Below are 144,179 nucleotides of genomic sequence, written 5' to 3' on the forward strand. Positions count from 1 at the left end.
TCTGTTCTCAGACGTCTACCTTCAGGGCTAATTGAAAAGATTCAAGTGCTATGCAGGCACGGTCACTCCTACAGTTCCACTCTTCTGGCCATTAAACATTTCTACACACTTTGCAATTAAGCTACTAAACTTTTCAGCAGATGTTTTTTCTAAGCAGCAAAGTGTTTCTAACTTTTCTGTTGGCACAGAGCGATGCCATCGCAGGGATCTAATGGTGGAACATTTAGGGAGGGTATTTATTAGGGCTGGAGCCAGTCAAACTGCCTGCAGAACCTCAGATTGAGCAGATTTCCCATTCTCCTGCTACTTGGGATTCCATCTTTGTGGTGTGCCTGGTGTTGGTGCAGTACTTGTGAGACAAGACAGCGCTGGGACTGTGATTGCTTGGGGTGGCTGTGCCCTGATGCAGCAGCATCTTTAAATTTCAGTGCCTGGGCCAAAGTTTGCCTTTGGCTGAACAGGTGTAATTCCTGTTGAACCACGCGGGAATTCCAGAGTTTTAAATAAAAACAGCCCTTGGCCCATTATCCACTTACATGCACTGTGCCCAGGGGCCAAGATACACAGCATTGACAAGTGATTGGGGGTTCCTCAAGAGCTCGAAGCTTTACTACACAGAGCTCAAACAAAGCAGTATTTCAGACAGCAGGGAGCACATGCCAGTTTCATTTGTCTGAATTTCGTCACTCAGAATAAAGGCCTTTAAAATCACCAGTTACTTTCCAAAAAACCACCCCCATCCCCCCCCAGCCCCCCATTTATAAATCCTGGCAGTGTAAAAGCCTAAATAAATACATACGTCAGCTGCCAGCATCCTGGATGACAGTTTTCAAGGCGTATATTGCCCCAGACTAGCCTGTAAATAATTTTTATTTTTATTCATGACTTTAAAACCACATCACTAGTGGGCTGGACTTGTGGTTCTTCATTTGCATAGGATATGTGTTGACCTAAACCGAGTTAAATGCAGAGGGAGAAGAAAAGAAGGTCAAATTTCATCAACAAAATAAAGCAGCTCATGAAATTGATGTCTAGTGATGGAAAAAAATGCAGTTGAACTGAGCCTTTCACTGGTTATTTAACCAAAACAAGGTCTCTGTAATGACAAACATTCCCATCTTCAACTGCATCACAGACACTAACAGAAAAACTTGGCATCTCTCATTGTATGGCAATATGAGGCAGAACTGGTGAGGGCTTTTTCCTGCCATCCCCTTGCCAACTGTACATTCCATCTGACTGAGGATTACTGATAATTTCTGGCACCTTTGTGGCTACAGAGGACTCTTCTGTACAGTATTTATTTATCCAGGACTTCTAGAATTTATTTTTAACAGAACTTTTAAAAATGCTGTAAACACAAAATATGCTAATTCTATTAACAAAAGGATTCCTACACCAAAAGTTTACTTTTTCCCCCCAAGCACACTTAGGGGCCAAGCTCTTCAGTTGGTGTAAGTTGGTAGAGCTGCTCTCACTTTGGTGGACACCTTCCAAATTTAAAATGGTTGAGGATCCTTCCTAGTAAAGCAAAATGCTTATAAAAATTTGAATAAAAGGGAGTATTTAGACATATATTCTTTCCCTAGCAGTACTACCAGGAGCCTTTAACAGCCACCTCTCTGCAGCTACAAATGGGACCTGATTTGCCAAGGGACACAGGCCCTGTCAGAGAGCACCAACACACTGAGGAGAGAAAAGAGGTCAAGAATATTATTCCCATTTTACAGAAGAAAAACTGAGGCAGAAAAGCATTAAGTGACTATTTTCTACCAAACTAGACATGACTGACTCCAGCAGAGCCCTGAGTCACCTCTATCAGGGCATGTGGACATACCCAAAGAGATTGTCAGAAAGTCTGACAAAGCTGAGAAATGGCTTTCTGTGTCTCCATCCAGAGCATAGTTTGCTATTCCCTAAATGTCCTGGAAAATCTCAGAACTAGATTAGAAACTATTACTTTCACCACAAAAAATCCAATGACAACTTTTTGGTTTTCAGCGACAGAAAGCTGAAATGTTTTAGTTTTGAACGAAGTTCTTCCCCTCCACTTTTGGGTACTGAAATCCAAAGAATTTTTACAAGCAAACCTGACTTTTTTCCTGGTTTTAACAGAAGGTTTTCTACCCAATCATAGCCTCACAATTTTTTCAGAACCTGAACATTTTGAGATGCATTAGCAAAAGGAAAAAATAACCCAATTTTTTGACAAGACTGACATTCCACTAAAAAAATCACAGCACAAGGGGCAATCTTCTACATTTTCTTCTTCTTCTTTGTCTTTCAGGGACTCCTGAGCTCCTTTTGCTGTTATTATAATGCCTGTGTGAAAATTCTGATGGTGCTTTAGAGCAAATAAGGCAGTAAATAGGCTTTGAACCGTGCTCTGCCTCTCTGAAGGCTCCACTGGAACCCAGGACACAAACTGCTAACTTAGGAATCTAACTCATGTACCTGGCACAACTAAAGCTGGGCAGTGTGGCTGGCTTTGGATTAAACCTCCTGTGCTTGGTTTTCTGGCTAAGTCAGCATTGCCCTGCCTTGAATTAAGAGTACCTGCACAGAGCCTGGCCAAAGCCAGGCACAGGGACCCACTGAGCTCCAGCTCATGCCTCAGGGCTGAGCAGCACTGAGGATGGCACACAAGAAGTTGGGGTGCTCTAAAGCAGGGACAGCACTACTTGACAAAAAGGAAAAAAAAGGAACAAAAAAGGAGAGAGAAAATTTCTGCTTTAAAAGATTTAATTATTTTTAATTGTAAAATAAAACATCCATAAAGTAATGCAAAGAAGTTAAGCATTTGCTTCAAGGGAAATTTTTTCTTTTTAAAATGATCCCTTTTTCTAATAAACTAGTAATTTATATAATCCATATAAAACCACTAACACTCTTTCTTCTATTTTTAAGTAACACTGGAAAGCTTTCCCAAGGCTTGTTTTATTTTTCTGAGAAGGATTAAAAATTGTGATGGTCGAGATCCTTCCACACTTCTGTCTGCTGACAAGCACCACACTCCTGCCACAACCCCAGTGAGCAGCAGCTGGGGATGTGTCCTGTGGAATTTTCAGCACTCCACTGGCTGCAGTGGAGCAGTGCCAGGCTGACAGATTCACTGCTCTGAATGCAACACCATCTGATTTGGAGCTTGTTGAACAAGTCATAAATCAAGCAATCTTTATGTTTCTAGACCAACATTTCAAGGAAAACAAGGATAAAGGGTCTCTATATGGAGCTATTTGTTCTATCCAGCCTCTTATCCAGCTTAATATTTTTGTTGCTTCACAACGAGCATATTGTGACTTGCCTGGGCTGCACAGGAGGATGCTTTATCCTTTCAAAGTAACTCCAGGCTGTATTCCTGTTTTTCACCCAGAAGAGGACCACGGCAAAAAACTATAGCTGAGCCACCATCCTTCCTTGGGCTTGCTCTGCTGGGGATGCTGCTTCAAGCCAGACCTAAAACATGCAGAAGGAATATTTTCCTCTTAAGTAAGTCACGGTGCTTTAGTTTTGGATCCAGTTTCATGCTAGACATGGCACAGTAGCTCAGATGGCATTGCAGACACAGCCTGAGGGGACACACACTCCTCTCACCGCTCAAAGGAGCATGGGGTAACGTCTCCTCAAAGAAAATCCTGCCTGCTCTCCCACACCTCCCATCTACCCCCTATTTCTCTCTCAAATAATTCAGATATTTTAGTCCTTCCAGACAAAAACTGGAGCCTTAAATTAAAATGTCATCTGTTAGTAAAGAAACTAAGCTATGTTTTTCATTCCTGAGAAAGGACTCACTTATGCTTATAACTATAAGTTGCTAGTGATTAAGCAACTGGTATATTTTCACACTCATTAAAAGAAACATGGTGTGTTCGCCTTTCTAAGAAAAGGCATCTTGTTTGTAATACTGTAATACATTGGGAACACCTTCTAATTGGCTTCTAGTGCCCCTTGCCAAAATTCAGACACAAGTTTGTTTATTTACACAAGGAAAAAAATAAAACATTGTATAATTAGTCGAGTAATGGACTCCTAAATTCAGAAACTCAGAGGTATGCAAAACTGACAAACTTTTTAAGATTCCATTTTGGTTTATGAAATATCTCAATAGGTAGCTCAGACTGCATCATGGCTATTGTAGCAATGTGCTGCTCAATGTGGTGTTTGTGTCGAGATGGAAAACTTTGACATGTTTGATTTTTATGCAAGTCAATTAACCTGTTTTTTAAAACTGTAAGGGCATGCTTTGCAAATAAGATTACTTACTATAAATTATGAGAACATAGGGCTCCATTCAGACAAAAATGTTACACACCCCTTACACATGCATAAGTCTGCAGAATATAGTTCTGCACCCTGACAACTTATTCAGCTAGGGGTAGGAGCTTATTTTGGTCTATTCCACGGGGGCTTTCCTAAAAAGATATGAACAAAAGGGGATAGAGACTTAATTAGAATGTCTCTCTACACCCCACCTTCCTTTGCACCACCCAGGCAATTCCAACAGGCCAAAACCTCTCCTTATGTGGTGAGGGAAGAATTCCTTTTTTCAGTTAAGTCAGCCCGGAGCAGAATTAGCAATGGTATGTCCCCCTAACCACAGTACAGACAGACATTTGGCCATTCCCACCTGTGAGCTCTGCTCTCACACTCAGGCACGCTCTACTGAGTGCTGGCCTGTCCATCTGTTCACACAACCTTCCTTGTGCTTGGCCCCAGCTCAGCTGGGACCCTCACTCCAGGGCTTCAGGGCGAAACTGGCCTGGAAGAAATGACACTGGACTGACACACCACCAGCACAAATGAAGATGCCAGGGGCATTTCAGACAGCACAAATAATTTTCCTTTCATGCAACAGACATTTGGTCAAGACTTCTTGCTTCCAAAAGGCAGATCCTTCTGTGGGTGCATGAGAAATGCAGGATGTCTGTCTGGCACTCCAAATCCAACCTAAAGAGCTGCAGAGATGTACTTGGGGCTTGGACGCAATGGCAGTGCCAATACACACACAAAGCAAATCCAGAGACAAGTATGAGTCAGAGAAAGAAAAACTGTGGAATTTTGTCCAGGTCCTTTCCTCTTTTACACATGCAGAGAAACTCTACCTAAGCAAACCACCCCGCTGATTACAAATGTGAGCAAGGATTGCTCGCATGAAGAAAGCTCACTGGATCTAATCCCTGCTTTGTGACATAAAGCCAATTCTTACTAAGTCCAAGCTTTGCTAGGTTAAGGCACAAGAGACCACAACAGAGCATTTTGTCTTCCTTGCCAGTTTCAATCTAGGTAATGAAGTCATTCTTATTTGAGCAGGACATTAGATTGTTGGTTCTGATTTGAAGTCTGCAGCAGAGATAGTCTGTATTGCAGATTACTCATTTCTTGAGATGTCTTTTACTTAGACAAAAAGGCCAAAACAAGGAGAGATGACTGAGAAGATTAAGGGGAAAAACTGCTTTCCTGGTCCCCTGGCCATATTCTGGAAAACCTCTTCCACACACTATTTGCTACCAGAACTAACTTTCAGCTTGGAGCAGCAAACTCATACTCATGGAAATAGTTACAGACGTGCAGAGAAACATCTGTGCACTGACACATTCAGAAAAGGCATTTCAGGCAAAAGACCTTCCAGGGTAAGATTCCCATCACTGTGTTGAGAATAAGGGAAGATGTCAGTGGGACCAGAAATCAGCCATGCCCCTTACTGGAACTGACCTGCCATGTGTGGAAAGACCCCTCCCATGGCTCAGGAGAACCAGTGTGGCTTCGTGTCCCCCTGCAGCCTCCGGGTCAGCTGCTGTTCCTGGCAGGACACGGCTGTGGAAAGCCTGCAACAGAATCAGGGACTCATCATTACCAGTATGGGTTGCTATGGTCACCACTGAAGAAAAGCAAAATCATTTGAGAAGGAAATAAAAGACTCTTTTCCACCAATAGTGACAGACACTCCAATAGGTTAGTGATCCTGGTGGAATGCTAATCAACAGTTCATGGAAAGACTGGGAAGTTATGCAACTTTTAATATTCCTAGGGAAGGAGTGTGGAAGGGAATTCATGTAACACTGGCCATGCACACACTTAGTGCTCAAACATCACACAGCAGCCCCACTGTGTGAGGTAAGTCAGACAGTACTTTTGTCTTGCAAGTCTTTCCTCTCAAGATCCCAGCTCCAAGCCATAGCCACCTGAAGAGTCCATCTACACGTTCCTACTGAGCCAAATATTGAAATGGAGATGGATTCCTTGACATCAGCCCAGCTATGCTGATTTACTGCAGCCATGGATCTGGCATCTGGTTTGAGCTCTGAGACAATCTAAATTTTCCATTCCTCACAGCTCTGGTGAATAATTTAAATACATGCTTTGAGTGCAAAAATAATACATTTTCAAATTTTCTGGTGAGCTGAAAAATAAGAAATGTCTCAGAATCACATGGAATGCTCTGTTCCATCTTTACCCCATGTTCCATTTTACTGAGTACAGTTTTGATTGAAATGTGATTTCAGTTTATGCAGGCTAAAGAAGAATGGATTTTTGTAACAGAATTGAATGAGGACTTCTAAAATTAAAAAACACACAAAGTTAAAAAAATCAACAGGTATTACCCTGAAAAGATCAGAACAAAATCTTTTATTAAAAAAAAAATAGTTTCTTGTTTTCAAAGCTCAAAGTGGCCAGATTTTTCAGCTGATGGGAATCTATAAAATGTTACACTGCCAATGAGTCACCATTTTTGCCCCAGAAAAACTTCTAAAATATTTTCCTCAGACTGTACCAGTAGAGAAATTTATTTGCCTTCGTAAGACAATTTGCACAGGTAGGGCCAGGAGCATTTCCTGTCTCACACAACCTAAACTTTTTTGAGCAATTTACACCAGAAACACTCATATGAATCCAAAATACTGAGAGGGAAAAGGGTTACAGAATAAACTACAGAATTGCTCAGTAAGTCTGGAAGGCATACTTTGAAATAAATAACATATTTGACTCACACATTTCAAGTGGCATCACAGAAATGATGCTCAAGAGCATCTGAGGAAGGAGGAGATTTGGGGATGATTTGTAATGGGGCTGTTTAATACTCACAGTAGAGCTACTCATGATTCAGATCTGTCATTCAGTGCTACAGCAATTTTTTAAACACATTTTGTTTTCAATTGAAATTAGGGTGGTTGGACCATGCTGTCTATATGGTCTCCCAGTTATGAACATTAAAATCCATGTTTTGCTCTGGTTGTAGAGAAAGTGAAAGAAATTCCACAAAGCTAAACTTGCAAGACAAAATGTGCAATTTCACAGAACACCTACTATTTGATAAAAAAATGTTTTAATCACAATATTACGACAAGCTTCAGGGAAAATACAACAGGCAAAGAGAAACTTCAGTGACAAGTAATTACTGTACAAGTAATTCTGTAAAGACAGAAAAATTCTAGGCAATAAGAAATAGAAAAAGAGATCTCTGAAAATACTTTGTATTTTTTAAAAGCAGATGAAGATCTTTGATTGGCATAAAATAACTGTATTGAAGTCAGTATGTTTATCCATCACATCTGCAGGGGCTGTTGTATAGCTGAAATGAAGGAGGGAGGGAACTCAACCACTCCTTCAGCATATGACACCATCACCCACGCTGATGGAAGGCAGAAGGAGGGAAAAAAGTGAAAAGAGGGTAATGCTGCCTTAGCTCTTCTTCCCTCATCCTCCCTATAATGCCACCCTGGCAGAAGACATGGCTAAGAACCCAATTATTTTGCTTTAGAATTTCTCTTGTCTGTGAGAAACTCCAAGTCCACCTCTTTTTCTCATTACTTTAGAGTGAGATTTGGAAATGGGATTTTCTGCAGCTCCTAGGAATGTTATATTCCTAAATGCCCCGTTTAAAAACATGTGCATCTATCAGCTCTTTTAAAAACAAAACAAAACAAAACAAAACAAAACAAAACAAAACAAAACAAAACAAAACAAAACACCTTACTCTAACCAATTACAAAATTCACCATATCTGATAGAGTCCTGTACATAGCAGTAAAGCTACATCTGCTGGTTTTCAGTGTGGTGCATTATTGTTGTCTCCTACTGAGAAAGGTGAATTTCTGCATCCAAAAATTCAAACCAAAGGTTTTTCCTGCCACAGATGTAATTTTATTGAACAAGATGCCTAATCTCTGGCACCCAGGACTGAAAATGTTAACCTTAAATTTTGTTGGCTTCTCTCAGAAGCTTAGGAGTAAGAGGAACCTAGTCTGCCTAGTCGGAAAAGTTTCTTTCAGATTGCTTTAATTATTTCGTGGATGGTTACAGTCTGAACATTTGACTACATGCCACTTCATTAGACTTACTCATTTTTTTGTTCTTACCATAGATGGGAAATTAACAGTGATCTCTGATATTCGATTTCCCATAAGATATGAGAGATATTCAGGGCAGTGTCTGGAAAAAAATTAGGATAATAAGGTGTATAAATCTCTGCTTCATTTGAAACAACGCATAAAAGCCAACCCCACATTAATTTTTTTGCTGAAATAACTTCAATAAGTTTTAAAGTAAGTGTTTCATTTACTGCCACATGCCACACATACATGGCAAACAGTTTATACAAACCACAACACTCAGCTGTTCCTGGTTAGGTAGAACAGCCCTCCCTGAACACCCAAGCTGCTCCCGGCTCCCTCGGGATGCCCTACAGGGTGCTGAGGTTTCAGCTGCTCCAAGGGGTGAGCAGTGAGCTCTTCTGTGGATGTGCTTGTGGAGCCTGAGGTGTGCTCAGGGTTTTGCTGGCTCAGAGCAGAATGCTGTGCACTTCTGAAGACAGCTTAAGTACAGTGTAGCTATTCCCAACCTGGTGGTCCAGCTTTAATGCCTTCTTCGTGTATTGCTCAGGGAGCTTTATTAGGCTCCCCAGCTCACCAGGAACTGAGCACACCACACGGTGCTGGCTTTGTGTGGCCAGGTTCGGGCAGCTGGGGGGGCGACAGGGATGCCTTCACTGAAAGGCCTCCCCCATGTCCCACAAAACCAATTACAGCTGGCTCCAGGGCGGACCAAGGCTGAGCCCATCAGTCCTGACGGGAGAGCCTCTGGGCAATGGTGTTTAGAAATGGAAACAAAAAATCCAGCTACTTCAGCAAGAGAGAGGAGTGAGAGTGCTGCAGAGAAACAACTCTGCCGACGCCTAGGTCAGGGCAGGAGGAGGGGGAGGAGGTGCTCCAGGCTCCTCCAGGGATCTGCAGAGCTCTCCCTGCAGCCCCTGCAGAAGACCGTGGTGAGGAAGGCTGTCCCTGGTGCCCCGTGGAGCAGACATCCACCTGCAGCCCCTGCTGAAGACCATGGTGAGGAAGGCTGTCCCTGGTGCCCCGTGGAGCAGACATCCACCTGCAGCCCCTGCTGAAGACCATGGTGAGGAAGGCTGTCCCTGGTGCCCCGTGGAGCAGACATCCACCTGCAGCCCCTGCTGAAGACCATGGTGAGGAAGGCTGTCCCTGGTGCCCCGTGGAGCAGACATCCACCTGCAGCCCCTGCTGAAGACCATGGTGAGGAAGGCTGTCCCTGGTGCCCCGTGGAGCAGACATCCACCTGCAGCCGGCAGGAGCCCACGCCAAGCTGCCTCCGGGCAGCCCAGGCTGGAGCTGGCGGGACCTGTGGCACCATGGAGAGGGGAGCCCACCCTGGAGCAGGGACAGTGTGAGGAATTCTCTCGCTCTGCAGGGAGGAACAACAGAATGACACGTGATGATCTGACCCCAGCCCCCATTTCCAAGCCTCTGTGCTGCTGGTGGGGAGGAAGCAGGGAAAATCAGGAGTGCATTTAAGCCTGCAACGAAGGGAGGGGTGGAGGGGAGGTGTTTTAAGATTTGGATTTTGTTTCTCAGTACCCTGATTTGATTGGTAATAAATAAATTTCCCCAAGCTAAGTCTGTTTTGCCTGTTGTGGTAATTGCTGAGGATTTTCCCCTGCCTTTATTTTGACCCAAGAACCTCTTGCTGTTATTTTCTGCCCCCTCCCCGGTCCAGATGAGGAGTGACAGAGCAGCGTTGGTGGGCACCTGGAGTTCTGCCAGGGTGAGCCCCCCAGTGAACTGCTGGGGGGAAAGGGCTCTTCACAGCCTCATCAAGCCAGGAGCAGATACAATGAGGGAGGAGCCATACCTGGGTGTTTCTAAAGCCGGGAGATGTAGCACTGAGACTTAATTTAGGCACTGGTTCTAACTGAGCCTTATTTACAAGAGCTTCACGGTTCAGGTCAATGACCTCATTTATTGTGCAAGTATTACCTACAAAACAAAAATTTACCCACTTATTCCAAAAGGACATGATGAACTTGGAAGTCCACCCGATTTTAAAAGATAGTACTTCAGATTGTCTCACCGGGCTATGAAATCTCTCTAGTAATTTATGCATGTTTACAAAAATATCTGTGCAATATTATTCAACATTCTGTTGCTGTGTGAAAAATGGAATGCCCTTAGAGAACAAATCCACGCAAAAAGCAAAATAAACCTGGCCAGATATGCAGTGCCTAAATGTCCAAAGCAAACTAGGAGAGGGAGTGAGGGAAAATTATTTTCTGTCCATTTTTCACTCCCAGACAATATTATGAAGTGCCTGGAATACCAGAAGGTTCATTTTAAAACAGAGGACTGATGTTTACACTGGCCCTTATATCAATATATATTTGGTTTATGTACTTGTTTTTCCTAATACTTCAAGTTAAACTCAGCTTATTAATTGCTGAGAAGGGTACTAGGTTTTTTTTTATTGCACAGGTACAACACAGCAGCCTGGCATGGAAATTCTGAAATTGTTCAGAGAAATGTGTGCCCAGAGCTGTGTGATTGGGAATCCTATGGAAGGGTAACCTCTACCCTGAGCCCTGGAAAGTTGCACTGCTGTAAATAAGGTATATAAGATACACTTATTATGAAGTTATTTACACCACCCAGTGCAGGAGGCACTTCAAGTGATACAGCAGTGCCTGGCTCTTCTGTTTGCTCTATCTTCCTCTGGACCACATGTTTGCATCCAAGCCAGGTAGGAAGCTGCCAGGTGTAGGCCAAAAATAAAGGCATTACTATGCCAGAAGGAAAATACTATTAGGGTTCTATCAATACAAGGGGCTATACTGGTTACATTCTCCTAATTTAATCCCTCCCTCACAAAACAAAAAATACCCAACAACAATATACTCTTCACAATCACAATCACAATCACAATCACAATCACAATCACAATCACAATCACAATCACAATCACAAACTGTTAGGCTACTAACCACAAACCCAGATCAAACATACTCATTCCTGTTTCATTTTGCACTTTGGATTGAGAATCCCTGCAAGCATGACAGTTCTGGTGGTGGCTTTGTGATCTGGATCCTGCTTGGTAAGATCTATGCAGAGACCAACAACTCATTCTACAGAGCCCACTCTGCAGGCATCAGATGACTGTGGCTTTCAGTTACTACCTCTGGACCAGAGCCAGAAGCCTAGTGGTGAAAAGCTCTTTATACCATTACCAATCCCTCGAGCCACCCAGTCCTTCTCCATTGCATACAGGTTTTTAGTGTTGTGCCTAAGATCTGTTCTGGTTCTGAGTAACGTTCTTTGTGATGGGAGCCTTGCCACTCCCCCTCTCATGAGGGAAAGAAAACAACGAGGAGGGAGTGTGAAACCTATTTTGAAACTCTGTTATGATTATCTGATGCAGTGACTACTCTGGGATTCTCCAGGGGAGAGACCTGAGTGCTGGGCAATGTCTGTCCTGGGTGAGGAGCGGACTCCAGACCAGTCAGTGCCGGGATCTGGGTGTCCTCAGTCGGTGCCGCTGCCTTCAGCCGGGCTCTGCCATGGGAGCACCCGCACACAGCCAGAGGCCCCCACAGGGATGGCTCCAAAGCTTTCCAGGACATCTACAGGCTGACAGGACCTCAGTGCACACACAGGTTGGTCTGGCATTGAGTGCTGACTCAGAAGGATGCTTGAAGGCACATGAATATACCCCTGGAGAGGGCAGAATTACAACTAGTGAGCTCCCACAGCATCAGCTCTCAGCTGGTTTCCATCTAAGCTATCCACCAACAGAGTCAGAGGCTAAATTGTGGCATCTCTGCACTCCTGTCCCACAGTTCAGCAGGGAAAAGTGACTCACTGTGACGTTACACCCGTGCAGATTTCTCTGCAGTAGCTTTTCTCCCAGACTCTTCCAAAGCACATCACACAGGGCAGCTGCTTTCCTCAGGGAACAGGCTGCAGGGGACTTAGCAGTAATACACTGGCACCCAGGATCCATGAAGAGGGCTGTAAGCTGCTGATCCTGCAATAACACCTCCAAGGATTTAGAGTCTTTAATGTTGATTGCTGAATATTTCTGTTCCCCTCTGAACCATTCCAACAGTTGTTTCAAGTGAATGTATTCATTCCCTTCCTTTTAACCATTGGAGCTTCTTGCTTGGTCTGGGAGCAGGGAAGAGGGAATGAAAAGGTCTCTTCAAATTTGCTGGAGCTGCTCTCTTAAAAGAAAGCATTGACACAGACCCTGCAGCTCCCACGTGCAGCAAGGCTCCCGCTGGACCTGCAGGCACAGAGAGACTGCAGGATCCTTGTGGGCACTCCAGGAAGAGTGTGGCTGTTATCCTCCCCACTGGGTGAGTGTCATACCTATTCCTAGCATGGATCTACCAGGTGGCAGCATTCCCCTGCCAGCATACCTTTGGTTTGGCTCACCTTGAAAGCTATGATGTTACATTTTATGATGACGTCATTATATTTATTTCAGCTTTCAATGAAGATTCCTGGCAAATCTCCAAGCTGGAATATCTTCTCTTTAATGTGTCCAAGATCCAGCCAATGTGGTGCAGATTACATTTATATAACACAGCCCAGTTGAGTGAACTGCTGGGAATTTTTTTCCAGGTGTTGATGTAACTAAATTAAGATTATTTCTCTATTAAAACTATGGAAGAAGAAAAACTTGTCCAGTATTTATCCAAATACTACTGCTCTAATTTTTAGCTGTGGTTATTTTGGTGATGACTCCACAGTGCCCTCATGCAATCTCAAGGACTCATCTTTGTGGTGATATTTTGAAAATGATAAAAGGAATCAAATAGATTTTTCAATTAAGTATGTATGTGAGGAGACAACACTTTAATGTGTAATGTTTCCTAATTGGTTCATTTTCTTCACACTATCTGAACTAATTTTGAATTAGTTACTTGGACAAGTTACTCAAGTTTACTTTTTTGTGCTTTTATTGACTGTGTTCCTCTTAGCACTTTCAATGAGCCATCATCACAACTTCAATTAAAACCCACGTTTTGCCCTTATAATCAGAAGTCTAAAGCATTGAAGAAAGATACATAGAATACTGCTCTGCACTGACAAAAACAATGGCTTGGATGCTAAATGCTAAATGTCCTAAAGGAACCTCCCTGGAACACCAGGCCTTAAATTTATTAGTTTTTGAATAAACACGTGGTGTGAGAGAACAGATTATTCTGATAACGACTGACTACACTGGCAAAGAAGATGAAGTTCTGTGCTCCTCACAAGCAACTGCAGTACACAGGTTGAATGACTTGGCTGAGTCTACGGCAGACACAGAAATGAATTGAAATTCCCATTATTATGCTTTAAAACACTAAAATTGCAAAATAAGAAACTGCAGAGTATCTAAAAGCAAACCTTAAACTTTTCCCTTAATTCTTCCCCACAGTGGTCTTTGTGCAGTCTTACGATCCCACTACAAAGATCAGCAAAGAAAAACTGGCTGTGTTATGAATTGATTTTTATTTAAAAGAGCTGTAATTCAATTTTGCTATAAAAACATATTACAAAATCTAATATTAAATAGATTTGCATAGAAACATTCATCAGAAAGATATTTTATTTGTTTGGTTTGAAACACTTCCACTACAAGCCAAACATTTCAACACTAGGGCAGGAGGACCAGAAAGTGGACCTGACCAGAAACAACAGTGAAGACTACTAGTTGACTTTTGATCTACCAGCTGACAAAATTTAGCTATTTATTTAAAAAAATAAAAATCATGGGCCTTATGGATGGTGAAACTTGATTTTTTAAAACCAAAAATATTCTCATAAATTTATTAATAGGGCGTTATTGGTCGAGAAAGCATGTATGTAACACGTGACTCTCTGATGACAATGACCCTTGGATTAGCATTAAGACAGATATGGTGATAAATATTTAGACTAACAGCACACTTCTTTTACACTCACGTAACAGTCACCAATACACACTCAGCTCTGCACACATAAAAATTTTTAAATCCTTGAAGCCAGCAGCCAGAGGTGGTTTCCAGCTGAAGTCGCTGTTTGCCCCATTGCTGGGATCACAGACAGATAAATCACTGGGTGAGCCCCCTCGCTAAGTAGTGGGAATATTACTTTAGCAAAGTTTGCTAATGGGGCAAAGGACCTTGTATTGTAATCCAGTGACATTTTCAACCTTCGGAGAACTTTTGTTGACATTCCCAAGTCCCTGGCTGCCATCCCAGCATGAAATAGTTTCTGTTCACATAATTCTCGTGTTTACCAGTCATGAAAAACTCTTGCTTTTTTTTTAAATAAACTTTTTTTTTTTTTTTGCAAGTGAAACTCTGTCTAAAAAAATATTGGCCCCAGGCATACAAGGTTTTGCATAAATTCATATGTGATGAATGGCTGATTTTAATGTTATTTGGGTATTTGTCAGAACCTAACAAATATACATGGTAATGGTGGTTCATAAACTTAAACATCTCAATATACCCTTTCTTCTGGAAATAAATTACGTTTGTTTGCCCTGCCTGGAGTCCTAAGGTAGCCGACATTAGGAATATTTTAAATGTGATCATCCATCCAGCATGTCTTTCAGGCGCCACGAAGATTAAATGAAAGAATCATAAGATGAAGGTCTTTAACTTTTAATCCTTTTACAATGAACCCTTAGATAGACATGGGGGCAGGGTGCCTTCTATGTGAGTAATAATGCCTCTGTTCCTCTTCACTAGGTTAATGAATACCCTAAATGTCCCAAGATCTGATTTTCTTCCCCCCTCCCAAAACTATTGAAATTAGAGCAAAGAGACGGGCGGTAAAACGCACCGAGAGACTGAGCGAGGGAATGAATATGCATTCGGAGATACCGAACTAAGCCTTAGAGAAAGCAGGGCTGGCTCGTCTCAATGAAAGACCCATGGGTTTAAAATGATTAGCAAAGACTGCCTCCGAGTTTTGAAGGAGAAATTAAAAAAAAAAAAAAAAAAAAAAGAGTTTTTTTTGGCTCCAAGATAAATAAGGAAAAGGCTTTCTGCACTGTCAGGGAGCCTTTGAAGAACACGTGGAGAGTTTGTTTTCGCAGTTGGTATCAATGAGATACGAACCGTCGGCTCTCCCAGAACGTAAAAGTCAAACACGTCCCTAATTGGGCCGGGTCCCCACGGAGCCGCGGTCCAGCTGCGGGTCCCGCGGAGCCCCGCGGGCCGGGCCGTTCCGTTCCGTTCCGCAGCGCCGAGGGCGGCGGGCGGCGGGCGGGGGCGGCCCCGGGGGGCGGGCCGGGAGCGGGCGGCGGCGGGGCTCGGGCAGCCCGCGGCAGCACGGGCGGCACGGCGCGCTGCGCCTCGGCGGCGGAGCTCGCTGTTCCGCGGGGCGGGCACGGTGCTCCCCGGGCTGCCTGGAGAGAAGAAGCTCGAGGGAGGGGGTGCGGTCCCCGAGCCCCGCAGCCCCGGGCGGCCCGTCACGGTGGCGATGGCCCGGCGCTGGCGGGAGCCCAAAGAGTTAACCGGGCCGGTCCGGGCGGTGTGCGGGGCTGTCACAGGATCAGGCTAATAACGTGTCTGCGCCGAAACCCCCCAAAGCCCAGGGGTCAAGTTTCAACAGTGTCCCACCACAATGGTAGGTGTGAAAGACACGTGTCCCGTTGTAAATGAAATGTCAAGCGGTTAAAAGAAAAATCCCGGAGCAGCTGCCACCGAGCTGGCCGGGGCTGCGCGGCCGCGGGAGCGGCTCCGCGGGGGACGGCGCAGCGCGGAGCGGAGGGACCCCCCCGCCGGCCGCCCCCATCCCGCGGGGCCGGAGCCCGCGGCACTCCGGCGGTGTAGGTGCCGCAGAGCCCCTCTAACAGAGTCGTGAGCAGGTTCCCACCTCCCCCTGCCACCACGAAACGTCCTGCTGAGCGTGGAGAACGAGGAGGAGAGAGAAGAAAGCCCCCCCGACGGCGGCCAAACCAAAAAGCAAACAGAATCCAAACGGCTCGTGTTTTAGTGGTTGACTTTAATTCTGCACTGCACTTTTACTACAAGGATATAAAGAATAAATAGCAGATACTCTTCATTTACATAGGATTAAGTCATTCGAACTGTTCTCTCTATTTACAATAACATTGTGCTCTAGGCGTTTATTCATTTTTATTTTAAATCTGAAGTCCGTAAGGAAAAAGAAAAAAAAAAAAAACCCTCACACACACGCTTTCCGAATAATGGAAAATATTATCAAAGTTTTCTTATCAAAAAGTTTGGTTTGTATTTTTTAATCCTTTTATTAAAAAAACACCCAACAAAAAACCTACTTCGTCAAAGCGAAGTGACTTCTCTCTGGAATATAAATACCAAAAAAAAAAAAAAAAGGGAAAAGAATACATTAGCAACGATCAAGGTAATAGTCTTGAAAATACAGTAGACGCTGATTATTTCACGTATAATACTGACCTTTTAATAGTATATTAAACCGGTGCCATATATACACACAATATACATTCTCCTACACGTTACAGTGCATTACAACGTTAACCAGAAAGCAAATGTCTTTTATTTCTGTTGCAGCAAAGGTCCACGTGAGTCCGCTGGAGAAGGGGCGCGAAGGGAAGTGCCAGCCCTAGCAAGAGCACTTACACTCCGAAATGATGGGGTATTGGATGGGTATCCATGTGCATCTCTGCCCGCCCCGGCGCTGGCACCTCCACCTCAGGATCGTTAAATGCACGGACTTGGCAGGTTTGCAAACCATGCCTTCGGGGACTGAACAAGACCTTTTACTGTAGCAGCTGCCCACTTTGACATACCGGGGCCAAAAGCGGCTGCCGAGATCGTTCCACGTGTATAGGACCGGGCAGAAGGTCTGGGACCAAAGCCACATCTGCAGCTTCCTGCGCAGCTTCTTGCTCAGCCTGTGCTTTTTGCCCGGCTGCAGCCCGTCGTAGAACTCCAGCCCTTTGATTTCGCTGGGCATCGCTCCCGAGGGTCTCTGCCTGAGCAGCAAGTCCAGCTCAGCTAGATCGTCCACTCCGAGCCGGTCCTCGGGCAAAGAAACAGCCATAAAGTTGGGGTCGAAGTGTCCGCCCATGAGGTTCCTTAGCAAGGTCTCGTTAAGATCCTTCTCCTTGGGGTCAAAGATAGGGTCCGGGTGCTCGATTAGATCCACCAAGGGCAAGTTGTCGCTGGGCGCCGGTCGGATGTGCAGATAGTGCTGGCAGGCGCCCTGCTCTAGCCGGAGACCCAGCAGAACCACCAAGGCGTATATAGTCACAAGGCACTGGGAATGATCCATCCTTGGGAGACCGGTGGGGGGGGGGGGGGGGGGGAAGGGGGGCTGGATTCACCAAACAGCAAAGGAAGAAGGTGCAAGCAAATACATCAGAAAACTTGTACGGGGATATCCAAAATAGCTCGTCTTTGAAGGGGATCACGATCTCCACTCGCCGCACCACCAGCAAAGACAGCCCCCTGATAAGCGCGGAGAACAAGCCCCCTGCAAACACTCTCTCTTGCAGGCTTCTCTATAAAATTTCTCCTGGTGAAGCCGCTCCAAAATTCTGCTCCTGGTGGTGTTTCTTCTCGCCCTTCCCGGGAACGGGAGATGCCTGTTTTTGTTGCGAATTCTGCTTGTTGCTGCCGCTCCTTGTTGTCTGCCCGTGCGTGTAGAAGAAGTAGCTGTCGATTCTTCCTCCCCGCTCCTCTCCGCCGTTTGCAAAGCAGCCTCCTCAGCAGCAACAGCAGCCACGCACGTTGGCACCAGTTTGTCTGCTTTGCAAGGACCCAAAGCCTTTAAATTTCCTGCACTTTCAGCTTCATCTCCATGGAAACCACAGACTCTCTCCTAACCCACCCCACCCCCCTTAAAACCCACACACACAACACAACCCCCACTCCCACAAAAGTCCAGGAGAGCGCGGCTTCCCCCTTCCCACCGGCAGGCACCCTCTGCTGGGGAAGGCTGAGGCGGGAGCCGCCGCCTCCCCCCGCCCTCCGCACGCCGCCGCTCACGCGAGCCGCCGCGCCCCGGGAGATGCTGCCCTGCCCGGGGCAGCCGCCGGCAGCTCCGCCCGGCCGGGCGCCCCCTCGTCGGGCCGCCGCCGGCGGCTCCGGGCTCGGCCTCGCCCCGCCGCTCTCCTCGTGGGCGCGGAGCGCGGCCTCTCCCGCCCGCCCCGCGCAAAAGGGCGGCCCGGCCGCCGGCGGAGAGCGGCGGCTCTCCCGGTGCTCCGCGGGCTGCCCGCGCCCTCCCGGCCCGGCCTGCGCTGCGCGGCCGCCGGGGGCCGCCTGCCCGGGCGCGCACATGGGCGCGGGGCGCGTTGCCCGCCCGCGGGGCCGCTGCGGACGCTCTGCCCGCGGCGCCGGGGCCGCCGGGCGCCTTCCCGGGCGGAGCGAGCCCTCTGCTGGCGGCGCCGCGCCGGGCCGGGGGCTGCCCGCGGGCGGGCCGGGGGGCACCGGGACGGCGCGGAGCGGCGGGATGCCCTCGGCGCCGGAGAAACTCGGGAAGAGGCTCCCGCGCCCCGCGGGTGAGCGCGGGCGGCGGCGGGCAGAGCACCGGGGCGCTGCGGTGGGAGGAGGCGGCTCCCGCGGACTCCGCGCGCACTTCGGGGGCTACGGCCGGGTGGGACCCCCGGTACGGACCTGCGGTCCCCCGAGACGACCCGGGTGCTCGGCTCCCATGGCGGATGCTCCGGGAGACTGCCCGGCCCCGCTGCTCTTTCTGGAGCGCTTGCTTAGCGATTTTCTAGGGAGCTCGCTTAGACTTCTTCATCAGAAACGCAATTTCCAGTTATGCCCTCAATCCATACAGGAAAGATGGAAAGTGCCTCTATGGAAATACATAAAACAATTTAAAATTTGATACTAAATGCCACTTCCTTAGCAGAATTACTGTCTCGCAAAGAGCACTTACATGGCGTGGCAGGCTGTACGGCTGTAAGGCTCTATTATGGTTTGAGTAAAATTTCCTGAAGTGCTTGAATCCCATTCCTGCAGGCTATTTAGGCATTTAGGAGCCTAAGTTTAATGGAACTGAAGCTAAGCCATTTTACCTAAATTATTTATACATTTGTTTAAATCTTAACCTTCAAAATTAGGTTCATTATGAAAGTAGTACATAGATCATATTACCAATACTGGGTGTTTTTTATAAAAAATGGTATTTTTTCATTTATTTTAATTCCCAATTTGCTGTTTAAAAGGACTCTTAACTTTGCTTTATTCCAGAACATCTAGGGAATTTTATAAATAATACATAAGTTCATAAAAAAATTACATGAAAAAGGTGGAAAACTAATCTAAGTCAATATTGTGAAAGAGCCTCACATTGACACTTGTTGCTACAGTGTCTGTCAAAGATCTGCTGGAGTTTTATTACAATTTTTCTCACCTGCAAGTTGAGGTCTCTATTTTCACCCAGACCTTGGTAAACTTTAATTGCTGAAATTTGGCATGAAAGGTCCCTCGATAGAAGTGAGAAGCCACAATTCAGAAACAGAATAGAAGCAAAAATTCAGAAGTTACATCATATCGCTTGTATTTATTTTTTAATAATAAATTAAGTTTCACTCAGCTGGTATTTGAAACCAGTTCTTTAATCTTGAGTCTAAAAAGCAAAGCTAATAAGGCATATGTACCATCTACTCCATGCCAGATGTTTAAGATTCCACATTCAAAATTGTGATTCTAAACAAGGACTGGAAGACAGGACCTTTTCCTCCTCAGCTGAGTTACCTGCACAACAAAATGTTTCTGGAATGAGTCTCTTTAAGCCTCTCTGTCCCTCTTTAAGCTCCAGATGTGTTCTGTGCAGAGGAGGCTGGGGCTCAGTAATTCCTCAAGCACGAGTGTCTGCCTTGCCTCAGGTGCACTGGGCTCCTGGAGAAGCCATGAAAGCTTGAGGGATGTAGAAGTGACAGAAGTCACTTGTGGCCCAAGAATTTCTTGGTGGATTGGCTGACAGCAGGACTGGGAAGGAGCTCCCAGTAACTCTGCCAGAGGGCTCTGGGTCAGAGGGAAAAGGAACTGGTTTATTCCAAGGCTTGCTGAAAACAGCAGTAAATGAAACCTGGAGGTAAAGGGCACGATCCAGGGTCTGTGTATGATGCCAGCCCTTCCTGGGATAGGGAGAGAGGCCAGCAGCTCACAGAGGCCTTAGCTGGTCATTCTACTGGCAATGATGCATGAAGCAGAGTAGAACAACTCCCTTTGCCTCAGTTTTATTGGTTCTGGAGTGCTGTCAGTACTAAAAATGTGTTTTTTCAGTAGACAAAGCAAATACAACCTTCAAGGCACACAGGAAGCCAGTGTGGGCAAGAGTAAGATGCCACTTCTTCAGGGTGACATCGCTGATGAGGAGAGAAGAGGAATGCAGCCTGCACGGCTCTGGAGGCACAGCTCTGCAAACACATTATGTAAGCAGCTGACTCAGTCCACAGCAGCGAGGATACACAGAAACAATTCAGAATAGATTTGTTTCCTGTTAAATCTACTAACAGAAAATGGCCTGACCTACTTCACCCAACCCAGGTCTCAGGGACATCCCTCTGAATTCAGCCCATGGTTTCAAATCAGCCTGGTCTGCAAGCAGTGGTCTCATGCACCACTCTAAGCCACAGAGGGAATCTCACAGAAGGTAATAAAATACTGGAAAACTGGGATGAAGAAGAACAATGCCAGGTGTGATTGGCAAAGCTGTGCCTTCCCTAGGAGTGGAGGCTTCCTTAGAATTACTCTTGCTTCCCTTTACACGGAAAGATTATTTAAATCATGCTCTCATTGCGTTTTGCTTCTTGTTCTGAAAAATACATCGGTATGAAATGATTGTTAAGGAAAGGAAGGGAAAAGCAACAGCATAACCAAATGAGTCCTCTGCTCTGCTGTCATGTAAATTTCTTTTATGGCTTTGGGCAGCACATTTCGTAGCTCTGCCTTTCCTTATCTGTGGAGTAGGATTGCTAATCCTTGCCTCTTTCATGGAAGTGTTGGAGAGTTTGATTAGATGCTACCAGTATCAATGGAACAATGCAGAGAGAAGAGTCTCCTGTTTTACTAAAATTGTAGAGGAAACCTGTGTTTGAAAGAACAGACAACTGAATTAAAAACATTTCAATTTTAGTCTTAAGTCCTAGCAAGCTGCTAGTTTCTTCTTCCTTTATTCACCTGTATAAATTTTATAAGGAACTTCTTTTCTACCTTTTCCTTAAAAACTGAATCCCTAAAGAAATTCTAAAGGAGATGAACAGCTTGGAGCCATTTTAAAGAGTCCAAATATATCACATGACAAATCTACATTATGAGCTATCGAGGGTCATGTATGACCTTCCCTGGAATCCATGTACCACAGGTAGAAAATCACCATTCTACTACTTTGAAACTACATACTTTAGAGTGGAAAGAGATCCTGCTGGATCTTTGAAATGTGGTGCTCTGTCCCCCTTCTCTCATGAGGAAGGTACCTCATCAATTTCCCTGCCTCTTTCCTGATACACAGAATAAGGACGGTGCTGAGGATGACAATGTTAGCAGGTGATCAGCTGCTCTGAAGGAAAACAGTTTTGAATCAAAAACTTTGGAAGGTAAAACATACTTTGAGAGAGAAAATTTCTACCTTGAAATCCCAACAGAATGGAGACAGGGAAGGATACATTTGGCCAAGAACATGTATCTACAGTGATAAATGAGATATAAATAATATATATTGAAACTAAGCTCTGGGATGAGTGTTTTATAGTGGAGTAAATCCTAAGATGACTAATGCATTAAAACAATGAAAAAAACAAACCAAAAAAAGGATACCCCACAAATAAAAAACCAGTTATTTCTTAGTTTTTTAAGTACAGCTATACATAGATGTATCCACTGCCTTAAGAAAAATGTCCTTAAAGAATTGTTGTATTTTTCTCATTACATGTCATTCTTTCTCCTAAAATACTGTGCCTTCTTGGTTCTCAGCCCACTCTCTTCTTGCTTCTGCATTTTTCCTAAGGTATAGACTTTTGTCTTTAGACCAGAGCTTGTGCATTCATCTGCTGATAAACTGTTTATCTTAGCTTTTATGAGGGTGCCTTGCTGCAAGCCAGCCAGAGACAGGATCCTGGGTGTTTGTCTTTTTTTTTGAAGAGGGTCCGGGAAGTGACGGGTATTTATACCTCCCTTGGCTCTATATATCATGGGAGGTGGAACTCCACTGTCTCTGTTTCTTGCTTTTTCTCTCAGCAGTGTCTTCTGCCGTAAATCTGAATCTCTCAGAACGGTTTTCTTGGCTACAACCCCACTTGGAGGAATTAGTTTTATTTATTTATTTATTTATTTATTTATGCAAAAGGTTTGCAACAGAGGAAACCCAAAGTTCTTCTAAATCTTCCCCCTCCTCTACCCCACCTAAACATCCTACTTTTTGTGCCAAATCCTAACATCTCAGAAGAGACCAGCATCTCACAGTGTGCAGACCAATTCATTACAGGCAGGGAAGCCAGTGGGAGAATTGGAAAAGATGAAACAGAAACCAAGGCATTTTTTATGTTAAAAAATGACACTTACATTTACAAGCAATGGCTCCTGAAGGGGATCTGAATCTCTACACAGGCAATATTGTTTATCCAAACAAACTCCCTCTGGCAGCATATATTACATGTATACACACATAGCAAGTAGGAATGTATTTATTCATTTTAGCCAGCCTGGTCATTAAGAGAAACATCTATTGAGATAAACCAAGTTTTTACTATTCCTTTTTATAAAATGCTAAAGACAACTGAGGGACAAAGATTCAATGAAGCAAAAAATACAGCAACCTCCCCCAATCAAGCCCTGTGTGCATGGGAGTGATTCATTGATGCCAGCTACTGAATAACCCTGATACATAACATTTCTCACCTCTGATATTTAAAAAGACCCCCTCGCCCTTTTAGCACCAATGGAGCCCTTCAAATGTTTTATTGCTAATTGTCTAATGCTATGTGATGAATGACTGCTTGACTGAAAATGACAACCCCTTTTCTCTCAACTACTTAATTTTCCTGGCTCCAGTGGGGGTGAAGAGGAAAAAAATAAATCCAATTACATCATATTTACCCCGTTGGTTATGAACGAAGGAAAACTGAAACTTATTTTAAAAGTACTTCTGTCAACTCAGTCCTGATTCCCCAGGTCCCCTGCACTCAGTAAATGTTGCCTCAGACTCTGGTGTAAAAGGCTCCAAGAGACTCACAGGGTTTTGTGGAAGTACAAAGTCCAAGAGGCAGGGTCTAATCCTGATCAGAGAGCCAGAGGGAGCAGGATTCCAAATATTACTGACTCAGAAATCCTGGACTAAGTGTAGAATGGCTGCACTTTATGCTCACAAGGAGTGTCCTGGCTGTAATAAAAGAGCAGAATTTAGCCTGTATGTAGAACAATTTCTGGCTAGGGTTTTGCCTCAAGAATTAATGCAACAGCAGAAGGTCCCACAAATTCAGAACCACTGCCTTATTAGAAATTCTTTAAATTTGCTCTGGCTAGAAAATGTACAAGCATGAAGGAGTCTTAGTAACTGGAAAAAGATTAAACTGCATGCCATTCCCCAGCATTTTGTATTATCACTCCTTTCCAACTTCTTATGCTTTATCCCTTCAGGGAATCTGATCTCTTAAAAAAGAAGTGGATCACAATGATCAGGTCAGAGTTGTGTGCATAGCATTATCTCTGCAGCCACTACAAAATGTCCCAAGATACAAACCCACAGTGGCTGGACTGTCTGTGAAAAGCTCTATGTTCAATAGGAGACTTCTCAAAGAAACTTGTACCTTTAGTGGCACATGGAATGATTTCCCCTTTCTCTCACAAATGATGAAACAGGCACACTCATGGGGTTATGGGATTAATTCAAATACGGAAACGGACACTTGTGTCTGAGACTGATTCCAAATCTGCTGATGTTCAGTAGCAATCTCAGGGGTGTGTTTCTTTGGCTTGGGAGTTTCAAGTCTTTGCGTCTAAAGGCAAAGGGACCCAGGCGAGTAAAATAATGAATCTAGGCTTCCCAGACACAGATCTGACATTTGCTCTCTCCCTCTGACTCAGGCTTTGACTGGGTTCAGGGATTAATTAGGCCATGCAAACGAGTTAGGTTCTCTCTTCTGGCAACCTGGTCACGTAGGGAACCCCCACCCCTCCCCTTCCCCGCACTCTCCTTGCCCATAATGAAGCATGACTGTAGTAAAACAAGTCTTTTGATGGTGACTCTTCTCATCACTTTCAAGACAAACAATGTCTCAGAAGCCCCCCAGCTGCTTTTATTTTTCTTATATCTACAGTTACATCTTGGGTGTGTTTACTCATCCTCATTAAATATGTTGGTCGCTCGTCGTCCCCTGCCCCCCCCTTTTTTTAATATCCTTCCTTTATTGCAGTTTACACAAAACATCAATAACAGGATAGAGTTAAAAGCTTTTGGATATTGAGCAACATCCCACAACACCACAGTCTCTAAAAGAGATTTGACAGGGGTATAGGAGGGTACAACAGGAATATGAGACAAAAAGCCCCACAGCACACAGAGAAGTCATGAATTACTGCTTTGCTCACAGCACAGCTTTGCTTGTGTACAGTTCCTCTGATAAGCCTGAATAAGGACTTTGTGTTATTCTTTCAAATAGAAAATTACCAAGTGACTGTTATCTTCCTCCTTTGAACACAGATACTTGGAAAGACCAGGATGGCACAGGAAGTAAAAACCAACCCATCACAGGACTAACAACCAGCTAGGCTTTCCTGCATAGACATGGGTCATGATGATTTTCTTTCAAGCATCACTGAAATAACACTTCAACTGAGTATCTTTGCTGCCTAGCATGTGTCCTGAAGCCACATCACCGTTTGAAGTACTTGTTCTCGTAATAAACACATCAGCAGTTCAATAACATGCCAGACACAATGGCATATATTTTGACTATTACTTGTTCTCTTTACATGTGTCTATACAATTGCAATTGTTCCCATGCAGGAACAACCTTCCCACTTCTCCCATTCTTGACAGAGTAGTGTTCCAAAGACACAAGATCCTGTTCTGATTTACAAAAAGATCAAAATCAAACAAAAAAAGAGCATTACACTGACCACTCTGGAAGTGCCACAAGAGTTCTCTCTACTTTGAACATGAGGGTTAACTTTGGTCAGCAAAATGAGCATTTCAGCTCAAATATTGAGGTATTGAAACAGGCTCAGACAAGGGATTAAAAGAAGAGAGACGCCTTTATAACAAAAAAAAAGAAGCAAAAGGAAGAATGCTGCATTTAAAGCATCTCATGGCAGGGATGGCTTTTTATGCCACTTTCACTTAAGATCTCCCCGTTTTTCTCATCAAAAAAGAAGGTGGGAATAACCTTGCTCAGCAGACCATAATCAGAACTGCTCTCCCTAGCCAGTCATCATTCTTGTGAGAGATCTCTTGAATAAACAATCAAACAAACAAACAAACAAATAAATAGCAGCCTTCCCTGACGAGCCGAAGGGAGCCCTGATGTGCCTAGGTTTAGGACCTGCCTGGTGCTTACCGCTGCAGGACCTGAAGGGAGCAGGGAGGGGGGCGAGGTGGGGGCAATCACCCTCCAACACCGGGAACTGTTTGTAAATTACCCTAAGCTTCCCTTAGTCATTATTCCATTAACTGCCTCTTGGTAGATCTGTCAGTAAGTAAGCTGGGACTTATTTGTAGAGAATCAGAGGCTATTTGCTGCACTAAGTGAGCCATGAGAGCGAAAGGGTTTGGGATTTATTTGTAATTACAGTCAGGTTTTTTTCTTCTCCTTGCCTGGACCCCACTGGTACTTTCATTCACATTCCCTAAGCTGAAGCTGGCGCCAGGATCACAGGCTGGCCCTGTGTTTATGTCATTGAGACTAGGACAATATTTCAGTGTGGAGCCAGACCGCAGGGATCCACTCTATAAAACCCTCACTAAAAATAGACAGCCGCCCTGCCCCCAGGCCCGCGGACCGCCGGCTCCCTGCGTGGAGAACAGCCCTGGGCCGGGCCCGGCTCAGCCCCGCCGGCCCCCGGCCCTGCCATCCCCGGCCCTGCCATTCCCGGCCCTGCCATCCCCGGTCCTGCCATCCCCACCCCATCCCCCAGCCCTGCCATCCCCCGGCCCTGCCATCCCCCGGCCCTGCCATCCCCGGCCCTGCCATCCCCCGGCCCTGCCATCCCCCAGCCCTGCCAGCCCCGGCCCTGCCATCCCCCGGCCCTGCCATCCCCCGGCCCTGCCATCCCCCGGCCCTGCCATCCCCCGGCCCTGCCATCCCCGGCCCTGCCATCCCCCGGCCCTGCCATCCCCCGGCCCTGCCATCCCCGCCCCATCCCCCGGCCCTGCCATCCCCCGGCCCTGCCATCCCCAGCCCACCCTGTGCTTCACGCCCGTGCTCCCTCTGAGCGGCTCCTGGAGCCGGCAGAGCCACTCGGGCTGCAGCCGGCAGCATCCTGAGGGATCCCTGCGAGTGGATGTGATACCGGCCTCCCCTTGCCCGAGCCCTGCTCTGCAGCAATCCCTGAGCAGCCCTGCAACGCCTCTGCTTAGGCTGCAGCACCGTGCTGAGTTATCCTAAAATCCCACTGGCTGTAACTGGGAGAGCAAGAGACACCTGAAAATGTCAGTGCTTGGGACCCCTTCTTTCCCTTGGTAGCTTGTACATAGAGACCCCAGTAGGACAAAACTGGGTCAAAGACTTCACCTCTGTCTGGTAAGTCTTTCCTGCAGAAAATTAAAACACAAGCTGAACATTTCCATGTCATAGCTGTCAATTTTATTCAGAAGCATGAACCGGGGCAAATCATTCAGCCTTTTCAATGCCAGTGGTGCATGATCTCTCAGCTTGGAAGAATAAATGTAAATAGTAGAATGTTCATTGATTAGTTCAACAGCTATACCAGGTAGATACAAGGCACTTAATGCACAGATTTCAAAGGTAAGAGCCTGAACCTGCAGCTTAGATCCTGACATTGGAAGGGGTTTAATTCAAGAAGCCTGTGAAGTGACAGAAAAACCTCACATGCATTTTAATGGGCAACAGAGCCTTCCAAAAGACAGCAACAAAGAGCAATCGAGCCTCTTGATTCTCTGAGATCCCTGTTTGCCTAGCTGATGAAAAAGCAGCAGATGGGAGTGTGTATGCTTGTACACACAGGTATCCTCAGCAGGGATGCTGCCAATGAAGGTTCAAGGGGAACAAACCCCTCAGAACAGCTTCCTGTCACTGAACCACTGTCCTGGCATAAGTCCTGTCTATCAAGTCAGTAGAACCCCGATGTGCTCAAACCAGTAGCAAAACTACAGTGGGAAGAGGCAGGTTTGGTTGGCTAAAGCAGCCCATCTCACCCTCTCTCCCAACGCCCAGGACAACCTGACTGCTCTCCACCTGGGCTCCATGGCTCACTGCTGACAGAGGTGCAGCCAATCAACCCCTGAACTGAAGAGACAGTTACACAAATCTATGACAGAACTGAAAACTGAGCTCTGAATCCCTGTCAGTGCTTTAAAATCCTGCAGTGCCACGTGCTGCTGCTCATAATGAAGGTTGACTTTGGTTTGATTGGTTTAAATTAAATCATTTGCTAGACAAAGAAACCATTTTGTACAAGGAGTTAAGGCCATTGTAATACAGACTGAGAATGTTGGAAAAGGCTGCTTTGAACATTTTCAGAATATCGAGAACATGCATACAGTAGTATACAAGGACAGCTGTAGTCTTGTAAAGAACCATTGGTGAGATAATCCAACAGATTTCATACAAGCCAGTCTGTTTTATGCGCCATGCTATGGGTACTCAGTGTTAGCTCAGTGATTATTCTGTTGTGTTCAGCTCCTCCAGGTCCTTCTGTCACCATGCTCTTCCAGTGAAATATATCAGGTGAATGTCAGTGCAGTGTAACCAGGATTCCTCTGCAGTGGGCATTGGGCATTGTTGAACAGCAGGTCAGGGTGTACATTCCTGATCCTCTCAACAGATAGCACAGACAAAACTCGAGAACATAAAAGGAAGTCAAGTAGCAAATCAGCTTGCCTAGTGTCATAAAACAGCGAAACCAAGAAGAGGGCCAGTTCCTGTCTTTTGTAGAGTATCCTATTGGCCAGGATAGACCACAGGGCCTCATGGATTTTATAGCATGTTCTGCTTTAAGTACTGCAAGTTACTCATCAATTAGAAATACATTGCTGCTTTTGTAATACTTCTCACTATTTTATCTCTGCTTTGCAAATAGCCACCCTGGGGATAGAGGACCTTCAACTACCTTTAGTCAAAAGTGTGATATACAGAGGAATGAAGCTGAACTGTCTTGGTGTGGAGGAAGCACATTTTTGATACTGGACCATGTTCTGTCATGTGCCATTATTGTTTAAGAAGCAGCCCTGAATTGTTCTCACACCTCATGCTGCAGCTTTTCATTATTTGAGCAAGTGCCATTTGTTCCCCACACTTCTTTCTACAGTTAGTGTGTGCATTCCTTTTTCACCTCTGTGCTAGTGTGGGTGCACCTGACAATAGATATACAGTGAAAGGAAACTGTTGCAGAAACAGGACTCCCTGATTTGTTACAGTAATTAGATGATCTGACCCAAGCAGAAGATTGCAGGAAGATAAAGGCAGCACTTGCAGGAAATGAACATCATCACAGAAACATGAATTGTCTCCCTGGGCTCTGCCACGAATCCCAGTGTAGTAGTATGAAAGCAACTGAAAACTTTCCACAGATGGCCACTTAATGTCTATGTCTCATTTTCAACAACACTTAAGCTATGCAGCCTCACTTGGGCTCCATTCATAGCAGGGTGTGCATTCACAACAGCTGCAGTGCAAACCAACTGGAACTGGGCTTTGAACACATAAAGTCCTGGTATGAAATACCAGCTCTTAGGTGGTTTGAATAAGCACAGCCATAATTAGGGGATACTTGATAACTTTGACTGGAGACCATCTATGTCTTGGTTCTCTAGCCATAAAACAACATCACACCCATGGCAATCACAGGAGTATCAAAAAAATTACATCCTTTGAACGATTTAGTTTTTATTTTATCATAGCACCTAAAAGCTTGGACATGGACCAGCCATGTCTGGTGTTGGGCAAATGTGTAAGAAGAATGCATTCTTGCCCCCTCAAAAATTTATAGCATAAGTTAAACCTTTGAGGTAACAGATAGTAGGACAGAGGATGATGAATTAAACAGAACTACGTTCTTCTTTGCCTCAGCACACCTGTACCTCAGCACCTATGCTCAATTTTTGTTTCCAGAAAAACCAGAAAAAAAGCCTTTTAAAAGAAGGCTTAAAAACATGAGATTCTGTGATATGACCCAGGAGAAACTTCTGCACTGCCTCTGCACAACGCTATACAGACTGTGCTCCCTACATTTTGATGAACACAGTCTTATTCAAAAAGTTAGTGCTGTGAACTGCCAGAGAATTAAAAAATTTAAATAATGCTGGGAGCTGGAGGGGCTGTCTCCACACAGAAATGGTACCATAGTAAGAGGTAAAAAAACCTGTCTCTACATACTGTAGAAAGACACAGTGATTTGAGTTTTCCATGTAACCCCAAATAAAGTCTCTATTATAGTTACTTGTTTACTCTTTGTCTGCTGCTTGGCCACCCTGGTCAGATGTCAGTGCTCACTACCTCTCTGGCCATAAGCACAGATATTGCTCCCATCACAATCACTTTATTATGTGATGGCTTTCCCAGCTAATTTGAAAGCCAGTCATTTATCTTAATAGAAAGGTTGTTCTGAACATGCAGATCTCTGCAAAGAGTACAGGAAGACCAGGGAATTCAGTAATCATCATTTAGCAATTTCATTTTGTACATATTTTCAAAGTACTGCAGGTATCCGTGGTGGGAGCAATCTGTGGATTCCCTGGGAAAGCTTATGGGAATGTATTCTTTCAAATCCCTTCCCTCTACCATTTCAGGACAGGAGTAATACACAGCTCTCTCTTTTCCCTGGCATCTGGACAACTCTTCTACTGTCACCGCCCTGGAGTCCTCAGCTGGCATAAGAATTCCAAAATAAACGACCATGTTGTAAGCAGGAGAAAAATATTGTGTCCTTGTGGTGTTGATGTTTTTGTAGCTCAGCTTCTCAATGGTCACCACAAGTTGAGCTGCATATTTCTTTACAAAAATATGCCTGCACTGATAACTTGGCAGGCCAGTCTTTGAATAGACATTTAGCTACTTAACTGCTCACCATTGCCAACAACGTTCAGTTGATGAAGCAGGGAAGAAGGGGTACCTTGACAAGCAGCACATGGTGGCACCAGGATGGTGGGCTTTGTGGCCAGCAGACCTTTAGTGAAGATCTGCTGCTCAAGAGGTTTTTAAGAGGTTCTGTAAAACCCAAAAACTAATATATGAGTAACATAGCAGAAGGTTTTTAAAGAGGCAAAGATACTGACTAAATATCTCCTAAGTTTAAGCATATTTCAAGAAACCACATAAACGAAATAAGCCTCAGCACATAATTTATAAACCTGCCCACAGGCAACTGAAGAAGAGCACGAGCCAATACTCAAACCCAGCACGGAAGTACTTAAAGGTGTTTTGCTGTGTACAGTCACACAGCCCAAGGGAACGCAGTACCCAGAGAACTCAAAGGGCAAGGATGGGATTTTTAAAGAGCTCACTGTTGGCTCAGCTCTGCCAACTTTCACTCCTACCGAGCTGCATCCAAAAAGGCAGGTCTTACCTTTGCTCATCTCCCAGAACCAACACTCCTATTGGAGCCACTTGACTCTCAGTATCTGTCACTTCTTCCAATTTGTGAAGTTCTGTCCCAGTTTTTAATAGAACTGGACGCAGAAAGTCCCAATTTATTTATTTTGTAGCCTTGGTGTTCCTACACGTGTTTTTGCCTGCCCCCATCAATTTACACCAAAAGAACCTTCACAGTGTATTAACTTGCACTTTCAATCTGTGCCTTCTTGCCAGCCTTGAGGGCACAGGGTAGAACCAGAGCTCTGTATTCGTCAGGCTGGACGATTTAAGTCAGTATCACACTTCCAATAGTTTTCCAATGTCCTTTCCAGAGGTTTCAGTGGATTGAAAAATCAAAAAATTGTGGAAAAGTTAGCATGGAGAGCTGGACGAGATGCTCCCACACCTGGATGGGCATGGCACAGACAGCAAGGTCACCATCTGGGCAACTGTCCCTGCTGAGAGATGACAACCTGACCTGGCAGAGAAGCCCCTCGTGTCCCACACTGGGGCAGCAGCAGAGGGGTATTGGTGCACCACAGCTCCAGGCTCTCTGCACCCACCGGAGGCCTCTGGACATCAGGACAGGGACACAGAGGCCACACAGGAAGACCTGCAGCCTGACTGCGCCATTTTTTCCACAGCTCTCGATTTTCATTACAAAAAGGCAGAGACCAGGTGTTATGAGAGCCCACAGAATATGAAGCTAATAATAATTGCAAAGGATCACATGGAGGCTAAAACTTTGGTAGTTGCTAACATGCTGGATATTCAGATGGGTCAACAATGTAGACCAAAAGAATTCCTGTACGGATTAAAGCACTGGAGATACTGTCACACCAGCAGCACTGGCTAAATTGTGCTGAAAACATGTCCACCAATGTACAGTGGCATGGGGACACTTGGTTCTTTCCACACAAATTTCACACTGAAGAGTACAAAGGGCAAATCAATATTCAGCAAGTGTCTCCAAAAGTGAACTGTACTCCCTGTTTCACTCCAAGGTGCTCCAGTACCCTGACACTGGAGTTGAGAAGGGCATTTCTTGGCCGTGTTAGGACACCTCTATGATCCAAACCCTCCTCGTAAACTGAACAGGATGTGAACTAATAGTCACCTTTTCTTTAAATGAACTAGAAAGAGTTGCCTAAGTATCTTGCTCTAAGGTATGGTTTCCAACTCCTGAATCATTCTTACTGATCCTTCTGAACCTTTCTGAAGTCTGAACTTCCAGAACAGGATGAAATACTTTACTAGTTGCATTAATATGCATTAATAGGGATCTGTATGTGGCAAATCTGCTCATTTGGCAAAGAATTAAAGTTAAAATAATTGGTTAAACCACAAATGGAGGAGACATCTAGCAAGAAAAATACATTAATTTCACACTTCAAATGATATTTATAACATGAAAGCTGAAAACTGTATTATTGTCTACTTGGACTGTAATCAGCCTCAGGTAGATTCATTTATCTCACTGAAATGAATCTTTGGTTCATTTTTAAAATTAATTGTCAAAACTAAAACAAGTTTTCCCAAACATTGATTGAACTGATTTTTTTTCTGTAAATTGATTTAGCAAATAATGTAGAACAGGTTGAAAGTGAAATTAAAAGCTGTCCTAGAAACAGTGGCTCTCCCATCAGCTTGCAGATCCCAACAGCACAGAACTTATTTACTCCATATTTGCTCCAAAGTAAAAGCTATGATCACATGATAAAGGATATTCTATTCATAAATGGTACCTATGGCACCTTAAATGCCATTTTATGAAATTATTTTAACAATGCAATGCTGGACATTGGGTGCAATCTCTGCAGGATGTAGAACACCAGAATATGAGATTATTTCCTTTTGAGCTGCCCCCTTTTCTGAGGTTATGGGGAATTTGCAGATTGATTTTAAAGAAGAGCATTACCATAAAAACCCCAGCTGAGGAAATGTGCTTTAAAAAGTTTGCTGCATTCAGCCTTTTATTTTACCAACATTGTTACCCAATTCCTACCTTGACAGATGTAGATACTGTGGTCTTTGGGTAGGTCTAGAACTGCATGTATCAATGCCAATATAAATTTGAACAAGCAATACAGTTTCAGCAGCTTCATCCTTTGAAAACCTTGGGACACAAAGCTCAATCAGAAATTGTTACCATCTGAGTTTACGCAGCTCCATCTCTTTTCAAGTACCATGGATTAACGTTGAGGGAAAGTCAATAGTGCTAAATTCACCCTGAAGGTTAAACCCATGGATTGCCATGGCATTGGGGCCAGGGATGAGCTTGGCCTGCTGTGGCTATGGCCGTCTAATTCAATTAACATTTACGTTCTAAAAAAACCTGTCCCATTTGCAAGTCCTAAGTAATATGGTAAATATGGAACAAATTATCAGCAACAGCAGGGGAGATTTAAAATATGCATCTCGAGTTTGAAGTCACTCAGGAACCTGCGGTGATGCAATCACTCAAACAGAGCGATCTTTATGAGTTAGCTTTGCCAAGAATCCCTGCGCTAACCATCTTCCCGAGCCCGGGTGACACACAGCTGCCAAAAACTCATCCACCAAGAACAACACCTGCAAGTTTTCGCACATCATTTGTTTCCCAGTGACTTAGACTGGTGCTTCCTACCCTTTATTTGGAAGCTTTTTCTGATAAAAAGCTTCCTGGCTTTTTATCGGAAAGCGTTTTTCAGCCCAGGACAGCGCACAGAGTCCTGTAGAGCGAGCTGCAGGCGGTGGTGATGGCTGGGTGGCTCAGCCTGGGTTTGGCGCTGTGCGCGGAGCCCGAGGCCGCGGTCCCGTCCCACCGGTGCCACGGCCGCCCTCACCTCAGAGTCCCGAGCGCCAGCACCTGCCACGCCGGTGGCGAAAGAGGCCGCGATCCACGCGGGATGAGCCTCAGCATGACTGGGGAGTGACCTGCCGGGCCTCGGACAGGGCTGCGGGCAGTACCGGCAAGGGTGTGGATCCCCCTCGCGTGTGGGGCTGCTGCGGGATCCCCCCTCGGGCGCTCCCCTGAGGGAGGCTCCTCTCCCGCGGGACCGCCACTGCCCGGTGCTGGCCAGGAGGGGGCGCGGCGGCGCCCGCGGGACGCCATGTTGGGCGGGCGTGAGGGGACACGGCGGGACGGGACGGGCCGGCGGCACCGGGGACATTCGGGCAGTGACCCTCGAGATGTCCCCGCACCGGGCATGGCACAGGCAATGAGCCCCGGGCTGTCCCACACACACCCCGGGCTGTGCCACACCGGGCACAGGCGGGACATCGGTGCAGCGAAGAGCGGGCTCAGCCCGTGTCCGGTACCGGGCCCCACCCGAGCCTTCTCAGGAGAAACCTTTGTCCCCCTGCCGCAGGTTCGGTCGCCGTACGGCACCAGAGGCTCCGGGCGGCCGAGGTGTAAATCTGGTGTAAAGCTGTGCAGCTCTAGAACTGACCCGGCGGGCGTCACTTGAAGTTAATTAGGACACATTGACTTAGGCTGGTAAAAATATATTTATCTTTCAGTGAAAAGTGTTGCAAGGGGTGTCACGTTGGCACAGGGGGTGATGTGGTGATTTATGATAAGCCAGGATGGACTGGTGTTCTGCGCTCTGGGCAAACCAGGAGTCAGTCAGGCGGACAGCGCTGCTGTGCTTTGCTGCCTGTGTTGGAGGAGAGGTCTGCAGTGCTGAGCATCAAAACTGGGCATCACCCTGCCGGGGTTTTTGTAAAATTCCCTTCTCTGGGTATGCAGGAGAGGGTAAGGCATGCTCGGCTTTGCAGTGGTGTATGCGTTTTGGCCCATGGCACAGCCGGGTCTCTGTCACCGCCTGTGGGGATGGGCTGTGGAGCCAGGATGACTCAGGACAGGACAGAACCAGCTGCAGGGCACAGATCAGGCTGGGAGCACAAACACACGTGAAATGCTGGTTTGCGTCCTCCCAAACTAAAGCTGGAAAAGTGTGCGGGGATGCATCCAGCTCTCTAAGGCAGGACGAGCAGTCGGGGTCGCTCCGTGGCTGCTCTACAATGTACCTGAAACAGCGCTTGCAGCTGAGTCTGGATTTACGCTCAGTGCATCTGGAGACAAGCAGCGTGCGGCTCGTGTGCTGGAGCCGGGCCAGGGTTAAGCCCCAGTAGTCGGAGCTGGATCCCTGGTAGCACTCGTGATGGGAGGTCAGGCGCAATGAAAGAGCCCTAGTAGTTTGAGAAGGAACACACCAGCACCTCTCCTGATGGGAGGTCAGGCACAGTGAGCAGGAGGGCCCCCCTCGTGCTGGCAGCTCCGTTCCAGTGTTTGGCTGGGCTCCAGAAGATTAAAATAGAGCCTTAGACTGTCCCCTCGACAGCACTGCCAGCCAGAGCCCTGACAATCCTGGGGTTGTACTCAAACGTGAGTCCCTTGGGAGCGTGGGCTTAACCTTAACAGCTGAGGCACTGAGTAGGTCGGAGCAGGCAGGGTTGTTGCTCTTGTGACTCAGACTCGAGGAAGAGAGGGATCAGGATGGAGCCACGAGAGAGCAGGGGATCAGGACCGAACTGCAAGGCACAGAAAGGGGAAAGAAGCAAGTGTGCCCCAGAAGAAAGCCTGAAAAAAATCCTTGTTCTGCTGTGGCTGACTCGCATGTGTAGCCATGTGAGTTGGGCATTCCACTGTTCGAGCTTGAGTTCCAATTTAGTTCCTTTCTGTGACCATTTCAGGAAAAGAGAAGTGAAAAATCCAAAACAATATTTTCCTTTCTCAAATATTTTAAAAAGCAACATGGGAAAAGACAAAGGCCATGCAGGTTCTCGTGAAGAACCTGCACATAGGTGGAAAAATCTTCTGTGGTCTAGAAATGATCACAGCTGCGGGGAACAGGAGTCACATTCCTGTGATGAAGGGCTTCAAAAAAATGCCCAGTTTTCAGAAGTGAGGGGCACTCCCAAGTACCACTAAAATCAGCAGAAGTGGCAGATGTTTGTGTTTCTTAGAGAGGGTGTTTCAACTCTTACAGAATTATTTATCACCATTTAAGGCGTCCATACTTGAACTATTTTTCTTCAGGATTATAAGGAAGTGATAACAAAGAGTGCCAGACAAAACATTTTGGCACTGCCTTTTTTCTCCCTGAGAAATAAAATTTGGTTGAAATTTTGAGAGAATCTATTTTGAAAATGTCACATAGATTCAGTAAAAAAAATGCTGACATTGCCAAATTCAGTGATTTTGATATTTCAAGAAGAAGCATGTATATTTACTGGTATTAGAGACTGTTTATCTTTAAATTTCTTTAATATTAGTTTATAAGGCTTAAAAGTTGCTGCTCCATTTATTATTATTATTTCTGTAATTGAGTGTGTGTGAGAGCAGAGAGTGGATGATTCTACCTGACTGTTTTTGGTGTAATAAAGATGAACTAGACAGTCAGAATAAAAAGATGTTACTCTCACAGGTAAGAAAAATAAATCCTACTGATTAATTAGCACCAATTGATTAATATTTATTAGTTAAGAACTTTAAGAAAATAGAAAGATTTTTATAGCCTTTTGTTAAAAGAGATATTTGTTTGAAGAGAGAGATTGAAAAAAGCAGTCTGGGGAGGCAAAGAGAAGCCTGGGGAAGAGAACAGTGAGGCTTATAAATGAAGATTTTTTGGTGTGTTTTCAAAACAAACAAAAACCCCAAATAAAACCCAAAGCTTTTATTTAAAGACAGAATGAAAAAATAAGTTAATAGTTTGTTCAGAGAGATGAGAGTTTATATAGGTCAATACACTGGAGTGAACAGTGAAATGGGGATCTTTTGCTGTTGGAAGAGCGAGAGAGAAACATGCCCAGAAAAGTTTGTAACTTCTTTCCAGTTGGTTTAAAAGCTTTTCAGTAAAACAGCAGAGAACACAGAGGCAGGTACAGAACAGCGCTGTCCTTCATGGCACAGCGTTGGAAGCGTCTGGAGGAGCTGCACTGCTCACTCACTGATCTTCTGGGAGAAAGGAGAATCTCAGCTCAAGGCAAGCAAAACATACAAACAACCAGGCTCCAAAAATGCATGGTACATGCAAAATGCGCCAGAGGAACTGAAGGACATGCACACAAAAATCCTGCTTTGTCCTGCAGTGTAATCCCCAGTTAATTTCTTAGGTCACTGTACATGAATAATTACTTGCATTTGGTTTTTTTTTCCTTTTACTAACTTAGCAAACATGGTACCAATCTTAATGTTTTGGAATTAAAAATCAAGGTAGTGGAAATACATATTTTATCTTACATTTTGAGAATTATTTTGCTCTGCCACTTAACTCCACTTTGGCTGTGTTTTGGTTAAAATATTTTCCATGGATGAAAATATCCAGTATTAGTCCAGTGGCATGCTGTTATTTTTGAAACTTGCATTGAATTGGGATGTCACAGCTGAAATACAGACCATGGTCACCACGGACATTGCCACATGTACTTGTGCACAGGATGCTGATGCTAACCAGGAAATTGTGTCCCTGCTCTGCCACAAGCTGTCTGTGTGACCTTGGCCATGACACTTACTCCAGTTATGGCATAATCTGACTGTTAAAACACATTTAGCAACCTGTCCCTCTGTGAAAGCAGGTAAACCGTGACCCAGAGCAGAGCTCTTCCAGTTTGACTTCAGTATTCAAAACAGAGTTGTTCTTGTTCCCCTTGCTTACGTACACTTACGTACAGTAACACAGTTCCACACTGCATTAGAAGTGTCTTGCTTTGCTTTCTTGTGTACAAGAATATGTGAAAAAAATTCAATTTCTGTTGTCTTTTATGGGAGGGTATTTTCACCCTCAGACCTGGAAGCCATGCCTATTTCATTCAGGTTTCTGAATTAAAATAAAGATTTGGAGACCAGATTTGAAAGCTTGGCCTTAGAAAAAGTCACTTTCCAATAAAAATAAAGGAATTCAGGGAGAAACACAAACTATGTTCAGATTTCCAGGGATTGTAAAGTTCACATATGGGGGTACTTGATGATGGTCAAACACAGTTTTTTTCCAAGAAATACTGTTTAAAGATTATGCACAAGTGCACGTGGTATTTAAGATCATGTACACACCAGCATTTCTTTGTTAATGAAGACTTGAAGTGCATAATTTTAGAAGATCACAGGAGTGGCAAGAATGCAAGAGCAATTCAAGTCGTCTAAATCTTGAAATAGCTGAGTTTCTATGATATTAGATCAAACAAAAAGTCTATGTTAAGAACATTTTTATGACAATGATTCACTCAAGTAAACTTAAGATTTCTTTTACCAACCGATCTTTTTTTTTTCTAAAATAGTATTTAATATCTGAAGTTATAAAAAATATTTGTAGTCCTGAAAATTATTTTTATTGTCTATTTTATGTACTATTCATGCCTCTTTCAGGAATTATTAAAGAAGCATGAGTCATACGGCACTCATTTACTCTTGGCTTGTGGCCATCCTCAATATATATTTTGATTTTTTTCAAGCCGTTCACAGGTACATATGCGTGAAAATATTGTGTCAAGTCCCAAGCTCACAGTTAGCACAGCATACATAGTTCATCGAGATATTTACAAAGCTTTAGAGCACATAAAATTGTGCATTATTTTGTACCAAAATTTAAACGTTAACATACGCTTGGTTGCATATATAGAAACAAGTTACAATAAAAATCTCAACAAAGACAACCAATAAACAGCCAAATTGCTATGTACAAACAAGGCAGGAAGCAATTAAACACTGCCTCGCACATTTCACTTAAATTACTTTTTCTCAGAGGGGAAAAAACAAACAACCCCTCTTCCCCTCCCCCAAGACCCCAATAACCCTATTAAGTCTTTGTTTTTATCAGCAAAATGACTGGAACTCCCATTGCATTCAGAAGGGGATTCATTTGCATAACTTGGGAGGGAAATGTGGTCCCTATTATAAGCAGGAATAGTGAATTCTGCAGTGAGGGCTTCCCCCAGTACAGCTGGGGTCACACAGTGTGGTGGGCTCACTCTCTGAGCCCGGCTCCAGCAATCCCTCTGACCTCCAGGGGAATATTCTGAGATCAAATGCCTTTTGTCTTCCTTACACACATCACTTTTTACACCAGCATTAATGTGTTGTTTTCATGATGACTCCAGTGCTCCAGGTCTCAGGTGACATGGACCTGTGCCTCAGGGTGTGATGGTCTGTACCTGACCCAGCTTCAGTGAAACTACTGATTTACACTGGTGCAAAAGAACCTGGAGGCCTGAGGACAACAGGACTGTGCCCAAACAGACTTTTACATAAAGCAAACCCCAAAAACTCTGTGCATTCAGCTTTAAAGCTGCTCAATAATTACTACAGTTCACAGTAATAAGGTAGATTAGTGCCATACCAACTTCTCCAATGTCAGATCAGTTTCACATTGCTTTTCCAAGAAAGAAAATGAAAATAACAATAAACATATAAAACAAATAAAAGGCTTGTTCCTAGTTTTTTGAAAAGCTACATAGGTGTTTTTCTGAAGCCTAGTGACAGCCAAGCTTAGTAACACCTTCCCCTGTTATGGGCTGACTGGTGTAAAGGCTGAATCCTGCCCAGGCTGCTGTGGTGTGAAAAGACTGAGGAAGGCCCTCCAGCCTGGCTCTTATTGACCCCAAAACCCAGGCTGAGAACCAGCTCCTGGGTCAGAGCTCACAGGCACCAGCACTGAGGAGAGGTGGCCTCTGAGCTGGTGGGATCTCTCCAGCATCCAGCAATGATGGACGGGCGGCTCCAGAGCCGATCCCGGTGAAGCCTCCTGGCTTTGCAGAAATGTCTGAGCCAAAGGAGGGCTCCGGGGGCTGCTCCAGGGAGGATGGGTGCCCTGCTGGCCAGTCCCTGCTGCCAGCTCCAGTGTGCCAGGGTCCACCTTGGGGAATGATGTCCTGCCTTTCTGCAAAGAATATATGGGGCCAAGAGCTCCCCTTCTCACTTCTGGGCGTGATTCAGCCTTATGAATTCCACTTCATGCGATCAAAAGATAAGTTACACTTACAAATAAAGCATTCTAGTTACTTATGTTTTTCTGTAGTGGAAAAATCAGAGACCCAACCTGATGAAATCTCCATTGTCTGAAAATTCAGGGCCTGTTTACTGAAAACGGTTTTTGCTGATGGCAAAGTTCAACACCTTAGAGAAATTCAGAGTAAGTTCCCAAACTGTGAACCCTATTTTTAAATACAGTGTACCTTTGTTGTTTGTAAGGCTGTATTGAAATTTTACATAACAGTCACGAGCCATGCATTTAAACACCTTAAAAGAGTTGACCAGCAACTTATTACATTTCTTTATACCATGGAGAATTTAAAGATGCACTGTCTCTTTCCAAAACACATGAATGTTCAGAATAAAATATTCCATCTCCCCTCTCCCCCTTTAATGTCTATATTTAAAAGCATTATTTTATAGATTTCTTTGTCTTACTACGTAAAATTGTTAATTAGTCTCTAAAACGAAGTAAAAAATACAAGCATGGGAAATAAATGCTTGAGCCACAGATGTCTTGAAACAAATTGTCCATTTGCAGACTTCCTTTCTGTGGATGCAAGAAATTTTGAATGTAAACCTTGCAATTTACCTATATCTCACTTCTAACCAGTAGAAACAGGAAAGCTTGAGACCACTAAACAGGGAGACATGGTCTACATTTTTTTCTTCTTCCTATGGAGTCATAATATTAAAGCATTGTATTCTTTTCTAGCCAGTCCAAGTCATGGCTAGAAATAGGAGGGACTGGGTTCAGACCAGGAGAAAATATACTCCCTGAAAAATGCAGGACAAAAGTTCTGGTGCCAGATGGATGAGTAAGAGAGACCCAGAGGTTGCAAGGCCCAAGTACTCTTTAGAGAGGAGAGCTCTATGCTCTGATGCAAAGAGAGCACAGGCACCTTTGAATGAACTGTCTGCTGGCCACTGAACTGCTGTGGTGCAGGCTCCGAGCCGTGGCACTGCCCAGCTCTGTGCAAGAATTCTTGGAGGGGCACTCGAGCTCATCTTGGAGAAAGGGCTCCCAGTAACTAAAGGCTGGATTCCTAATTTTAATTTGATTCTGGACTGTGAGCCTTTACTCAGCTTTGCTCAGAAGTCACTGGTGGAGTCACTCTGTGGAGTGGGGTTAACAGTGCTGTGCTGTGCATTTTCCAGGATTCTTTTCCATTGCTGAAGTTGCTTGTGAAATGTGTGTGTGATGTTCCTAAGAGAACTGCAGAAGAATTGTGATTTGTATTATGGCAGTACTTGAAAGGCACTGCTTTCTACTATTTATTTATCTCTGGGTGTTCACTACTATTCTTTTAAGGAGACTCAAAATAGGTAGGGATAGCAATTTTGAACAATGAAGATGTATTTTCACCTGAAGATAAGTCAGTGCTTTGTAGCAAGAAGTACTTAAACCCAGAACTATCAATTAGTACTTTGACTAATAAAGTTTGTGGAAGAACCTCAGTCTGGAGGCAATAGATCAAGGAAGCACATCCCATTGGCCATCACCTAAACACTACTTCCTTAGCAAGGTTAAAATTAGGACAGGATAGATTTTGGCTGGTATTTGCACCGCCAGAGTCAAATTTCATCTCAGCACAGAAGATTATGATGAAGTCAAGGCCTTCCTTCAAGTAGAGAATCCAGTCCTTTATTAGCTACATGACTGCTTCTGGAAAGGTCCAGCAGCAGGAGCAGACAAGAGATTTTTACATCCTTATCTCACCAGCAGTGTGTGCCTCTCTGCTGGAGATTTTGCTACCTCTTGCCCTCATTGTTCCTGATGCGCCAAAGAAAAGTGAGATGGGTTTCATTTAGGAGTATCTTGTTTTATATCATCACTTCCTGCAAAAACATATGGCCTCAGTGTATGGTTATTTTATTCTTTAATAGTTTTATGGCAGTTTTCTTTAGTCAAAACAGATTAGGAGAGTCCAGGTGAGGTGCTGAACGCTGGAAAACTGTGTCAATTGTTTTGGTTCTGCACTTACATTGTTTGTCTCTCCCTGGTGAGAAGCCTTCTGCCAATGAGCAGAATCTGAAGCAACCAGCTGTGAGTGCCCTCAGTGACAGTCAGACATCTCTGCTTGGCTCTGTGGTGAGTCAGGCATTCCCCATCCCCAGTTCCATACAATGTGTGCCCTTCTAGCTGCAAATGGGCACTGCCACTGCTGCTCCCCCTGCATCTTCTCACCCACAGGAATTTTCGGTGTGGGTCTCATCCAAACCCTGTGGGAGTGAATGGAAGTCTTTCCATCCTCACTGTGGATCAGGTAATGAATGAGTATTTTTTGTCCAAGAAATTAACTTCCTGCTCCCAAAAAGAGAAGTTACAAATGTAGATCCCTTATAGAAAAAATTTGCTCTTCCTATCACTGCAAAGACTCTTCTTGGCTTCCACATACTGACCAAGCATAAAGTAGTGAATAACATTTATTTTTGAATTTATGGATTGAGTTCGCAGGGATTTTAATAGCACTGGGGTTATGGAAGTGCTATTTTAATAAGGACCACAGATCATGGGCCCAAATCCTTACCTTTACCTCAAGGACTTGTAAACTCAACTATTTAACTCAAATCTCTTTATTGGGGGCCTTAGAATGTATCCACCTGGAGGCTGGAAAACTGAAAGGTAGAAGGCTACACAAACATGGAGTGAGGGAATTTAACCAGCAGGAATGTGGCCTATAAAATTAAACTTCAAGAACTGTTTAAGAAAATTAAAGCTTGTGCAACAGCTGGGGTTTCTCTACACATTAGTTCATTTCTTAGTAACTCCAGTGTTATGGTTCTTATTAATATAGATTTTATTTTTGAGATCATCTTCTGTAGTGCTTATTGTGGTTCCAAGGGACAAAATTCTGACTCACTGTAATTTGCCTTTACATAATACAGTAAGATCCCAACCTCCTTATCACATTAGTATTTATTTGTGGCCCAAAGAAAAAAAATCTTACACTCAAACTGCACCCCAAACTTCCCTAATCTGAGTTGCCAGAATATCCCAGCTTCAGACATGGTGATTGAATACCCCTGGAGTTTATGGTGAATATTCAGGAATAAAAATAGGGGTGTTTCTTTCCAATGAATGTGTGAGAGTGATGCCAACACAACAAAATGTGCTCTTGTTTGGTGGGGAAAAGAAAAGAAAAACTTTGCTTCAATCTCACATATTATCCTTCTAGAACCTGGCCTCATTCTGCCTGCTCTTGACCTCAAAGGTTCATCTCCTGGGCTTTTAAAATAACTTGCTACTTAAATAATTTGAAATCTAAGATCCTGAAAAAACAATTGTGATAATTATGTCAGGCTCTGACAGCATTTTGAGATGGTGTTGATTACGTTTTCTAGATATTGAAAGAATTTTCATTTCTTTAGGTGGCTAGAAACTCTGGGTTATCTGTGTTACTAGACCAGTTAGTATTTCAGCTATATCCAACCTAAATTCATCCAAGAGAAGCTGAAAAGTAAAAAATAAATTGCAGGAGGTGGTGGGAAACAAGTTAATAGACTTTTAGGACACAGTCCTAACATACGGTCACCAAGGATGTTACAACTTCTGATAACTTGCAGGCAGAACCACTCATGCTTAAAATTTTGCATGCTCAGAGAAACATGGAAGTGAAGACACCTGCAAAACCTGATGCTCAATTGCACATTGTTATGTGGTCACTGTTATGACTCTACCTGCAAAGCTGCAGATGCCAGTAATAGTAATGCTCACTTCGTGACAGATGATACCTCTGTGAGACCAGAAATGTGGTGATAAAGTCAAAAGATTAGGATTCTTTAGAGTGGCACAAGTTGCCATTTCAGGAGCTGGATTTTTACCAGTGGTTTTGAAAGTATGGCCTTTATGATCACAATGCTCATATCTCATGTGGAGTGATGGGAAGCAGTGCAGGATTCTGGGGTTAAAGGGTGCTGCTGAAAACTTCTGGGACAGCAGAACCCGACTGCTCCTCTGGCCCCGTGATCTGTTGCATAGCACTGTGCACATCTGTGTGTTCTACAGACTCCGTGCTCACAGGCCAGGACGCGCCCTCTCCATCCAGAAATGATGTTTCATAGGGCTCCACATGTATCCTATGGGCATCCTGCCTTGGTTCCTCATACTTGCCTTTGCTACCCTCTGGAAGGCTGGATGCATGAGGTACAAAAGTGCTCCGACACCCATCGATGGGAATCGTCCCCTGCTCGCTGGAGGTAGGTTCTTGAGACAGATCTGGAGATCTCATGAGGTGCTGGGTGTAGACACCTTCTGACAGAGAGCCCGCCTGCGTCTCGCTGTACACGCGCAGCCAGCGGTGCTGCCGCCCAAAGTAGTTGTAATGCTGGTGTTTCCCCAACTTTTTTTTCCCTAGAAAGCCCAGTGGCTGCTTGGAGCTGGAGGACTTGTCTGTGCTTTTTGGTGTGAGCCCTGACATTGTCAGACTGCTCATCTGCTCTGTGCAACAGTCAGCTCTGGTGTCCAAGGCACCGCACTCTGTCAGGCCTTCCCTCAGCGCCAGGTAGGGCTTCATGTCGTGGGCTTGGAGCACGTTGGGTGCGCTGCCACCCAGGCCACTGCCAGCCTGCTGGGAGATGTCCTGGGACGAGGAGTAAATCAGGTCTGATTCCCTTGGGCTCAAGGCATCGCTGGAGTCGTAGTCACTGTCGGTGGGGAGGAACACCTCGGAGCAGCCTTCCTCATCTGAGCAGGGCTGGGAGTCTGCAAGGAGAACTGGTTAGCACTCACAGGACAAGCTCAGCAGAGACATGTCATTTATGTGGTTTTTGTCCTAATTTTAAATCTCCAGTGCTGGAAATGTACGTGTGTTTACTCTGAGAAATTGCCACAAGCCGAGGTGACAGCAAAGGCAGTCAGGGAGGATTTGTCAGGGAGGAGTCACTGATGTGTTAGACAGGTGGTGGCAGAATTAGGAAAACCAGAAAGAATTAATTTATTTTGTTAAAGATGGGAAAAAACCTGAATTTGAATTGGGATTAAGTTCTGAGAGGATCTGTTTTCTTTTATCTTGCTTTCATTAAATTTCATAGACATGGAGATTTGTGAGAGAGAAAATCTCTAATCCAGGTTCTTTTTTTATTAAAGATGTCAGTTAAGTTACTCTAGATTTATATGTCTGTGATGGTGAGCAGTATGCAACTATAAGTGTGGTAAGAGGCTCAAGGCACAGCATGGGGTTTGATAAATAAAAACTGCCCTTTTGGCCATCAGGTGCATTGTGTGTTCAAATCCAAAACAGACACACAGAATTCAAATGCGAATTTGTGGACCAAATCTCATACTGGCACCGAAATTGCTGCTGTCTTTGGGCTTCAGAAGGATCAATAAGACAATGAATTGTGTGATAGAATAGATTGATGCTCCATTGCCCTGGATAGTTTATCTTAGATTCCAGGAATTAAACATTGATTTTATACAGCGCTCACTGCTCACTTGGAGCTTGTGTAAATTGCCACAGAGTCCAGTATAAATGAATCCAGGGTGTGCAGGACAAGATAAAACTGCAGTTTGCACTGTGCCAGAACCAAGGATTATTCTGTATTCATGGTCTGTAATACAGGGGAAAAACAGCTCAGGGAGGGATGCTGAGAAACAACAGCACTGTATAATGGAGTGAAGCAGAGCACCAGCCTCTTCAGGCTTCTTTTCTTTTCATCTCATGAAATCTAATCAGGATAGATTTATTAATTTTCCTTAACTGTATAAAACTGCCAATTTGAAAAAACCCCAAATTATTATTACTATAATGGTCATGGCAGTTGTTTAATGCAGCATCTGTTGCTTTTGTTTCTGCTATTTCATTTACTTGTTGCTTAAAGACAGCTCAGCAGAATGATGGTTTAGTTTTTCCTCCAAAGTCCTTATTCTGTTAGCAAAATCGGTGTTGCTGTTTCATTTGCTTCATCTTTATTTCCTGTGAGCCATTTCTTTCATCAGTTTAATTTTCTGGCTATGCAGTAAAGTAATAATGGCCAGTGAGGTGGGTACTTATTTGTGTAATTTGTATAATTCAAAATGCTTCTCTAAAACACTGAAAACTCTGAGAGGTGTGTGAGAGCAGCTGTTAAACTGGACAATTGGCACTAAAATTTGCTCTATCAAAACAAAGCAAGAGAAGCATGAGAAATAATTGCCGCAAAACAGAGGAAAACTGAAAGCCTGGAAAGAAAATGGCTGTAAGACCTGAGAAACAGAAGGTGGCAAATGGACACTGTGGAAAAATTCGAGTTAGATTCTGTCAAATTAATGAACACTGTGGGGAAGAATAATAGATACATGAGTGATGGGAATGGGTCAGTAGCTTTTGCTAACAACTCGTGTCTCATCAGTCAAACAAAACTCTGAACGTGTGGACAATTAATACGCAGCCATCGTCAGAGCTCTGAAGAGCTTGTGATAATGTTCTTTACCACAGACTCTGCAGCTGTAATTGGACAAAGAGAAAGTTCCCTCCCTATAAAAGAACAGATTGTTGGTGTATGCAAAAAATGAAGCAGTCAGCTTTCACCATGGATGGATTTTACTGGAATTCTGGACATTGTGGAGAAGGCAGTGATAGCACTTGTCCCTTCCAGCCTGTTCATTAAATGATCTGGAACAGAGAGGTGACAAAGTTGGCTGATGCCGAGCACTTATTCTGAGTAGCTGAAAGTAAAAGATGATTGTAAAGATTACAGGAAGATCTCAGTATACTGAGTGGTAAATGATTGGTAAAATGATTGTTAAAATACCTTGACAGGTACAGGAAAAATTTACTCCTTTTATGAAAAGACATACAAGAACTGTTTTAATTAAAAGTGAGTTCAAAGCATGCTTGGTAAAAAAAGAAAAGTTCCCTTACCACTCACAGCTTTTCTTCTCTGGTTTCTAGGCTCAGGAGAAGGGGGAGGTGAAGGAAGACAATCTAGATGTGAAGAGGTGGAGCTCATTTTCTTTTGAGAGTGTTCTTCTGAAAGATCCACAAATTTCTTTATGGGGAGGCCTGCTGCTGGCTGCTTGTATCTTGCATACTGCAGTGCTTCTGTGATCCATCTCATGTCCCTCCAGATTTCATCAATTTGCTGTGAAGAAAACAATAGTGACAAAATACACTTAAGTAGTAGTGTTAATTCTACCTAAGTGTGTACTTTTTCAAGTGCCCAAGTAAGTCTGTAGTCACTGCCAAGAGAGAGCAGCATGATCTCCCAAAAGAACATTCAGATTGAGGAGGTTTGAACTGATTTTGCTTAAGAGGTACCTCAATTAAGAATGTGTACTTAGGAGGAGTGAATGCAGATCTAAAGTCTGACATGGAAATAAAATGAAAATTGTATTTTGATGGAATAAAAGTATGATCAGTTTGTAGCACACCTGGAAGTTGGTTTGATTCTGCACTGGAATAAAAGTGAGACTTCTGGAGCATCTTTGCAAACCCAGGTCAAAGCAATTGCTCAGGTCAGACCTAGTTTTTAAGAAAGAACATACACATGTGCAGATACCTAAATGGAGGGCAGAAGCACAGCTATGAGCCAAACTGAAGTTTCTCCCTTTTAGTCTGCACACATTTTAAAAGTATAAATCTACACAAAAGCAGTTCTAAGACATGCCTTTGGATGGCAATAAGAGACAAGTGCCTAAATCAATAGCAGGATGTAGATTTAAGTATCTCTGCGGAGGGGAAAGATGCTGTTTAATGTGGGTCTGAAGAGTGTTTTGATAATGGAACACTTTCAACATCTTTTAACATCATCTTCAAGCCATTCAGGATCTTTGATGGCTGAACAAATGTTGCAACCATCAAACAAGAGTAGCTGTGAGTAAATACCCTCCTGCTGCAGTGTCTGTTCTAGAGCTTCCCTTGCACTTTTCCTACAGAAGGTCCTGAATGTCAAGTGAGCCTTCCTATTAATATTGCAGCGCTTGAGGGAAGCTGCTTTGCAGTTACACAAGCTACATTCTGCAAGAATGCAGTGAGTAATGGAGGGGCAGAAGTGAGGGGTACTCTGTGCAGTGACAATTGTCTGCTAGGGGAATGCCAGAGGGATCAGAGTGCCAGAGGGATCAGAGAGCCTCCAGACTGATATTTGAAGATGAATTCTCCTGGCTGGAGATACTTCACAAAATGCATATTCAAAGTGTGAAATTTACTCCCAAGGGATACTGTAGATGCCAGATTTGCTGGGGTAGTTCCTGATGAGCTGTGTTGGAGGCAGGATAGCTGGGCAGCTGGATCTTGGTTTTGACCTAGTATGGCCATTTTTATGTAAAGGTGAAATCCCGACTCCAATGATGTCAGTGCAAGCCTTGCCACTGAGTTAATATGAGCTAAGAATATACATCAATAAGAATAGCAAATGGTTCAGAGATTAATTCATAATCCTGCATAATTTCAAGACTTCAGCGTAGCTCCATGAAGAGAATTCCAGTTATCAAACATCTCACCTATTTGATTTTAGAGATTTTGTACATCCTTTCTGTGATCCTCCCTTAACCCCAAACAAGAATCAACCTGTATGCAGTTTATTAAAATGCAAATCTTGTTGGTTTTCTCCCTGGTGCTGTTCTGCAGGACATTGTATCAACAGTGGTTCTTTTACAATTTGGAACATTTGACGCATTACATGATAGGAATTACAGCTTAACTTCAGTTTTAGTTTCATTGTCTGTAGATTTCTTTCCTTTCTATGTAACATTCTGGTAAAGACTCCAAGTACCTTACATTCTGGCTGGGGTTTTTTTCAATAATTTTTACTTTTCAGTTGCCCTCTGACTCCTTTTCAGAACTGCATTTATATAGACTCCCTTGCTCTTTACAATGTTTGGTTTGTGTAGTGACTTCAACACTGTCTTAGATCTGGGATCACACAAATGCTCTTGCGGTTTCGTGGTCACCACTGAAGATTGTGGTATGTGGTAGGCAGAGATATTTTTGCCAATAGGTGGAATACAGCTGGTTTTCATTTGAGAGGAAACCTGACAAGCCTAATACACTGTCACAATAATTCAGCACAAAACACTGAAGTTTAAAATGTTCCCCCATATTTTCCCAGCATAGATATGTGACTCAAACACTTCGGAGAAGAGGAACACAGAACTGTCTATACAGTACCTGCATATTTATATAAAAATGCTTGGGTTTTATGTGAAGGATAAAAATTTTCCAAATTCTCCTGCAGACTGCAAGAAAGGTAGATTTTTTGAGTATGAGAATGGGGTGACTGAGAGTGGAAATACAATGGATCTTCCCTCTCTGCCCTGCTGCGGGTTGCCCAAAGCTCCAAGTGGACAAGGCAAAGGGGGTCTGCATGCAGAACAAAGAGAAACAGAAATATGATCCTGTTGTTCATAACTATGGAGGGCCAAACATCTTGTCAATGGGATAAATGGTGTCTTGGCCCCTATTCCAACAGAAGATAGCTTGAATATTAAGAATACAGACCTGAAAAGTTATTTGCATCTCTCTTGTAGAAAGACAGGTCAACCATGCCCATAGATATACTCTGCAAAAGCAATGAGCTTTATCTATAAATAACCAATTGTCAAAATCATTTGCAGAAGGACAGGCTTCGCTGTGTTGCACAATGGAGTGTAGTTCAAAGAGCCCTGAGTTGAGTAGGTAAAGTCTTGATTTGGGAGCAGTAGAGGAAAATCAGGATGAGGGACAGAGAAGAAGCAAATTGGACAAGTGTGGTAACACTGGTGATCCTCCTGCACTGGAGGACTGAAGCAGTGCCACTGCATGGTGCTGGCCAGGCTCACAGCTGCTTTTGGGGCCAGCTTGCCATCTGAAATGCAGAGCTGTATTCCTGAGTGTGATATTGTTGGTGGAGATTGTCTCCACAGCCTAGTCTGAATTTTCATTTTAATTTTTTTAATTGCCACATTATTGCGGTGAAAAATGTCCCCAGTTCATACAGACAAAGAAAAACTCTTAAATAAATGTCCAGACATGGTGCTAGCTTACCTCACGTTAGATGGGAGGGAGTTTTACAAGCAGACTGACACATTTCTTTATAACAGTCTAGTATAACTGTCATTTGATTTTACCCATAAAAATCCTTCTATAAAAGCAACAACTAAGGAAAGCATGTTCTGGGTTTGAATTTCATAAAAACAGAATTGCACTTTTGATACAACTGCTCTTTTTATGATGTCTGTGAATAATTCTCCATTTAGATTTCAAATTACAGCCCCATGCAATTTTTAAGAAAGCCACCTTAAAATCTCCTTGGAATAGTCAGAAACAGACTATTACCTGTATGTAGTCTACAACTTGCTGGTGTCTTTGTTTGGCTGCAGCGACTTCACTGTCTGAAATTGCTTCCCTCAGGGACTGCTGGGTTTTCAGAGAGTCCAGCTCTATGACAGCAGAAAGGCGGCAATACAGGCTTATAAATTTTTCCTTGTAACAGCAAAAATGAGCTGTGAAAAGACCAAGTGCAAAGGCAAATTGTTACGTTCTGGTTATGAAATATGAAATCCTTAGCTTTCAGAACACAAATTTTATTAAATATAGTAACTAACTCTGGATGGGTTTCTTTAAGCTAGAAATGAATAATACAGGCTTCAGTTCTCCTCTCATTTACACTGGATTTACTCTGTAGCTTCACTGATTTCAAAAGAGTCATTTCTAATTACATCTAAGTGAAGGGATAATCAGGTCCTTAGTATGCAGCTCCAGAGGCCATCTTGCCCTTGATAGCTTTAATCAGAAAGGCTATTTCTGAGGCTTTTATAGCTCATCATTTCTTTTATCAAGAAAGTAGTGACATGGCTGGAAAATGAAACTCATATTTAATTTTTTCTTAAATTGAGCGTTTCAGAATGAAACAATGAAAAAAAATTTGAAGGCTGATAACTTTCTCTTGGGCTAAGCTGTCTTAAATCAGAAACTTCAATGTAAATGACTCAGCAGGAAAGGCATTGCACTGATATCACAGTTTGGGGGAAATAATTAAAACTCTTTTAGGTGTTACCACACATCATCCTCTGAACTCTCCTGCAGAAGGGTAACACAGAAAGTTCAGACATGACCTCTTGCTTTGTGTGATTTGACTTTGGAGCAGCACAGAACTATCCTCTTTACCAGAAGTAAGAGAGACAGAGTAGCTACAGTGCCACGGAGCTTTGCAAATGTCAATGTACCCGGTGTGTTAAAGCGACATTATTCCAGGACCTGCCGCTGCTCAGGCAAAACTGAGCAGTTACCTCTCCAAATGGCAGTGCAGACATACTGAAACTTGCTGAGGGAGAGCAAGTTTTCAGAAATACTTCCCCATTTATTGGTGCTGCAGTAAATGCAAACATACAGCATGATCCTGTTAGAGCAGCGAGTGCCAGTCGGATTTACTGCTGCTGCTCTCCTGGGGCAGGGCATTTTTCAGGGTGTTTCAGGTGTAAAATGCACATATTCTTCTCATAAAAGAAAATTTTAAAAAGAAATAAAACCAGTGTCCCATGTCTATTATCCCTTACAAACAACATGATTAGAATAATTGTCAAGAATTTGCTCAGCTGAGAGATCCAATCACAGAAACATTTTTAGCATTAACAATAAAGGCCTAATCTGAACACAGAAATCTCCCAGAAAAGAGTGAAAGAATGAATTCTACCTTCTGGTTTCAGCAATGCCTAGATATTGCAGGGATCCACTGTGAATAGTGTGTGGTCTTCCAGTACATATGCCATATGTGGTGGACTCTTGAGTGAATTACAGCTGCGGTTTCGGCTCCAGTGCTGAAGTTTTGAGCCTTTGTGGTTTTAAGTCAGACCCTTTAATGTTACTTTAACAAATGTTACTTCAACGTAGCCTTTTGTGGTTATGCAATTATATAGTTGGTAGCCACCAGCTAATGGGGAATGGAAGCTTCTAATATTTGAGATGTGAATCACAGTCACTTTATAGAACATCAGGGATACATATATAATAAGTCATATTGAAATGTCATCTGCCTTTGGCCTGAGGATTGCTTACTTAAAAAAATACTCAAAAGTAAAATTCAGCTTTCCATACTGTTTTCTCCTCCATGAACTGTTTTCCCACTGCAGCAACATTGCAGAACAGAGAGGGTTGCACCAGGAATGCCTTTTGGGAGATGGCTCTGTGGCATGTTTGGTGGCACCACACCATTCCATGCAGGCTCTGTTGATTTGTCAGACTCATGCAGGCTGTGTCCCTGAAATGAGGTCCTGCCCCTGGCCTGTGTTCCACCTAATGAGAATCAAATAAGTCTGCACAACCTCTAGTGAGGAGATTAATTACATCAGAGATTAATATGCTCTGTGCATTAATTTGCATAGCAAGGCAGCAGGCCCCTCTCACCAGGAGAAATGTGCTCCATACTCAGAGGCCAAGAGGCTTCAGGGTGGCACATCAGAAGATAAAAGTCTGGCTTTAGGGCACTGCAGCCATGGCCATGTGACCCAAAGCACTGAGCTAACTCTTACATTAGCTTTCCTTTGAAGGGGTAACTTTTCCTTGGCAGACTACACCATGTATTGTGTGGCTGTTCCACTCATAATTGTGTGGCAGCTCAGCTGGCATCTGTCCTCCCACAGGCAGCAGAAACCCCCAGAGCTGTCACAGTGTGCTGTGGCTGATGTGGCATAAATCCAGTGCTGTATTCCTGCCTGATCCAAATGAAATTTGTGTTGCTGGGTGATGGTAGGTCATGGATGAGTTGTGACTGTGGAAACACAGGCAAGGCAAGGCACTCCATTAATATCTGATCTCCTACATAAATGATTTGAGCAGCACTTGGCACTGATACACAGGAGATAGGAAGGTAATGGTGTCACATAAACATCTGAGAGGGACATCACCAGGGACACAGCTGCCACTAAGGCCTTTCCTGCAGTGGCTCCTGGTGCACTGACTTGATCAGTTTTGGCTCATATCTTTCTCTCTTCTCAAAGGCAGAGGAAAGAAAGATCCCCAGTTTTACAGGCCAGAAGGAAACAGAGCAGACTGATATGTAAGGCTCAGCAGCCCCCACATTTTAATATTCTTTCTAAAAAGAACTATTAAGTCTTTATGAGCTGCTTTTATGTGGAACCTTTTCTTTTCTCTGTGGACCAAAGAAGAAGAAGAAATGAGAATAGAGGACCTTGAAGCTAAAGCATCTTATGCCTTCTGTGAAACAGCTGGAAAACTCTGTTTTGGGGAATTCTTGCCCAGCAATGCAGTGGAAGAAGAGAGCTGAATCTGCTACAGCATAAGATGTGCTCTCCAAAGAAAGAGATTGAAGTCCAGTGCTTTGGCATTTTTCACAACAGGCTTTTGCTGCACCACAGCAATAGGACAGTCTCCTGCATTTTCCAGGTATCAAAGGGAAAAACATGCCCCTCACGTGGGAAAATGTATTCAGACCTTTCACAAAGCTGTGAAGGAGTCAGACCTTGAGTAGGACCGTCTGTAATTAGGATCTGCATAAATGCCCATTACAGAACCAGCAATTATCCTTGTGACAACTTAGAGAGATGTTTTTTGCATCTCCTGTCACACTCCAGCCTTGCTGTGTCATGTGTAATTTCTCTTGGTTCTGAGTTTTAAAGAAGATCATCTTGCAAAGAAGCTCCTAGACACATAGTGGATAACTGTGGGCCTTGCTGTCTGCTTTGCATTTCAATAACGATGGCTACAGTGCACGCTTTAACTGCCCTGCTCCCTCTGTAACTTGTACACCGTTATAGGGAGTGTTGTTGCCAAAGCCATCATGTGATTTATTGACTCTCCACTGGGACAAGGGGGAAAACAGATACAACTTTGTGATTTTATTATAAGGAGACTGGGTTAATATTTCTAGGTGAAGCAAGCTACTATACCAAGTTCAAACATCTGAAGAGGGAGGTTAAGAAATCCTGAGTGTGGGGTGTAAGGATTATTCTGTCCTGGGGCAGTGCAGACGTCGTCTGAGGCGGGGAGCAGGAGAAGAAAGGAGACATTGTGACCCAGTTCCAACACCTCCTGTGTGTACAGACGGAAGTGCTTAGCCTGTACAGGGACACGCGCGGGGGAAGGAATAGGAGAGAATTACAACATGGCACTTATATAAACAACACCCCAAATGATATAAAACATTAAAGAAAATTTGCACAACATCAAGCTCGGAATTTTTATAAAACATAAATATTTGGGGCGGGGGGGGGGGGTGGTGGTGGCTAAATGTGGGTTCATGTCACTACATAAAATAAAGATTTAAAGCTGCAATGTTCCACATTAAAACAACACACACAGGCACAACCCCCCTGAAAACAACATTTATGTTTCTTATTAGGCAGAAAATGATCACATGCCATGTGCTTTTCAAGATTATGATTGCATAATTATGTGAAAACATGAAAATGGATTCAATTAAAAACCTTTAAGATTCAATTTAGGGTTGGTTAACAGAAATATGCAGCTCTCCCTCAACACAGCACTGAAAAGGTTTAACAAGTGCTGCAGCAAGAGAAAATAGCCCAGGCAGAAGTGGCCTGAAGCTGCTCAGAGCTGCTGTGTGCAGCACTGCCTTCTGCCCTGGCTGTGCCCCAGTGCCACTGTCCCTGCTCCTAGTTACCACAAAAATAATAAAAAATACATAAATAAATCTGTGGAATTAAAAATGCATTTCATTAACATAAAAGTTTGGTGCTGAGCCATCAGACCATTTGCATCTGTGTTTAACTGCAAGGTCATGTTGATGTCTATCTCTCAGGCACAATGGATAGCTCAGATGCTTGGCTGAGCTGCAGCCTCAGGAACACATTGCACTGTGATTTCAATACTTTAGTCCCTAACTCTAAAAGAAGAAAAAAAAGTTGCACAAAAGGTATAACCTCCAAGCAAATGCAGTAACATAGAGACCTGTACAGAGCCCTATTGAATTAGAGTGACTGACCACAAGGCAGCACACCATCTGTCTTAATTTTGGATTTACTTGAGTCTTACTTGGCTCTTCCCTAGCTAGAAGGTGAAGCACTGATGGATTCCTTTTTAAAAGCAAAGCCTAAACCTTTCAAAATCAAGAAATGTAGAACCAGGCTAATTTATTTTAAGACCACATCTTTCTAGCTGGACAAACAGACCTTGAAGTGAATATAAAGATGATTTACTTCTACTTTAAGACCTCTTTACCTTTGCAGACCAAAATAAAATGGAATTCATGTAAACAAGAAACAAACTTCTTAGCTTATTTTCTCATGGATCTTTCACATCATAGATTATTCTCCCTGACTTTATTTATTCACATATGCATTTCTGGTACCTAAATGTAAAGCCAGAAGCCGGACACCTCTCCTCACCCACAGAAATCTGGAGGTCTGGGACTTTGTGTTTTAGAAGGGGTACATTCATCAGTGTGCAAAAGAACAGCAAAATGCTGTTTCTTTACTGGGCCTTTCCTACAGCCTCACTCAAAGCCTCCTAGAAAACTGTCACTTGCTGTTCTTGCCTGCAAAAATGCCTCTTTTTCTTTGTCAGCTTCGTAAAGGTGCTCAAAACTACAACTTTCATGCAAAAGGGCCTATTTGGACCTGCCTGAAGTTGCACAAATAAGCTAAAAGATGAAAAAAAATAGCCGGCAATTGAAATTTGCCTTTTAATCCTTGAATGTTCACATGTCCAGGACAAGAACTGTTTTTACTGAAGATGTTCCCCCTTTAAAATAATGGAATACAAAACTTCTCTGCTTTGCTTTTCTTGCAACCCTGACATTTAATCCCTACTTTTCAGTGACACAGTTTGTAGCTTTTCGTTGTGTTCTTAAGAATGGGGTTTTAAAAAGGTGATAAATCCCACAAAGGCAAATACCTGATGCAGAGGTAGATTGATCTGTTTGAGGAGAGCTTTCACTGCTGTCTGGAGCTCATACAAGAACAATTGAGTAGGGCAGTCTGAAGTATGATCCATACTTTCCACAGATTCTGAGCCAGAAAGTGTTTGGATCCATTCCCACTCATCTCTGTATGTTGAGTCAAGTTAAAATTAGAAATATAACAACAGTTCAATGCACAAGCAGGAATTCAGTGTATGTGCATTTGGGATCTGTTGATAGTTTAATCCTCATATACCAAAACATTCTAAACTTGTGCGATCTTGATTGAACTTTGAAAAGTTTTATTTTTCTAGCACATGTAGATCAGGCTGAACATTCCTCTGGAAGTCCAACTGCCTTTGAAATATTTCAGTAAGGCTTCTCACTTCAGGTTTTTTCTTTCACATTCTTCATTCCCTGTCTATCACAATATTTTAAAAAACGTGCATTTGAATTTGCTACAATTAGCAGGAAGTTTGATCTCTGTGAAGGATTATCTTCTACTGACTGCAGCCAAAGAACTTCCTGCTTTCCTCCATGTGTCTCTCTTTGAGACCTGATAAACATGGGAATCATAGTTCTGGATCCAATCCCTAATTCACCCTGCCTAGTATTCAGTCTTGAGTAGCAGCCAGCATCAAACATTAAAAAAAAGAATGTACAGGAAACCCCACTACAAGACAAGTAATAGTTGTGGTATAATCTGTTCCTAAATAAAGATCTGATACTTCAAGAGTCAGGGATTGCTATAAACTCTGAAGCCTTAGCCTTTTTATTCCTTCCAACATTGTTGTTAGCATTCACTACTACATTCTGGGTATCCTTGTTGTCTGTGTAAATATCCAGTTCCTTTTCCTGGTGCAAAATTCTCAGCTGGTTGTAGAAATGATACAGGATTAAAAAGGTCAATAAAATGTGTTCCCCACTGGGCAAGGACCAGGCAGTACAAAGAGGGCCCTTGCCAATGGATAAGGGAAGCAGTGGACAAGGGGAAAATGGCTCTCCCAAAGCACAGAAGTTTGCTGGCTGGTTGCATTTATAAATATGGTTTTCAATTCCTATGTGTTTGCTGTGGTTTAGGGTGAAAAAAACAGATATAAAACAAGAGAATAAACAGAAAAATTCCCCACACCAACACCCCATAGTCAGTGAAAATCCATGGAAAGGGTGGCACTGAATCCACTGAAGGCTGAGTCGGGGCTGCAGGCTATGATCTTCTGAACAGGTCATTACTCCTGTGCAGAACTGGAATAACCATGGAATACCATCCTTAGAAACCAACAGACCCCTATCCATGTGTTCTGGACCAGTCCTCAGACTGCTGGGGACACTCAGGTGCAGCTGATTAGCTCAGCAGGGCTCTCTGGGATGGCACACACTGGAGCCAAACCCTTCTGCCACACACCAGAGCCAAACCATGCTGCCACCTACAATTTCGCAATGGCAGAATTGCCTTGGCATTAACATTTGATCAAACTTAAAACAACTGTTCCCTTTCTCCCTGTGTGTAAGTAAATCTCTACATTCACTTACTTGGAGATGTTGCTGTTGTCTCGGATTTTGATGTGACACAGGACATTGGGCAGCCTCTGCAGCACGAGCACTTTGATCTGATCCACAGAGCTGCAGAGTTTCAGGTAACCCAGATACAAGCCGGGAGGGAGGCGCTGCTGACTTCGTTTGTGATAGGAAAGTATGTCCTGTTTTAAGGGAAACAGTCCTCCATAAAAATCTCATCTTTTTTTCCACATAAGCAGAAGAGTTTGGGAGCAAAAAGCAACAAATGTTTTTACAGTCGTTCCCAATTCAAAAAGCATTTAAGCACATGCTTAAGCATATGAATAATCTCTGGTAGCTCGGGTGCACTTGGACAACTTCTCACTTAAAGCCATACACAGGATCTCTAAGGTCTCTGTGTCATGCAGGAATTGGCTCTGACAACCTGAGGTTTCAATCTTCTACAACTGTGGTGTTTAAACTGGCTTAAATAACCCCCACCTCTGCCTCCTGTCTGATCATTTCAGTGGTGAGCCAGGTCAGGGAACTGATTCCTCTGAAAAACAACTTGGGAAAAGGAGCAGTTGTTTTTCAGCTGAGCAGTTCCCTGGTTCAGGTTTGGTTGGTGACTGCACAGAGGGAGCAGAGCAGCACTGGGGAAGAGCTGGGAGAGGGGGGGCTGCAGGAGCCAGGACTGTCCCCAAGGAGATCCCAGCCCATGTCTCTCCAAAACCTGCTCTGTATCACCTGCTGTCAACAGGAAGATCTCTGTCAGCATGGGAGTTGGTAGTTTGCAGAACTGAACAAGTGGCAGCGTTTTCTGAACAAATATCTTTATCAACAAATAGAGCTCAGAAGAAATTAGTATTGATGGTGAATTTGCTGAAGCCAGGAGACATTTTTAGAGCTATGTATAGCAGTTCTCCAAAACTACCTGAAAAATGATGTCTGCTGCCATCCATCCTGAGAAATGTGTGCTTCTGCAGTGGGTGAGGATTAAGACACCTGGCCCTATGCCTTTACTCTTGGAACCATCAAATTATCTGCCAGTGCTATGCTTGGCTCTGAGCAGTGCAATTAGACCCTCATTTTCACAAGCACTTCATGAACAAAATACCCACTCGATGATTAAACAAGTAATAGAAGAAAGGGTGGGCATTAGATAGGAATGTGTAAACCATTAGGGGAACATTTTTTCCACTAGGATCTCTGTGGAAATCTGATCAGGACTGTAGTTTGCTTTTCCTAATATAAAACTTTTGCCCAGATTGACAATTTTCTGCACCTTTAACACATTGTAATACATTAAATCTAGCACAGATCAGGTAAGTTTTATTGTCTTTTGGAAATTTTTTAACATTCCTAAAACCTGGTAACATATATTTTGGTTGCCTGACACTTCCCAGTATGAAAAGCAGAGTCTATGAAAGTGCCTCTAATTCAAAAATTAACCACAGCACTCATCTCATGGACAGTGCCAAAGAAGGGACTAAGACAATGATTTGTCTTGTATTTTGGGTAATTGTGCAGCAGTTTTAGGGAGACTGGCTGCTGTTGCCTACAGAAAACATGTATGAATCTTAACATGAACTGTCTCTGTTTAATGTGTGTTCAGAGATAAGTCTTGAAGGGCTGAACCCCCACTCAGGGATGGTAACTGAGCTGAGTGGGCCAAGCAGCTTCTGAGATCAGTTCTTACCTTGGCATTTTTCTAATTGCAAGTCTAGAAGCATGTGATGCAGAAAGTAGCGGAGGGTTATGGTCAGTAAAGGATTCCTTAGCAGCTATACCAGGCTCCAAGGAACCCTGAACCCCACAGAACAAGCTTATTAAGTAGAACAGTGAAGTTTAAAACCTAGATTTAGTTTTCAAGGTTGGATGGAAAAATCTTACAGAGTGTAGAAATTCTAAGTGTCTGTATAGGTGCTTAAGAACATCCCAGAGAATTTTAAAGCTTTTTTAAATCCCTTGCTACAAATTCCATGGCCTGGTTTCCCGAAATTGATAGAAACTACTATTCTCTGCTAGGACTTTGAAGTAATTTCTTTAGAATCTCATGGATATTTTGCATATTAAGGATCTGATCCCAGATCCACTGGAAGTAATATAAGTCTTTGCTCTCAATGGGAGCCTTGCCATTAATTTTATTGGGCACTGGACTAAGGCCTAAAATTCTACAAGACGCTTCCAAAAGTCAGGGCTCTGGCACAGGCTTTACAAAAGCAAATAACACACAGTAAGAGAAGCAAAGCACTACCTGGATTGTTATAAGCAAGATGTCTAATGCTGTTGGCTCCTCTGGAGTTGAGAGGGATTTCCTCTGGCTTTGTAGTTTGGATACCTGCATCCATTTGCCATTAAAAAATGAGTACAGACTCTCCACTTCTCTTACAGTAACTATCAGCATATTGCCGTGTCGGTCCTTGATGGGCTCGTAAAAAACTCTGCCTAAATTGTGAGTTCCCAGCAAATTCTAGAAAAAAAAAGCCAAAATGAAAGTTATTTATCACATATCAGGAGAGTATAATTTGGAACATAACTTTATGCTCATTGACATCACTCTTGTTGGCTTCACTAAGAATGAGGCCCACTATGTTTCTCAAACCCTTCCCTTACAGTCATATCGTTCAGTGACAAAAGGAAATGTTTTCCCTTAGGTTGTGTTTGTGGATTGAGTTGTGCATCCTCTGATGCATGTGGTTCAGCATTGGTTTACTCCAATGTTTAATGGAGAACCTCAGAAAGACTATTATGACCCAATGCCTTTGTAAAAGGCAAATTAATTCATCTATTTACTGCAAAGAAATTCACTTATTTGGGCCAAACTTCCTAGTTTTGCCCAGTCGTGTAAAGATGGAGGATGTGATTTTCGAAAGCACTCGTTGGTCTGCTGGTGATTCCTTTGATTTGAGCTGCTTAAGAGCTGGGTGCTCATCTGAACCTTCCCACAACCAAATGTCAGAGATCATATAAAATTCTTCATTGTCCCCCAAAATCACTCATAACAGACACTTTAAATATTTTTTCGCTATGTTCATTAACTATTCATTAACTCCATTCTCTGTTCTCCATTTTAAAATTATTCAGATTATTTTCAGCAACAAAAGCAAGAGACTCTCATGTTTGTGCTGAATGTAAATAATTCTGGAGCTAAACTGTGGAGTGTGTTTGTGAAGCACAGGATTTGAAGAGACACAAATCCTTTTACTTCAGATACCAAGAATGTGCTAGACAAAACAGGCAGAACCTCACAAAACTACCAAGGCAAAGCTCTCCAGGAAAATATGTGAGGATTAAAGAAAAGTAATTTTAAAAGACTCCACATAAAATACATATTTTGGTTAAAATCCCTTTCCTCACACAGTAAGGCATCTGCTTATAGGTGCAAACACACTCAATCCAATGACCAGCCACTGAAGAGATTCCCAGATGTTGTAAAGAAAAATGCATAACATTTAAAATATGCTCATTACTTTGTGATTTTTCAAGAGATCTACAGTAAGCTGGACAGGGAGAAGGGTAGTGTAAAAGGAAAGCTTGAATTCACAATGAAGCATATTGTATCTTTGGGGAAGTGCTGTGCATTGACTAATGACATTGTAAACTGATAGATTATACTGAAATTAATTATCTGCACTTAGCAGGCAATATTTACTTATTAACTTTAATATTATTAAATTGTTTATAAACTCTCAGTAGTCAGTACAGTGCCTGGGTTTGGGCAGTATAAATTGTCTATTTCAGCTTTGTGCATCTCTTTCCAGGGCAGACTGTTGGGGTCTATATAGCCCATCTCCTCTGCCTTTTTTAACTGCTTTGCCTTTTGGGGTTTGTCTCCTTCTCTGACTGATTCTGGTGTCCTGAGTGTACATTTTGTGCTAATCCTTGTGTCTCCAGCTGGGGCAGGTCCTGGCAGTAGTCCTTAGCCATGTAATGGTCACATTAATCAGTGCTGCACATGAATCTGCCCAGATGAAAACAAACAGTTCTTTATTGTCACTATGTTGTGAATGACATTCCAGCACAGGGAATGGGGGACCTACTAATATCAATATGGGACTGATTTGTGTCCTAAAAATGTTTTGTGTCTGCTTAGCTTGTTACACCATCACTTGTGCTTTATTTGCTTTAGTTGTCTGGTGGTAACAGCAGGCAAAGTCGCAGTCCCTGTTGTCTCTCAATCTACTGATCTAGTCACTGAGCAGCTGTGTCATCACTGATCTTTTCCATTCTGTCCTAAATTCCTGAAGAGTCAGTCTATTAACTGCCTCAATAAAAAGAATTCAACCATATAAACTTTATTGAGATCCACTGGCGGATCCCATTAGGCCACACACCGTTGGCAGCTGGGTGACAATCCCTGTGCTCCTCAGGGACCCAGCAAATGGAACAGACATTTAGGGCCATAAATGTGGCACAACTTCAGCAGGGAATACACCACACGGGCATATTTGCTGTGTCTCTGTGTTTCAAGCTCTGCACTTTGCATCTCTGGTAGCCAATAAAACCACGATGCCCTGGGGATGCTGGGTATCTCCCAGGGCAGTTTTTTGTTCAAGGGCATCTGCACAGGGGTGATGGAGCTGAGCTAACCAAACCTGTGCCACCTGAGCTGAGCCAACCCCAGAGGGAGAACTTCAGCAGATACAGTTAAAACTTCCTCTCCTGACAGCTCAAAGGGCTGACAAGCAGCTGCTGCTTTACGCAGGTGGTCCTGCAATAACGTGCAGCAGGCTGGCTTTTCGGGGCACGCTGGGGAAATCAGCCCAGACAGGTGGCTGCCCAGGAAGGCTGCTCTCCTGCCCAGCATGCTCAGCAAAAGGTGTAAAACAAACCCCACGTGCATATTGTTAGCAGTGGCCCCACAGTGTGGGGCTCTCCAGCTGCTGCACACCAGGTCACTGTGCTGACACAGCCCTGGGGCACGTGTGGCCAGCGGGGTCCCGTGGTGAGGAGCTGCAGTAATGCCAGCAGTGCGCCACAGATTTACTGGGAAGTTTTGGTGACTTCAGCAAAAGGTAGGAGAAAGTGAGGCCTGGATATACTTTTTCCATAACAACCATGCACACAGCTTTTTGAAAATATATTTTCCCACAAAAGTAACTGTTTTAATGGAAGTGTCTGCCTGCCATCTAGAGATTTCATGTTGTCGTGAAACCAAATTTAACCCAACTTACAAAGCTTTACAGTAAAGGTAGAAATGGTCTGCTGGAGAAAGTGGAATTTCTATTTGCATAACAAGTAGTGAGCTGAGACACAGAAGGATTTAAGTGACCTCTTCAGTAACACTCAGGTTGCATCTGTAGCAGGGGCTGGAATAGAACAGACTTTAAGTGCTTCATTAAGAGATTAATAATTAATAATGAATAGGCCTATAAGAGGCTTTTGAGCAGCAAATATTAGGATTATAACTTTGAATTCCCAATCTACAAACTCACAGGTTTCTCTGCCTCGTCATTATACTGGTTCATATCTGTTTGTTTCTTTGTCTATTTCCTTTGTTCTTTCTTCCTGTTGTTTCTTTCCTTTGTTATTCCTACTCTTTACTTCTAATATAACTTCTTCCTTCCTGGCAGGAGAGACTCAGTGCCTCATTTCTCTGGAGATGAGATTGCTGTTCCAAAGAACAGTCCTAGGCACAGCTGGCAGCTCTGTCTCTTGCAGATCAGAAAGTGACTGAGCTAAGAGCCAGAAGTATGCCATGGGACCCACCTGTAGCTGTGCTGCTGCTGAAAGCATCTTCTGCCTGGCCTGGAGGGCTGTGGATGAGGACACAGACACAGCCATGTTCTGCCTTAGCCACCTGATGTCATCCCACATGCAAGACAACTGCAAAAACAGATCCACTTCAACCAGTTCATGTTCTCAGCATTTGCAAAAGCAGAAGTGATACTAAAATGCGATTTGGACTTGAAAAATCAGTAGGCATTGCACATTTTGTGTTTCTGCAGACGGCAATCAGCTGACTGGATAAACATGGCACAGATACTGACTCACACAGGAGGTATTCTGTAAACATCATGAACCTGTTTCAATTGATTTTGAACTGTTGTGCAAAACTGATTTACTGTTCTTTGTGGTATAAATAAAGTAGTGTGAGACAACTTGACTGATGGCACAACCACAATACCAAGTTTAAAACCCCCGGTTATTTCTTTAGGTTCTTGCTCTGAATGTCCATAAAACCTGTAAGTACCCCCATAGCAATCACTCATCTAGGATCATACCTCAGAGTTAATTGTATCACTGTCAGTGGCCCAGTCAGGATTTAATCCACATGACTGGTTTTTGAAAATTGCCTTTACCTTGAGTGGTAAAGCACCTCATCGTTCAGCTTTTTACTGCCATCATTTCATACATTCAGAGTGATGAGCTAAGGCCTATGCATTGCTAGCAACAAATTTGCAGAAGCAATAGATGAAATTAGACTCCCATTACCTTTGTGAACCACAGGAAATCCTGCATAACTGAACTACTGTGAGAGTCATCGATTTCCACAATTGGGATTTGGTCTTCATTGGTTACTAACAAATTGTCTTTGTAAAAAAGTATAACAGATAAGTAGAGTCCCCTAAAGAGAGAAGGAAACACTATCAAACACCTTTCATGTCTATTCACATCCATGCCAATTTTAGTCAAAGAATCATAGATGTTAAGTTCTGATGAGACAAAGTGAATCATCTGGTCTAAACTTCTGTATAATGTAAGGTCATGTGTCTTCAGTCAGTAAATTCTGAAAAATATTTGGGAAGTTTATCACTTTAGATGATGTGAGACTACATGAATCTAAGAGATTATGGATCTGTGCGAGCCACTGACATCAGTTTCAGTGAGAATTTTGCCACAGTACACAGTACACAGTGGAGGCCTTATGCCCTTTAGAAATCTGGAATTTTAATAAAACTTATCATTAATGTGCTTAGTTCTGCCCTCCTTTACTTCAGAGCAAATCTGAAGTAAGTCAGTTGAAATCAGGTGGGTTATTATGGATTTATATTGGTATAATTGAGTGTAATTTGGCCAACATATCTGCAAACCTGTTTATAGAGATCATTCCTTTCAATATTTACCCTCACAATTAGTTACATATGTTAAATAGTCACTGGAGGGAATTTAAAGACTCTGGAGAGCTCTTCTAAAAGAAGCAAAGTCTTATCAAAATACAAAGAAGAAAATGCAAATTGAACACTCCTGGCAATGAAAGAAGAAATAATCCAGAATAAGCAACTTCCATTTGCTAAACAAATAATCAGGGCTGAGAGTTGGGTCACAGTGGGCTGCAAACCCAGCTGAGGATGTCACAGTTCTACGTGTGTAGCTCGTTGCCAGTGGACTATTCAGGTGTTATCTGAGCTCTGTGCTTTATATTATGAATTAATAAATGTTGTAGTTTCATTAACGAGCAGCAACAGAGGCGGTGCTTTCAAACAGCTCAGTAGCTGCACTTTGGGTTTACACAGAATGTTTCACTCTGTAACAATTTGAATCCACTTCCAAAAGTAACAAGGAAAAAATTCTATTGATTTCAGTAGGAGCTGGAGCATTCTTTTCCTGTCAGCTGCACCAGTCTTACACATCTGTGATTTATCAGTTCATTCTGACCAATTGCTGTCTCATCAGTAGTGGCATATTCCCACATATTTCTAAGGTTCTTTTCTCTAATACAGAACAACAAATGCCAAAATTCAGAATGCCTGGAACAGAGAAGGAATGACAAACCGTTTCAGAGTCTTCACAAACTTGTTTGATGAATGGAAAAGGTGCTTCAGGCTTCTGGAAACCGATTGCTTGCGACCAGCATTTTGTATTTTAGAACTTTCTGAAACGGGAAAAAGAAGCAAACCCAACCCAGCTCTTAAATTTCAGTTAGTGTCTCATAAAAAAATCTTTGTTTCTTGAACCACAGTACTAAATTTCAGTCAGTGCCCATTACATTCCTTTCAAAAGACAACATTTAGAAAGATTCTCAAATGCAACCCTTTGATGGTGTTTTCATTAACTTAGTGATACACAGCAGCATACAATTTCCTTACTTGCTGCAAATTCAAACAAGATAAAGCTGTTTTGCTCTGAGGCAAGCTTGAACCAGCCATACACACTCTTAATGCTCAGAGAGGATGAGAATTTTACCAGTGGTCTCAAAAACCCAAGAAGGGATTTGAACCATCAGTCAACATTTTACGTTGTTGTAATTTCTAAATTTCTTACCACATGTAGCTTAAGCTTCTAAGAAGTGAATAACTGGTGCACTGGCTGTCCTGACATGCCAGCATCACCAGTGAAACCTAAGGAAAAGCTTTGAGGAGACCAGGTTAACCCTCATCTTTCTCTATAGCACATTAAATGCATCTGCTCTGCTTGGATTTTTTTTCCTCCATCACAACAACTTCCACTCATTATTGCCTCAGAGCTCCCACAGTTGCCTTTGCTCCCTAGTAATCTGGAGTCCAAGGAAGAGGTGTTAAATTCTTTTGTTCACTTCATGTCAAAGCTGAGACCTGTTGTGTGCCTGCCAGCATCTCTGAGCCAGCTCTCCAATAGAAGAATTTTATAAAATTGTCCCAATGCTCTAAGAAAAATATTGTTAAATTTTTATACATTGCATTCTTTTCACTTTGATGAATTTGACTAAATATCTTCTTTTCTCTCATGCATGGCCTTGTAAGCCAAGAAAATATCTTCCCATGGGCATTGAAAGCCATGAGTTCTGTGGAACAGCTGTGAACACCTGTGTGCCTGTGAGCAGGTTTGGAGGGGAGGTGGCAATCAGGGACATGCAGGACTTTATAATGTACTGGCAATTGCTGTTCATACCTGGATTTGAAAGCAATGGGCATTTAACACTGTTTGGATTTGGTTTTGGTTTTTGCAATGTCTGTGCTGTTTAATGTTGTTGCAAGAGAAACAGCAGAAATACTTTGAAAAACGGAGTTAATTATTCAGATATTTGCTGTGATATGAAAAGAAAGACAAAACAAAAAATGTCACTGTGAAAGTGCATCTCACTTTTCTAGTGAGATGTTTATTTGGATGAAGCATGGATCCCCATCCAGACTGAAGTGTGAAACATTTTGAGGGACACCCTTCTCCAGTGGGAAAAAAACCATGACTCATGAAGAGCCACTAGCTGAAAGCACAGATCATCTGCTTAGATGTTCTCAGAGTATTTCCCACTTACCTCTGGTGCAGAATAGGAGGGGCCTGCCTGTGTCTCCCTGGTGAGTTCTAATTTTGAATATTTGAAGAACATCTAAATTTGCTGTTTTCACAACCCCATCTGTGGAAGTGCTCAGCATATTTTAAATACTGAATAAATTTGCACCACGATTGGCACATTGAAAGCCCCAGCAAGCAGACACATTGTTAGCAATAATTACTGCTCTGTGGAACAGCGAGTACAAAGAGAACAAGGTTCTGTTGGGGGTGAAATCATACAGTTCAGATGTATGAGACTTATTAGATCATCAAATCCATTGTCTTTCCAGTGCAAGCTTGTTCTCCATGGCATATTCTCCAATGCACTCTTCAGCTTAAACAGACTCATCCAAATCCATGACTACTCCTTTGTTTTCTTCTCCTTCTAAAAAATATTCATTTGTATTTCTATCCATATCTTCTCAGATAATGGTTATTTTACTGTGAACTTTTTTCAGTGTATTGCAGTAATGTAAACCAAATGCTACATTAAAACTCCTGTCTTACTTGTTCATTCTTCCAAGGTTAAGATCAATTTAGGAATATAAATTTCATTCTAATAATTTTCTTCTGTATTCCCTCCATCTATACAGAGGGAAGGCAGGAGGAAATTACTGAAGGCAAAGCAACATAATTTTGTATAAAACACCAAGAGACTGCAACATTAAAATAAGAGGGCACATTACAAGTGAAATATATGTTATTGGTCTATTTAGTGGTTTGGGTTTAGTCCACAGCTTTGCAGAAGCCAACAGCAAAAGAATGAATGTAAAACTAGATGGAGATGGTAAACTCTCCTTATTGCTGTTTGCTTTTATTTTACAGTATTGTATGTCTAGAAGCCAGAAAACATGGAGCTGAGATCAGAGGATAATTTGGATCTGCAGGAAATGGAACTTTGTCTGTTACTTAATTAACTAATAAATAACACAGAGTAACCTTCATAGAAAAGCACCAGTAGCAACACAGTAAGTTTATATTAACAAATGATACAGAAACTGAGCTGTGAGTCTGGGAGTGAGCACATAGCAGCCAAGATGGGAGAATTTCCAGTGATTAGATTTAGATCAGAAGCATTCAAACCTGATCTGAAATTGGCAATCAAATAAAAAGGTGTATTTCTGACATTGGCAGCCTTTCTCTTTGAAGGTAGAGGGTGTATAAAGATTTCTTTGCAGTTTTTTATGTAACTACAACCCATACTTAAAAGCAACCTATTGGAAGAATAAAAACCAACCCCTCAAGCTTGTGTGCTTCTGGGGTCTCTTCTTAAATTCTCAACCTGAATTTCTCAGTCTATAGCTTGGTTTTTAAGTATACTTTTGTATATTCTCACAAAGAATTATAATCTAAATATCTTAAATGCCTTGTGGAATCAGAGATCCTTTTCTTTGCTAAATGCAATTAAAACTATGTGCTCTGCTTGTGAATCAAATTATAATGAGAACATTTTTATTTCACCTCTGACTCGTCTAGTAAAATACATTTCAACTGAATTTCAGAAAGAAAATCTGGTAAGAATTCTACTGAAGAGTTGGGTTCCTTTCCTAATGAAGCATCACACAATTACCTAATCCACTCTGAATTGTTTAGAAAGAAAGATCTAAAAGAAAAAAAATACTTAAAAATATATTTGAAGTGTTGCCAGGACATACAATTGTTGTAACTCAGTTATGGTAGTCTGTAGCATGGAATTATGAAGACAAATGGATGACTGTTGTTTGTAATCATCAGGGTTTTCCAGAAGATTAAACATATGAAAGCAAAGCTTCCTAAGTAATTCCCTGGGAGATTTGATCATATCACAGAACAGGTTCAAAAGCAACAGCTGATCTAATTCCAAAAGCTCTTAAACTCACTGTACATTCCAGTGTATTCTTCCTGGTATTTTTGTAAGCTTGTTTTCTCCAGCGCCTGCACTGCAGAGCACAGGGCAAAAGGCAGAGCCTGAATGAACAGACTTGGGCAAAGATCTGCCTGGAATGTGGGCAATGTCCCCTCCCAGATCCCGCAGGAGCAGCAGCACACAGCCTCATCCTCCAGCTCCTCTGGCTTCTGAGGATTTGCCTGCATTGTTCTGATAATCTCAGAGCATTCAGATTGATGACTCTCAGTTTTTCCCACCTTCCTGTCACTTGTGCAGCCCCTGGAGCCAGCCAGAGCAGCAGGAGCAGGACAGGGATCCCTGTGGGACACTGGGGGTGCCTGGGCACCAGGACTGATCCCAGCTCTGCTCCCACTGAGCTCTGATTCCTGCAGAGCCTGGTTCTGCTCTCACAGATCATCAGCACTGGAGGCAGAGTCAAGGATCTTCCTCAAACAGTGTCCAGCTGTTTGCCGACAGCTTTGCAACAGATGGGGCAAACAGAGATTCCCAAGGTTGGCACTAACTGGAATGTGGCAAAGGGAATCATGGCAAAAAACAGAAAGATGCCTGGGCAGGTCCTCAGCCTGTGTATAAACAGCAGGGCCAGGCTGACTTCCACCCTGTTAGTCAATCATGCTAATACACATAAATTAAGAATAGAAATCAAGCCTCTGTACTACATGAAGTGAGAGCTGCTATTTGGGGTTTTCTGAGAAGCTTGTCCTTGATCAAACTCCTCAGACTCCACTGAGGCTGATAAATATCAGAATAAAATTTCTGAGTCAAAGTGATGTCATAATTCTTACTTTTCCTGCAAACTTTGTTTTGATTCCTTACCAAATTAGAGAAATAAAAGGGATTGACATCATCATATATTTAAGGAAAGTTCCAAAGGTTCTCCTATGATGATGCCATGCTGATTTATCCAAAATACACTACTGGTAATGCTAGCATTACAAGCAATTATGAGATTTTTATTTGGTTGGAGGCAAGGGTGTTGCTCAAGCTGACTCCAGTGTGGTACCTGCCCCATGTGAGGTCCCACAGCCTTTCAGGCACAGAAGAAAATGTTCTGAGCTAAACACATTTTGTGTACTGTAATTTATTATTCAAGGAAAAGGTGTTAGGAAATCAACAACAAAGTGATCTTTGCTCAGTTTTGAGACTGGGGTTAATTTCAGGAGCAGTGGAATTTTATAAGAAGCAGGCACTGGTGTGAGAATGTCAAAAGGAGGTGTTTTCTGCATGATGTTTATAACTGCTTCTGTTCTGGGCTGCTATGTCAGTAAAACAATTTATATTAGGAATATTTTCAGATGTTCCATCACTTGGTTCCTGTTGACTGGAAAGGTGGCCTGAAAGAGCTGAGATAGGCACTAACTCCAGAAAGGAAAAACTGTACCACAAAACCCCTTCTTTAATAGCACAAAAAGCCATGTAAGAGATAGAATACATCTTCTGTATTTTCAGTACCAAGACCACCTGCAAGTGATAATGGTTGCATGAATTTTAATTAGAGAAACAACATTTTCTTGCAATATCTCCTTTCCAAGCATCAGAGATGAATAGTTTAAGTTGCTATGGTTACAGTGGGTTGTGTCAGACCGTGGATCAGTGTGACGGTTACAAATTCACATGTAAAGAACAAAGGCTGCATATTTTCATTTCAGCCAGATGATTTTAGCTCAGAATATTTCTATGATTTTAAATCATTTGATGCAACTTGACATATCAGTCATGCTAGGTGAAGAAAAATGAAAACTTCATGATAGTTTAACTTTTCCATTTAAAGTAAGTCCCTTTGCAATGAGGCATTATTCCAGTTAGAAGTTTATTTTACGAAAATAAATAGTACTTTTCAACAACCCATATAGAACAGGAGTTTTTATATAGGCTCTAAAAAGAATGCCAAGATGTTGCCTTGGCTCTTGAGCTATTAAAGACACAGTCTGTTTCTCATGAATGAAGATTGGCTGAGATTTGAACTCTCTCCTAGTTTTGATCCACTCTGTTTTGAAATGTAGCAATCTTATCTTCCCATTGCATTGTGCAAGTATTTTTCATTATGGATTGGCATGCCATCCCCTTAGTGTCTTCCATTTGGAGGCAGCCAATTCCTCCCTTTGGATCCAAACCAGTTGTTAACTGTCTAAAATATTTCTTTATATGAAAAAATAAAAAGCCTTCCTTGAAACATGTTAGTGGAATGCTGTGTGAAACTAATTTGTGGGGAAAAACAAATCAATAGGTGTGTAGGGTATGGAGAGAGAAAGACTGTGCCTGTGTGTGTGTGCACATTGCAGCCTTCAGATGTTTTCATCCAACTAATTTCAAGGGTTAAGAGCGAGATAGTGTGCTAAAGTGATTCCAGATGGGCCAGTATGACTATCTTTCTTTTCCTGATGAATGAGAAGGTATGACCTAGTTAGAAAACTGCTAAAAATGACAGGCACCACCGAGGCTTCAGCGGGTGCCCAGCAGCAGCCGCTCCTGCTCACCTCTGCAGTTGTGGTGCTGGTGTGCTGCTCGGACCTGCTGGAGGAGGGCTTCCAGGGCCTCCGTGTGCCCCCTGTGCCGAGGCTCTCTTCCACTGCAGTCTTTCCAGTCTAGTGAACAAAGGAAATAAAGAGAAATGAAACACAAAGGTGCAGAAGAGGGTCTAAAAATATTTTGTTGCCTCTGGTACTTCTCGGCTCTAGAGGAGTTTTACATCTCGGCTGGCAGGAGTCGTTTCTAAGTCTGCCGTTACTTGTACACTGAGGTTTCTTTGCCTTGTGCCAGCTGGGTGATTAATCATAATGAATATTAACAAAGAGCTCACAAGCAGCTCTGAGAAGCTCCTTTAGTGACTGACTTGACCATGGCTGTTTTTCTCCATGAATGGGCTCTGGTGCTGCAGTAAGGGCTGCTCTCAGCCTGTCCTGGCACTCAGCCCCTCACCAAGGTCACACAATGCTCCTTCTGCCACTCCTGCCGACACCAGGAAGCTCCACAACTCGCCTACCGTTCTGCAAAGCAGAGAATGAACAACTTCCTACCCCCAGAGCTTGCCCTGTAGCCAGAGAAACATGCTTGGAGTAAAATCACTTCTGGAGATCTGCTCCCAGCAGAGGCCTGAACAAACGCTGGCAGTTCCTGCCCTGGAGCCACGGGCTGCTCAGCACTGCACTCCTGAGGCAAAAACCTGCTGCATTTGTCCCACACACATTCAACCTCCAACAGACTTTGTTTTCACTCACTTGCTGCTAATGAGAATCTCAGTCTTCATTTTAAAAAACAAACTCATCACAAATAGGAAGAAACGGTGTGTATCAGAAAAGAGCTCTTGAATTCCAGACTTGGCTATTTTCATACTTTGATTATAATGAGAAAATCTCATTGCACCCGTTTCCTGGCCCAAAGGAATGGTGGATCAAGGTATTAAGAGATCTGTCTGCACAGGAGACATGCTCCCATCTTGCTGGCACAGAAGCAGTGTACGTACTCATAGCCACCAGCAGTTTGCTCACTCACTAAATATACAGATCCAGTTTCTAGCACAAGTTTGGAGTCAAGCATTCCTTCCAATGGGCTCACTATGCCAGGGATATAAATACATGTTTATTTACATTTAGTGTAGCAGCCAGAATAAGCCCCATGAAAGGCTGGAAAGAGAAGACATTTGGTATCCTGATAGCCTGTGGGCAGTGTGACAGCCGCAGAGGGGCTGTCCTGTGTGCTCTGTGCTACTGCAGACATCAGGGCCAGCTGCACTTACTGCTCAGTGTGGGGAAAATGGCCTTAGAGCTCCTGTGAGCAGCCAGGAGGGACCAGCTGGAACTCACCACTCTCAAAGTGCTTTAGTGTTATCAGACTGGTAGAGTTTCAAACAACCTCGTGACTTCTCTGTCCCAGTGGTTTCCAAAGTTTTTGAACCTCCAGATTGCTGACTACTTTAAAAATGACACAGAAACCAGATCAGCTTCTGTCATTGTCCATCACTCACCTGATAATGAATAAACCTAGAAATATTTCTGTCTCCTGGAATTTCACAGAGAAGCTGCACAATGCTGGCCACCACTTTACAGGCTGCTGCTGTGTGTGGGGAAGTGGCAAGTGCTCCCTGTCATCACACACATACACATGTCCAAAGTGTCACCAGCCTTTGATGCTCTGGGATTGGACTGGTTCATCCTCAGGCCCTGAAACTTTCCTTTCCCCTGCATATTCTCATGGCTGCTGATACAGACAACTTTGTAGACCATTAATGTATTCCCATTTAAATTTTAGCTCAGGGCCATATTTTGTTATGCAGCACTGGTGTAATGTCAGCTTGCTGCCTCCTTGCCAAGCGCAAATCTTCTGCTTTTCAAAACCAGGGGTGAAGGCAGTCATGTGAATAGGGAAGTTCTGCCCCCAGTAACTGCAATGGTAAATAACATCTTGTCTCTCTAATGTGAGTATTACTTAATGAAAAGATTTGAATTTAGGCTCTGCTGGTCTTACTGTAAAGCTTAAGCATGTGGCCTAAACCCAGCAATTACAGAACTTTCTGTACTCTTGGCACCCTGAGATACTGTACAAGGGGAATGAACAGAATTCTCTCCATGGCTTTTGTGCTGATCCACTGAAATCTGCAGGAAGATTTCCTTCACACCCCAAAATTTTGGAACTGGCACATAATGTCAGATTTCAGAAGGTTAATAGCAGGGGACTACAAAAAGGGAAGAGAATGCAATATGCTGAAAGCAAAATTCACATCATACAAAGTTGCAGTCTTAAATACCACCTGTCTTGCCAGGAGTGCTCCTTCTTTAGGGATATTTGGCTGAATAACTGGCAGCTACTGTGAAAGAATCTGTCCCCCAGCTGATGTAAATTTTGGGTTTCTGGGGCCAAGTCCTGTGTAGTTACACCTGGCTATAGTCAAGGTAATTGCACATCACCAAGTTATTCAGTTATCCACAGTAGATTTTTTTCCCCATTATTGTAGCCCATTTTTGTTCTCAAGCAGAATATTTCTTTAGCCTAGTTCTGGTATTGTTCTGGAGAAAACACAAGAAAAAAATGAAGCAAAATGGGACGATGGTAATGCAAAAGCCTTATTTATCCAACCCTCTCCATTATGACTGCTGAGAGTAGGTACAGCTTGTTATGTTTTTTCACATTAGCATGCAAGGTTATTAAATTGCTACATTAGCCTAATAAAAACTAGTGTTAATGCAATAAAAAGAGAAGTCCCACTTTAGTGCATTAATCAATACAAGGGGAGCTGTAATACACTGAGCCAGTTTGGCAGGGAACACTAAGCCTGGAAAAGCAACTAACAATACAATGTGATTATAATAGATTAAAAATTACAAATGACAACTCATAGCCCTAATGAAGTCTGAGAAGACCTGCCAGAGACTGGAAGAGGAACATTTTCTTTTTGACATTTCTGTAACTTTTATAGGCTACATCCTACCACCATGTGTGTCCACACTGGAGTATTTTCTGTACAGGATGCTGTAAGAGTGGTCCAGTGAATGGGATTTGTAATGCTACAAGGTAAAGCATAAAACTACATGAGATACTTTTAAGTGTTTTGCTTCTAGCAGCTCAGAATCAGGTTTTGATCTATTAATGTACTGAAAAATGAGGTTCCATATGTCAGAACTCTCCTAAGAGAAATGAAGATTAAAATATTTCTAATTTTTTAAAGTGTTAATGACTAGAAAACAATTTTCTGTCAAAGGACTGGAGAAGAATAAAAGCTGAGACATAAATATACATAAATTATTATTTTGCTTAATTTTTGGGGGTTGGAAGGAATTGAGTTTTATTATTTATTTCACTCCTAGATGGCATAACAATTACATTGTGAACTTCAACAAAGCAAACTGGAGGCCAGACCAACCCCACCTACTTGAAGGAGAAGCATATTCAGGAGTAGATTTGCATGAAGGTCCCCATCCTCTCATGTTGTATGCTGAGACACGGACATAATATCTCTGGCCCTGAAAATGGAAACAACTGGAGTCAAAACTATCCCAGGATTCAAAATCTTGGCTCTAACAACTGCAAAATGGTGCCTCTCAAAGATTTTTTTTTCAGTGAGAAACTTAGATAGCTTTAATAATCTAAATGCACCATGATAGATAGATTGAAACATACTACGAAGAGGACAAGGTTTGAGACCCAATTCTGTTCGGTGTAAAATAGATATACAAAGACAAATAACAAAAATGAGAATGACTGCCATCAACATGTGCATTTCTGGAAGAAGGAGAAGAGAAAGGGTTGTTATTTGAGGTATTGGTCATCAGAGTCAGGTCTAGATTTCTCAGGAGCCTTTGATCTGCACTGATTATCCTGTGATCCAGAAAACAGCAGCTTTACTCCAGTCTTTCCCAATTTCTCCTGAGAATGATAACTCAAAAATTGGTTCTATTTCTTTGTTACTTTTGGATTATGGCTACCAGACATATCATGCTCAATCACTGGAACATGTTGCTACAAGAAAGGCTCTGCAGGCATTCCAAGGGGGGGTGATGCAAATTCTCTTTGTATCACTGTGGGGACCAGGCCATGAAGGTCTAAATGAGTCCTCTGGAACTCACCGTCCTGAGACCTGTGATGGAGCACCTCAAAGAGTGAAGATTATCCATAATTATTTCACCAGCCAAAGGAGAAAAGTCTTCTGAAGAGCTCCATTCCACTAGAAACAAATAGCAGGAGAAAATCAAGTCAGGTACCAGTCCAAGCAAAGAAGCCAAAGGACTTGAATCACTCACAGGTTAACTTTTCTCCTAGCAGTTTCACAGTCTATGTGGGTACTAAAAGCCATGTTTAACAGTGATGTATAGCAAATACACAGTGATTAAATTGTATCTCTGTGTATGGGAGAGAAACCCAAAATATTGTTCAAAAGCTTTTCAGGAAAGAATGCTTAAAAATAGACTGAAATGCAAATTACTTTGAGTCACCATTGTACTCATTTAAGCAATTTCCTTTTAAAGGCAGAGAAGCAGTGGAAAAGAGGTGAAGGAATTGGACCTGTTAATGCCATTTGGCAGTTTATACATCCTAACCAACAAAGAGCATTGGATTTGCAATGACTTGCACTGGACTTGCACAGGTGGGCATGGGCAGAGAGTTCTTGTGGCTCCTTAGGCCCACAGACTACCCTTGGCTAATTTGGATAGAAATATTCTCCTTGGACCAGATACTCACTGGAGCCTGCTGGTTGGTTGCAGTGGTTCTGGCTCTCCTGGCCAGACCTGCTAAGCTGAATCCCCTTTCAGAGGGATTTCAGTGCTGCTGGGCTGACAGAGCCCTCCCATCTTTCCTTCAGCCCAATTTGTGATGGACAGCTTCACCAAAGTGCTCCTGTCACTCCTGTTCCTGCCGAGCTCAGGGGTTATGGAAGCAGCAGTCCTGCTGTCCATACTCTTCCTCAGTACTTGAAAACATTATTGGGCACATAAAATAGTATTGAGCAGACCAAGAAATACCACTGGATGATTTTGAAAAAAGAATATATGCAAGTGAGGAACAGATGGCTGCAGGCAGGAAACCAGCCTTTTTTCATTAAATCATTCCTTATTAATGAGAGGTGCCATCCTGGTTAATCTTGGAGTCATACCTCTGGGGTATAGTGACCTGTACCTTCAGATTCAAACTTCCAGGAAAACCTATCAAAACCATAGTGAAATTAATCTCTTGAATTATTCTACAGTAGAAACTGGGAAATCTCATTAATTTCCTGGATTTACACCAAAGAATTCAATATAAAGCTTTCCTTTATTTCCTAAAATCTATTCATAAAATAGTTTTTAGACACTTTATTTGCATATTCATTAGTACTGGAGTTGATAATTTAGAATAGATCAGAGGATATAGGTATTCTAATTTCAACATGTGGAATTTTCATCTTCTGGCAGTGTCATACTGGTATTTTCACGTTAAAAGAAAATGGCTTCAGAGAATTTCTTGTTCAGCATATATAACATTTAACTGCCAACACATTTTTCTGAAACAGCCAAGTATCAATAGCTCAACTCATTTTCCCCTTCTCCCCTAATCGCTCCTTTTCTATGATTGCACAGCATGCTCCACAACATTTCTGTGTTTGCTGCAATGAAAAGAAGATTGGCTTTCTGTATTCTCATTGTATTTTTTCACCATGTATTTTTCTAGTTTTCCACGGGTTTTAAATACCCAATTACTGCCACCTTTAGTGGAAGCTATCTCTGCACATTAGTAGGAAAATGTAGAGACTGTTGCAGTACAGTATTGTAGGGTTTTGTTGACAGTTTAATTATAGGAATACTTAAAAGCAACATTGAACTTGATGGCCTGTCAGAGTTTCCATTGTAAACCGTGATTTTCAAGGTTTCTAACTCTACTCATATTAAATCACTGCAGACACTGTACACATGCTGCAGACTTAGACATGTTTTCTGCTTTCCAGAAGGAGAAACCAGAAGGAAAAGCCCTGCTCAAGCTGCTGAATGTATTGTCAACAGGCTTGCAGTCACTTCAGACACCATTTTTCTTTTCAAGGATTCATATCAAGCAAGACAGTGTCACCCAGGACAGATTCTGCCAGCAAATCCTGCCTTCATTGGAATCCCCAGGCATGCCCCAGTTTCCTGCTCCAAGAGAGGGGCAGTGGTTGGGTCACACTTTGGGCAGCACAAAGCAAAAGCCATGGATGAGAGAAGTAGCTCTAAGCAGCTTTTGATTCTCCCAAATTTTTAACTGTTCCATGGACTGGAGGCTGCCCAGACATAACCTGGTACTTAGAGAGGCATATTTAAATTTGGGTAGCTTGCACAAACAAACACTGCAGCCCTGTCCTTGATGTGGATACCCTTCCACTTGCATTTGGCATTTAGAGGAGTGCTCCCAACGTTTGGAGATGCTGGCACACTGTCTGAAGAGCAGTTAATGCCTTAATCTGAGCAGGACTGCAATCCCACCTGTCTGCAAGCCTGTCACCAGCAGGAACACCACAATACTGGTGCTGTGACTAGTGACAGCATGGCAGCTTGTTCTCAGAAATAATCAAAGACTGCTGAGTTCAGGCAGAGACGCTGAGTTTCCAAGGGGAGACTGGGCTGACATGATCCTCAAAGCCATCTCAGGAGTAGCAGGGAGGTTTGAGAGGTTTTGTGTCAGTAAATCACGGGGCTTTGCTCTGATCTCCCAGGGCCAGCTGCTGCCCCAGCTGGTGTCAGTGAGCCCCTGAGTGCTGGGTGACACTGGGACGTGCCAGCCCCTGGAGCAACAGCAGCTGCCTTGGGAGAGTGTCCCAGTGCCCATCCTGCCACGAGGTGCTGAGGTGCACCCTGCATGCCCCGTGGTGCCCCCACCATCCCATCCTTCACTGGCTGCCAGGCTGAGGCTCAGCTGTGCCTCTCCTTATGCAGCCAGCAATGCCAGCATTTTGCTTTCTTTTTAGCTTAGCCAGTGGTGGCTGAGCCCCATGGAATTGAAACACAGGAATCTGATATTAGCCTGTGGATCAGGTTATGGTTATCATGGTTGAGAACCCTCCTTTTAAAGGATATTTACCTAACAAGATGGTGTATCCAAAGTTACTCAAAACTTAATTTTGAAATATATTTATTTTAAAACCTCACTTTTGGAAAAAAACCCGTCCCCCAGTTTCAATAAAAATTTCCATAACTGAAAAATAAATATTTTTTCAACAGCTGTGTTGGAATAGTGCCTTCTTTTTCCCCTCATTTCAAAGTATATCTGTCATAAAGAAACTCAAAACAAGTTTTGGAATTTTCTTGCTCGCTTATAATTTTAACAAACTTTTTTCCTCCCATGATTTTACTGACTCAAGTGAGAAGATGACATGATACAGCTTTAAAGAAATGCAAATCGATGGAAATAATTTATCACTTAGGTTTATATCTCCTGCTTTGCATTGCCAGTTTTCAGCTCTCTACTGTAATGGTCATATAAAAATAATATTCTGCTATACTGATTCATTGGGCTAGAAACCTCCTAGGAGGACATGGATACCAGTTTTCCTATTTTATAGAAGTGAAAATGAAGTAAGGAGAGGTAGAGCACCTTTTTCAGTCAACAGGCCCCAAAACAAGGGCAAAATCCTTGCATCAGGCCAGTGTTGCTCTGACTGCCTGGCCTTGTGGGATGTCTGCAGCTGTTCCTGTCATACAAAGCCACTCACTCATGGTCTTACCCTGGTGAAGGATCCGGACCTAAAAATTATCTAATTTTGCATTAGCAACCCATCTTTTCCTCCTTTGTGAGAGGGACAGTGCCAGGAGAGAGCAAACAGAAATTACCAACCATTTGTGTCAGGCTGAAGTCCTTGGGACTTTAAGAGGGAACAAAAGGCTGCCTCACCTCAGCATGTAAATGCTGAATTATAAACATGCTCAAGTATAGAAAGCTGAGGATGAAGAGGGTCCTTTATAAGAGCCCAGGAACAGGAGCTGGTCTTGTAGACTGCACCAACTGTGCTGTAAAGGACCTGAAAGCTGTTGGGTGAATTAAGGATGGAGCATGTTCCAGTCCTGTTCTGAACACCCCAAAGGGCTGCTTTGTTGTGAACGCTGAATGTCTTTGCTGTTGCGGCTTTCCATCTGACACTTCATGTTATGTCAGAGCAGGGCTTTTTTGTGTGTTTAATATATTGGTGACTATGTGTTTTAATGAAGGTGCCCTGTATTCCAGAGCTAGCAAATGCACGATGTGTTGCTGCGGTCGCCAAGATAAGTAGTAATTTTTAAATAAACAGCAGTATAAACAGTTACATAAAACTCATGTAAATTGCTGGCACATAATTTTAGACTGGCTTAAGTTATGTAACTTACTTGTGGCCAAGTTTTTTTTTTCTGTTTTTTTTTTTTTTTTAAATACTCAATTCACGTACTTTAAAATAAAGGGAGAAGTTTATTTTCACCTGTTTCTTTTCCACTCACAATCCTTCTGTTATACTGAACATGCCTTTAACAGCTTCTCAGAGAGACAGGCAGACAGATAAAGGGCAAAGGGAAGGCATAAAACACCTCCTGACCCTATTGTAGATTCATTCAGGGAAGCAACTTCTCTTGAGTCAAGTAAATAGCCTAAGCCACAGTAGAATTTTTTTCTTGTCTTGACATTTGTTTTCCCTTGCACTTATATTACTGAATTGCTAGATTGAGGGACAGGAGTCCTGTTGCTGCTTGTTGGGGTCTGCAGAGTAGTGTATGGAGCTGGAATTCTGGATTTTATTCCTGCATTTGCAACTGACTTGCTGAGTGACCTTGGGCAGTGCATTCTGCCACTCAAGCTTTAAGACAGGCTTGAGCAGCAAAGGTTCTGTCTCCTTCCCCTCCTCCCATGTCCAGGGTCTGGGCTGATGGTGGTCTTATCTCGTGTTTCCAAGAGCCTCCAAACAAATAATTTTGTTATTTATTAGCTTCCTTTGAAATAGAAAACAGACAGAGAGCACCACCAGATACCACTTCATGCCGTCTTTTTCTGCTTGCTGATCTTTTAAAAAATTTAAATTATTTACTCTCATAATGTCTTAGCAGATGGATTTAAGGACATTAAACTCTGCCATTCATATGAATAAAATCAGTATGAAAGACCCTACACAAATATTTATCAAACAAGTGAAGAGACCTCAACATTAGTGAAAAGAACGAATCTGTTGGTATAGAGATCAGCTCTGATGGAGAACACTGTTTGCAGTATTTGGTCAGCTCCTCCTTGCTGTTTTCAACTGTTGTCTCCAGCCTGATTTAGGAAAGGAACCCAGTTTTTTCAGATTTTCAGTTCAGGCTGTGTTCATGCCTCTCTCATGTTTGGAAATCCTCCAAGAAATGATAGGAGAAAGACAAGTCATACCAGCTGTAGGGACTACTGACAGCATAATGCTTCCATTAGGAAAAACAAATGTTTGGCACTGAGCAGTTTGTGCAAACACAGAAGTTAAAACACAGTCATGGCCTGGGACTTGGATTTCTAGGTACAGCTTAAATTAAAACCTGGGCTCCAAACTTCTCTAAATACTAGTGTTCTTTCTTTTGGATCTTATCTATAATTCCAGTTATTTCTGTAAACTTAACCAAGACTCTTTGTACTGGGTTAGTACAAAGACAAGCATCAGTAAATCTGAAGAGGAATGAAAAAAGATGCAAATAAACAGCTCTGTGCCCACCTGAGGCAAACGAAGCACTTGCTGTGGTGTGGTGGGAAAGAGCTGCAGGGGGATTTAAGGGCCTCTCAGCAGAACAAGACAGAACAGTGCAAGACAGTACCAAAATAAGCATACCTAGACTATTCCTAGAGAGCACATCTTCATTTGGAACTTCCACGGCTATAAATCTTCACATTACTTATTTCAGAGGCTTTTTTTTTCTTTTAATAATCAAATACTTTATTTGCAGTAAATCTTCTTCCCAACAGCTCTGGGCTCCTTTGCGTCTTACACCTGCTAATAATAACCAATGATGTTAAATAACCTTTCTTGTGGCCCTGTTTCTGGATGTTCCTTTGACCCGGGCCAGAATACTCTATTTTATGTCTTGACATTTATGGGAACCATTATGACAGCAGGCTGGGTGCCAAAGACACATCTTTGCTTGATCATGGTTTCATGACTAGTTCATCTTAAAGCAAATCTGCATTATATAAATGATTTATAAGATACTATTTTTACTGAATTTTAATAAAATTCTCACCAAGAGAATATAAAAAAAAAATCTTTTTTCTCAAGTATTTGATTAGCGTTTTCTAAATCCCAGCAATTCTCTATCTGTTTGCAATAAGACCAGCTATCCCAGTACAAGAAGGAAATTTTTTCCTCTGTTAGAGAAAATGACATTTCTTACTAACATTTTATAAATAACTAAGAAAATGGGCCATGTGGGTGCACATGCAGCCTTCCAATGTGGGCCAGTGGTTAGAAAGCTACAATGGATTATAATAACAGCCAAGATTTGTTTCTCAGCCCTGAAATTACAAACATACCCCACTGTGGCTGTGGAAGGAAAAGTGGGAGAGAACATGTGTTAGAACTGTGAGAGTGGATTGAAGAATAAATGGGGTTCTTATGCAGAGGGTTCACATCCTAGAAAAGCTTGGCTTGGATTCTGCAAGCCTCCCCTCCCAGTGGGAGCGCTGCTCTCCTTGTGCTCTGTGCAGCCGGGGCCGCGGGGAAGCTCCCGCGCGCGAGGAGCGATTGTCGGCGCAAAGCGCGCACGGGCAGGCTCCGCTTCGGCCCCAAACACGACGTTAAAATCTGATTAATAATCAGCAGCTGGGAAAGTGCACACAAAAAAGTAATCTATCACAATGTAGGAGGCAAAGCAGAGTACTGCACAGTGTGGGGAACAAAGGAGGGAAATATTCAGAGGCTAATCCAAGGAATCTGTTTAATGGGATTCCACTCCTTGTCCTCTAGCTCCTCTGTGATATGAAGAGGGACTTTGCTGCACAGACGTTGATTAACCATATTTAAGGCTTTTATTTCTTTATAAAATAATCCCTACAGTAACTTAAAGACCTTTCGCCTTCCCTAGCAATGCAGACAGGTATGGCAGGCAAACTAGACTTGATTTGGGGAGATTTAACTTAATTTAATTTATTGCCAATTAACACAAATTTCTAGTAATTCATTCAAAGTAGAAGAAAGTAAATATAATTAGAAAAACAGCTAAGTGAACACCTTCCCACCATCTTTCCTAGACTGAACTTAATACACTTGTCCTCCTCCTCTCCTACTGTCAGCTTCCCTTCTCTCTGTTGTGGCTTTCACTCATTGCTGGGTTTTCCATCACACTGAGACATGGCCAGGCTAGCTGTGAGCAGCACATGGCTTCTCCTGACCTCCTCCTACTCCTTCAGTTGCCCCTGGCTACTGGAAACTGCCATCCATGCCCATCACTGTGCTCAGGAGTGATACAGGTGGGTGCTCAGGTGAGAACTGACTGAGCTCAGGCCTGGGTTAAGAAGGAGCTCATGGGGGAGCCAGCTGGGTGTTCATTAGTAAATTAACTGGGTGCTTGTGCACAAACTGATGGGGTGTTCATACCTGAACTAACTAGGCACTCATGCATGGAAGCAGGAAACCCTGCAGTTTATGCTCAATACATGAGGTTGGAACTTGCAGCAGATCCCAAGACCTGATTCCAAATTTACAGACAGGCATCAGTTCTGGGGGTCAGATCTGATTACGAGCACAGGATCAGGCTTTGGCTGGGGAGGCAAATAAGACCCAGACCTTTGATGCTTGTCGATGGTCCAAGAAAGTCCATGATGGGCCAGAGAAGACTTAAGATGAAGCTGGGAGCAGGGAAAATTTGCCAGAAACTCTTTGAAGACATTCTGGTTTTGTTTAAGTCTTCAGTTCATCATTCCCAAATCCATTAATCAAAATATCTGCTAAATCCTTCAAGACAGAAGCTGAAGTTCTTGAGTCCCAATCCTGCCACTGACTACAAGGAATTCACCTCTTCTGTGCCATACCTATGAAATGGAAGCTGTAACAGCCACATACAAACAATTTAAAAAACCCCCGAAACTCAATAATTTTGGTAAGTAAAAGGCAAAGCAGTGTCTGAAATTCAACATCATGATACGAGCTTTTTTCCTCAGAAATGGAGACAAAAGTAGAGACTGTATGTCTGGGTTTTCTCATAGCTATTCATCCTGAGCTGCTGTTCAAAATCCTTATAAAACACAAAGCAGGAGGAAAGAATGATTAACTACATTAGTTAATTACAACATCACTTAATATGTGATTCATGTTCAAAGGTGATTTGAAATACATAACAAACTTAAATAATAGAAGGTCTTAAATTTTATGTAAAGTCCAGCACATACTACAGACATTGACAGGAGCAAAGAAATAGAAAGGTTTGTTTTAACTTTCATACATTTCTGTACTGGCTAGGCATAAAAATAGAAGTCAAATTGCACAGTCCTGTTAGCTACCAAAATGTAACGTGCAAATAAAGTGCCCGGGAGACCTAATAAAATGCCATAAATGAACTACTGTAAAAAATATCAGACCACACCTATTCAGCAGGATAAATTCAAATGTCTTACAAAGAAATGTATTCTCTTTTCTCTTTATGGAGCAAGAACTGTTTTGAAAAAAGAGAGAATGAATTTCAAAATATACAAAGAAACTTTGAATAATAAGTGGAAAGTGTTCAAGACCAAGTACAGAATGCTGCTCAATTCCGCTATGGACTGGACCAGAATCAAGCAGTGACACAGCATCTACTTAAGAGAGACAGAGGTATTATTATTAAAGCACTTTGTTTTCATAAGACTCGCTTCCACAAGCATTCATTTCCATAACCAGGGCTCTTCTAGAAGTCAAAGAAAGCACAGGCTTGCTGCTTTCCACTCTGACACTGCTGTGGGAGCAGATAGTTGCCACCAAAGTGGAGAAAGATATAGATAGATATGGATACAGAGATATAGATATATAGAAATATATCTGTATATTCAGGTCTTTGAGGATCACTGCAGGGAGCCTGCTCGGGAACAAATCCAAACTTGGTCAAACATGGAAGGCCAACTTTTGATAAACAGATCAAACACATAATTTAAAAATGTGGTATCTGCTGTTGGCATGTGTTCATGGGGAGAAGCAGAAGCCCAGACAAAATGATGAGATTATTTCGTTGTGAAAGGATTACCCCTAAGAATAAAACATGCAGAATCACACAAAATTTATAGATCACTCCTGTAAAGTCTTAGAGGTTTTTCACACTGAAATCTTTAATGTGAATTTTCCATCGACTTGGTGAGAAGCCAGCTGGGAATACCAGACCCAGGTTTGTTTGGAGCTCCAGGGCAGGTCTCACACAGGCCCAGGCTCGTCATTCCTGAGCTCAGGTGCTGACCCTGAGTGCAAAGGCAGCTCCCCCCATCCTTTACTGACTCCCAGTGACAGCAGTAAATTGTCCTGGTCTGTTCTGGACTGGAACTGACCCTTTTCATGCAGCCATGTGACAGCAACATCCTGGGGTGACTGCATATCCAGCCAGGACTTAAACCGTGACTCAAAGACAATTATTCTCATTCAAAAGAAAAATAATTCTGAAATGGATCACAAAGTACTTTGGAAGAAAGGAGGCAGGGAACGATCTTTGCTCAAAATTTAAGAAAAACATGACTCCTTCTTTCCTGATCGAAGCCAACCTGTTTTGTTTTGTTTTGCGTTTTAAAGAGCTACACTGACTGAAAATAAAAATCTTCTCTCCATCCAAAAGAAAACCTGGAAGGCAGCTGGGAAGTTCTAACAAACATGAAATACTCTGCTAAAAGACCAAACTAAACAAAAAGGTAACAAGGGCTAAAGTGGCCCAGACAGCTCAGCATCACTATCTGGAAAATAACTTGGCATTCACAGCTACAACCAAACAGAGAAGATTAGCTTTGTTTGCTACATCAAACATGTCTTTCTTCCTCTCTCTTCAAACATAAATAGTTCCAGGCTCTAAAATAAATTAGCTCAACTTGGGTTATACAAGCTGTTTCATTTTTTTTCTTCAAAAGAGAATATAGATGTTTGTTTAAAAATTGTAAATAAAATATAAACAGAGATTTTTCATTGCATGGTGATCCTTTCCAGTAGTTAGTGATCAGCACTATGTCCATTTTTCTTCCTTATCCTATACTTTGGTATCACAGCATTATTATGACTACTTCTCATGGGAAATGGATGAAAAAAATCATGCAGTAAGAAGAGGTTTATCTGTACTTATTCACTGTAAAAGCAAAATAATAACCTGTGGTTTAGCAAAATAATTTTCTGTGGTTTAAAATCCACAGAAACTAAACAAGACAAAATTACTTAACGTAACACTTTTAATTTATTTCTTTGAAAGGTCCTTCCTTCTTTATGTGCATGTGTGGTGTGGAACATGCAAACCCAAAAAAGCTGGTTAGTGAAAGACAGCAGTTCTTAAAGCCCAGCAAGCACTTGCTGCTCATCTCTAGTGGGATGCTCCTGGGAGCTGAGTGCTGTCTGAGTGCTGATTATGCTGCTGTGGGGTGTTTTTCTTCAAGATGGTTGCAGTGCTGCAGCTCTGGGATTACAAAACATCCTGCAGTATCAGTGTGGTGGTGTGACAGAAAGCTCTCCTTGGCTTCAAACTGTGGCAAGATGTTTTGTATGTTAACGTGGAAAGTTTTGATTGTGTTTTCAAAGATGTAAAACTAAAGCAGGTCCTAAGTACTTTCATGGTGGGATGTGAAGTTTGGCTCTAGGGCACAATTAGCCAAGGGCAGGGTTTTTTTCCCCTCAATATTACAGTGATGCTTCACATCCTTCCTAAAACTGGCTGTGGTGAGGTGTCTCTGGCTTGGAGTCTTAGCATGGAGCAGATTATTACTTTTATTATTGATTTATGCCATGCCTGTCTGCTTCCAGCCTCAAAACACTTTACTAAGTTACAATATACTTAGGAATCATTTCACATCAGCCACCACCACACTGCAGCCTTCTCCAGAGGGAAACTGAAGGGAGCCATTAGGATGGTGCCTGCAACATTAAACAACAATCCAGGAGAGGAAGTAAAGAATACTCTGGCTCCTTAAAGCAATGGCTGAACAGAATGCAGCCACTGAGCTGCCATCCAGCTGGGACACCAAAGTCAATACCCATTCACCGTGTGTGGTTAAAATTAAATCTCCTAATGAAGTGAGATGGTTTTAGTGGTTAGAGAGTGAGTGCAAAGTATTATTCTCCTCTATGATTATTTGTAAGTTATACAGCTAACAAGGGAAAAGATCACACACAGGAAAACAGCAGACAGTTAGATAATGTTCCAAGCCCAGTTTCTAAAAAACATTTGGGCAAATAAAGCTGGGGGGGGGGGGGGAAGAAAAAAAGAAAAAAGGAAGATGATACAGGATAAATTGAATTGGCAGTTTTTCACTGTTTTTAGGGAACTAAACTAAGCCAAACAGAATTGATGTCAGTTTTTATTCCCTATAGTTCAGGTCCAGAGAAAAGAACATTATTAGTTTCTGTTAATGAGCAGGTATTCCCTAAACACCGGTGCAAATGCTCCTGAATTTTAATTTGCTTAGAAAAAGAAATGGTAAAGTATTGAGGGGGAAAAACCCCCCATATTAACAGCATTTTTTTTTGTTTTGGTTTTGGTTTTGTTTGTTTGTTTTTTTTTGTTCCTGAATAAGCAAAATGCTTTGGTGGTTTTCTGGACAGGAGGTTTACGTATCTGACTAAAAAGATCCTCGCACTTTGTTATCAAGCTCTCCTTTCAGGGCTAGTAATTGCTAGCTGGTTCTAATCATTCTTGCAAGTGATCATTTGAAAGGTTCATTTTATGACCCCTCAAAGTAGCACAAAGAATCTCACTCCATAATGTAATAAACAATTCTACAACCAGTGCTTAATTAATTCCTGAAAGTCACCAAAAGGAGCTATTAATGATCTTTCTTTTTATCTAACGGTAAATATACAAGTCTCCTGGGACAAAGGATTTAGAAAGAATATTCTGGCAAGACTAACTGTCAACTTGATAAAGCATAAAATGATCATGAGTGAGGGTAATTCAAAATACAGGGCAGTGCTACCTGGTCTGATCAGAAACTTAGGTCAGGTTGGATTAAATTTCTCTGAATGCTGTGTTTATCAAAAACAGGACACCACTGACATGGTACAAACCAGACTCAACCCAAATGAATACCCAAGAGAAAAGTACTGCAACCTTCACAAAATTATTTTTAAAAATTAGCTCTATTTGGGAATTTGATTTCCTGTGAAAATACCAAGAATCATTATAATTAGAGGGTGGACAATGTTTCAGGGTTATTTAAAATACAACTATTATGAAGAACAGTCTGATATTTTCTAGAGAACTTTGGTGTTTTAGGAGCCCAAGTATTGTTTTCACAAGTAAATCAGGCAGTGGGAAGCTCTTAAATGAAATTTAGTTTCCTGGCAACACAACCCATTGCTGAAAATTAGATTTAGGCTTCTAAAGGGCTTTGATGTTTTTGAAAATCACACTTCCTGCAGCACTGCACAGCTGACTAGGTGTAATACATTAATTTGCCTTCTACTGAGGCTATCAGGGCATTATCACTTTGATGGCCTCAGTAGTCTGGGATGTTTTTTCATAGAATGCAAAAAATTATTTTGCTGGGCACAGCCAGTGATGAATGGAATCTGTGAGTAGAAGCAGGACGAGGAAGGAAAGAGACAATGTACCTTTTCCAAAATAAGCTCCTGTAGTGTTTTGGGAGCTTGTGCTGGTGCCAGTGGAGCCTGTGCACTGCCTGTCCCACCTTTGGAAGGGCTCCCTGAGCTGCTGGACCTTCGAAGGACGGGGTCTTAATGAATCTCTCCTCTTGAAACCATCCCTGGGACACCCCCATGGAAACATGAAACAGACTCCCCAGCACACAGCCAGGACAGTGCTGCCTGGGAGTATGAAAACTTTAGGTTTAGGCACCTCTGAAAGGTGTTTTCAATGATTAATACAAAGAAACAAACATGAAGCATGAAGCATGAAGGGAGGAACTGGGGGAAATAACTAAGAGGACTTTCAGGCTCCCACTCCTTGACTCCCCTGGGCAGGGCAAGGAGGCTTCAGATCCCCAGTCCCTTGACCAGTGGGAGGATTCATGCTCCCACTGGAAGCTGGAGGCTGTGGATTGCGGTGCTGAACACTGAAGAACTTACTGTTCCAAAGATTGTAGAAAACCTGAAAGTTCCTTTAAACAGGAAATTTAAAAAATTCTCATTTTTGTTCTAATCTTCAATAAAGCTTGCTTTTTTCCTTAATGTTGGAATTTCCTGTGGAACAGAAATTCTGTTTTAAAACCATCTCTATTCAACAGGGCTATTCAGATGGAAGCATTTTCTTATTCATTCCACTTTGCAACTAACTGGTGCCACCCTAAATGTATCACTCTTCCAAGAATGATGTGGCAGCCCTGGAATAGCTAATTAATTGGGCTGTATGATGCCTGTGCCAGAAGTTTCAGCTTCCAGAGGCATTCCTTTAAGGAATGGTGGTGTGGGTTTGGCTTTTACAAGGATACACATGGTTTCAGGAGCCCACAGGCACCAAAAGTTAGTTTGTGTTTTGTAACTGCTCATCTCAACCCAGTCATTGAGCTGATGTCTTAACCACAGTGAGTCAAGCAAACTTCTTCAAAGCACTCATGGAGAAAGCTTTTGATTAATTTATTTTTCTTTTTTTTTTTAATAAAAATTTTGTCCTTGGGTAATCTTTCAAGAAAATTCCACTTCTATGTCTGTTTACTGGGAAAATAATTACATTTAAACACTACTTGCATCATAACATAACCTCTTTAGATAAATACCTTTGCCACTTAGCCCTCAAATTTTTGTACATTGTTAAGGGGAATGAAAGATGTCTAAATCCAGTACCTTTATACTTGGTCACCACAGCTGAGTTGACACTGAGGGGTTCTTGGAAGGTGACAGTGAGTGATGTGCTGCTCGTTACCATGAGACAGACATTGGTTGGCGCCTCGGGGGCTCCTGGGAGAGAAGAGAAAACATCAGCTCTTCAGCACAACAAATCCTATTCAAACAATGTTCCTGAGTCTTCAAAGAACCCACTGAAAATCACCCTGCAATTGTGAGCTTTGGGTTGTAAGTGTTTGTGTTTTCTGCCTTTTGAGCATTTTAATTAGTGACCCTACTAACAATATCCTGCAGACACCATTTGTTTCTATCATGGTTTTTGGCTCCTTTTTGGTTAAAAATATCTTCCTGCATATATGTAACTCAATAAAACAGATCCATGCTAATTATGTCAATGAAAAGCCCCTATAAATCTCTTGGGGTGGATAAGAGGAGAGGGAAAGGACAAAACCACAAAGAGCTAATGAAACCTTGATGGTTTCACTAACAAACTCAAATTTATCAAAAACCAGAAAACATTTTAATGTTATTGGGATTAAAAAACTGCAAATCCCACAACTGTTTTGGTGTAATAGTTCCAAAACACAGTTGTCAATTGGGGTCTAACATTTTTGTTTAAAAAAAGAAAAGGAAAAAAAAAAGCTTAATTTGCAGAATATCAATGGAGTCAATTCCGAAATCAAACACAAAAATATCATGACTTACTGCTGGGATTGATTTAAAAAGTCAGTATATTAACTTTCACTATTTCTGTATTTCCTGTATTCAGTATCTAAGAGAAGGAGCACTACATCTGTCTTGAAGAAATAACCTTAACATACAATAAATTTGTGAAAATTATTTGTGAGTACATTTACATAAACATGGTTTTAAAGATATTAATGGCAATGATTGTATTTCATAACATAGGATACAGCTAAAAGATCCATGAGTCTAAAAACAATTCAGGCCTGTTTACTCCTTCATTTGGGCCCAAATTCCATTTAATTTGGATACAGACTCACTTGTACAACTGTTTAAAGTGACTCAGTTTGTGGCTATGGTGATGAAATGGATACCAGGATTAAGATTAGTGCTTTTCAAAATTAAGGTTAAATTTTCACAATATTTATGTGCAAAATGAAATTTTCACTGCTTGATCAAATGTTTAGAACTATCCCATTCCAAAATAGTAAGTTCTTTTGAAAAATAATCAAATTACAACAGAGAAAAGGCCAACATCTCCATCCCTCTTCCTGCCTATTCATATGTTGTTTTATAGCATCCTGTTTTAAATTCTGAACATGTTAAATGAGATCCAGGAGTGAATGTGAAAAGAGATAAGAAGGGCAGAATCATTGCATCCTGAATGAAGAGTTGGGATGTTGGATGTCATATTAATTTTATGCAACCTAAGGAGCCATCTGCTTGTTTCCCTCAGATATTTGGTGCTTTTATTGTTCTAACAGCCATTTCCTTCTCCCTCTTGGAAAGGCCATTTCACCTTTGGGCCTCAGTTTCCCCATCCCAACCTCCTCCAGTCCCCACTCACAGCAGTGCCGCGAGGATCAGCATCTTTGGAGAGGGTTCTCAGCTGCAGATTCCTGCCTGGAATTTTGCTGTTTCCCTGTACTTGATGTCATTTTTGCCTTTTTTTGTTTTATATGCTCCCACATATATTTGGAGCTCCGTAGCCTATTGTATTAGTAGCATTTGCCCACTGCTTTTCCATAGCCTTTCCTTAAGCAGAAAGACAAGACAAATTCCAGAGCTCCAAGCCCCGGGAGGTGCAGGGCCCCAGTTCTATCATGGTTCTTCCTGGGAACCAAGGCTGAGAACAACTCCTTGAGATCCATTTCCTGGGAGGAAAATTGCATCATCACTTATCCCCCTAACTGGTGCTTTTTATCCATTATGCTAATTTCCTAAAACCTATAAAAATGTACTCATCCCTGCAGGAGTGGGCTTTTGTGGACATCTGTCTATAACCGCCCCTGAAGGCCTGCAAATAAAGCTCTCTTTTTTGTGACCTCCTTACTAAAATTACCTCAAGTTTCATTTCCAAGTTGAGAAAAGGGGAACATACTCACGGGCATGCTCGTAGCCGGCCTTCATGCGCTGGTAGAGCCTGGCCCTCCACTCCCAGCCCCTGAGCTGCTTCTCCCTCTCGGCGCTCTCCGTGCCCAGCCCTTCGCTCGCTGCTTGCGCTGATAATTCCGTCACTCTCTGCTGCGCCTCCTGCACCAGCGTGCTCAGGTGCACAGACCTGCTCTCCACAGTCACAACTGCCAGGAAAGGAAGGAAATAGGAAGTGCTTGGCAAAATTTTGGCCGTGGTCAGAACACATCTGAGGTTACAATGTAAGGTGTACCCAAAAGTGTGTATTCTATCACCATCTTCGTAAGCTGTTAAAACCAGGCAGGGCAGAGTTCTTCATGCCTCATCCCTGATAGCTCTGAGGGATCTCTTCTGTTAATGGGCCATTGAGTGTCACTGCATGGCTGATAAATTCCATCATCCCATTGGGAGGTGCTCCACCCAGGGGGAGGAGCCAAGCGTTCCTACCTGGATATGGTCTGAGGTTTGGACACCCCAGCAGCCTTTTCTCCACTATTTTCTCAGAGGACAAGACCTCTATAAGCACCGTTGGACCTTCAGAGGAAAATCAAGACTTTCTACAGGATCAATACTTCATCAGAACCACATTTGTCACTCCAGGAGAATTGCAACCATTTAATCCAGCTGTTTCCAACACCCTGAACAACAGGGTGTCAGGTTGCATTCTGACAGTGTCTCTGTATTATTGCATTTATTTTAATTTTCCTCAAATATCTGGCCACTTAAATGTCATTAACATGAATAAATTTGCCACATTTTTTCCTCTGGTATTTCTCATATGCTTAAAATTGTCTTAATTAGACTGAAATTGCATATCTGTTGTAAGTCAGAATAGGAAAACCAAGATAAAATAATGACCTCTCTCTCCAACCTCTGCTTTGGTGTAATATCATAAACTTACATTAAAAGAAGGAGATTGTACTGGTTATAAACACAATATATAAACTTCAACAAGAAGAGATCTGAGTGGCAAAATTAAGAATTTTTTCTGCCTAAAAATCATGGCTGGTAGACAATTGATCTCTTTCCAGATTTTTGTGCCACAGTTTTGTCCAGAGAACTTGATTAGTCCTCTGGCAGGGAGTGAGCAGCTTGCCACATGGGGATTTTTTCCTCCCATGCTCAGAATAATATTAATTTGATGCTTAGCAGTTCAGATTTTCTGTGTGAACTACTGTGAGCTACATCAAGGTGAAAATTAAGATCACATAGGTTACAGGCTAGAATAGGTTTGATTTTAGCCCAAGTTCCTAAACAAGCCCCTTGATTGTTCAGTGAAATATGGTAAATCAAGTCCTATTTTCAAAGTTACTCTTAGCCTAAAACTGTTCAATCTGCAGTTTAGAAAGTAGGACTTGTAAAGATGTTTAATTTGAAAATAAATGCAGGTATTGACTTGGTTTTCAATATGCAGGCAAGAGTGCACAGAAAATCACTTTGGTGTTTGGTGTTTTTTGCAGAAGACCTCTGAGATATAGCCTTAATTTAAAGGCTCTCTTTTTACCATAATCAGTGCCCTGGCACATGTGGCTTCTCTTAGCAATAGTGAGGAATTGCTAAGGAGAGACAGGCAGACTCTTGGTTGCCCCAAGTCTTTCACAGGAACAGCAGGAATCTTACACACACTGAACCCATCATTCACTTGCACAAGTCAGGAGCAGCAGACATTTCTGAAAACATCAAACTGTACCATATAGAGCACCAAGACTCTCATAGGTTTTTGACACCAAAACACCAGAGAAGAAAATATGTATGTGGATATGAATGCATTATTTCTAAACTGGGATTATATGGGACAAATCAGATTGGAAAGGACCTTCTCTAGACCAATCCTCTTCAAAACAGGCTCAGCCAAGAGGTCAGACTGAGTTACTGCAGGTATTATCCAGTCTGATCTCTGGTCTTGAAAACTTCCCAGGATGGATGGAGATTGTTCCACTGCTTCACTGTCCTTATAGCAAAAAAGGTGTCTGTTTTATCCAGCCTGAACCTCTCATTTTAACTTTTGCCTGTGTCTCTCATAACAGTATGACAGCCAGAGTTTAGCAGAGTCTAAGAATAACACTACTGATGTGAAAAGTGGTCTGGGATCTTTACAGCCATGGGAGAGCAAAGAATTACTCAACACCTCTGACATCCAAAGGGTTGTTTTTGAAGAAGGTTTGTCTCTAAGACTTTGCTTTCAGAAGCTGGCTTGAAGCCATCCTTCTTAAGTTTGATCATTCTTCATATGAACATCAGGGACATATGGCCAGGCTCCCTGGAACCCGCTGGTATCCTCAGAACTGTTGTTTACTGGGAGGCCAGAGGTGATAGGGTTTCCTGGATCCATGCCTACAATAAACATGCAACACATCTGATAGCACAATAGGACTGAGGAAGGAGATTTTATGTGCCAGAGCTTCAGGTGGTTGAGCATTGGCATTGGTTCAAGTTCTCACTAAGGATCTGGCTCTATCTGTTTAATCAAGGCTCAGATCCACATTTGTCGAGTCTCTGATGTCCAATCAGCCAGTGGGAATTTTAATCTTATTTTTATTTGGGTTCACATGAACAAGCCAAACCATGAGTATATGATGAATGATAGTAACTGAAAAGATAACACTTTGTCGTCTCCCCAACTAAATTAATATTTTAAACCCTCTACTCTCTGATCTTAGTTACTTTGTTTATAAAAGATGTTGGGGTCCTGTTGAGATTTATACAATCTGAGTTCCATGTGGAGATGAAGATCATAGTTTTACTTTCTATTGCTTTATCTGCTGCTGTTCCAGGCAGGAATCCAGGTGATACAGATGGAAACTATCTGTCCTCCAGATCCTCTTTTCTACAGAGTTAGGTTAGAGGCTATAATGAAATTTCAGCTGGACCACTACAGCTAATATATACAGTGAAAGAGCAGAGGTTTTCTGTGAAGGAAGCTTTTTGTTTGCGCTTAGAATGAAGAATTCCTCCATTTCACCTTTTCCCAGCTCTGTGCATCTGTCTTGTACGCTTCTAATCACATTAAGAGATGCTGTGTCCAGTCCCAAAACTGTGTGAGTCAGGATTTTACCCTCCCATTCAGCCTGCAGAAGTCTTGCCCAATTGCCCACCACAGAGGAATGAAAATGCTCCTGCTGGGTGCTGGATCATGTTCCTGCAGCCCTGAGATGATACAAACAGGATTTAATTTGAACAGAGTTGGTTGAGTACGAAAAGCAGAGCAGAAAGTCTGGACAAAATAGAAGATGACTGACATCAGTTCCACAAGAGTGAAGCCATGCACAAAGATGCACTGAACCTTTGTTCTGAGGGCTGAAAATAACTTTTTGCATTTCACTCTCAAACAACCACTGCAAACCCTTCAGGTAAGAAACCCAAACAAAATGATCGCTTGTTTTTTACTGGGAATGTTTAATCCATTATTTCAATCAGAAAAACTAAAAATCAAGATAAGTGAAGTGGAAATTTGGTGGGTATATTTTGAAATGGAAATGAGGTGGTTATATATTCATATTCTCTGTGTTCATAGGCATGTTTGCATTAATTACAGGAAATGAATACTAATTTATGATTGCCCCTGCTTGCCATCAGACTGCATTTATTTACAGATGAGGTCAATGAAAAATTAGTTTAGTCTTTTTTACTGCTGTTTAGAACACTCAAGACTGTGTTTTCCTCTAGATTTGTCATGGTTAATGAATGTTGCTTCAGCAGTCAATCATGTACTCTAAATGCTGTCACACTTTTTTTTAAAGCCTCAGTCATGAACCATGACAGAAAAATAAACAAATAAATATAAAACTAAAAAACTCTTTTCACTGAGCAGCTACACTATGCAAAAATCTCCAGGGAAGGTTAAAGGAGGCCAGAATAAATGATAATATAAGTGCTGTGGATATAGAAAAGCAATAAAGGTGTACCAACACTGAGGGTCTGGCAAAAAAACTCAACATGCACATGCACACACACTCTCCAGTGAAAAAACTGGCAATGTTAGTAGCCTCAAGGTGCAATTTCCTGGAGCACTGAGATTGACATGCCAGCACTAAATGTTGTTAATTTAACTAACTTCAAATTAATGGCAGAGTCTGCAGTGGCCGAACCCCTCAAACACAGTCTCATTATAGCCTTGCTGGGAATGTCCTAAATATAGGCATTGACAGTTTCAAACAAATTCTCTTACATCGGGGTATTTTTAGACTCACGTAAGGCGTCAGAGCTTGTGTCATGGTATATGGTTGATTAATTGGGTTGGTAAGTCACCCTCCAACCCACAAACTGGGCATAAAAAAGCCCATGAAGGAATACAAAGAAGTTTTATAACTACAATATGTAGTTATAAGCAATATTGGGATTCCAGTAAAGTGAGAAGGTCTGTTTTGTGTTTAGGTTTTCTCTGGTTCTGTAGAACTTTGAAATTCTCATTTAAGAGGGATTTTAGGCCATTTGAAGACTAGTAGTGAAGGCTCTGTGGGGAATGGAAGTGATAGATTTTGATAAAACTGGCCTCCTGAAGGCAGTGTAGCCAAAATCAAAAGGATAATCAAAATAAAGCAAAGTCTAGACAACCCATCATCCTTTCATTTTTGATAACAAACTCTGATTTTCAGACCATGATCTTTGAATCACTGAGTTCCTGTTGCCATATTTTTAAAGATTTTTTCTCAAGATCGCTATTAACCCAGCTGCCCCAGTGTTAATCACATTAGAAGCTCAACATGATTGATTTGTTGGTGTATCTGAGAGAAAGAAAACAAATCTGCTGAGCACGTATTCAATGAGCAGACATTGCTGCAAATATCCTCCAGCACTCTTGTTATAATCATCTTTATGATAAAACCAGGCAATTTTTGTGTAGTGGAATTGATTTTCACTAACAACAGCAGAACTGATCTCATACAAGCAATTATCTAAATCAATTTCTGTTCTTTACTTACAGTGTGGGCTTTCCTTTGCCCCAACGTGCAGAAGGGTCCTGGCAATGGGGACGTTGTTTGTCAAAATGGCAATATCCAAAGGAGTGAGTCCCTCACTGTTTGGTGTGTTCAGGTCCAGTTCCTCCAGGGTATATTGATAAAGAAGAATCTGAACAGCATCCAGGTCTTGCTGCTCTACAGCCTCAAACATAGCTTCATTGCACTGGAAATTCTGTGTGTCAATAAAGACAGAAATTCAGTAAAACTTTTCATATGTTAGTGCTTTAAAAATAGAGAAAATTTGTGTTTTGTGTGTTTGCTCCTGAAAATAAAATATTGTACCTCCAGCCCCAACTTAGGCTCAGCTTGAAGCAAAGCAAATGTTTGCAGCAGAACTGATCTTGGTCTACCCCTGGGGTGCTTGAAATTGCTTCAGGTCTGTGGGAAGATTCAGTGAGATTCAAACCCATATGAAACAAATACATTTTTATTTAGACATCTGTCCTGTAATCAAACTATATGAGCAACATTATGTTTGCAGTGTGAAACTGGATGACACACTACAATTTTCGCAGAGCCTTGAATTTTGAGTTTTTCAAACTCAAAATTTCAAGTAGAAAACTACAATCAGATAATGAAAATCCAACTCAAACAAGCAGTTCTGCAGAAAAACCTTCCCAGTTCCAGTGTGACCCAGTGTGTTCATTATACCACCTCAGTTATTTCTAACTGCCCATGTTATTGCTTTTAAGTTGTAACTAGAGGAAACTTTAAAATTTGTAGGTCTTAAAAACAGAAGTAGAAATGGGACTGAAAAAATGGACTGTCCAGTGTGCATGTCTGAGCAGCAGAGAGCACAAGCAGCCAAACACGAGAACTTCCACGGCACCAACACTCAGGCAGGGAGAACCACTGAACCTTTTCCTTACCAATGTCAAGGAGATAAAAGAATGGCACAATACAAAGGCCCCTGTTGTTTCCTAATTGAGCTGGGGAGAAGCAGGTGCAGGAGAGTAGCAGGGCCTGCAGGTTTCTTTTATGAGAACATCCTTCTGGAGCCTGCAGTAATGACAAGTTATTTGCCAAGATTCTTTAAATTCTCTCCCAGTGTCCCATTGCCATCATTACCTGATAGGGTTTTTCCCTCTTTGGAATGAATTAGCAGGAGCAAGAGGCCCAGCAAGGCAAGGAGGGCTCAGAGCACAGATTCAGATACACAGTGTAAACCAGCTCCCTGTGTCCCAAAATCACTGAGAAAATTCTCCTCACAGAATGCACTCCTTATTCCATGAAATACGTACTGAACTGAAAACCATCTTCTACTGTGGTTAGAAGTTAAGACTTCAACCACACTTAAACTTAATTTTCTTTTTAAAATATCAATTTATCAATAGTTTTATTGGGCATATCTGTGTCCAAGTTTGCTCTCAGTGAAACATTGACCTGCTGGAACATCTGCTTGTCTCCTCGTAAAACACATGGACTAAGGGTTTCCAAACAGTTCTGGAAGCTGCAGTCCCCAGCTCCACCTTGGAATGTGATCAGTTCTACAGGAGCTTTTTTTCAGTGTGCTTGCAGTTAAATGTGTCTTCTGAAATTGTCAGGCCTGGCGGGGTCTTCTGGTCTAATCTTTGCATGTGAAATATTGGTACCACACTAGGAAATTGCGAAGGTGATGTTAGCTAAAAGTCTTGGTAGGGACCCCATCAGTGCTGAATATTTGGGATCAGCAGAACAGGACAAGTGTGCAGAAGGTCCCTGTACCCCAAACTGCCAATGTAAGGAAATGAGATACTTGTGTTAAGATGACAATCTAAGGGTGAGATGAGCTCTGCAGCAATAATGCAAATCTGGGACAGTAGTGCTGGCTTGGGAATCACCTTGTAGACACTGAAGTACAGAACAGCTCATGCTGAAGAAATATTTTTTTCTGTAGGTTTCCACGCAGAATAAAAGATACTACTTAAACATCAGTGCTGTCCATGGGGTTCTGTCACTTTCTTGGGTTTAGACTCTTCTATAAATGGTAAGATTCAGGTTTAATTTTATAATCAGATACTTAGGCCACACTCCAGGGTTGGTATAAGATAAAAAAATCTCAGAAAAAGGGACAGTGCAATGGTGAGCCACTCTATTTGTCATTCTTTTTTAACCCCTCTGATCAAGATAAAAATGGTTTGTAAGGACATACACTGTCATTAGGCAGAGCACACATCCAGAAAATTTTAGAAAAGAAGACAGCACATATTTCTCTTGTTATAAGGGAGAACTTTAAAAATGTCAGAAATTTTTACTGCAGTGCAGGAATACTTATCTACCATTTATTCCAGTAGTTCCACACATCTGCTGTCTTGCTTATGTAACACCTTTATAATCTTAGTATCAGAGACCCTATGCTTATTCTGCTGTTTTGCCCGTACCCTGAAAGGATGAAGTGCTCTTGCTAGAAATCAAAAGAATTTTAAGTAATTATAATTACAAAATATTTTAATTATTGGTATGATTCTGATACTTCAGTATGTCTTCAGCTCCACAGTGATACTGGTTTAACAGCTGTATGTCACTGTATTGTACACTCAAAATTTCCATACAGAGGGCACTGATGTGTGAAGTACAGAGGAAAAAGAAAGCTTGCTCTTCACTCCATGAGATGTCATTATTATGATGCAGAATTGTGAAATGATAGACTTTTTTCATGGATTATTAGAAATGTAAAATCAGAAAATCACAGAATGGTTTGGGCTGGAAGGGATCTTAAAGATCAACTTGTGCCAACAACCTGCCACAGACAGGGACACCTTCCTCTAGAAATACATTCACCAACTCTTCTACATCAGCATTCTAAATAGCATTAATTTAACCACTGTTAATGTCCATTTGAAATTCCTTTCCTACTGTTATTGGCACTTTCTCTAGAGTGTTGTTTATGGGAGTACAGGATAATTTTGCTTCAGAATCATTGGATTTTGATCCAATCAGAAAACAAACAAAAGCATATTACCCTTCTAACTGATCACAGCTATGAAAATCTAATTATTTAGCAGTGAATTAATCAAGAGCATATTACAAAGGGAGTTGGTTGAAGGAAACTGAATGACTTCATTGGTCTGCATTTCTTTTAGTTAAATTCATTTTTGGAAACAGTCTGGGGGCAGAACAAAAAGGTAAAGCTGATGATATTACTGAGTGAAAGGCTGTGGTGCTCACTCAGGACAGGAAGGCAGTTATTTCTCTCTTCACATTCTCCCTTCTGTGGCACTGTGTACACACATGGTTTTCCCTTTTTTAAAAAACAGAATAAATAATTATCTTTTAATTTGCTTTACATATGTGCACAAAAGTTAAATGAGTTAGCATTTGTAGAGTGCTAGTCTAAGTGCTCAATATAATTATTTGGCTTTAGTTCAAATTTTGTGAGAAACTCAGGAAATCTCGTATTACATCTCGGAAGCTCCTTCCATTATACAAACCAAAAATTCACTATTACATGATAATTAAAGAAAGATGGCAAAGCTCACTATTATAGATGAAATTAACCAAAATTATGGCCAACAAAAGCATTTTTTCCTTTTTAAATACACACACACACAGACACAGACACCCCCCCCACCAAATATTTGTCAGATTGCTGTAGAATTATTTAAATTTTTTTTATTTAAACTGCAGGGGTTTTTTGATTATCATGATTTAGACCTGCTGGTGTGCTTTTGAAAATGCATCTTCAGACTTCTGCTTGCCAAATGAAATACCTGAAGTATTTTTGAAATTTTGGCCTTCAGTAAGTTGCTGAGCAGAATCTAAGCACACGTTTAAGTTAAATTTGTCGTAAACGCTGTTGCCAACTGACCTGCTGGCAAGAACATTTCACCAAAAGGGAAAAAATAAAAGCAAATTTCTATTTCTTCATTTCATTAGAAATCTGATTGAAAAAGCTGCACTGATTTAAATGAGAAACAGAGCATGACTATTATAAGCGGCTTCATCCAATCCAAACAATTACAAGTTCAAATTGCAAAGATCAGGTTTTCCAAATGAACAATTCAGACACAGGCAATAGGCTGAAATACATTGGCAAGTTTTGTAACTTCAAAGAGTGTAAAATCATGGCAGCTGTGATGTGGCCTTTCTAACTGGTCATGTGTGCATCCCTCATCCATAGAAGAGCACATCAAACTCTGCTAGACAGTCAAAACACATCCTGGAGAGGCAGCAAAGTATCTATTACATCTTCACCCATGCTAGTGAACTGCCCCATTTGGAAGTCTGCATCCAGCCCAGCTCTCCAAGTCCAAAAAAACATTCTACACACCTGACCAACTTTTCCCTAACTATTTGCTTTCACACAGAAAACAGAAATCTATTTGAAAATTATATAGTTTGCTGCAAAAAGCTTATCACATTCCATGTAGAAGACTCTCTAGTATTGCAGCATGTCTCAGACATCTGTAGCCTTGGGATAAGAAATCCAAACAGGTATAAGGAGTGGTATGTTTATACCCCAGTGCTCTATTTTAGTCCAGCTGCTATTGTCACAAATACCAACATGAGCAATCATTTATCTTTACTAGATAACTTTCTTCTGCTCTGAAAGTACAAAAGCATTAAATTCAAAGGAAAACTTAATCACATTTAAAAGTGATTGGGTGAAGTTTAGGAGCAGTTTTTACATTGCTTTTTCCTTGACTCAGTCCTGCAGGCTCTAATCATTAGCTGGACAGCTGTGCTATGTGATTAATTTATTTAGGTGTTACTGTGATGCACAAATGTATATACTGAAAAGAACTACAGTATTGCTTTGCAGTAAGTAATAACCATGTTCCAGTAAGTGATTCAGTGCCAGAGTGTTTAGAAATGCAATCTTATGTAGCTTAATTAAAATGAAGTGCCCCTTTCAAGCTATTTGGTCTAAGTTTGACTGAAAAAGTCCACTATGTACTACTGGAGTTGGAAAAAGTGGTAAAGTAGTTTCTGCAAAGACTTGTTTTGATAAACATGAGTTCAAGAATAAAGCTATTTTGGGACATTGCTATGTCTGCAGCAAGACAACAATTTACTGAATGGAAAGTGTTGCACAGCAAGAGAGAGTGGAAAGAAAACTCTTCACAAGCCAAAGCTGAAAGAAAACAAATTCTAACAAATGTTGTTCACTTGTCTGGAGACATGATTTTACTCCTTGACTTAGCTCAGCAGCACAGAAACTCAATGATTAGAAAATACATGAGCTAGCAACTTGACCTGGAATATTTCCACCCCTTCACTAATAGTTTTCTTGCTGTTTATTTCTAGGGAAAACAACAAGCAGAATGGATAGAATGGGATCCAAAGCCTCTCAAGTTCACTGGGAGTCTATTCACTGCTTGTTGTGGACACCAGCACAGACCCCAGACTGGTGACACCTGGAGGTTCCTCTGCTGGGTTTTTGTCAGTGACAAAGCTGTGACACTCCCATGACAGTGTAGTGAGCTTGGGGAACAAAGTTAGCACAGAAATGTCTGTGTTCCATTAAATCCCCATCCACACAACATAAAATCATCCTGATGATGATGACTGATGGAATAGGCACTCCCACTGCTGACAGATCAGAGTGAAAAGGGGCAGATCTGAGGTTCTGAGTTACTGGCTCAGAGTTAGCACAGGACTCAGCCCTCAGCAGCAGTGCCCTGCTCCTCAGTCCTTTGGCTCAGTTCACTGACAATTTCTCTTCTTATTAGTGAAGTATGACAGAAGAGCCCATGTTTGAAGGCATATGTAATCTGAAAGGTATATTTACATAAACACTGGTCAGAAGATATGCTCACAGACTGGCATTCATTCAGCCTACATGTCAGTCTGCCCTAGTGCTGGTTGGTCCTCCCCCTTCACTCCCTCAGTCACTCTTGAAATTGAAGTTGAAAAAAAAAATAAAGACAAGATAAGATAATGCCTAAAAAAATTCATCTAAAGAATCTTTCCCCACAGTTCATACTTTGAGACCTCAATTCAAATCATCCTTACAAACTGAAAAGCATTTGGAAACCCACAGCCTCAAAAGCCCAGCTGCTGGCTACCATGAAAAGGCTGTTCTCCAGCTCACAAGCCTTGTTTGAATTTCAGGCTTCTCTTATGAAACAAGAATCTACTGGCTCTGGAAGAGTTGAGAGGAAGCAGCCACGGTCCCCTGCTTCCTTCAGGTCATGGTCTTTCTTCATTGGAGGGAGACAACAGTCTCCACAGGTCATTCAAGAATCTTCTGACTTTGGGAAAGCACAATCCTAGGGGACAGCATCAGCTCATTGAATTAAAAATAATTTCCAATTCTTGCACTGATTTATATAATACATCTCTTACATAATTTGTGAGTATTAAAGGAGTCTAGAGTGTCCTTTCTCCTTCTGAAAAAATGTGATATTTTTGTTATCTGGCCCAGCCATACTCTGAGTTCAGTCCTGCATTGCACTAAGCATCGGATTGAGTGCAGCAGAGTGCTGGTTCCAAGGGGCATCTCCTGGTGCTTCCAGACAATGTCAATAGACTTTGCCCTTCAGAAGTGGAAAGAATCTCTTTCCTTCAAAATAATTCAGAGGAGAAGTTGAAGAATGTGTTTGTTTTTCCTATTTAGGCAAAAGGGGGATTTATTTTGTTCTGGCGATATCCACAAGCGGGTTCATCTTCCTCCAGCAAGTAGAAAAAATTCTGTTGTACACTGAATTTACATTGGGCTGTTATTTCAGAGACAAAGTCCTTTCCCCAAAATATGTGCACTGGGGGTTGTGTAACTTCACTAGCACTCATAGCAGCAGGAGCCCTTGTGAGGGTTAATTCCAGCAGGGGTTTCTATATTTTACTGTGCTGGTACCAGAGTGCTTGGCTGGGATATGGATGGGGTACCCAGGCCAGACTCCTTCACATGTGATCTCTTTCTTCCCCAGTGTTATCTGCTGACCATCACTCCAGTCTGGTAGTAGCCTTACATTTATCTGTCATGCCTGAAAGTTCCATTTGCTCTGTCATTTGGAAAAATGGGAACTTCTGTTGAAAGCCATCTTCACTTTTCTCAAAACATGTTTTATTCTTTCCTTGTAAAAGAAACACTTGCATCTATAGATTTAATTCACATTTTGTCATGTAAGTGCCAAGTTACAACCTTATTCCTAAAATAAAGCATCACCACTTGAGTAGGTAGCCTGTCTTTACCCTTCAAGAAGGTCAAGCTCTGTTTTGACAAAGGGTCATTAAAGGTAAGGCTGGGAAGAACACACACGCTCGTCAGGGAGCAAAGCGAGATGATGAGAATGGTAGAGATGAAAAGGCAGCTGAGGGGGGAGATGGCAGAGGGGAAGGCAGGGTGGTGTTACCATGGAGGCCTTGCGCAGGCTGAGGCGGTCGCAGCGGGATCTGAAGTAGGCTTCGTCAAAGGACGTGTGGCTGCCCTTCAGCTTCTCCGACAGGTTCCGGTAGAGCCGCTTGGCAGCGCTGGGCGACGAGGGCATGCTGTGCTTTTTGCTCTGCAGGAGGCTCAGGTTGTGCATTTGCTGGGTCATTCTCAGCCAGGGTTTTCTAGAAGGAAAACAGCAGCCATTTACTGAGGTTTTGCTAGACCAACATCACTGATCATAAGCGTGTCACTGAAACACACAATGCAAGGCTGCTTTGTCTACAATCACTTTCACACGCAGCTTCTGCACGTGTTTGGGGCTTTTTCAATGGCAAATTGCTCTTGATGGAATTAGACCCATGCATATCTATGGAGACAGAGAATTAAAGACAGAAAAATAAAACAGACCTCCCCAGAATTATTTGCTAATTCATATAAGGAGAAGGAGTTTCAATTAATGAGGGAAATAATGTTTTTGCAGAGTGAGTTCTAGCAATACAGGTGTCAGAAAAAAGTGACACCCAAAAGTAAATGTTGCTATGGACAGTGTCATAAATGAGTTGGTTCTTCCTCATGTCAGCAGGCAGGCACTGGTTTTATCTATTTGTTGTATTACTTTATCCTGCTCTGTGTTTGCCCTTTCCATTTAGAGTACAAACCCTTCCAAGAGAAACTGCTGACTCTCTCTGACTGCCTTACCTAATTACATATTATCTCATCATTAAACAATACTTTCTATGCTTATCATTACAGTAATTTTTCTGTATTAAGAAAAATTGAATTAATATTTAACTCTGGAAGTATGTTATGTGGAAGTAATTTTGCCTTTCTGAAGGGAAACTAAGAATCAGAGTTGACCCAGCTGCAGGCATAGGAAACTATCCCTATGGATTTCTAAGTGAAAAAGTGACAAAAATGCAGCATTTCTTCACATATTCCTTTTCCCCTGATAAGTGTGTACACATATATAAGGCAGAATGCCTCTCTAGGAGACTTCACAGTTGTAATAGTAAACCTGGCTACCTTTTCAGAGTATCTTTTCTTGAAAAAATTTTTTTTCTGTACTATGATCCAAATTCTTTTTTGTTCTTATGGTTTTAGCCTTCTTCTGAGCAAATTGGATGGCAGGACCAGACTTTAAGGACTATTTCCAGTATAAGCATTCTTTACTAAACAGTCATCCTACTGTTGGGGCTGGTTTTGGCAGGTATTTGTCCTTAAGATTAAAGACACCACCCAGGTCTCCTAAGCTTTCTACATCTTCCATTCTCACAGTACACTGTGGTGAGCAGACACCCTGAGCATAAAAGTATCTCATTACAATTAATTTCACAAATTCTCCATGCTCCTGGGGTACTGAAGAGAGACCAAGTCTCTGAAGGAAGAGAGGCAGAGTCAACACAATTTTCATATGGGATGAAAAGACTTTGTTACATTAGAACAACAGTGTGTGCAATCAAAAGGGAATTATGTGAGCAGCACTCCTGAAATAAATGTGCAAATGTGGAGATGATCAGAAGCTCTCTGGGACTCAGGAGGCAGCAATACTGCAGGGATTTTTGACTGGTTTTCTCTGAGTTTATGGAGTAAACTGATTATCCACCACCTACTTTTCTATGTTATTAGAATTTTTAAAAAACTCACAAAGTTACCAGATTTAATAATCATTTAATTCTCAGTTACTTAGAGTAACACTTTCAGTTTCTGTTAGTACATAGTGCTACACTTTGTCCCACATAAATTTCTCCCTTTACCTCTGTTTTCAAGAACTTCTTCTTTTCATCAATAAAGTATGAGTCAAAACACAGACCCAAATAGGGAATAAAAATAGGCCAGGGACTGCCATAGGCATGTTTGTAAAGGAAATTTCAATTTCCCAAAATAATCTGATTCCAAGACTACAAGTTTTGAATACCATATAACACACACAAATACTAACACACGGTTGGTAGTGAATTCAGGATAGAAAGAAGAGTTTGCATTGGCCACACAAACCTAACCACCCTCAAAGAAGAGTGACCCAATCAATTCTTAATTCAATGGCAGGTCAGCCTGCTGCACTCTCTGCTTTGGGATTATGGGTTTTTATTTGAAAAGCAACAGGCTCAGCACATCTGAGTGGCACAAGAGAGGCTACAAGGTTCATGAAGCCAATATGGGAAATTACTGAGGGGTTGTGTAGACATTTAGGAAGTATACATTAAATAAATTAGGAACATCTACTTAGTAGGACTTCTACCTATTGTGGTATTAATTAAACAAAACAAGAGTGCCTGGCATTAAAGCTAACAAGGCTTATGCCTCTGTCAGTGTTCTCTAGGCTGATAAAATCCTCCCCCTGTCTCACTAGACCAAACTAACTTCTTGCTGACTTTAATACTCTCAAGGATTGAAATAATTACAAAAAAAAAAAAAAAAAGGAATCTTGCCAGTCTGACTCAAAAAAAAAGCCCTATCTCTTCTCCAGCCTTCACTAAGGCAGGAAGTGTATTTGTCTCCATCTTCTTAAACTCAGTTGCCCAGATATTTTTCACAGAATCTCTTGAAAGTCATCAAGTTCAAGCTTTTCTTGAGGAGGGAGAAGTTGTTTCCAGAATCTCAAATTTCTACAGAGAACAGCTTGACAGCTGCATTTTCTTTTATGAGAAAATACTAACCTGAGCAAGTAAAGGAGAAGCACCTCTCAGCCCTTGGACAGTTTTCCAGGAAATCAGAGTCTTTGGGAGGGGTGCTCTAGTGACACCTCTCCCGATGCACATTCAGAACTCAGACAGTTGGCAGGGCTGTTTACTCTGTTTCAGTGTCTAACTGCAAAAAGAAACTGGATTCCCTGTTGCAGCATTCTAGAATGCTGCTATAGGCTTTGAACCAAAGCAAATTTAGGCATCACTGGGGTGCTCATCTGTGTCACCAACCCAGAAAAGGTTCAGAGCAGTAAACTACCAAGCCTGTTTCCCATGGCATGGGTTACTGTTCTCATGGACTGTGTCTAAAGTCACATAATTTGACTCCAGATATGACAGTTCCTTGGGGTGGCTGGAGTCCTTCCCACCTTGATCTGGTGAATGAACCAGGATTTATCCATTCAGAAGAAAACAACAGTGTGTTAATAACCTAAATAACAACTTCCGAGGACAGTAATCACAGCGTGCCCTTGCCACACAGGGAAGCTTTGTCAGTAAAAAGCCAGAGCAGATCCATAGCCTGACAGTGATGGAAGAAGAGAACAGAATCTTTTATAATCTCATCAGTGTTTCTGTGAAGTCAAGAGCAGTTGAATCTATAGAGAAGCTAAGTAAACACCCTCGAAATTGCAGCTATTCAACAATAAAACAGATGGCATCTTTGCTATCCACACAGAATTGGTGAATCACAAATGACTTGAAACATAGATGTGTTCCCTGTATACTCACCATCAATATCCCAAACAAGTGCAGGGAATAACTGTGGAACAATAAAGCAATAGCTGGAATGACATGATGTAATGAGCTGCAATTCTTCACCAGTGTACTGAAACAGTAAAGTACAAAATGCCACTGCAGATTATCCTACTTAGCATCCTTCCTAGTCACATACAAGGTATGAAATGAAAAAAAAGACAAGCTGAATATTCTGTAAAACTTTCTGGAAGTGGTATCTTATTAGGCTGTAGAAATGACTCACAGTAGAGCAATGGGAATGAGATTGGGCAAAATCGTGGGTGAAAAGCATAATAAGAAATAAGGAAAAGAGACAGCTCGATCCACGATTCTGTGAAGGAAAGCACGGGGTTTTTTGGATGCTGTTATTTTTTTACAGAAATAAACTATTTCGTGAGAGCATTTTTAGGCTCCTTTAGAAAGTAATTTATTTTATTTCTTTTACAACCATATCCTTGTCTCAACAATCAGGTGAAGATGTGAAATGTGCATTGTCTTGACTGAAACAACAAATACCCCAGCTGAAATGCACTTAGCCTGAGGATGTGTCAGAACTGTCAGAACTAAAATTTTGGCAGCACCTGGAAGACTAATCATTTAGAAAAAGAAGATGTGCAGAACAGCCCCATTTGAGATTTTCACCTATGGAAGCCTCTGCACGAAGCTGACCCAGGTCAGGATGACATAAGGACCTCTCCATACGGTTTGGAGTAGCCCTGTGTGATCTGATTTGCACCCCCACAGCAAGATGAGCACTGCAACAGGCAGCACAGCACCAGCTCTTACTGGGAAAGGCAGGAACAGAAAAAATAACAACAGCAGCTCCCCTTATAAGCAGACATAATTAACAGCAGTTTTCATTTCCAAGAATTAAAGAGCACAAAGTCTTGCACCAGATCTCTGGGGAAACAGTTACTGCCCTGCCTTGGAAATACCCATCAAAACAGTGTGACTGTCACTGTGCTACAGCTAGGAACCAAACCAGGGACCCAAGTCTCCCTGGTCATATTTCATATTTCATTCTGCCCATCCTGCAGCTTCATCTTTGTGATCAGATTTCTACTTGCACTAAGCACTGAATCATTTTATTCCCCATCACCAGGGTCCTTTAGAAGTCAAATTCAAATACAAATGAATATAAAATAGTTACCTTTGCAAAAGATTTGTGGGGATTTTTTTTCCTTTTTAATTGTCAAATACTGATCTTATATTCATGTCCCTCAAAAACATGTTGCTGAGAAAGAAAAAGAAATACTTAAATTATAGATCACTCTCTGTTGTTTGTGGCACATATATGCTATACTCTAAAGACAGGTGCACTGGTAGGGCACAGCATAGCTGTAAAAGCATTCTCAGGATTTTAGGAAAACACAACAGCTGAGAAACCCCTCAGCACTGTATGTTTATGAATCAATCATACTTGAACTAATAATTAGGAATATGTGCATTAAAGAGTTAAATTTGACTTACCAGCTTAGGCTATCCAAGGCAAAACGTGAACAAGTTGCTGTTAATTGTCCCCACTCTTCCTTCAATGAATCACATTAGCTCTGCTGTCTCTGCTGGCTCAGCCTCTGGGCAGAATGAGTAAATCTCTTCCTCACACTGCATGAATGATCAGATATGAAAAAGCCTGTTACTAGTGATTACTGAAGTCCAAGATTGCTGCTAAAACCTCGCAGCAGAACAGTATTTAAAGCAAGTGGAGTTGTATCACAGGTAGAATGTTTGGTGCCTTAACTCTGTCCCAGTTACCTGTGCAGCTGTAGGAGTGACTAATATTGAAGCCTCCATGTGAGAGATGCCACGACTTCTGTGTGCTTTTAGCTTGTTGTAGCCTTGAAAATTGATCAGCAGCACAGCATGCAAGTAGAAAAAATAATTACTGCCAGAGCAAACAAAACTGTGATTGTAATGAATTTGGCATGAAGTATGAGCAAAAAGACATTAATGCAGCCATCCTCAAGCAGCTGGTTTTATGCTAAAACAGCGAGAGGAAGGGGTAAAAATCACAGTGCAGTAGTGCTTGTTGCATGTGATGTATTGTTTCTTCTTCCTCCAAGCAAGCTACCACTACAGCTGTCTGCAATCATAGCAACAAAAGCAGCAGGCATAGCCATAGCTGTGGGACATCTGCAACATCATGAAAAGCTCCCAGCCTGAACAGGTTATGCCTCAGAAAGATTATTAAATGGATAACAAAAGCACACTCTATGGATGCTAAAGCAGATCCTGTAATGTCTGCATTAGGAGCTTCCAAAATAGGAGAATAGTAATATTTCAAAATCTCATTTTTTTACTTTAGGGGATAAAAAAACCCAAAAAAAACCCCGAAAAAAACCACAAACCCAACAACAACAAAAACAAAAACAAAACAAAACCCAAAAAACCCAAATGCTGGAACCTACAGAAACCCCAAAAAAATATTACAAAGTCAAATGTGGAATATTTCAACTACCCACATACAGAATTCTAAAAACAGTAAAGGTGACAATCAAAGGTAAACAGCAACTTAAAAAATTGTTATCCTTCTAGACAGTCCACTGGGTTAAATTCATGCAAACAGAACACTCCAGTGCAACGTTGGATAATAGAAAAGAACCAAAACACAGCAATTCCTGTGTCCTAGTCGGTGACCATTAATATCTACAGAAAAAGTATTTTACATTATTTTTAAGGAGATACCAGAACTACTCTTACAATCTGCTGAGTTTTCTTCCCTGGCTTTATTCAGACATGATTTTTGGAAAATGTTGGAAACCTCCCAAAATCTGTTGATCAGCCTGATTCTGCCACACTTCAAACCTCAGCTGAGGGTGACCCTTTTGCCCAAGTAGCTGAAGCTAAAATGTAGTCCTGGGCCTGATGTTTGTATGCCATGGAACTGGAAGCTAACCTGTATTTTTTAAACCAATCTGGATATGGATCAAACCATTCTTTGGGGGGTTTTCTATCAACACACATGCCTGCCTGTACATGTGTGTGTAACCATGCACACAGACATGTGGGCATATGAGAATTTCAAATGCAAATAATGAGAATATCAAATGCATATAGTTACTTGCTTTGCTGCAGCAGAGAATTGCAAAGTGCTATTACAATATTCTGTGCACAGCATTCCTTCTCCACTACCTTGAAAATCACAGGCCCTCCATTTACAGGATTCCCTCTTTTGTTCTGCTCCTTCCAAGGATCATTAGTCAGAGAGCTGACTGAGGTCACTGCTCCTTGCCAACAGGAGGGAATTGGAAATCTTTCAAAAACCACCAAATACCTCTCTAACACTGAGATACTATCTGGAAAAAAAACGTGCTGAAAATCTGAAATGTCTAAATCAGTTAAAAATAAATGTAAGCCTAGGAACTCCATTTTCAGTGCAGTGCTAAATAGGGATGATTCTTCTAAGTCCAAGTCCCCAATTAAGGTGTTTTTTTTTTTTTGCTTGTATAGACCTCACCTATGGAACTCACTTGTAAAGGAATTCTCAATTTCCAGCTCTTTTAAGGGGAAAAACATAGAGTAAATTTCCAGAAATCAGTCTATTCTTAAACATTTCTACTACCTTCTCATTGGGGTTCAATACTTCTATTTTCTGCTTTCTCCCTTCAGCTTGGTGGAAAGCAGCACTTTTACATTGCCATTTTGATTTTTTAAATGCTTAGTCCTTTTTCTAAACCAAACAGTATTTAGTAGAATAGTAAAAGTCAAGATGTTTTCTTGCTCAAGCCTAGTTCTTGTGAAATACAATTAGCATTTTTGTCTCAAGAAAATATATTTATAATCTTCTTGACCTATGAATATAAATTCATAATTAGCCTGTTCAAAATCCAGAAGACACAAAAGAATGCTCAATAAGGTAAAAGTAATCATGCATTTAGCAAATTATAAAAATGAAATTATTAAAAATTATTATTGAATGTTTGTAAATAACTGTGAGAGGCACCTACATCCAGTTCTGGAAATGAAGAAGACTAAAAGACCTACAGCAATAGACCCTGGGTTTAGGATGAAACACGTGGAAGAAGATCCTTTAGTCTGATCTCCTGCAGAAACCTGCCCATCCTCAGCCTTTGATGCTTCCACCAGAGGACAGAGAAGCCATCCAGCTCTTCTTGCCCTTGGATTCCACTCTCCAGAGCTGCACAGAGCATTTGGCTGGCTGTACTTACACTGCTGACTTTACCTACTGTGACAGGTTTTCCTTCCATGACTGGTGAGTCTCAAAGTTCCCTGCCTGCAGCACACAAGGAGAGCTGATCCCACAGGCTGCTCTTGCTCTTACTGCTGCTAAAGCTGCGTGTTTTTGTGAAGGTAGTGATACATTTTGTTTGAGCAGGCCGCCCAAGTTGGCTGATTCGGTGACACAGTCCCCCAAACCTTCACCCTGTGTTGTTCTCATCTTTTCACACCACAGGTGTTTTTAGCGTTGTGTTGGCCATTAACTCCACGTAGCAAATTCTGCTTGTTCCTCCCAGAGCTCGGGACGTTTCTGGGATGAGAAGCTCAGTTTGGGCTGGGGTTCCTCGCCTCCATCCATCGATAGGTGGCAGCGTCCACCCAGCTCTCCAGAGCCCGGGACGGTCCCCGGAGCGGCGGCCACGCCGGGCTCGCCTGTCCCCGGGCCGCGGTGCCCAGCAGGGCATCCCTCCATCCCCGCACCCCAGCGTGTCCCTGCTCTACATCGCGTGCCCGTGTTTGTCAAAAACATTGGGTTTTTCCCACTAGAGACTGGGTGGGAAGTTTGGAGTGGAGAAACCGACATGGAGCCTGACTTTACTCGCAACAATGGCAAAGGTGCTGCCATCATAAGAGACAAAGCTGCATTTCAGACGGTTCACAGGAGGAAGAAGGAACAAATATTGCTCAAATATCAGATCTTGTTCCACTGCAGCAATGGAGCCAGGCAGATTGGATACCTGGGATTGGGATCTCCACCCCCTCCCAAAGTAACATGACAACGTGGCTAACTCTGACACCTGTATGCACTCTCATTTTAAAAATCCATCATTTGAAAGGTAGTTAAAGTGACTCTTCTCCCTGAAACAAGATAATGGGGTGGTTTTTTGTCATACAGTCAAAAATATTCAGTGGGAAAGGTAAAATAAAAACCAAACCAAACCCCCAAACACATAAAAGTGTATGTTTCCTTGTCCCCACACTCATTCTTTCTTGCACATTTTTATCCATATAATGTACTGTCTTAAATTCCAGCTTTGGTTTTGGCAATTCCTGCCTCTCTGGCTCCTTGTTTACCTATAATCTTTCACACATACCCCTTTGCCAATTTGTTTATTCTCTGTCCTGTTCCCTGGTTTCTTGTGTTTCTTCAAGGACATTGATTGGAGTTTTACTGTTTCACTAGTTACTTTAGCCAGGGTTCTTGATCCAAGTCCACAGCAAATAACCTATTATCCACAAAGACACAGAAGTATTCAGTATGCTTATGAAAAAGACAAATATTTCCCAGTTGATCAGTCACAGACATGATCAAACTTGCAAAATTCTGAAATTGTGAGTGAAGAAAAAATAATTGTGTTTGGACTAAGCTTAGAAATAATTTTCCCAAGTATTCTGAAATATTTGGGGCAATGTGGTGTTGGTGACAAGTGGAACTGGGCTGGCTCCCCCAGGTTTCCTCTGTAGCCACAGCTCCCAGCCCAGGGTCCTGTCAGCCCAACCTGGAACCCAGCACATCCAGGCTCTCTGCAGGGCTGGACTTGGCAGATGCACCCGTGCCTGGGGCTTGCAGATTGCCAGAGGAAGGATGCAGATGGGAAGAATTCTCAGCTTTGTGGCAGTTGTGGATTTGCTGCTTGTACTTTAGAATATGGTTTTAAATGAACTAGCAGAAACTCAGAACTCTTTGGTCAGAATTCTTCAAAGATGGCATGTTTTTCATACAGTCACAGTGGCTTGTTTGCCCCTGCTAGTCTTTTTACTTGGAAAATTCCTGAGAAGAATAATTCCTGGCTGCAGTGGAGCAGAATCAGGCCTGGGCTGTCAGAGCTACAAAACTACTGAGTCATTTGGGATCTTCTGGAGTGTGAGTTAAGGTAAACAGAAATAAAATAGTATAAGAAGTCCATCAGGGCCTCAAAGCCCTTTCTGTTTGAGCCAAAGAATCAAAAGGCAGCTGCTGTTACCTATCAGGAGGTGTGCACCAACTCTGATATATGGGAATGCTGCTCTATTGCAGAAGCAATGCAGAGCAGAGCTCTTTGCTGCTGGTTCTTGCAGTTGTTCCCCAGATTAGGAAAAGCCCCTAAATCTGTGCAAACACATGCAGCTTCAGGAAGGCTATAAAAGTATATGAGACCATTGGATGTGTCTGAAAATATTGCTGGTCCTCAGAAACACATTACCCATCTGAGCATCATGCAAATAATGAAGTTGTCAGCAACAACAGGCAGCTGTGATGTTTTGTCAGCCTCCTGTTGATTATGTTATCTAGTCAGACACTCCACATAGAGATAATTTATGCCATGTATTGTTCAGCCATGACTGCTCCCAGCTGCACTACATTTAATTCAAGTTACACCAGAACATTTTACAAACAGAAATTAACAAGCTTTTCATAGTGGTAATTTCTAGATTAGGAAAGAATAAAGAAAAAAACCCAGAATTTAGCGAAGTTGAGCATGGAACAAAGCTGAACAGAGGCAGCCACACACCATCCCAGAGAAGCACCTTCTTTTTTTTAAGCTGAAGGCATCTTTAGGCTTGTGACAGAGTCTTTAAAAAGACCAAAAAGATCATACAAATATACAGATAGGTGTCATTGCAACTTTTGCATGATTGTAGTAATTAGCAGAATACTTATTAATAAAAGGCCTGTTTCTGAAGATTGATTCACTTTTCTTCAATACTTGTATAAGGGCATTTAATATAAAATATACACAAGTGCCATTATTTTTCATACTGAATAAAGAAAGAACTTTGATAACAGAAGAACAACATCCTGCTGTTCTGTGAACCCCAAGCACTGTTTATTTCACTAAGCAGATATTCCTTGAAGAGCAGCTTGTTTGCCCTGATTAAAGCAGAAATCTATTTATGGCTTTTAGTGACTTTAACATATTAAAATCAGACATTTAAAAAGAAACACATACACAAAAACAACAGCAACAAAAAATCCCCCAGGAAACCACAAAACACCCAGAGTAAGGTGCCATATCAGGAAAACTTCGCTACTGACGAAAAAGAGTAGGAAGAGAGGGGATATTTTCAAAGGGTAACATTTACCTGGGGTGAATAATTTGTCCCAATCCTGATGGAGACAGATTGTTCAGGATAACAATTCAAACCAAGAGCCTGTTTGTCTGCATTATCAGAGGAAGAACCACAGGGAGATCTGTCTCCCTGGACCAGCTTTTGTGAACAGTTCTGTAGGTTATCTTTGCAATAGGGAAGCATCCCCTTGCCTGGCTGTGAGAATTTTCCCCAAGATGGAATTCACACTGCAGTCATTTGGTCTGATGTGGTGTTCATTTACATTTGAGTTTAAATGAAAAGAACTCTGAGGAATTCCAAACCAATGCATCACAGGAGCAATGCAAAAACCCAAAGAAAATAGAAGAGATTGCTGTGAAGTAATTCTAGATTTGCCAGTGTCATTCTTTTTCACAATAAGTGCAAATGATCATCTAAACATTCATTTTTTCTGAAAAGTTATAATAGCTTCAAATCATGAATATCCAAGGTTTACTGCAGAGGCAATGCACATGGACATAACAGGTTTTGATGAAACTTTTTTATACTTTAGAGAGACAAGGACATATGATTGTTTATCCTTTTCAAGAGGTGTGGGGCATAGCAAAATCAGTGGGAAAACTCAAAAGATGGAATTTTTCTTTCCTCAAGTGGAACATTTCAATAAAAGTGAAATTAAAAGGTAAGAAGTGCAGTCAAATCTTGTCTGTTTAGAATGCAGCAGATCTATATCATGCTTTAACAAAAATTATTATTTTTTTACTGTAGTGGAGGCTTTTAAAAACTGTAGTAGTGAGAACAGCAGTTCATGAAAATATCTTCCCATCACTTTTCTTAAACTCTAAACCTGATGAATCTGTTCCCTCTCAATTAGTCATGCCAGCCTCTCACTGAGCGATAAGCATCAGTACTTGGCCTTGCTGTGTTGCCATGTTGCCACAAGTCCCATCTCCATCTCACAAACAAGATGGAATACAAAGTGATAATTGCTCCCTAATGAGCACACACGTCTTGGATTAATTTAGTTCACAGCCCCTCTTCCCATTTCTCTCTCTTCATTACATTGAACTAATGCATCAACCAACTCCAAAGGTGAGAAATTAATCTGAAATAAACTTCTGCTTTTCATGGCTGAAATGTTCATTCATGCTGTCTCATTGCAGCATGACTTACTCTGTTTTCCAGCAGGTCAAAGAGAATCTGACTCAGACTATAAAATTGTGGGCTTTATCTCCCATATTCAAACTCTGACTTAGCAAAGTCCTTGGAAAACAGCTATCAGGCCAATTCTCCAAGGAGGGGTTGTGGTATAGGCCAAATCCTGACGTGTTGGCAAAAGTCTATATGAACTTCCATCCTGTTCATAGACCCTCTGGGATGTGCTTTACTCCTTCTCACTCACCCTCGAATCAGAAAGAACAATGCTGGTTAACCTCAGGGCAGGAGGTGCTTAGAGACACAGCAGGGCTCTGGCAAGTGCTCAGATTCACCGTGGGTGGGACAGCTCAAGGCCAGAGCTGGTTCAGTCTCAGGACCTTTTGTCCTTCAAATCATGGTAAAGCACTTGTTAGTCCTAGAACAGAGACATTGTCTGGGAAAACCTGTGAGATATCAGGCTCAGCCTGCCCTAAGAGTTTCCTATATCAAGAATGTTTGGTTATCACGTGCTCACTTATGTTTCAGTTACATGCAGAAAATTTAAAATATTAAAAACTTAAAAAACTATAAAGTCCCAACTCCCCAACAGCTTATTATAAATAACTACTTCCTATATTTTATAAATGAGGTACTTCAAAAGTGTTTGTACATCACCATCCAGTTATTACATTCATTAGTGCTGTCACAGGAGACAGATGGGGAATATAATTTGCTGCTGTGTTAAAAGATTGAATATGGATTTGGAAACAAGGATTCCTGGTCCAATGAAACAACACTCTCTGCAGCCAGAAGTGCTGATCTGATTTCATCTGAATTGTGTTAATAAATATTTGCAAAACCAGGCAGCTTAGGTGGCTTATTTAAGAAAACACTTGCTTTTCACCTTTAGTAATTAATTTCCTTCAGGGTCAGCATTTGGTGGTCTTACAGCTATTGCCCAAACTTCTACACACTTTGGGATGATTAATGATCTCTGTTCTGGAAAATTATGAGGTGCTATAAGGAAAAATTAACTGAATTCACACAATGTGAAACCTCTCACTGGGTACCTTTTCTCTGCATTGTTTTTTTAAGGGGCATGGTCTGTGTGAATATGTGTCACTGAAAACTTGTAATGAGCTCCCCACAAACCTGCTCTGAATTCTCACATGATAAGGCAGCCAGTCTCAGCTATAGGCAACATTGAGCCCAAGTGAAATCTGGGAAGAGAATTACCCTTCAAGTAGCCCTGATCAGTTTAACACCTGAGCCTTGGGACAGAAAGAAATGCTCAGGGTTTTACATCAGATGCTCTTCTTGGTTACAGCTTCAACCTTCCTCCCAAAACAGCATCTCACACACAGAGACAAAGCAGAAACACAGAAATGTCCTCATTTATCACACCAATTTTGATACCTGCTTTGTGACATTTTTAAAATTGGTAAATAATATGCTCTAGGCCATATTTTGCAGCATTTCATTCAATGCAGGTCTTTTGAATAATTGCAACTGAGAATATATTTTGCATATTTGCAGACACCATTCTGGGAGAACTCATTCTGGGCCTCTGTCCACTTTTCCAAACAGGCACAATTGCAAAAAAAAATTCCATGCAGCATCCAGTGTTGCTACTCAGCTGGAAATAAAGCCATGGATTTGCAATGAGGTGAATAAGAATTTAATATATACAATCCTGTAACAGAAAATCTTGTGCTCCAGCAGTTTGGAAACACCTGATCTATTCTCTTGCCTGTGCTCTCTAATAAAACTGTGTTGTTTGGTTTTAATTCAGAGCCATAATTATTAAGAATTTAAAAATTAGCCACTATGAGTATGCAAGGTGAATTCCTTGTCTGGCTTTGTCTTTTACCTAAATTGGATTAAAAGCAGAAGGTTGATTTGGTTATTCCAGCTGCACTTGGGAAGAAGCAGAGTTCAACATAAATCACTGGCTTTGCTCTAACAACTGCTGGTGCAGATGGCTCTGTTGCCTGATGTTCAGTACAAATAAGGTGACTTTTCTTGAGAGAAATATTGAACTACAGAGAAGGGGAAAAAAAGCCAAGCTGGTCTGAGCAACTTTGAATCATAGATAAAGAGGAGCCACAATAAAATATTAAAAAACTATTTTAAATTTTTAACAAAGAAGCTTTCAATGACAGAGTATTTTTTTTTTTGCAATATTCCACCAGAAGACTGAGATACATTTTCTCACTGACTTCAGTGAGATGGGTGTTTTGTACTGCTTTAAGTAAATTTTGTACTGCTTTAAGGAATTACTGCTTTAAGTAAAAACTCTCAAAAGTTCCATGGATTGCAAATAGATGGAACAGGAAAATGAAAGTAGGAAGAGTGAAGGGAGAGTTTATCTAAATGGTTGGAGAGCTGGAATTGGACATTAATATTGTTCCAGTGCCTATTTATCCTTCCTCATATGGCTTAACAGAAATGTTGGAATTTTGTCCAATTTTGGCTCATTTAACTTTTATTTTACACCCACCACCCTTTAAGAAGTTACCATGGAACTGAATTTTCAAATTACTGACATGCCACATTAGTACTTGTGTTTGAAACTCCCACAGATTAGATTACCTGAAGTTACAACAGAATAAATCTGATGGCCAGTGGATGATTCCATCATTTTTCTTCAAATGAGTCTATATTAAAAACCAGCTTAACACTGAGAAATGAACTTGCACTTCAGCAAAAGCTAGAGTATTAATATTTTGATATTATAGGAAAGTTTGATTATTGAGCCCATTATTATGTCATAGTCTCACAGTTTAAATACAACTGTGAGACAGTGATATCATATTCTCATAATATAGTTCTTTGGATTTTTTGAAGAACACCCAGACACTCAAAAAAAAAAAAAATTGTTCAAAGAGTTGCAGTATTTAAAGAATGATTTTTTAGAAAGTGAGAAATCCCAGCCTAACTACCAGCCTCTCCTGAAAATAAGCAATCTAAAAATTGAATGCTCTGATATATCAGCACACAAGCTGTGCTGGGAGAATACAACTTTGTGAGACACACAAAAAGACAAGTGAAGCAGTTGTGTTTTTTAAACTCAAAGAAGCACAGATTCAAGCTTAATGGTACCAGTCCACCACCACAAAGATTGCATAGAATTCCCTTTACTGATACCAGAATTTAGCTTTTAAATAGAAGTAGTAGGAGAATCTGATTAATAGAATTCCAAATAATTTTAATATGAGTTTAAGGAAATAGTTATACACCATTGAAACCAGAAATTTTGGTCAGAGTTTTTCCCACAAACCTATCTATGAACCATTGAAGGGCATTTTAATAAGCAGCATTTTGTTCAGTAGGCTTGCGAAAATAATATGGAGGACACAACTGGTATTTTCAGCCAGAATCATTCATAGAGCCCTCATGAAAAACAAGGAGTTCAGGCTTAAAAGTGAAATTAATCTTCTCTAATTTTATGTGAAATTTCACAGCTCCATGTAATATGATCTTCATTCCATAATGGGGGCTCCTATTTAGTTAGCAAAAAATAACAACCTCTCTAAATTACTGCCTTTTTCATATCTCCTACAGATCTGATGGCTCAGATCTTAGATTTGGATAAGGACAGCCTCCCAGTGGGTTACAGATATCAAACCTCACTGCACATGATAAATACTTACTTTCATCTCCTTCTTCAACCCTAGATTCAGCTATTCATAAGAGAAAATCACAGGACGAACACCAGCCCTAACAAACCTTGGCAGCACTGAGCCACTGCTGTTCTGTGTTGTCAGTCAGCTGTCAAGATAGAAAAGAAAGCTGTTTCTATGTTCAAATATTTCCAAATATGCACACGGTGCTCACAGGAGATGACAGTGCAAGAATTGAATGTCACTTGCATAGCAGAAATACTTTTGAAATGTGAAGTGGGAAATAAAGGGGTGATCACGAGGATACAAGAAAATCTAATAGGATTGCAGTGGCAAGCTTTGAATTTGCAGTGAAAGTTGTCTCCTTGCAAGATATGGTTTATCCAGTGCATGCTGCAAAGCGCAGTCAGTTCCTTTTGATTTCCTTCATCTATCTGTCTACATAAAGCAGCATCTGAACTGCATTTCCAAACAAACAATTATATAAAACCAGGTGTCCTCTCAGAAAAGTTTTCCTTTACTTGAAAAGCAATCAGGAAAATTAAGGAATTAGTATACTGAAAATTAATATATCCATAGGTGTCTAGCTAAAAAAAAGTGACTGAGAGTTAGAATACATTTAAAAAATGAAATATTAGATACCACAAATCAGTTTTTAGACATTATTAGAGAGCAATTCCTGAAGGATAACTACCAGGTAAATAATTTGCTGTAAATAGCACTTTTGAGAAAACTGCTTGCAGATGATTTCCAACTAAAAAAGGGTACAATTCACTGTAGCATTTGCTTCAAATTATACAACCAACTAATTATGAAGTAGTCTCTTTCAACATGAAATAATTAATACAGCCAATTAGCATACACAGATGGGTGAGAAAATTAAGCTTATGAGTGAAGTATGAAAGGAATGGAAATCTGAAAGTAATTACAATGGATTTTCCCCCATTTTCTCTCTATAGAGAGTATGATATATTAGTTCCATATAAACTCATTTTCACCTCTGTCTCTGACAAAACAAGCAGGAAATTGTTACAATATCACCTACTTGAAATAACACCAGATTTTACACTTTTTTTAAAATCCAGGAACAAATGGATAAGGAAATAAAAAGCGCAAAATTGTGTTTCTTTACAATTGATGAGTCATGATTAAAAAAGGTCAGAAAACAACATTTTCATTATCTGTCTTGTCCTGAAAACAGCACTGTATCAATAATAAATGATACAAAAATATAATCAAAAAACATTAACAAATGAGAAATGAATATGATCAGTCAAGGATCAGAAATTCCCCTCCAAAGTTGCTGAGCACTGTTAACTCCAACAGGCCCTGAGCCAGTCAGTTGCTCCAGGAACGTTTTGATTGGTTTGATTGCTTTGCTGGACAGCACAGAAGATGTGGAAGAATTTTCTTAGCCACAGGCTGAACATTCTGCAACTTTTTGCAAATACCCTCTGCTCAAGTGTCTTTGTTCCCTATTTGCACCTTGTATGAAATCTGAACAGCCAGACAGAAAGTCTCTTTAACCTCCACTGATACCATCACAGCAGCTGTCAGGGAATCCAAATGTGCAGCATCCACCTATCACTTGTTTGGAGATAGATTTTTGTTTTTAAATCCTGAAACATATTTTCTTTAAAAATTGCAAAGACTTAGAAATAGTGATTTCATAAGGGAAATCACTCTTGTGTCCACAAATTCTTCAAGATAAAGTTCAAGGCAGGAAGAGATGCTGAAAATTGAATCAGTACCAAAAGACAGACAGGATAGATTTTAGAGAAACCAAAAGAGATGGAGGTTTAAGTTCAGAGATGGAATAATTCCTTGTCTTAGGAGTAGCCATATTCTTAGATAAATAATTCTCACCAGTTAAAACTGATACAATTTCAGTCAGCAGAAGAAAGCGAGGTGCTGTTTCAGTAAATAATTGTGTAAGCCCCTATAGATGTGTATCTAGATCATTCAATGAGAAAACTTTTAAAGAAATGGTGCAGGATGTGTTCAGATTTATCTTTAAAATGGATTTGTGACAGGGTAAGGAAAATGTGCAGGGGAATTCTAAAAGCAACTTCTGATCATAGTTCTTCAATTACAGGAGCAGTTCGTAAACAGCTGAAAAAATAGGACACACTCTCTGTTAAGTGTATTCTGTGCCACAGGAGATAGGAATCTGCTTTTCCAAAAGCTAAATGAAGCAAAACTACACAGACTCTGTGTAACAATGAAAGCAACATTAATTTACTGGATCTTGAAACTATAATTAAACAATCCAGGATCTCCGCTGGAGAATGGGTATACATGTATTAAGCTCAAGTTTTTGTCTTCCTGGAAAGCCTCCACAATCTCAGTCATTTGGATGAATTATTATATAGGGAAATAGAAACAATACCAACTTATTGAAGAGACAGATATAGAGCTGTCCAGGAGATTTTAAGTAACAAAAAGGTATTTCAGAGTAAGGAACCTGTGCAACTCTTCAACTTGCAGTTTTCTGCTGCAATTCAGCAACTGTTCATCACAGTTTGAAGATGCTTCAATTATCATCTCTGTGCTGCCTGGTTATTAGGTCATTGAAGAATCCTTTTAAAATGTTGCATCAAGTTTCCTAAAGAAAATATTTAGATACCTGTTAGATTGTGTCACTTTCTCAGAAAATCTGGATTGTGATTTTCTCCCTGCTTTGATGGTCATCTTGGTGACAATATTCCTGTGAAATACAGTCCTTCAGAGAGGGATTGGGACAAACTGCTCTTCCTTTTGTTTGTGCTTTCTATTGAATGATCAGAAGTGGGGTGCATCCACTCAGCAAGAGTTATCAGTGCCTTCAACACCTGCAAGCTCTTGTTCAGCAGAGCTGGCTGCCACCCAGAAGCACACTGCACTGTCAATTTGCAAGCAGGTTAAAGTAAAAAAGTTTAGTGATAACTTATACCCAGAAATTTATTGCAGTGATCAAAATTGCTTTCTTGCATTTGGAATTAAAAAGAAAGCATTTTTTAAATGATAGGAAAAAATTAAAAAGTCTTTTTTCACACTATCACTGACCATAAAGGTAGGAATTTGGCTGATTTGTGAAATAGTAGAATGATAGCTTGGATCAGGCTTCAAAGTGCTGGTTAATATCTCATTAACTTTGCTACTGAAGGAATCAACCCTTTCTGATTGATGTCTTAATTATGTCCTAAACAAACCATAACATAGTCATTTCATAAGCCCTGGTACATTTCCCTTCCCTCACAGCAGCAAAGAAAAACTGTTTTCTTACATACATTCCTTACTCTGTAAATTAAAAGGGAGAAGACATTTGCTTGATAAATGTAAGAGACACATTCATGGTAAAATATAAAAAATTATCAGCAGAAAGATGTCCCACATAAATCGTGTCCCCAAGTAACCTTCTATGATGCTCAAATAACTGTGTGACACAGAACTGCTTCAAAAAAAGGCAATTTAATGTATTTATGAGTCAATTTACATGAAACGGTTTTAAATGCAATTCCAAGCAAGTCTGCTAGATTATTAAACAGTGACTTTAATAGTTAACAGACACTCCTTTAAGTTTCCAGTGTAGCTGAAATAACTTCCATCCTAGGAAAAAAATTAATAGAATGAATCCTGCTTAATCTACATTTTCAGGCTTTTATTAAAGCTGTGTTTTTGATATTTCTTTCAGCTGCCTTCAGCCTGCAGCAGCAAAGAGACCTACAGGCCCAGTTCCACAAAATACTGTGAGGCTTTGCACACTTTGAGGCTCATGATTTCTCTTCTAAATTATATTAAAGCACCTACACAGCTATTAAACCTCACATTCCTTCCCCAGAGCTGCTTCAGCAGGACTGGAGGAAGAAACTGTTCTTTGATGACCTCCCTTGTGAATGAATAATTTTAGATTTTCCTTTATGATTACTCTTGTTTTGCCCACCCACTTACATCAGCTATAATAAGGCTATTTATGGTAACTACACAAGATAAATTAAACCCACATTTGTGATTTGTATACACAAACACGGTGCTCTCCTTACCAGAGCAGAAACCTTTGTGCCTCAGGAGGGCACTGACTGATGTGTGACTGAGAAGTGCAGTTGTGCCATTTTAATATGTGCCTCTTCAACCTTTTTTTGTGATTTTTGAGGCACACAGCACGTGGCATGGAACAGCAGAAGCATCCACACAGCTGCTCTGTGGTATCAAGATCAATGAGCCTGTCAAAATAATCAAAGATGCCCCCTTGGTCATGCAAAAAGCACTGAGGTTTCCAAGCAGGGGTGTGACACCAGGATTCACAGTGCTCTCCTGGAGCCTGGTACAACTCCAGCCACATTCATAGCAGCAGTTTTTCGCTGCAGCTTTTCACTGAATTTCATACCAAAATGCATCCTCATTTGTTCAGGCCCCAAGAAGGCAGTCACTTCATTCAACACTGCTGGTGCTACTGGATTTATAGAATGTGTTTTTAAAAATATGGGGAACAATCTAGTTTGAGGTTACAAGTGGTACCTCAGTCCCTCCTCTCCACTCCTGCAGCCTGTGAGTTTCTAATTACTCCTTGATCTGCCTTTTTCAGAGAAGAAATGTAAGTATGGATTGGAAAATTACAAAAGCAATGTACAGGGGTCAAAGTTTCCAGTTCTCACATCCTTAGTGAGAAATTCATCCCTAAGCCCCAGAAAATAACTCAAGTGTTGATATCATTGTGTATTCATAAAAGCCTCCATTTTTATAAAGATCTTTCAGTGAAAACAGTACAGTAAGAATACATGATTAACTCCTATTTAGTGTGATGTGAATGCACCATAATGACCACCCGCTGTTTTGTGCATGAAACCAGCTGAAAGAAACTCACTATATATGAAATACAGAAGCTTGGAACATTCTGCAGTGTGCACAGTGGTTTGAAACAGGAAAAAAATGCTGCTGAAGTCTTTACAGTATTAAGATATGAATAACGAACATAAACATGTAATACCTGGTGACTAATGAGCATAAAGCTTTCATCTTTCTTCGTGGGAAATCCTATGGAAGGCAAATAAACCCATAGAGACCATTGTAGGCACCAATACCATTTGAGAAAGCTTTCCTTTATCCCAATAGCTGGCAACAAGATGTATGCATTTACAACAGATTTTTTTTTTTCCTTTTAATCTGTAGCTAACTGCAGTTTTAAAGCCTCTCATTTGTTTAACTACCAGGCTGAACAAGCAAAGCTGGCATTTAGAAAAAGAAAATAAATCAAAATCCAGTTAAATTTGGCACCTTCCTTGCTCATTCTTCCCCAACAGTCCTGACTTACGAGTGGTTATTCTCCTTTCTCTTCAGATCCTTCTCTAAGCTCTCTCACCAGGATTTCAATGTTAGATGATCAAATGTGAAAGAGAGGCACCTAATTTCTCACAGGCACTTCTGAAAGCTCCTGACTAGGTCTACAGTGAACAATTTTCTTTCTCTTCCCCTGCCCCCACCTTTTTTTTCCTGGCCTTTGATCTTTAGAAAGCACAAATGCCATTACAGTGAATAAAGTCATAGCCCACAGAGTCAATCCCCCACTATTTACCTCCCCCTTCCCGAGGCAGCCCCCAGCCCAGGCAGGCTGCTTGGCTGGGCTCAGAGACAGCAGCAGGTATCATCAGCACTGTGACAAATGAGAATGTGTGTCAGGGGAGGCTGTTCAAACAAACAGTTGGATGCTTGGGAACACAGACACAAGAGCTAAGATCTAGCTTGCTTTTCTTTTTCCCCCCCTCTCTTTTCTTTCTCCCTCCACCTTCTAAACAGAAGATTAAGTTTGCTGTGAACATGAGCTGATGAAAAGAATTCAAATAGTGCTTTGAATAGTGCCACTGGGAGTGTCACAGGAGAATTACAAATTGCTGCTGGAGACACCAGTCTCCCTTTACAGAAAGTTAACATAAAAGTACACATATCTTCTTTCTATAAGGTACTAACTTGTAAATTAACCTTTAATGGAGTATAAATGATGTCCTGAAAGAACTGCTTATGCAGCTATATTTATGATCTAGAAAATTGCAAATATTTACAAGATTATAGGTGTTAATGGTCTGTCAAAAATGTTTGTATATTGTACATACATTAAACCTCAGTTTAAGACCACCCTGCTATAAAGACCACCCCATTTCTTGTCCCATATAGAATTTCATTTGATTCCATATATTCCGTTCCTTATAACGAGGCTAGGCCCCAGCATCCACCCAAACCACCCCAGACAGGGAACTGCTCCTCTGCAGGATCCCCTGTGAAGGAGAATATGCTTTAGCCTCTGTTCCCTGTGCAGCTCCCACCAGGCAGGCTTCTCTTTGTCATCCTGCTCAGTAAAAGGCTGGAGAGCAGCTCCTGACAGAGCAGAGCTGGCTGGGTCACACCCAGGCTCAGGGTCTGACCCTGTGAGGAGCAGCTCCACCTGCAGCCCTCCTGCCTCAGTTTCCCCGCTGGGCAGGCACCAGCCTGGGTGGCACCGTGGGCTCCTCGGGGCCAGCCAGAAGGGAAAGGGCTCAGGCCCAGCCTGGCTGCTGCTGCCTTTCTGCTGCTGTCCCCACAGCAGGTGGACCCAATTGTAACTTTTCATTTTCTACATTCAGAAATATTATAAAACAAGAAAAAGTATTCAAAAAAGTTTATTTTAATTCCTACTTTTAATTACTACTAATAAATTTTCTTTATACCCTTTAAAAATTTTAAACCTACTTTACCTTTCTCCTAATCCTATCTCACAACAAAAAAAAAAAACCACATTAATAATTAACCAACACCAAAACCTACCACACTCTCTAATACATTAAACAAAAAAATCTTAAAATTAAAAAAATCTTAAATTAACAAACCAAAATCACTAAAAGGTCTCACATGTGAGCTTTTTTCTTTTTTCTTTTCTTTTTTCTTTTTTTTCTTTTTTTTTCACTCATTTCATTATTGAAACTGTAATTTTTCTCAAATGAATTTGCATTTGAGGTTTTCTACAAGTGCTACAGTGAAATAAAAAGAAAGCATCCCCTCTTTGAGTTAATTCTATATTTGTCACTGACTCAATTTTTGCTTTGTAAATAATTATTAATATATATTTTCTGGGCATAAGTTATTGCAACAATAATTTCAATACAAGCCAAAATATATTTGCTGCTCAAAGTGAGACAATAACTTGTGCTCTGTTCTCTGCTCTATTACAGCTTCTTTTCTGGGCAATTGAGTAACTTTCAGTATTAGAAATTTGATCCCAACTTCTGAATTGAAATTTCTTTTTCGGAAAACATTGCAAAATAAAAAACAGTTGGACCTTGTTACTTGTGATAGTGAAATTTCAGAAAGGTCAAAGTTTGAATTTTGAAAGAGGAGAAACTTTTTTTTGGAATTGCACATAACTCCAAATGTTACAATTTTTAATACTTGTTTTACAAACATCATTGAATTCACACATAAATACAGCTGGGGAAAAATAAATGCTTTGGGAACAAATACTTGGGGCTCTGCCCAGGTTTTATTGCAACAGATTATTTTCTTTTGTAATTTATCATTTGCTGTGCATTATCTTGCTCAATGACTGGAAAAAACCAACGTTCTTCTTTAGGATAAAAAGTCAAAGGAAAACTTGAAAAGGCTCCCTCCTCCCTGACCTCATGCACATTTTTATTGATATCAAATTGCTCATATTTTTTTGTCTTGCCATTTTCATTTTTATACCTGCTGGATCAGATCTTCAAATGATGTAAACTGGCACTGGCCTAATGGTTTCCATGAAAGTATCAGAGCTGAGGATCTGCCATTAATTATTTGGGATTGTCTGTTATCCAGTGAGATAATGTAAAAGCAGTTCCTCTCCAAGCTTGAAAGAGAGTGAGCTGTGAGTTAAGTACAGAGATACAGCTTAAGTGAGGTGATTTTAGGGAAAATTAACTTCTGAGATTTTACACAGATCTTCAAATGATAATTAATTTATGTCATAATCTCTGCCAAGAAAATAAGCAAGGCAAAGCTTCTTTAAACTACAAGACATTTGATTTTCTCAAAAATACAAAATTTGTTTAGATAGCTCAATGAAAGGATGCCATTTGGGGTTCTGTTGCTTTGCTCAGAATGAGCTGGCTTACATTGGTTCTGCTGCTAAAAGTGGTGGAGCAAAAACCAAAGATTAGGTATAATTGTTGGTTTTCAGGCATTGGTTTTTTTTTTTTGGCAGACATAACCACATACATTACAAGGTTTCCAAATATTCCTCTTATTTCTAGTGCTTAGTTTTAGTGAGTCTTCTCTCCATCTTCTTCTAAGATTATTTGATTGAAAGGGCTTTTTATACAAGTACCTAGGAAAACATCAGGATTTTATTTCCATCAGGATATCTCCTGTTGAGCAATATCCAGAGAGGAAAGATCCAAAGATCAAGATTTCCCACAGGTAAATGGTAGGTTTTGTTGCAGGCAAACACTGCACATGTCACATTTTCTGTGTTTCCAAAGGCTATTTCCCAGTAAACCAAAGCATTATTGACTATTTATTTACAACCCTGCTGTAGAACAAACAGAACCACGACACCATGATGTGTCTGGGTCAACAAACTTTAAGGCTCTACAATAAATTTTTAAGGATGAACACAATGACCTGAGATGCCTCTTAATCTTCTTTGATCATCACGGCACTGAACTATACATTTCCATGAATATAATTTGGTTTTTTGCTGCCAATAGTCCCACTGGAAGAGTCTTTTCCACCAGCTGATGGTCACACCCTGATTAACCTTATGTAAACCTATGTATTTGGGGGTAGTTCATATTATGCTAATTTTTTCCCCAGTATGTTTGTTTAGATCTGTATATCTAACTTAGGTGTCTTCACTCCTGTTACTTTTACAAAGAGTGATTATGGACTTTGAATCAATTAGTTGATTTCAACAGCAGTGAAATGTCTTTATGCCATTCAAGTTTTTCCTCTGTAAAAGGAGGACAAAACCTCCTTCCTTTCCTATCCTCTCTGTGTTCATATTCAGACTGTAACTTCTTCTGAGCAAGAATTCTGTTGATCAGTGCTGGTTTAGTGCCTACTACAATGGATATCTTCTCACAGTGGGGTATTACTATGGTACAAAAAAAAAATATTACTGATGGTAAAAATGCAGCTCATCGACTAAAGGTGCAGGAAAAGAATTTTGTCCTGTAGGACATCAAAGTTCTTAAAAATTCATATGTCAAGTATTTCCATCTGAACTAAATTAGTTTTGTAGAACTAAGATTTCATGGCAAATAAAAATAGTATATCATCTTAATAAAAGCATCATGTGCAAAGGGAAAATAAAAGCAAGAAAGATATAATTTTATAGTACTTGCACAGTTCTTCTTACTCTGCACTGAAATTCAAAACTACCAAAGAAGCAGCCATCAACAGCCACATAATCAATCTCCTGCAAAGCTGGTGCTGGTCTCCAACTTATTTGATACAAAGGACAGTGGAAACAATAGGAAAGTTTGCAGGAGTGCAGTAAATAACTCTAATGCTTTGAATTGCAAAGGGTAAGCAGCCTACCAAAAGTATTTATCAAAGTCATATTGGGGGAAAGAAACATCACCAAGCAGAACAGTGCAAGCCAGATGCTTGGAGATTAAATGGGGTCAAAAATGCAACCCTAATTTTCATAACATCCTCATAAAAATTCACAGGAAACTGCTTTCTGAACCTGTTTTGGAAGAGATTTTTTTGAAAGTTAAAGGAGAGTTACAGATTGAGATTCTACTGAATGAGGTCAGAATTACAGAGGAAGAGAAAAATAACCTGTTCATTAAATAAAAATAAGAACATAAAAAACAATACAGAACAATGGCTAAAAGTAGCTGACAGTTATGTCTAGACTTGTGAGATCAGATTTACATCTTTCAATTTGCACTAGTGTTGAAGGGTCAGATCAGTCAGATCTTTAACCCTTTCAATGAGGGAACCAACCCACTTGACCTTTGTGAACTCTCCAGACTTACCCCTAAATATAAATTTAAAAAAAATAGTCTTTCTTAATATTTTCAGCTCCTTTTAACCCTAGTGTCTCTCCCCTGTATATACACACACTGTGCTTGTGTCTCATCCTTCTGTTCTTTAAACCCAGGTGTAAAGACTAGGAGCAAGGCTCTAAAACACTTCCCTTTTTTAAATATATAAACCCAACTCAAAGGCCAGTGAATATAATAGAAGATGACCTAGACTGGCAAAAGACACATCATCTTCATGAAATAACTGAGATGGAATCTCTCCCGCATGGAAAGATCAAGATACCAGAATTCTCAAAAAAAAAAAAAAAAAAGTTCATATTATTCAATAGCTCTACAAATTATGAATGATTTTTTAGAATTTAAAGGAAACAGATTTTTCAAGTTCTCATGATGCCCTTTAGCTGCCATTCAAAAAGCCATCTGACATTTTCTCTCACTGCTAACAGTTCCTGTTCCAGCAGCACTAGGACAATGCTCAGAGCAATGACAGGCATTTAATTTTCAGGCTTTGATGTTGCAAAACAATGCAGTAAAGAGAAATTAAAACTTTACAAATTGATTGACAATTTTCTTTTAGACTCTTCCCTTTCATTTCTACAATACCAATTTACCTCCTGCTGACTTGCAAAAGAAACACAGGGTAATTAATTTGCCTTAGTGGACAGTGAAGGAATACAGAATGCAAATATGAGAGTCATAGCCTTGGTGTATTTTGGCTGACACTTAGGCTGTATTTATTATCTGACAACAATTTGCATGAAAGTGCAATTTCTAAAGCAAATTAATTTTCTTAAGAGCAGACAAAGAAGTTTTTAAAAAGTAAAAACCAAGCACATCTGAACATACTGGCCACATTCTTTTAGTGAACAGAGGATTTAGTAAGGTTGTGGTATGTTTATGGGACGTGCAGTGTAAATAAACCATGCAAAGGAGTGGCTACACAATGCAATTTATTCCCATCAACAATTAAATAATCTACCATACTTAAAAAGGCCATTCAGGACATTCAGGAAAGAACTTTCTTCAGTATTTCAGAAGAAAAATAATCCTTAAATAATAGTGCAAGCGAAGCACAAACTGCAGCTCACTCTGGGGTACTCAGAGTGTTTGCAGAGCGGGGCTGTTTGGTGTTGCTCAGCCCGTCCATCCTGAGCACTGCCCTGTGCAAACCTGACCCTGGATCCTGCATTAACGTTGGGCACACCCTCAGCCCCAGGCACAGCTGCTGCTGGGGTGTCCAGCCCTGACCCCATCTCCTGCTCTGAGGAGCAGTGCTGCATTAACACACCTGCTTGTAGTTACCTGAGCACATGCCTGTAAAGCTGGAGAGTCAGGAGCACATTCTGTGACAGCAGAGTTGGTTTGAGGTGTTCCTTCCCTCCCTCATCTCTCATCCATCCATACTATAACAACTCAGCGCTCTGTTTCTACAGATTGCAAGTGCTTCAGCTAAATGTGAGACAGAGCCTTTGGGCTTCCTACAGTAAATCCAGATTGCAATACTTACACCTGTGCTGTCAGTTCAACACGTGTCAGCTCAAACATGTCAGACCTCCTGGCTGGGGATCAATGCTGTGCACACGGGGAATGGAGCAAATCTGGGTGTACAGGGGACAGAGCTTGTGGAGTGGCTAGGGTCCTTCCTGAAGGATGTGACTTACTGAGTGTACCTGGAATTGAAAGCACATGTGGTAGGGCAGGTCTGCCCGAAATGTCTGGAGAGTGCCAGCTCTGCTGCAGGCAGACAACAGCTGTATTGAGTGCACTCAAATGTTTCTTGTAAGATCTCACTGAAACTGCCAATGGACGCAGTTGCTGATGCTCCAGTTGGCCTCTCATGGTACCTGGATAAATGTTTGAATGTGTCAAAATATTGGAAGCTAAAAGTTTGAAGCGAGAGCTTTCAAAATATTGGAGGTTTTTCACCTAGAAATGAAAATCTGGAGGTGTGGTACCCCATATTTCTTTACACTAAATGCCAGCATGAAGAATTGTTTCCAAACAGAAATTCTTGAGTTACTTACACTTACAGAAATTCTTGAGTAATGACGATAATATTAAAGCATGTTGTGACCTAAGTACAACAGCTAAACTTTCCCATACTGGAATTGTGAGCTGATGTCCATGTGTACAACATGGACAATGTTTCTTGTAGCTGTGGGATAGTTAATTTCTCTCCCTGTATCCTTTGGTACCCTCACAGTGGAGCATAAAGGAAGCAATCTCACTGCTCCTCCCCTCACTACAGCTTGGGGCAATATTGAATGTTTGATTCAAAATTATAGAATTAACTTTTTTTTTTTAAAATAAAATAGCTTACTGTAAGATTAAAAGGTTGTACCAGGGAAAAGAGTCCACAGAGTTTATGACTTAAGCTTAAAAGCTGGTACAAGTTAATTATTCATCTTGAAGCTAAAACAGCTTGAAAAAAAGTTTCCTTTGACAGTCATCCCTTTATCTAAACACTTGGCTGCAGAAACCTAAGAAATTTACACTCCTTCCCACACACTACACTTTTGTCTGGAAGCAACTAGAAATGCAACTTTGTTCCTATCATATGCAATAAAGACATGATAAACTTGCTATTTGTGCCAAATTCATTTTGCTTGATGTGCTATTTTGGCGTTAAAATACAATTGGAATGATGGTCTTTGCAGACAAAATTAGAAACCTGATATTACACTTACTAACTAATATGGTAAACCTGCCCATTCAACTTATCTTACTGAAAATTTTGGTAGTGCTCTTTGTCACATGCAAGGTACAGGGAGTCCAATTTCAGTGGCTGAGCTTAAGAAACAAGTGAGCAGGAGTGTGGAATACTGGATAGCAGACTGGGCTTGGGAGCGAGGAGACTCCATTTCTATTCTTGTTACATGACTGTGACCAAGTTGCTTCCTGTTTCTCTGACCCCTTCCACTCTCATCCATCATCTGCCTGCACAGCAAGCCTGCCTTCTTACAGGCAAAACCTAATGAGATAGGATCTGTAGGTGATCCTGTAACACCAATAATATCTGTACAATATTTCTCACCTGTGTTTTGTTGCCTCTATGATATTCTGTGGTAGATTCAAGAAATGGCAACACATTACTGTCAGACTCACAGAAAACATAATGCTAACTGCCAGTGGCAGAATAGTCTTACCAATACATGAACCATTAATGATGCTAAAGACTTGTTGTTTCCTTTATAGTCTGTAAATCTACCACATATCAGATGGAAATGCATTTTTGAGCACTAATTAATATATTTTGTCTTACTGAAGTGTCTAAAAGTTGGTCTTTGGTCACTACCGTATCTCCTTACTATTGTTTACCCATATTTTAAACCCACAATTTCGTCTATTGTTTTTGTATTTCACATAGAGGTTGATTTTCATGGAAAAGGCCATCAGGAATTACTGGCACTTGATAATTTCATTGTCTCAAACATTTGTAATTTTTATCAACAATGCAAAGAGGGAACAGAAATTATGTTGAAAGCTAATAAAGACTGCTCTAAGGATTGCAACACAGCTTCCTAAGAATGTGAACAGTAAGAGAAATAGCAAAAGATAACTGGAGCTCTGTCACCATTATCTGAAGACCAGAATGACAGTGTTTATTACACACATACTTAGCCATCAGCTGCCACACAGTCTCGAGCCATGTGTCAGCTCTGATCAAAACTCCCTGGTTACAGTTCATGTCATCAGCAGAGTCAAATGCAATGTGCTAGACCCTAAAATGTGTTCAGCATTCTAGCCCTAACCCTGGAAACCGTTAAGCGCATGATTTTCTTTAACACCTCAAAAGTCTCAGTATTCCACTGAAAATGAGACCACTTAAATACTTGAAAATTAAGTGGAAGCTCAGGTAGGCTGCTGGATCAGGACCAACACTCCTTGTAGATCCAACCACTAATTCACATCCTTGTTTTTGGTTCTATTTCAATCACCAAGCCTTGCGGAGTGCTTGGGACAAGAACTTACAGGGAGCTGTAGAAGCAGTTTATTATCTGATAATAAACATGAGAACAAAAGGGTACAAACCTAAACCTAAACTAATGAAAAATCTATTCTGAGTAATAGGATGAGTAGTTCCTATTCTTTAAGCACCCTAAAATACACAAAGATACTGCAGTAAATAGTCATCAAACATATATCTTTAAGATGGAATACCTCTACCAAAATTACTGCTAAACAACAGTGAAAGGAAGTAGCTTTTATAAACAGAAAATATCTGTGCACTGCCGTGTCAGGGACCAGGGGTCATGGGCAGAGCTCTGTGTGCAGATTTTACTCCAAGTTTCACATCCTCACAGCACCAAAATCACTGTGCATATGTGACTCAATCTGTTCATGTACAGCATCTTTTCCCCAGAGCTTTAAAAGTTCAGAAATCCTGGAAAAAAAAAAAACCAAAAGTTCGAACTTTCTTTATTCTGCTCCAAGAGGTTCCTAAGTAAAAATAATCCATACTCATTAAGTATGATTTGTCATAGTTTTGTGTGTTGCCCATAGGGTCTTATGGTTTTTGCTTGATAAATACATCCTATCTCTCATTAATGTCATACCTGAAATTAAAAATAAAAAGGACAAAATATAGTTCTTCCTAAAATTTACCACTTACAACTCCATTCAAACAAATTTCATGACTGGAAAACTCAAAACACATTCTCTTTTTAAAACATAGTGTCTTTAGAATGTGAGACTATTTTACGTGTTTGGATTTAAGAAGTAGAAAATAAAGCTCAGCAGAGCCATTTAATGGGAACAATCTTAAGGCTTGTCCACACAGGAAGTTAAGCTAAATTAGCTGAAAGGTGTGAATTTAAAGTGCATTAAGGTAAAGTGAACTACAGTCACTTTATTTCTGAATGAGAACATTCACACCAAGCTTTAATGCACTTTAACTAATATACTTTAAAATCATATCTTTAGTTAATTTGTCTTAACTTCCTGTGTAAACAACTCTTCTCTAGCACTTACTGAGAACCACAATATAGATTGATGTGGTTATATTTATAAATATGCCTATTAACCTTAAGACTCTGAGTCAAAAAAAATTGGGATGTTAAATAAAAATAAGAAATATGTCCTTGCATGAACTTCCTAGTGCTTTGAGAACGCAAAAAGTCCTAATGTTCCTAGTGTAAACATGTCATTAATTTAGCCCTAATTTATATAAAAGTATATTAGCTATTCAGAGTCAGGTTTAAAAAAACCCACAAACACTTGCATATTGTGACCATAGTAAGAATTTATTTCTGAAACAAATGAAATGTAAATAAATAGAGAAAAAAGCTACATTTCATTTAAATACAGCACGTGTTGAGATTCGCCAAGACACGCTAAATATAAAGGACTTTTACCAGAATTAACATGTAAAAAAAGGCTCTGAAATGCTTTCTTTTCTGAGGGGTGTCTGAAAGTCTTCATTATAAAGGATACCTCAAATTATCTAGAGAATGCAAAACAAGATTTTGCCTCAGATAACCTATGAAATCAGTACTGTGTTTTTCCTACCACTGCTTGAGTTCAAAGGACCTTTTCAGAAGTGGTTCTTGTAGAAGGAGAACAGGGATGTACTGAACACCCTGAGTTTACTTACAGGGTGACTCAGTGCTCCAACAGACCAGGGGACAATGGTCTGGCACAGCCACCACTGTGGGGATTATTGGGCTCTGCAGACCAACTCACTGAGCTCATCTACCAGGAGTAAAAACGGGGAAAAAAATGATGCTCCTTGCCAGAGCAGGAAAATAATCTAGTTTTGCAAATGATTTGGAAGACTGCCATCATGTCCCCCAGTACACAGCCAGACCTGGGTGCAGTCCCACACAACCTCAGGGTTGCACCGGGGGCTCTGATTTCCCCCAAATCAACCCTAAGTTCTTCCTCTCTCTTTGAAAGCTGGTGAATGGCACAGTTCAAAATTAAAATACAATAGTGAAGAGACCTTTCTGGTTTTTTTTAACTGATGACAGAGAGAATGGGATAGTGGACCATGAAAAAAAAAACATCCTCTTTTAAAAGAAGACTGCTAAAATAACAGAACTAGAGGGATTTAAAGCATAAACTTTTTATGAAAGAAATCTGCTGCTCAGCATACAGCACCTTTTCTAGTCTATCAATACACAAGTTCTACATGATTCAAGCAGATGTTCTGACTGACAAGGCTACAACAGAATAGGGATGATAATATATCCATCAGGTGATAAATAAATAAGTATTTCCATCAGCCTTCATGAATATTTTGAGGTGTTCTGCATTCCCAGAAAAGTTCTTTTGGTTAATAGAACTGCATCAGTTAAAAGCTTCCTTAACTGCAGTGATAATTTTCTCTGACAATTTTGCACAGTAACACTCAGAGCACTGCATCAGCACAGGTGGCAAAGGTGCAGCCATCCACAGCTCAACATGATGGAAGGGACAGTCTTTGCTCAGGTGTCCTGGTACTCTGAACATTTGACAGCTTTTTCTGAGTGCAGACTCTTGCTTTGGCAGCACGTAGCCTTGAATCTCAGCTGGAGTCACAAACCTCTTTTAGTCCTTCATGTTTTCTGATTTCCCCTCCTGGGCAGCCCATGGCCTATTTCTGAGCACTCAGGCTAATGCAGCCTTTGGGCAGGCTTCCCATAGCTCAATATTCTGTATTTTGTGTGGCCATAGCTTTTAAATCATGCTTCATTTTTGTGATGAAAGCCAGCCACAAAACTAAACTCCCCTGTATAAACTAGAAAGGCTCACCATTAGGTTAAGAGTCCCAGGCAAAGGCAAAAAGCATGTGTGTGGCAAAACTGAGCTGCTTATTCCATAGACCCTGTTTGTGTAGTATCTTACTCCTGTCACACCTCACTTGGTACTTTCCCTTCACTGCCAACAGGTTCTCTTTGGAGCCCTTAATTCTGGTATATGTCATGGAATACATCCAGGAGAAGCAGCAGTTGCTGCTTTTGCCAACACTACAGTAAATGTAGGATTCCTTCAGGATCCTCCTGGTGTTTTCCCTCAGCACTGGCACCCACAAGCTAAGTAAACCACACAGCTCAAGGCTGTCAAGTGAAAATGTTTGGTTGTTTTCTGTTCATGCAGAAACATTAAGAGTCCTAAACTTTTGGGGTCCCATATTCTTTCTTCCAAGTTCCTCCAAATTAAACTGTTAATATGGGGACATACCTTAATCTATAAAAAGATGGGCATCAATTTCATAATCCCAGATATCACATCAGAGAAATACAAAAAAAACCCATTCAAACAGCAAAAACACTAAGAGCAAATGCACCTGAGACAGGCAGATGTGTCTAATTCGCAACATCAAGCACTTTACAAGCTAAAACTTTAACTTCAGTGATTATGCCTGAGGCATTTAAATGGTTTTAAATTATAAGTCTAGCAGAAGTATTTTTCTAATAATAAGCCATTAATTCTGGCAGTTTCAGACTGTCTGAATCTAGGTGTATAAACTGTAGCTGCATCAATCAGTGCTGTGTGTCTGGCTATTTCAGGCATTCCTTGTTAGTATGAAGAAAGAACAGTTTGTCCCCTAAGTACAACAGCAGCTGAGATTCCTGTTGATTGATAACTAAATGTGCCGTAGTGAAAATATATTCGGATAGAGCTGGAGAGGGAGGCACAGCAAAGACGTAATGGGGGCGGAGGGAGGAGGGATGAAATTGGCCACAACAGGAAATTCCTGCTCATGAGTCTTCCAACTAACTGACAAGATGGATTTCATTCCTGCAGGTAACAGTGCCTTTATATTTAATCTTCTACAACATCTGTAACCATGCAAATTCTTCACTGCTCTACATGCAAGCTCAATTACTTAAAAGATGTTCTTGCTGTTCAGGACATTTCTCCACTGTACATTCATCTTGTTTCATGTACAGAATCCACTATGTCAACAAAATTGGTGTGTAGAGAAAGCCTAAATATAAAGGGAGTTTACTCTGCCAGTTGAAGAATCCTTTACTGGGAAAAAGGTCATTTCTGAAAACCTAAAGTGGTTTATTTAGAAACTTGTACTGCTTATTTCCAGAGACCCAATGATTTTGCAGCTGAAAACTGGAAGAAGTTCTCAGAAGTCACCATAATTAAGTTGAGGACCCTTACTGTAAAAGCGTTACAATTTTAAACAGGAAAGGAGTATTTTCTGCTGTAAATGTCAGTCTCAGTGTTCTACACTGAGACAAGTGAACCTCAACCCATTTTCCAGTTTGGTGAAAATTTGAAGCTTTGGGTTCTCAGTTAGTTTTTGGCTTTTTAGTTTTTAGTTTCTTTCTGATCTTTGACAGCCTGAAAACAACTTTGAAGTTTCAGAGCAACAGATTTCTACCATTTGCAAACTGTGAAAATCTAAGCTTTAAAACATTGACAAAATTTGGCTCAAATCCTGATGTCAAGGAACAAGTACTAGAGCAGTCAGTAAGACAAGACTGGAATCTCCAATTGCATTAGTCTCTTTTCTAGCATTCTTTCAATAAGTATAGGAAAATAGTTTTTCTCCCAAGCAGTAAAATACTAAATTATGCACTTATGTTAGATAGATTCAGTCTCATTAATGACACAGAAGTTTAAAGTGCAATAAATACTTACTTGAGAGGCAGAAAAATCCTGTAATCAAAATGCTGATGTAATCAATCCTGTAATCAAAATGCTGATGATAGCTCTGTTGGAAGATGTAGTGAGGAAGGGACAGTGAGCCCACCTGTGAACAGTATCCCTGCTCCAGTTAAAGTCATGTCCCTATGGAATTCCCTTGGAAAACAATTTATCAAAAGATCAGACTGCAACAGTTGAAATGAAGACATGCTCAGGTGCCTGGCTTATGTGAGCCATTTCTAATCTATTTGAACCAAGGCAGAAATGATGGTCCCACTCCTACACCAACAGCAGTTTGTGAGACTGCAGTTCACTAAAACAGAATTACATGCCAAAATCTCCACCTGTCTCATAAAGGGGGCTGCATTCATTTTCATAGTTAGCAAATAATTTATTTTTGCCACTTTTTCCTAAGATGTCTGACCAAGTATAAGCCCTCCCCACAAACCATTCACTAGGAGAAACTAGGCAAAAAACATATTTCACTTTTGAACCTCCTGTGCAGATTAGCCAGATGCAAAGTGGGAAGGTCTGTCTGCCACCAGTGATTGTCTTACAGAACATGAAAACAAACCCACAAAGTTGCTGACAGGCTATTTTTACATTTCTACCCATACAAGTTTGGTCATGGTTTCTCTAAGGATGCATAGCTATCCTCATTTGAACTTGTAGGAGATCTCAATATCCACTTTTATGGATTGCGTTCCCTTTCTGTTCAGCCAAATGGAAACTGGGTTTTTTTTCCCAGCTTTGCAGCCTGGATTGCAAGCTGATGTTTGCTTGGCTTTTCTCTGTTCCTTTATTTCCCTTTCATTTTCTGCAGCATTTGTCTATCCACGAAATTACTGCAAATTACTCTGGGACACAAATTTACAACACATCAATTCCTTAGCAGAAATTCCCTGTGTTAATCTGCTCATCATGGCCCAAATCTTTAGGAAGTGGAATAAACTTCCTGGTACTACTAAGTGTTCTAAGTGACCCCACAGAGATGCTGCATTCTCTAGCACACAGACTGACACCTTAGCTTCCTTTGCAGAATTTTTCTACTAGCTATTAGCTATTACCTATCTTGGGTGACATTTCAAAAATATCTTCAGACAGGTATAATATGTGTCTGCTGGTGCCTGGTTTTGCATGTTAATAATCCAGTTCTTCCTGTACAAATCTCTGAGTCCAACCTTTAAATCAAGAAATGAAGTGACTCCCAAGAAAAACAGATTTCTAAAAGCCACTGTTTTAAAATACTCCTTGTACAGGAGAACAAGCTCCTATTTTATGAAATGCTGACTGATCTCTCAACACTCAGAGCTGTCTCACACACAGGGAATGCTGCCCCACATTTGGGGGAAGCCATTATCAGTGGCCATAGTAAGAACCGTGAGTGAGAACTTTTGGAAGCTCTCCATTCCCGTTTAAGATTTAATGAAAGAACAGGAAACCGTTAATGGTGAATTTCACCTGTAGAATCATGTACAAACTGTTCATGTTTCATTAGGGGAAGGCAATAATTGATCCGATTTACTCTACTCTTCTAACCCTGAGTCGATTTTTTTTTTGTCTACAAGAATTTCCCTGATCTTGCCAGAGAGACAAGGACAGAAGACTCCAATAAATCTTTGGACAAAACCAAGATGTGTCTCTCTTCAATTTCCCACACTTACCAAACATGATGCACATTCTGTGTTGTAGCATTGAACTATTGAAAATTGACAACACAGATTCAGTAAAAATCATAGAATCATAGAATGGCTTGGGTTTGGAGGGACCTTAAAGCTCCTCTCATTCCGTCCCCCTGCCATGGGTAGGAACATCTTTTTCTAGGCCAGTTTGCTCAGACCTCCATTCAAATTGGAATTTTATAAATGACAAGCTGTTACTAAATTGATTATTTTTTCAACTCTACAAATTAGAGAGCTATGGACAGAAACCAGTATTTCTAGAAAGGAGAAAAATTCTGGATTTGAACAAAATTACTCTTATCTGAAGCCAATGATAAAGACTGTGTTGAATGCAAAGACTGAATTAAGGTCTGTGGAGGTCCCTAACATAATAGATTTTGGATGGGGGAAGGAATATATACTAGAGAGCAGTTTGGGTTTTTTTCAAAATAAAGAAATTTAGTAATACACGGACACATGGCTTGCATTTTTGTTCTGTTTGTTACTATACTGGTATTGCATTTCAGTTTGGGGAGAATAAAGGTAACTCTGGTTGAAAAGACTATTGTTGGCAAGCTCAAGGACACAAACCAGTTATTCTGTCCCTAGTACAGCAGCCAGCATGGCACATTTCTACTGCAACCGGAAGTTGGTCAGCTCTAAAGCATCTAATTAAAGCAATTATTCTAGGCTTTAATGGTTTATTTTTATTGCTGCAGTATCAAGAGACCCTGCTGAAACTGGGTCTAAACCCTCTACACACTTAGCAAGAGAGAATACTTTCCCTTTCAAGCATTCAGTATAAATAAGTAAGATACAGAGGAAAGAGCCAGGTGAGGAGATGAGTTATCTGTGGGTTTAGTTACCTGTTCTGGAGCATGATTAGCAGCTGATCCTGCTTAGTGCCATTCCTGTGTCTCACCACTTGGGTGTCTCGGGTTTTACATGTAATTTTGATCTTTAAGAACATCAACAACAACAATTGTAAAATGAAGTATGAGCTACTAATTCACCTCTGTTACTGGGCACCAAAAATATCAGGATTCTGATCCTAAAGACCATGGAGTTTTTAGCATACCAGAAAAAATTATTATTAGTTTCATAAATGTGGTATGTAATTAGTACGCTAATTCTCTAAAACATCTCTTGAAAGTTCAACTCAAAGCTCATTGAAATCAGTTTAAAACTTCCATAAAGTTCAGAGGCTTTTACATTATATTCCCTTTCTGTCCTAACAAAAGCCCTATACAAAATTAATTTGAAATTCCAAGATAAATCTAAATACCCTCTTTAAGAAATGTAGGGGTTTAGCTAACTTGCAATAAACAATCCAGCCACTTTTTGGGAAGTCTGTCAGTGTTGAAACCTGGGCCTGTAAGGCAAACTTCGTGAGCAGGATAAAAGTCCCAATCAAGCTGCTTGGGCACTTTGAATGAACACTAGTACATTACATATTTTATTGCTCACATCTACAAACCTATCAGTGTCCTGAAGGCAGTTGTCTTTCTAGCTCATTGGTTTAAAACAAGAAAGTAAATCAACACATAGGTATAAACAGCTGAATTTGATGAGGTCAGACCCATGAAGAGGTGTTTGCAAGAGTAAGGTCTGACACATACAGTTTACAGAGAGTTTGCTCAGTTTAGTTTACAGTAAAACACATTTTATGTCAACAGCTGAAATATGAAGTCTATAGCATCACCTTTTTCAATATCAATATTAAGCTCAGCAAAACTTTTCAAAGGAAAAAAAAGCTGCCCCCTGCAACAATGCCCACAGTTATTCTCAACATGCACTTTGTCTAGCACTAAAGCTGTGCATTACTATCACCTTTCTGCTCTCTACATATTCCTGCAGGGCAGTTAGTTTTTAAATAATTAAAAAATTCGTTAATAATCAACCTAATGAAAAACATGTCAGAAACTGAACAGAGGCTCATAACAACACAGCAAAGACAGAGAACTAATTAATATCTATAAATAACGCTCAGCTGCAAGTTATGAAGTTTGTATAAAATGACATATATTTATCTCTTACATGGCCACCTCACCTGGAAAGGCACCCTGGACTCTGTGACTGGGCATCCAGGGAGGCTGGGGGTAACAGGCTAAAACATTTTACTTTTCCCATTACCATCCTCCTATAGCATCTCTCCTGTCTCTACCCCAATGCTTTCTTTGTCTCTTGAATGATGAATCTAAATCTGATCCTAATTGGCGCTGTAATCAGGCTGCGAGGACTGACTATGCTCAGTGTAAGTAACACTGCTTTCACAGCTTAACTGTGGCATCCTGTGGGTTTAAAGAAAGAGCCCTATGAAAACAACAGCAAAGATCAAGCGGGGAAAGCTTTTGCCACTCCTCCATTCCCTTAAATAGAAAATAGTGAGGAGTTAGTGTTGTTTGATAGGGACAGTAATGAGATGGGATGGGAGCTGTCCAGAGCAATAGTTATCCCTAAACTGCAAACAGGCGGCGACAAAATGAGAGAAATTTCTTTCACCTCCTCGCACCATTCTTTCCCTTCATCCTGGTTTTCACTTCCATTGCTCAGAATCTGGTATGCTCTCTGAAACTTCATCTTCCCCTCAACTTAGGGAATTTAAAAATGCCTGTAGCGTGTCATGATGTAAAAGAACATGCCTCACGATCAGACATCAAGTCTTGCAATTCTCAGCTTCTTATCATGTGAATGAAATCGAGTTGTTAATCACATACTGCTGCAAGAAGCCATTCTTTAGCTAATATGGCCGGTAGTAGTTCAATTAAATTTGGTAATGCTGAAACTTGTTCCAGCTGAGGCTCAATCCTTACCCGTGTGAGCACTCAGACAGCCACTTGCTGTCCTAAATGCTCAAAATAGATACAGATAATGACACACAATGTAATTTACATAAGAACATGCCATTATCATGGCATTTGCTTTCAATCCCAAATTGGCCACCATGGTCAAGTTTAAGTAGCATCAGTCTAAGTCAATACAAATTTATGCCAGAGAACTGAAGAACATTTTAAGTAAACTACATAGAGACATTCAACTGCCCAGTGATGCCACAGGGTTTCTTTATACACAGTACAGCAGTGAAAAGCAATCAGCAGGCATTAGACAAGGGAGGCCACTTCTAAAATAATCAACATTAAGCTAGATGCAGCATATTTCATACTATGTCAGCCCATTCAGTTTCCAAAAGCCCCTAAAAATCATCATCTGCTTGAAATTCCAACTCAAAGTAAAGTGCTATGTTGATTATTTTTAAATTATAACTTTCTGGCTATGTATTAAATAAAAATTGAATGATTACTTTCTCTTTTTGAGCCAAAAAATATTGTCCCACTAGACAGAGTCCAATAAAAATGGCCAGTTCTTCTCCATTCTTTTGCAATGATCATAGATCAAACTTTCTATATACAGAATGCCTAGTGACATATATATATATATTCAATATTGACTTCTGAAGAAATTTGATACACTTAATTATCACAACTTTTGAAATATGGTCATAGTTTTAGATATTCTTACATAAACTTCCCCAACCACTGCAATCATACATTCAGTGAAATATTTCAAACTTCTCCTTCGCTTTTCAAATGTGTGCTGGTTGCATATGTCAACTTCCACAACATGCTGTTTAGTCATTAAAATGTTGGACCTGAAATTTCTATCTATTTCAAGTGACAATCTGACTGATTTAAACTTAGTTTAGCTACAAAAAGCATTGTGTTTCAGTCTGAGTATCTACTCTCCTTTTCTAAAAGAATTTGTTCTTCCCCTGGTGATGCATGATGGCTGTTGTATAATCTTGTACTGCCCAAAAGAGAGGCTATAGAATCCAGCCTATACAGGCAGAGATTTATGAAGTGGCAAATATTTGCTTGAGACAATTGCTGACCTCAAAGGAGCATCTTCAGGAGCCCAGGCCTACTGAGCGTTGCCATATGAGTCACACAAAGATTGGCTCGGAACAAAAGCTGCAGCAACTTTGCATTTAGAAGAAACTTGGAGTCAGGTACATCTTCTCAGCTTGACTCCATGTGAAATTTAAATCCGTAAATCATTAATTTCAATATTGTCAGGACACAAAAGGAAAAGGAGACATTAGCCTTAAAAGATTTAGAAAGGAGTGCTTTAGGATCCCTCTGCAGATTTCCATCTTTCCTAGCTCAGCCTCTGTGTAAGACAGGACACAAACACTGACCTTGGAGCTGTTCTGTGTGCATTCTTGACATGCTTCTGGGGAAAGCAAGTTTAGACAACAGCTTCAAGCTCATCTTGAACTCTTCTAAAATGCACTCCAAACTCTCAAGGTTTATTGGCACAGAACAAACCCAATCTGAATCACACATGAGATGATCCTTGACACAGGCTTGAATATGACACAAGAGGAGGCTACAAAATCAGTGATGGGCTTTCTTCTGGTAAAAAAAGAAAAAAAAACCAACAAAAACCAAACAAACAAGCAAACAAAAAACAAAAAGGGAAAAAACTGACACGACACAGGAAGAGAAGAAAACAGCTCCTCAAATCCCATGGCTAAAGAATTAATTGAAACAGGACATTAGGAAATAATGCTGTTTCTCCAAAGAGCTGTCCATTAAAGCTCTCTTGATAACATTAATCTAAGTCTTCTCATATGCATAATGTTTATGATCCTGAAAAGACTTTAAGATTAGTTTTGTTATCCAAACTCCTTGCTTGAACACTTTCAGATGTCCCACCTACTCTTGCACTTTAGAAAATGTATGTGTGCTACTCATTGCCATTATATTTTCAGCACATCACATTGTTAGTTTTGCATTTTAATTGCTGGGGAATATGTATGTTTCAGTGAAGTAAGTCTTTGGGCTCTAAAATTTTCTACTTGTTTATTCAGTGCAGTTTATACCATGTCCAATAAGCCTATATATCAATTTAACATAATGGGATTATAGCAAATTTTGTCATTAATGAGTTAACAATGGCAACACTAGGAATGAAGATGTGAAAAACACTGGATTTAGTACACCTTAGAAACAAGAGTGCTCTCATGGGTCTTTGAAGAGTTTGCCCTCTCATCAGCCTGGAACAAGCTAAGCTCATTGCTGCAGTGCTCTTCCAGCTGCTGTTACTTCTGTCAGCAAGAGCACACAGCTCTTACCTAATGCTACAGCAAGAACTGTCCATGGGTCAGCAGTACATTACTAAATGGAGGGTGGGGGAAGGGGCAATGAAAGATTTGGGGTGACTTGTCCTTTTTCAAGCCTTCCATCTTTTAAGCAAGTAGCTGGGCCATTAGTCCCATGGGCTAATTGGCATTTGATCCACATGCATCTCTCTAGCCACAATACAAAGTCTGCAAATTAGACAATACCCAGAGTCAGGACTGACATGACCCAAGTATTCAGTGTAGCTACAGCCATAGACTGTACATGGTCACTGGTCCTGGTTTCTTCAATCCTTTAAGGCTGTCTGAGAAAGCCAGATCAGTTCCAGGACTAGAAACACCTGTGTAGGAGCCATTCACAACTCCTAGGTTTTCTGGCTCTTCCCACAAAAGATAATGAAAAGCTTTTACAGAAGAGGATGTTCCCGGCCCAC

The 144,179-nt window shown here is 41.2% G+C and overlaps 2 protein-coding genes across 2 annotated transcripts; both read right to left on the reverse strand.

The window, feature by feature from the left end:
- Positions 1-16,871: 16,871 nt before the first annotated feature.
- Positions 16,872-17,543, reverse strand: NOG (noggin; the record flags this gene model as incomplete). Its single annotated transcript, XM_084218493.1, has 1 exon — positions 16,872-17,543. One exon carries the CDS (start codon positions 17,541-17,543, stop codon positions 16,872-16,874), a length of 672 nt encoding a protein of 223 aa, XP_084074619.1.
- Positions 17,544-43,830: 26,287 nt separating this feature from the next.
- On the reverse strand, positions 43,831-103,159 carry ANKFN1 (ankyrin repeat and fibronectin type III domain containing 1; the record flags this gene model as incomplete). Its single annotated transcript, XM_084218237.1, has 17 exons — positions 43,831-44,627; positions 46,768-46,987; positions 50,161-50,327; positions 53,730-53,898; positions 55,696-55,846; positions 57,233-57,399; positions 59,454-59,669; positions 62,909-63,025; positions 63,635-63,767; positions 64,916-65,015; positions 70,757-70,864; positions 74,146-74,236; positions 74,840-74,937; positions 88,642-88,755; positions 90,711-90,905; positions 95,661-95,871; positions 102,974-103,159. 17 exons carry the CDS (start codon positions 103,157-103,159, stop codon positions 43,831-43,833), a joined length of 3,240 nt encoding a protein of 1,079 aa, XP_084074363.1.
- Between the last annotated feature and the right edge of the window lie 41,020 nt (positions 103,160-144,179).

This window comes from Fringilla coelebs, assembly GCF_963513975.1.
Source record: "Fringilla coelebs genome assembly, chromosome: 19".
Classification (NCBI taxonomy): domain Eukaryota; kingdom Metazoa; phylum Chordata; class Aves; order Passeriformes; family Fringillidae; genus Fringilla; species Fringilla coelebs.